The sequence below is a fragment of the Equus caballus genome, chromosome 10, assembly GCF_041296265.1.
Source record: "Equus caballus isolate H_3958 breed thoroughbred chromosome 10, TB-T2T, whole genome shotgun sequence".
NCBI lineage: Eukaryota > Metazoa > Chordata > Mammalia > Perissodactyla > Equidae > Equus > Equus caballus.
The window spans coordinates 1,519,585-1,660,276 of NC_091693.1; the positions used below are offsets into that span (position 1 = coordinate 1,519,585).

At 52.1% G+C, this 140,692-nt stretch overlaps 2 protein-coding genes and 6 long non-coding RNA genes across 10 annotated transcripts in view; 3 read left to right on the forward strand and 5 right to left on the reverse strand.

The window, feature by feature from the left end:
* Nucleotides 1-522: 522 nt before the first annotated feature.
* LOC138915687 (uncharacterized) lies at nt 523-46,376 on the reverse strand. The gene is made up of 3 exons (XR_011421796.1): nt 46,020-46,376; nt 4,524-4,666; nt 523-802 (listed from the first exon to the last, which is right to left on the reverse strand). It is a non-coding gene; the product is annotated as an uncharacterized lncRNA (long non-coding RNA).
* Nucleotides 21,098-33,822, reverse strand: LOC138915686 (uncharacterized). 2 transcript variants are annotated; one of them, XR_011421794.1, is made up of 4 exons: nt 33,649-33,822; nt 26,340-26,571; nt 21,467-21,670; nt 21,098-21,378 (listed from the first exon to the last, which is right to left on the reverse strand). It is a non-coding gene; the product is annotated as an uncharacterized lncRNA (long non-coding RNA). The 2 variants fall into 2 exon arrangements; XR_011421795.1 differs by having other exon boundaries at nt 21,108-21,378; nt 26,340-26,586.
* On the forward strand, nt 45,120-55,830 carry CCNE1 (cyclin E1). Its single transcript, XM_023649459.2, has 12 exons — nt 45,120-45,303; nt 45,750-45,801; nt 45,891-45,978; nt 46,187-46,255; nt 49,952-50,091; nt 50,470-50,605; nt 52,970-53,116; nt 53,979-54,074; nt 54,278-54,412; nt 54,517-54,628; nt 54,721-54,878; nt 55,168-55,830. The coding sequence occupies exons 2-12, from the start codon at nt 45,779-45,781 to the stop codon at nt 55,288-55,290; spliced, it is 1,227 nt and encodes a 408-aa protein (XP_023505227.1). The 5' UTR covers nt 45,120-45,303; nt 45,750-45,778; the 3' UTR covers nt 55,291-55,830.
* On the reverse strand, nt 54,846-63,022 carry LOC138915685 (uncharacterized). The gene is made up of 3 exons (XR_011421793.1): nt 62,882-63,022; nt 55,384-56,750; nt 54,846-54,981 (listed from the first exon to the last, which is right to left on the reverse strand). It is a non-coding gene; the product is annotated as an uncharacterized lncRNA (long non-coding RNA).
* A 5,975-nt stretch (nt 63,023-68,997) lies between these two features.
* Nucleotides 68,998-103,264, forward strand: LOC138915688 (uncharacterized). Its single transcript, XR_011421799.1, has 2 exons — nt 68,998-69,068; nt 96,123-103,264. It is a non-coding gene; the product is annotated as an uncharacterized lncRNA (long non-coding RNA).
* Nucleotides 84,982-95,281, reverse strand: LOC111775166 (uncharacterized). Its single transcript, XR_011421798.1, has 2 exons — nt 95,029-95,281; nt 84,982-85,486 (listed from the first exon to the last, which is right to left on the reverse strand). It is a non-coding gene; the product is annotated as an uncharacterized lncRNA (long non-coding RNA).
* On the reverse strand, nt 96,193-105,676 carry LOC111771899 (uncharacterized). The gene is made up of 3 exons (XR_011421797.1): nt 104,897-105,676; nt 97,207-97,287; nt 96,193-96,305 (listed from the first exon to the last, which is right to left on the reverse strand). It is a non-coding gene; the product is annotated as an uncharacterized lncRNA (long non-coding RNA).
* Nucleotides 105,677-127,762: 22,086 nt separating this feature from the next.
* Nucleotides 127,763-140,692, forward strand: part of URI1 (URI1 prefoldin like chaperone) — an 84,994-nt gene continuing 72,064 nt past the window's right edge. The window contains exon 1 of one of the 2 annotated variants that reach the window (XM_005596120.4): nt 127,763-127,901. In XM_005596120.4, the coding sequence (XP_005596177.2) occupies nt 127,848-127,901 (54 nt within the window). In that variant the 5' untranslated portion in view covers nt 127,763-127,847. The remainder of the gene's footprint in view (nt 127,902-140,692) is intronic. The other variant, XM_023649463.2, reaches the window with a different exon arrangement.

The following is a 140,692-nucleotide window of genomic DNA, read 5'->3' on the forward strand; positions in this document are numbered from 1 at the left end:
TCCTGTGTCGCAGAGCCCACATGCTGTTGAGTGAGGCAGGCGGCAGGGATAAGAAGATAATTCAGGTAGCGACACAGGCCTGGGAGAAAATAAATCAAGGTCAGAAGCCACAGAGCAGGCAGTCTGGAAGGGCCTCCCTGAGGACGTGATGTCTGTGCTAAGCACCGAATGACCAGAAGGACGCATGCAGGGATCTGGGAGAAGAGCGACCAGGCAGAGGAAACAGCCCGAGCAAAGGCTCAGAGGACAGAGGCCTGGCTGGAAGGTGGGGCATTCTGGGGTGGCCTGGGGGCCCCTGCTGAGTCTCTCTTGTGGGGCTCTCAACCCACTGTTCACCACCCCTCACAGGGGCTCCCTGAGCAGATGGGGCACCCAGACCCACTCCCATGGGGAACCAGAGGCAGAGGCCGGCCGGCTCCCAAGACCGCCCTGAGAATAAATGCCCACTCATCTTCGTCGTTGTTCCTCAGGCAAAGCAGTGGCTATTTAAAGCAAACAAACAATAAACCACAGCAGAGCTGTAGAGTCGCACAGTTATTATTTCTCACCCAGAGCAGCCCCTTTAAATCTCAGCGGGACAGGGCAGGACCCTGGAGTCCTGTCAATTCTCTGACTTCAAGTAAGAATCTGACAGCCCCGGGCTCGCCAACAAGCTTGAAAGCGGCCTCTGGTCAGGCCCAGGGGAGACGGAGGGGACAGGGACCAGAAGGATGTCTTCCTTTTTGTCGTTGGTAATTGTAACCTGGCCGGCGTTTTGTGCACACGTTTACAGGACAAAGCCTGCTAAAAAGCTTGAAAGCACCTGAAAGAGAGAGAAAGAGAGAAAAATGATAGATGATAGATAGATAGATGATGGATAGAGAGATTAGATAGAGACAGAAAAATGGGAAGCTGTCTTCCGAAATGAAGAGGCCTCCATCTCTTCATGATGTGCCATGATGGCGCAGCCTGGAGGCGGGTTTTAAGACATCAGCGGGCGGGCAGGGAAAGACCTGGGGGTCACAGAGCCTTGTCCACGCCACTGACATGCATCTCCAGGCCTCTGCTCACTGTCCCTCTCAACACTGACAGCCATGTCCACTTACAAGCCTCAGACTCCTACTGCAAAGAGGGCTTGCATTGTGTTCCCAGGGCCTTCACAGTGTGGACAGGAAGCCAGCTGTCCCATTGCCTAAGAAGCCACCAGGCGCAGGCCCCGCGGCTCTGGGGCCCTCGGCAGTGACAGCTGTGGTGAAGGTAGAAGATGCGTGGCTGCGCACAGCAGCAGCCACTGAGCCGGGTCCACGCCGCCTGGAAGCGTCTGTGGTCCTCCCAGCAGAGCCGGGCAGCCGGGCTGGGGTTGCTTTGCAGGTGGACCTACACAGCCCTTAGCCGCCCCGTGTGCACAGCCGTGAAGTGGGGATGCCACTCTGCGCCCGGCCTGCCTCGCCGGGGCCTGTCTGTCACTCAACATTCAACGAAGCCAAGGCGTGTGGAACACCTGACATGTGCCAGCCTCGAGGTCACGGGAGAAAAGGGGGGATGAACGCCTCAAAAAGTGCTCTGGCCTCCCCAGCAACTGGCGGCGGCTGGCTGGCGACAGAGGTGCTCCCACCCGGTCACCGTCGGTCTCCTCATCTCCCCTAGGACGTGGGGCCACTTTGAAGGCAGGGACTGAGCATAGTTTGAAAAAGGTGTGTCACCCCCAGAGCCAGCACAGGGCCTAGCACATGCTGCAGTATTGTTTCTCTTGTAAAGGATTGTCAGTGTTACGGGAATACGACACTGTGAGGGGCAGATCTGCTTTGTCTTGCCCAGTGCCTGGTACAGAGCTGTGCTCCTCTGGGGGAGACCAGGGAGGTTCTGGAATAAATGGAGGCTCTGATGTGCCTCCCAGTTCAGCATGAAGGGTGGGCTGGGTCAACACGTGCGCCCAGCAATGGGTCACCTCTGACCCAGCAGCCTCAGGGCCTCTATGGACAGAGCCTCAGGACCTCAGAGGCATTTTCAGAGTCACAGGTTCTCTGAGACTCACCTCTCCTTCCTTCTCCAGAGAGGCTCGCTCCTGGGGGCCCGGCCTTGCCCACTCCCTCCCAGGAAGCTCTAAGGCCACGGTCATCCAGCCGCTCTCAGCCCCGTCCCCACAGGCTGAGCTCCCAGGTCCCTGGAGGTCACTGCTCTCCAGCCTCCAGTCCAGGTCGCTACCTCTCAAGAAAGGACAGAAGAAGAGCAGACAGTAGAGGGCAGTGAGCCGCATGCCTGGGGCCCCATCCTCTTCTCCGGGCGCCCTTCTCCTGGTGGATTCGGGGGGCCTGGGCCGGGGGGGTCAGTGAGCTCATCTGGCCCTGTCTGGGCCAGGCAGGAGGGGGCCGAAGTTGCACAGTTTGGTCAGGGGGCCCTCAGATTTCTGTTCTGTATTTTTACATTCTGATTATTTCATATACGGCCTTCTGATGGACTCATTTACTGGGAAGCTAAAGATATTCTTAAATGCCTAAAAATAAAACTGAACTGCTAAAAATTCAGCATTTCTCTCCCTCGTCTCCACCAGCTGGGCCTGTCTGCTTTCACTCCAGCACCATCGGGAGCTGCAAACAAGATCTACAAAAGCGAGCAAGTTTACATGGCCTGATTAGCACCGTCTCTTCCATCTCCCATTTGCCAAAACATTTTGGGGTGTTATTATTTTTTTTTTTAAGATTTTTATTTTTTTCCTTTTTCTCCCCAAAGCCCCCCAGTACATAGTTGTATATTCTTCGTTGTGGGTCCTTCTAGTTGTGGCATGTGGGACGCTTCCTCAGCGTGGTTTGATGAGCAGTGCCATGTCCGCGCCCAGGATTCGAACCAACGAAACACTGGGCTGCCTGCAGCAGAGCGCGCGAACTTAACCACTTGGCCATGGGGCCAGCCCGCGGGTGTTATTATTGAGACACACTCTTCCTTCTATTCTTCCTTCCTTCCTTCCTTCCTTCTTTCCTCCTTCCTCCCTCCCTCCCCTCCTTTTTTCCCCTAACCCCTTCAGTTTTGTGACTTGTGCTCTTTTATCTCGGAATTGAGGAAAAGTTTTGTCCAAATGCAGGCCTCCGATGTCTTACCCCTCGGGTCAGCTGCACCTCCTTACTTCAATTATTTTAAGAGGCTCTCCCGGTTTCTCTGAACACCGTGAGGCTCGCCTGAAGGCCAGTTAAGAGGAAACCTGCTAAACCAATAAATCATGTTCGCCCTCATTTCCAGAGGAACCTTTGACATAAATACCTGCCATGGAAATAAATCAGATAAATTAATAAGAACTCCTTCCTCCCCCTAAACCAAACAGTGAACAGTAATGGTTATCGGACCAGTTAAAAGAATAAACCTATTAAATAAATAAATTTGCTCTACACCAATTTATGTCACCAATGTGCTTAAGAGGAAACCTTTTAAAGGAGTAGATTTACAGTGCACACACAGATCTCCACTGGGTACGCGTAATTATGCATAAGAAAGGCATTACTTTTAAAGTGGATGAACGGTTGATACTTTTTTGATTTACTGTTAGAAACAGAAAAATGGTAATGGCATGAAATCAGCGTTTGCAAACCCATTTCGGAAGACAGGGAATGCTTGATTTACCTAGGTCACCCATCATGTTCTGTATTTCAGATCGAAGCAGATAAATGGCCAGGCAAATGGATATTTGGGGGGAAATCTATAGCCTTTCTGTCAACTCTGCAAGTTAAATGTTTGGAATGAAAACGCAGAGTCTGTGTGAGGAAGTAGCCGCGACCCATGGGCAGCCTGGCAATGGAAGCGGGCAGAGCCTCCCTGGGACGGGCAGGGTGCACACCTGTGGGCGCCCCAGGCCTTTCCATGGCTCCCGTTGTCTTCGGCTATGAAATCTGCCATCCAACTATTCCTGCCTGCCCCCACACCACCTAAACGCTGCCCCCAACGCTGTTCTCGTTCTGATCTTTCTTCCCCTTAAAAACTCTGCCTGCTTCACCACCCCATCAAAAGAAGAGACAGGGGGCCTCTAAAGTGGCTGGGCACTGACTTCACGGAGCCCACATGGAGCCCTGGGCCCTGGTGTCACTCACTAATCAATACCATGTACAAGACTTTATTGAATGCCAACTGTGTACGTGCACCGCGCCAGTTGCTGCTTACAGACGCCTACAAGATTTCCGCATTTCTTACAACTCAGTATTTCCCAAGGCAGAAATCAATATCTAGAAATTGGCCAGGATCTCGGGAGCCGCATCTACACTCAAAGAGAGGGTTGAAACTAGAGCCCAAACCCTGTTTTCTAAACGGCAGCCCTCCCTTCCTGAATTACGGAGCCACTGCAGGAAGTGTTTCATCTGTTTATTTTACCCTTTTGCACATAGCCGCAGAGGAACGCCGTCAGGCTGCACCGGACCATGGCCCAGATTTCAATCCCAGCTCCGCCAGCCGCTAGCTGGGTCACTTAGTCCCTCTGTGCCTCAGTTTCCACACCTCCAAAATGCTTGTCACCATCCCATAGCCTGTGATGGTTAAATGAGATCATGATTAAAGCAACGTACCACGTTCGGCGGTCAGTTAACTGTGACGATTACCGTTTTGTTGGTTTTCACCACCAGGGAGACAACAAAAAGTCCTGACGAGGTGACAGGCCAAGTACCCTGTCCTAGGTGCTCTGAGGACCAGGAGACCAACGCCACAGGCTCTGCAAGAAAGAAAGCAGAAATACGCAGTGGTATCGTTGGTGCTGCAGCTGCTCAGAGAGTGGGTGAGCGTCGAGCCTCAACTTGCGAGTGGAGTCAGGACAGGCGGAGAGAGGAGGCCTTCTGGGCAACGGGCACAGCCTGGGCAAAGGCCTGGAGGCAGCCTCTCCACAGAGGCAGCATCTGGGAGACGGAGGAGAGTCTGGAAGTGACACACGCACTGCATGCCCGGGAGCCTGGTCAGCACCCGAGGAGCATAGCACAGCTTCTCAGAGGTCGCTCTAACAGCCACCTGAGGCCCGCTCCTCTCCACCCAGCAGTCAGGTCCGGCCGCCTCTCTCGGTGCTCTCGCAGCCCCAGGGACCCCTCTGAAAGTTGTCCCCAACTGGGCCACAGCCTGCTGGCTCTCCTGCACGGCTCAGCCAGCAGGCAGGTGCCCCCTGAGGGCTGCGGCTCGTCGCCCCGGCCGGGGTCCTGCTCGCTCCTGCCCGGACCGGAGGGCCTGCAGAGAGCACGCGGAAGCCGGCAGCGGGCGGATTCACACAGGCCAACGCACTCATGTCTTTCGCCCGGCTTAAGAATAAATACGGCCCAAGAAACTGTCGTTTTTATGGATATTTACAACCAAGGCACTTTGTAAACCTAAGAACTAATATTTCCCAGAGGAAATCTGGCTCTTGATTCTCGATAAATTATTAGAAATTCAAACCAGCCCCAGCCCAGGGGTTTCTCTCTCTGTTTCTTGGCTCCAGAGTATGGGCTGTCCGGGGCTGCCTCACAGGAGGGCAGGAGCGGCCTTGAGGCACTGAAATGACAATACCAGCACTTGTGTAGCAATGACTATGCCTGCGCGCCCTTCCTAGCTCTTCCCAAGAATTAGCTCATTGAATCATCATGACAGCCTCAGGATGTAGGTATTGCTGTCACCCCATTTCACAGATGGGGAAACCGAGGCAGAAGATTACAAGACGATTCAGAGAGAACATCTTGAGGGTGAACAGGAATGCACCCCAGTAGATTGGTGTGAATGCTCTGTTACAAGTTAGAGAGCCCATATGACCCACATCCACGCAAAACAAGAAACACACTGGCTAGTGTAAATAAGAAGGGCCTGGGCAGGAGCTCCACGATGTCACCACACACCGCCTGGCTTCCTCTGCCTGCCTGGCCATTCTCACACTGGCTCGCCCATCTTGCTACAGGGGCCCCAGACTTTAAAATCCCCTCCCTTCAAATGCAGCCGGAAGGGAAAGTGAGGCCCTCACCTGTGACGGTGGCACGGACCCTGGGGCTGCCATCCGCCGAATGTCCACCTCGAGGGGCACGAAGGACCCAGAGTGGAGTCACTGTCCCAGGAGGCCTGCCTCCTCCCAGCAGTTCAGCCCACTCCAGCACGGAACGGGGTCTGGATGCCGTGGCCCTGCAGGTCTGCACCCTTCTCCAGGGCAGGGCCGGTAGGCTGCCCAGTCTGAGCTCCGGGTCCTCCAACAGCGGGAAGGGCACACCCGCCTCCTGTTCACTCCTGGGCTTCTGGGGAGGGCGAGGCAGGCATTCCTGAGCCACGACAGCCCCAGGGGCCACGTGCCCCACGGCCACACACGGAAGGGGTCTGTGGGGCAGCTGAGTCAGACAGGAAGCAGTGAGTGCTCCCGCTCTGTGGCTGCCTGGCCGTGTGGCCCTGAGCAAACAGATGATGGCCAGGTTGCCCTGGGTGTAAGCTCTCTCCCGCAGACGCATCACAGTGCATCTTAGAATCAATGTGTACCTGGTTTTATTTCTTTTATTTCCAAACTCTGCTATTGTCAACGGTCTGTTTTACAATTGATGACACAGTGTCACTTCAGCCCCACTGCCACATAGAGCAGGGAGAGTCGATGCCAGTGGAGCAGCCAGAAGGAAGGAGCAATGATGAGGCGATGTCCCCAGGATCCGGCTTTGCCTCGGGAGGCTGGGTGGGTTCTGCGGGGGGACAGTGCCGGCCCTGCACATCGCACCCGGGTCACGAGGCCCAGGCGGAAGGGCAGGCTCGGGGCTAGGGGCACCCGGATCCCTCAGGCCCAGGGTGTTTGCCTCCACAAACACAGCCAGGGCGGCCATCCCTGGAAACTCCGCCGCCCCGCGGCTCACTGCCCGCCATCCCGGCTGTGCAGAGCAGGCGTTTCTGCCCCTTCAGTGTTGTTCCAGAGAACAACGATCCGAAACAAACATCTGAATCCAGCAAACATACTTTTTTGACAGCTTGAATATTAAAAAACGCCAACAAATGTTGCGTCAAAGCAAAGCCCTCGCTCCAGGTGCTCAGTGTGGGGACTCGCTCCAAGCTGGCGGAGGCCGTGGGAGCCTCAGTCCTCCGAGGCCCCACCTGCCCAGGGGCGCCCCCGCAGACCTGGTGCCTGGGGTCTGACACGGGGGCCCTGCCCACCCAGGTGGACCTGGGTTTGTGGCCCTGACAAGGGTCTTGGTTCACCAGGGGCTTGAGGGCCATATTCCCCAGGATCAGGCAGAGCTCTGGGCTCGTGGGCAGAGGAGGAGACAGGCAGGAAAGTAAGGAGCTGGCACTGCTGTCATCACCCGGGACAGCGGCACGCGCCAGGCCAAGCCACAGCGCCCGGGAGGAGCTGGAGTCGGGGAGACCCGGTGCTGGCCTCTCCCTGCTCCAGCTGCGAGGCAGACAGGGCTGGGCTGGGGGCCGGGGCTTCTGCGGGTCCTGGGATGGATCCTGACGTGACGGAGAAGGCAACATCCACAGGTCCAGGGACCGCCTGGATGTGGGGGACGAGGCTGCCTGGGGCCCTGGGGACAGAAACATGACAGGGCCCAATTCACGAGGAGAGGGCCCAGTCCCTCCCAGTCACGAGGACACAGTGAGCGACCAGACCCATGCTGAGGGTGACACGGGTGGGGGTGGGCTGAGGTTGTACAAGAGCAGTTACCCACGCCGGCTGGGCAGTCCCCACTGGTGGCTCTCCCTCTCTGAGCAGGTAGGACAATTTCTTCACGTGGGTTCTGCACCCGGGCTGGCTTAGGGAGTGTTATGGGCTGAACTGTGTGCCTCCAAGATTCACATGTTGGAGTCCTAACCCCAGTACCTCAGAATGTGACTGTATTTGCGACTTACCTTTTAAGTGGAAATTAAGTTAAAATGAGGTCACAGGGGGTGGGGCCAGAATCCAAGCTGCCTGGTGTCTTTCCAAGAAGAGGAGATTAGGACACTGACACGCACACAGAGGGACGCCCCCGTGAAGACAGAGGCCATCCACACGCCCAGGAGAGAGGCCTCAGAGGGCACCAGGCCGCCGGCACCGCGCTGGCAGACTCCCAGCCTCCAGAGCTGAGAGAAGGGACTCCTGTCGTCCACCCAGCATGTGGCGCTGCACTGTGGCGTCCCGGAAATCTAACAGAGGGAGGCTCAGAGTCCCCACCAAGGGTGCCTGGAGGTGCAGCCCCTCCCCCTCCCGCCTCTGGCCTCCTGCTTGTCCTGGCAGCAAGGTGGGAGCTCTGTGAGGGCTCCTGGGCTGTTTCAGCTCATGGCAAAGGAGCCCCCCATTTCCCATTTACTCTGCTCCCCACTGGGCAGGGGCAGGGCAGCCTTCTGCATTCTTCGTCCTTGCCCTTAAAGTCATCCTAACACCATCAGAACTTGGACGTCCTTGGTGCGTGCTTCCAGCAAGAGTGCCAGAGCTTTGGCTGTGCTTTGGGGAGACTAGCAGGGTTTTCACCTCCCTTGTCTCAGACACTGTGCTTCTGTTAATGGAACCAAATTGAGCACTGGCTCTCCTGTCAGTCCTTGCTCTGCAGACACACTCTGGCTGCTGTGGAATAATGGCTGCAAAGAATGACGTGGTCGCCCTGCCTCTGCAGCGTTCAGGCTAAGTAAAGCATTGCTTGAAAACTGGTCAACAATGTGAGTGCACACAGCATTACCTACCTTTCCTCTCCAAACCAGACCTCAGGGGAAGCAAATAACTGTCAGGAGCAAATCAGCTTTGACTGGTCAAAGGGCGACACGCACAACAAGACACTCAGGGCAAAGTTTAACGCACCTTCCTCCCATCCACAGGTGACCCACGAGGTTTCATTCTATTTTACGTCTCACTATAGGGTCACAGATTTTTCTTCTTAAAGATTGGCACCTGAGCTAACAACAGTTGCCAATCGTTTTTTTTTTTTTCTTTTTTAGTTGTGGGTCCTTCTAGTTGTGGCATGTGAGGCGCCGCCTCAAGGTGGCTTGATGAGCCCTGCGACGTCCGCGCCCAGGATCCGAACCGGCGGAACCCCGGGCCGCCGCCGCGGAGCGGCGAACTTCACCACTAGCCGTGGGCCGGGCCTGGAGCCACGGCTGTAATTCACCGCAGCCGCGCTTCTCCGGATGCTCGGGCGGCGCCGCCGTGGGCACGGGGAACCCACCCCTCCGAGCTCGCACGGCTCCCCGACACGCCGCGAAGGCACGGCCGCCGGCGACGTCTCCTGCGGGCCCGCACGCGCGCCGCTGCCGCCCGGGACGCCCTGCGCACGGAGGCGGCGGGCCTTCCCGGAGCGCGGCGGCCGAGGCGCGACCCTGGGCGGCACGGCCTCGACGACCCCGCGGGCGGCCGGTGGGGGCGCCCCGTGCCCTCGGACGGGAGGCCTCCCCGTGCCGCGCGCACGCCGGGCGCCCTGCATGCCTGTGTCTGGGCCTGAGTCGGGGGGTCCCAGGCGGGGTGGACCGTGCTCCCCGGGGCACACCTGGCCGTGTCTGGCGGCGCTTTGGGCTCTCAGAGCCGGAGGGGTGCAGGATGTTCCGGCCTGCAGTGCACGGGGTGGCCCCACCGCAGGGATTCATCGGGCCCAGAGGTCAGCAGTGTCCAGTTGAGAAGCTCCGAGGGGCAGTGCTTGCGGGAGGGACGGGCGGCTGGACACGCGGCGGGGCTGTGCTCGCACAGGAGGGGCCGAGGCGGAGCGGGCCGGGAGGGGAAGGCGGGCTGCGGGCCCTGAGCCGCTCCCAGGGGCTCCTGCCGTTCCTGAGCTGGAAGCCCGCCTCCCGGGCCTTGGTGAGGGATGTTCATCAGGGCCGGGGGTAGAGCACGTTTTATTTCAGCGTTTCCAAATCGCTTTATACTTTAAGTATTTGGACACATGGAATACGGCCTCTGCTTGTACTCTTGCTCCAGGTGAGCAGCAATATTCTGGGAAATATTCCTTTACAAACTCCTCACCACGGTCAGAGACCCGGGGAGGAGGGAGGGCGACCCCGCAGGGTGCCCCGGGGTCCTGTGGGCTGGCCCGGGCTGCGATGACCTGAGGTTGTGCTCCTCCAGCAGGCGCTTGTTGAAGCCCGACTGTGTGCAGGTTGCCTGCTCAGCGCAGGGGGTGCTGACCATCTGGGGCAAGGGGCCGACGTTGCACAAACTACCCACAAGGACGGTCGTGGGGTGTGTGCAGGAGATGGTGGGGCATGGGGACACCCCAGGGCTGGGGCTGGGGCTCTGGGCGAGTGCTGTGTGGGTCCCAGGTTGACTCCTGCCGAGTCCTCCCTCAGGGCCCATGGGCCCTCACACGGCTGCTGCCCTCCTGTGCCCACTGATGGAGCGAGCCCTGGGCGACCCCTAGGGAGAGGTGTCCACTGGAATCTGAGTCCAGACACACACAGCAGTGATCCCTGAGATCACCAACGCACCCATGCCAGAGATAAGGGAACGAGGCTCCAACTTGTACGAGGCCACGCAAGGGCCTGGTTCAGCCAGATGGGCCAGTTCCCACAGCTCTCTGCTGCCTGCCAGACACCCTCCTGCCCAGGCTACCCCCAGGGCTTGGGTGGGGTAGGCTGTCACAAATACCAGCGTTCTTGACTCTCCCAGAGCTAGTCTGGATCTGCTGTGCTAGGCTAAAGAGCCACCATTAGGGGCCCATCCTGGGGCCCAGTGGTTAAGTTTGGCGTGCTCTGCTTTCGTAGCCAAGATTTGCAGGTTCGGTTCCTGGGCGTGGACCTACACCACTGGTCAGCCATGCTGTGGCAGCATCCCACATACAAATTAGAGGAAGATTGGCACAGATGTTAACTCAGGGCTAATCTTACCCAGCAAAAAAAAAAAAAAAAAGCCACCATTAGGGTCTCCCCTCGTCCTAGCCTGGCCTGTGTTATGAGCCACCACTAGCGCTATAAGGACTGGCCCACACCCACAGAGGGCATGGAACACAAGCTGTCAGGGGCCTTACTCTCCTGCAGGCAGCCTGGGGTGACCTCCGGAAGGGGAAGTACCCACCGTTCCCCAGTGCAAGGCCCCTTTTTGCCTGGTGCATGCCCCTGATCCAGCTTTCTTGGAACCTTCTGCCCAAGGACTGAGGCCTCGCCCAGGCTCCCAAGGAGGGTGGCTGGCCCAGAGAGGGCTCAGGGAGGGTCCTTATTCCAGGCAGTCAACCCAAAGCATCTTCAAGAAGAAAAAGAGCTGGGACTGGACCCAGACCTCCACACCGGCCTGATGCGTGCTGCCAGCTCGGTTTATCAGGCTTTCTGCCATCACTCCTGTTATGTGTTAAACCTCCCTGACCAGGTCCCCACCTTGCATCCCATTCTGGAAAATTAAAATTGCATCCCTCACAGAGAGCCCCATGTCAACCCACGAGAACCCACAGAGACCCTGCCCCATCTTGAGGCCAGGCCAGGAGTCCTAGGAGAGGTGAGCATTGTGTCCCCTGCATCCTGTCCTGGCATGAGGACAGGAGCTGACTGTGGGTGTGAAGCCCAGGGAAGGGAGGGTCTTGCTGGCCAGGGGTGAGAAGTTGGGGACAGGGTGAGCAGCTGAGCTTTGCTGTAGGAGTTAGAGACTGACTCAGGACCCACTCTGCCTGGACTCAAACCCCACTTCCCAGCTGTGCGACCCCAGGCAGGTTACTTAACCTCTCTGTGCCTCAATTTCCCTTTCGGTAAAATGTGGGCATTTGGTGTGCCTCTCAGGGCGATTCAGCAGGGCCGCACAGGGACACACTTAGCACGGAAGTCAGCATGCAATAAATCTCGGTTCCCATCATCATTATGCTTGGGCTGAGTCTTAATAAAAGGGGACCAGACTCTGCCAGCCAGAAGGAAGGAGGCACAGCCTGGGTGAAGGCACAGAGGGGGCTGAGTGTCTCTGAGCAAAAGGGCAAGGCCACTGGAGCTGGAAACGGGGCTGGTTTCAGACCCTGGGTCTTCAGGGCAGTGGGGCAAGAGGAGGCAGCCAGGGGCTGCTCAGCACCCCCACCCCAGCCCTGGCCCCAGACAGGCTGCTGCTGCTTCTCCTGCTCCTTCTTTACAAAAAAACTCATCTTGCCACAGAATGCGGCAGCCAGTAAAAAAACACGTTAATCTTTAACGTGCTAGCAAAACAGCCTCCAGTCTGGATCCTGGCTCTTCCTCCCATCTGCGGCAGTTTGCACGGATCTTTTAGAGTGGCAGAATGCCTCCTCCGTGTGCCAGCCGGCTGCAGGCGCCCTCCACTGCCGCAGACCCCCTCGGACGTGAGGACCCCCACCCCAGATCTCCCGCCCCTGCCCCGGCCCCCTGCCTCTGAGAGCATGGAATCCAGCAGAAGGGCTCAGCTGCCCCCCAGCTTTGCACAAGGGGGCCCCAGATTTGTGGATTTTGCAGACCAATAGAATATCCCCCCGCCCCACAACCAACTGGAGAACTTGTGATTTTGCCAAGGAAAGCTATTGGAGAGAAAAAAAGTCATCCAAGATCCCCTTCAATTCACCAAAGAAAGGAAATTTTGACATCAAAAAGGGAAGGACAGAATTAAGGAATAAAATGTCTTCACACAGAGCAACTTTAGCTTGAAGACCCACCATATTGTCTTCATTTTTCTCCTTTGGGGGTTAAAAGTAACCCCGGAGAATCTGCAGATGTGCCACACGGGGCTCCATGAGCTGGGCCGCCAGGGGCGCCCGCCTGGACCCTGGGCCCGAGCCGTGGGGGCTCCCGGCCCCCCCCTGCTGCCCCCACAAGAGAACCACTATGGAAAACGCAGTCCTTGGGAAGCAGACTGCCCCAGAGCTTGGCAAGTGGCAAAGAATCAAGGAAGGAGTAAATAGCAATATTTTATAAGTTTTAAAATGCTATTTTAACACAAATACCAGAGCAACTATAGCATAAGTCAACAGAGACACCCAAAAGTATGTTTGTACAAGAAATGTAATAAGCTGGTATGAAAAACAGTGTCAACTGGTACAGATGGCAGAAAACGCCAATATTCAAATGTGTGCTGTTTTACTAACACATTAAAGATGAACATTTTGCTACCTGCTGCTCATGATAGCAGGATTAGAAAAACACACAACACACACATGTGCTCCCGCGTGATATTCTGACCCAGACAACGAAAGATTCTTAAAGAAATTGTCAAGTACTTTCTATACTTCATCTGGTGGTTTTAAAGCTTCCGTGGTTTAGAGAAAAATTTGCATCTGAAAACGCAGCTTTTCCCTAATCTGCCCCATGTTTGAGAAAATGAGGAAAGGAGAATGAGAAATGTCGGTGCTGCAGCCCTCAGCAGTCTCCTGGATCAGGAACCAGAACAGCGGGAACAGTCACCCTGAGTCCATGCCAGCAGCGCCTCCCTCTCCATGCACAGCACAGAGCTGTTTCAAGGGGCTTCCCCAGGCCCCGGAGCTCTGGGGCCCCAAGAGCCTGTGAGGTGGGCCAGATGGGGAGCACAAGCCAGGCACACAGCAGGGCAGACGAGCGCCATGGCAGGCTTCATGGCCCTTGTGCGCACTTAGCAGGTTGAATGGTGGGTTCTCCAAAAGATAGGGCCACGTTCCAGAAGCCATAATTGTGACCTTGTGAAGCTGGGCACCTGAGGGTTATCGTAAATATCCAATAAGAACATGGTTACCTTTCGACCTGTTACCAACACAGACAGATGAAAAGAAGTCAATCTTGTCAATTTGCTGTCTTCTTGTTTAACCTGAGGGGTGACTCAAGGGTCACAAGGATTTATGAGCTTGTTCTGCAGAAGAAAAAGAATGCCTTCAAGGAAGTTACGATCACCAGATAACCAGCCCCCAGCGGCAGCTGATGCCCAGAAGTCAGATTGCCCCAGGGCTTATCTGGAGTGAAAGAAACACAGACTTCCCCTTTGTTTCTCCAGAACTCCTCCAGCCAAGCCCCTTAGCTCTATAAAAGCCCCTGCTTTCTTCTTTCATTAAGGTGGATTTGAGAAAACCTATCCTCCCGCCTTCCTTCTGGTTTTGGCCAATTCCAATAAAACTTTCTCTGTCTCCAAGCACTGATGTCTCTGTGATTGGCCTTCTGCACATCGGACACACGAACTTCAGATTAAGAGGTTCAGTACCACCTGCTTGTTAAAAGGGTCTTGGCAGGTGTGATTAGGTTAAGGCTCCAAGGTGAGGAGATCATCCTGGATTGCCCTGACGGGCCCTAAATCCAATAATAGGTGTCCTCATAAGAGACAAGAGGGGAAGCCGTGGAGGAGACCAGGTGAAGACAGAGGCAGAGACTGGATGCGCCACAAGGCAGGAACCACCGCGAGCTGGAAGAGGCTGAGAAGGACTCTCCCCTCGTGCCTGCAGAGGGCGTGCAGCCCTGATGCCATCTTGCTCTGGGCCTTCCAGCCTCCGGAGCTGTGTGAGAGTACGTTTCTATTGTTTTAAGCCCCACATTGTGGCCGTTGGTTAGGGCAGCCTCAGCAGACTCACGGGCACGGCCTGCAGCTCTGATGCTCATGGCCCTGCCACCGGCTCCTCTGGCTTCGTGAGTACCTGACCCCCTTGGCTCAGACTCTTTAGGGGCTCCCGTGGCCCCTAACGCAGCCCACAAGCCCCTCAGGACCTCAGCTCTTGCTGCACATGTGTTCCTGAACTCTGGTCCCCTCAGCTGGTGGCAGCACCTCGGGGAACCAGGCTCCATGCCTCCCAGCCCTGGCGTGGCTGCTCCCTCTGCCTGGGACGCTCCCTTCTCCCCCCACCACCTGCTTAGGGAAGTGGGCCTGACCCTGAGCCTGGCCTCCATGCTGACCCCTCTCTGGCAGGAACTGCTTCCGCCTTCTTGATGTCATAGCCCAGAGCCCAGCAGAGAGCCTAAAATACACGAGATGCTCAATGGTGCTCGGTCAATGTGCAAAAGCTCGGTGAAAGGAAAGCCAAGGTGGAACCACGTGGTACCATGTTTTACCCATTAAATGGGCAAAAATGGAGAAGATAAGATAAGATGAAGTGTTGGAGAGGATGCAGGAAAATACCCTAAGTCAATGTTGGGAGTGTAAATTGGTGCCTCTTCGGTGCAATTTGTGGTATATTTAAACACTTTAAATGAGCATGCTCTGTGGCCAGCAGTTCCATGCTCCACAGCCACCCTGCAGCACCCTGCCCTGCGCCTGTGATGGCAACGACTGGGAAGGACCCAGCTGCCAGTGGAGGGCTGGCTAAAGAGCCAGCGAGGGTCCCCTCAGGGGAATAATACACAGCACGTAAGAAGCAGGGGGCACACCTGTCTGTGCCGGCACCTGCTTAGGCTGGGAAACAGTGGAACAATGACATGCAGCTTACAAGACTATATTTTGGGGGTTTTTTGGTTGTTTAACAAAGCCATTCCACAAAGTAACTACCAATCATCTGGGCAGTGGTTCTGTTACGCTGTGACTTATAATAAGAAATATATATTGGTCTCCGTCCTTGTATCTGGCACGGAACTCCTGAAACACTTGGAATTTCTTCAGGGATGAGAGTGACAGAAGTGTCTTTTGTTATGTTAATGAGGTGACTTCTGGAAAGCCCCTAGCTCACCTGAGGTTGGGGGCTGGTCACGAGAAGCACCAACCCTGCGATGAGAGGGTTGGAACTTTCAGTCCCACCCCTGACCTCCAGGGAGGCTGGAGGTTGAATCAATTGCCAGTGGTCAATGAGTTAATCAATCGTGCCTCTGTAATGAGCACCATAAAAACGCAAAGTGATGGAGTTGGGAGAGCCTCCAGGTTGGTGACCACATAGAGATGTGGAGACAATGGCGCCCCTGGAGGGAACGTGGAAGCTCCCCCCTACCCGCCGCCCCCCCCCCATCTTGTCCAATGGATCTCTTCCATCTGGCTGTTCCTGACATGTCCTTTTGTAACAAACTGGTAATCTAGTAAGCAAAATGTTTCTTTGAGTTCCATGAGCCACTCTAGCAAATTAAGCAAACCCAAGGCGGGGGTCGTGGGAACTTCCGATTTATAGCCAGTCTGTCAGAAGCACAGGTGACAAGCTGGACCTGCGACTGGTGTCTGGGGGGGGCAGTCTTGTGGGACTGAGCCCTTAGCAGTGGGATCTGATGCTGTCTCCAGGTAGATGGCGTCAGAATTGAGTTAAATTGGAGGACACCCAGCTGGTGTTGGAGCGTTGCTTGTTGGTGTAAGAAATGCCCCCACCCCAACATTGGGAATTGGGTGCAGAACCTTCTAGGTTCACAGTGGGGAGAGATTTTGCCCCTAGGTGACAAATGGCAATGTCTGGAGATATTTTGGGTGTCACAACCAGGCAGGGGATGCCACTGGCATCTAGTGGGCAAAGGCCAGGGATGCTGCTAAACATCCTGCAGTGCACGGGACGGCCCCAGCACACAGAATCATCTGGCCCCAATGCGGTAGTGCCAAGTTTGAGAAACCCTGCTCCCAACGTGTGAAAATATCTGGAGGGACTCAAGTCAAGCTGACAACAGAGGTGGCCTCTGGGGAGTTCGGGTGCTGATCAAAGGGAACTGTAGTCCTAGGGTAGCGTTTCCACCTTATTTCCGAGAACACATTTGTGCACTGTCGTGCAAGAGCAAAGGCAGGGACAGAAGGCAGGGTTAGAGGGGGCTCAGCGGACCTGGGCCTGGCCTGGCCCCCCACGTCTCCAGGGCAGTGCGGAGGGGGCAGGATGGCCAGGGGCTTGTTTTGGTCACTGCTGTCCCCACACTCCAGTCCAGAGGGCCTTGGTGCCCACCCCACAGCCACACTCCCAGCAAGTGACAACACCAGCAACATATTAGGTTTTCACTTTCCCGTAATGAATGTGACTTTCAGCAACTTGCTGAGTGTTTTTAAAAACAGCCTCTTTCGTCAAAGCATCATTACCAGCAAATTTGTTATAGCTTCCACGCCACCTTCACAAAGTCACCTACAGCTCCTGGTGACAAAGGGCCTCTTCCTCATAAGTGGCTACAGAAGTCTCCTGAGCATCACCCCAGGAGCCTGCCTGGTGCCGGCTGAGCGCTCACACCGACCAGGCCCTCTCCTCTCTCGCCCCCACGCAGGCTCTCCTCTGCCTCCAGCAGGTACCAGGGCTGGGCTGGGGAGGCCCAGGGGGTAGGATTGTTCAATAATGTTGCTTCATCCCTGAACCTGTCCTCACAGCCCATGAAGACACCACAGTAAGGCCACTGTTCCTCTGCCCCCATTGCGCCCCAGACCTCTCCACTGTCACTCAGTCTGGGGAGTCACTACCAGACCTGTATCCTATGTATTTATGTAGATAGATAGATGATAGATCCATAGCTAGCTAGCTAGACAGATAGACAGACAGACAGATAGGCAGACAGACAGATAGACTGATACACAGATAGATAGATAGACAGATAGATAGACTGATACACAGACAGATAGATAGACAGACAGACAGATGGATAGGTGGCGGCCACAGCAGCTGTCTTCGGGGCTTGTCTCCACCTACACACGACACCATATTGTGCACACCATTCCTCTCTTGCCCTTCCCCAGCCGCACCCTGCAGGTCTTCCTTGGCTGCGACGTCCTCTTAAGCATGCCGTGTCCTGAGGCAGGCCGAAGGGACAGCGGGGCTGAAATCAGCCTTGCTCGCTGCCCACATGCAGCTGTGTCAGCCCAGGGGCAGGACAACCCTTTGTAATCTACCTGTCCAGAGGGGGCAGCTTTCTGGCACCGCACAGGGGCTGCAGGGGTGGCCGGACTGTGAGCGCCGCCCGGTGCCCAGTGACAAGGCGTGTCCCACTTTGAGTAGCTGAATGTTTAGTGTCTTTCCGATTGTTTGTCATGCACAGTTCCACCATGAGCAACCCTGTCCTTGCCCCCTTGGACATGTGTCTCCTGGTAGACGCTCTCTGAGCTTGCCAGAGCAGCCCCAGATCGGATCTTTTTTGAGCCTCCCCTATCCTGTGAGGAAGGCAGCCTGGGGATTGTAACTCGTGGACAACGAAGGAGGACTCTGAACTCAGAGGAACAGGGACTTTTCTGAAGTTACCTGATGAGTGAGCAGCAGCACTGGGACCAAGGCCAGTCACCAAGCTCAGGGCTGGCTCCTCTGCTCTAGGAAAGCAGCCCAGGGCCAGAGCACTACTTCTGAACTGCCACACCTGTTGTCCACGACTGCCCCAAGCCTGGGACCCCTGCACACGTCTGCCATGGCCATTATCTCAACCTTTGTGATGCTTTCACTGCCCGAGACCAACTCCATCACTCTGTCCCTCCATCCCTCCATCTATCTGTCCATCCAGCTACCCATCCATCCATCCATCCATCCACCCACCCACCCATCATCCATCCATCCACGCATCACCCATCCATCCATCCATCCACCCATCATCCATCCATCCACCCATCATCCATCCATCCACCCATCACCCATCCATCCATCCATCCATCCACCCATCACCCATCACCCATCCATCCATCCACCCACCCATCATCCATCCATACACCCATCACCCACCCATCCATCCATCCATCCACCCATCATCCACCCATCACCCATCACCCATCCATCCATCCATCCATCCACCCGTCATCCATCCCTCCACCCATCACCCATCCATCCCTATCCAGTCAGCCAGCCAGCTACACACCCATCATGTATCCACCCAATTTGCATCACTCACTGCACAAATCATTACTGAGTACCTACAGACTGCAAGGCACCCGTCTAGGCACTGAGGACAGAGCAGTGCACAAACAGTCCAAGATCCCTAAATCCATGGAACTGACCTTCTGGAGCAGGGAGGTCCCAATAAATGAGAGACTTTTGCAGAGCGATGAGTCCTGTGAAGACAACATATCAAGTGACGTAACTGGTAAGGAAGGGGGAGGTCAGGGAGGGGCTTTCTGGGGACTAGCACCTCCCGAATGTAGAGAAGGGACGAGTCACATGATAATCTGGAGGAAGGGTGTTCCACGCAGGGGAACAGCAAGTGCAAAGGTCTGGAGTTGGAATGCGCTCAGATAAGCTGGGAATGGCATAAAAGCCCTGTGGCTGAGGTGTGAGTGGGGAGGACACAAGACAGGTCAGCGGGTCAGCAGCCCAGGGCCTGTTGCGCTCACAGCAGCCATGCCTGGAACAACCTTGGGGTGACGATGACTCCACGCATTGCCTCTTCAGGGCCATCCTGTGGCCTCCCCACGTCTGAAGTCCTGGATCCGTTGATCCCGCTCCATCCCCACCCCCAAGTGGTGCAGCAGATGGGGGAGCCCTGGGGCTCCACTGCGCCTAGAGAGGGCAGGACCCACCCCCACCCCACCAGCCTCTCTCCCATCCGTTGGGGCCACTGCTCTGAAAACACAACAGCAACAGAAGTCTGTGGTCAGGGCCCCAGACAGCTTCCTCAAAGGGACCTGTGTCCTCACCAGGTACATGCTGATTGCCAATGAACTGGGTGGCTGGTGGGCAGGTCAGGTGACATGTGAGTCCCAGCTCTGAGACTGAGCCCCAGTGTGCCCTGAGCCAGCCGCCTCCCCTCTCCAGCCTCGGTTTCCTCATCCAATAGGGAGGGAAAGCAAGGAGGGCGAGGCCTGGGTTCCAATCCCAGATTCCTGGTGCCCTCCATAAATCCTTTCTGACACAGGGTGTGGCCTCCAAGACCTAAAATACCCTTGAGTTCCCAGGCCAGGCTTGAATTCCTCCCCCAGGGGCTCAAACTGAGTCAAGGCTGCATCTGATTGGCACACATTTGTTTGTTTTAAAACAGTGTTTAGAAGAGTTTCACATAGCAGCCATATACACACAGCAGCCAGCAAGACACAAATCTCCTCCCCATCCCCAAACACACACACACACTTTAAACTTTCACGGGCTTCCCAGAGACTCCTCACCATCTTCCAAGGCCCCATGGAGTCTAGATCCACCCACCTTTCAGCCTTTCCTTGTTCCCACCCCCCATGTGCTGCACCCCAGCCATACTGGTCTTTAGTTTGTAGAATGTGCTCACACCCACCCCAGGGCCTTTGCACGCACCACTCTGTTTTCTGGAATCATCTTCACTTCCCTTCCCCTTCTCCTAGGTAATTCCTGCATATCCTTCAGGTCTCAGCTCAAAGCTCGCTTCCATGGGAAGCTCTCTCTGATATGTCCCCTTCCCTCTGAGCTGCTCACATCTCCCTCATAGGCTGTCATCATACCCCACCCTTCTCCATAGAAACACTGATCACAACAGCAATTACGAATGCTGCTAATACAGACGTGTTAATTACGTATGGTGTTAACAAAAGGCCCCATGGGCCTCAGCTTGCATCACACACCATCCAGGAGCTGATCCTTATATCCAGGGAAAGGAAACCTCTGATTGGCTGGGCTCACCACAGGCTCACCTTGAGACTGGGGAGGCCATGGGACAGCCCCACTTGAACCACTTGGATTGAAAGTGGGGAGGGTGTTCCTCCAATGGAAATTACCCCAGGAAGGGGCCATAGCCACCAGCAGGGCAAGAACAACGTCCACCTGCAGTGAAGGCCGAGCGCCTGGCCTCGGCGTTTGAGTCTCTGCAGGGCTGTGCAGGGCAGAGGTCAGGGCCTGCTGGGCCAGCTGGTAGGAGTCATGGGGAGAGCCCAGCTCTTGCTCAGCTTGGAGCTGCCAGATGACATCTTGAGCTCCACGAGGAGGCAGCGAGCCAGTGGGACAGGAAGGGATGAACCGAGGCTCCAGACTGCCAGCAACGTGTCTCTGCCTGGGGGCTGGCTGAGCTGGGGCCACGAGGACCCGTCTGGAGGGCGCAGACGGCGGCACAGAAATAAAACACAGAGAGCAGGGGAAGGAAGGGAGCAGGAAGGGTGGCTGTGGGGGAAGTTATTATAAATCAGGAAGGGCTCTTACGGGTAAAAGATCTGGGGACAAGCTCTCCCCACAGGGAACAGCAGACCCAGAGACCCTTTGGCAGAAATGAGTGCATCGTGTTCTAGAAGGCAGAAGAAGGTGCGCGTGGCTGGAACGTGGAGGCCGGGGGAGCAGGAGGTGGGGGATCAGGAGCTCTGGCGAGCAGTGGGCCTTTATCCTAGAGCAGTGGGAGCTGCTGGAAGACTGCGATGGGAAAGAAAGGACTCTGCGGTGGGGGAGCAGGTGTCTGCTGGGTCCCAGTCCCACCTGGACGGGACTTTTTAAATACACTGGGCTCCTCGCAGGCGCCCACTGCCAGAGAGCCGCACCCTGACTCTCCTTCTGTGCGAGGCGGTGCGGACATCTGCCACACTGTAGACACAATTGGATGCTTTTCAACACCGCTCAGCCTTTATTTTCCAACTGCTCCATCCAGTTCAGCTGGCATAGGGCAGGGGCGGGGGCGCTGGGGGCAGCTTCCACAGGGACAGAGGGAGGTGTCACCATGTCCTCTGAGGGTTCCTGGGTGAGGGCCAGGCTGCCCAGTTCCGAGGCAGCTGACTTCCCGGCACTCGGGCCTCCAGCTCCCCGTTGGGGCACGCTGATGGTGAGGAGGAGGGCTCGTGGACGTGAACCGGCTGGCAGCTGCCAGAACAGTCCCTGCCTCCTGAAGGAGGGGACAGGTGTTGGTGAGGGGCTGGCATTCTCCCACATCAGCTCCTATGTCCTGACGTAACACACCCCTGCCCCCTTACCACGTGGACCCAGAGGCTGGGAGAGGGAAGTGACTTGCTTGAGCTCACAAGGCTGTAGGTGGCAGAGCCATCGCTGGAAGCCGCCTGTCCCAGCTAGAGGGCTGAGCCCCAGCACCTCGTGCTTCTTGGTCATTCCCTGGACATCACAGCACAGGCGTCACTAGTGTCCATAGGACCCAGAGCATGGCTCCTGCCACTCCCTCTCTGGAAACAGATTAGAGAACAGAGAGGCTGAGGACTGGCCCCGAAGCGGTGGGAGGGGAAGCTGGGGGCTGCGGCGGCTGTCCGGCTGGGAGAGGAGGGGCGGGCCTCTCGGCCACCCTTTTCTCCATCTTTTGGCCCACCTTCCTTCAGACATCCCGCAGGACCCCGGGCTACCCACAGTCTTCAGGTGAGCACGACTCCCCGAGCCACAGGAGGGCAACGCTTAACCCCAGTGTGTCCAGGGACAGGACCCCAGCAGAGGAGAGGCTCTGGGCCAGGGCCCAGCCGAAGGGACCAGGGCTGCTCATCTTTCCAAGGCAGCCTCCTCAGCAAGGCCCCTGGAGGCGCTCACATCCTGACCTCTCACAAAAGGACCACACATCTCCTTCCAGCTGTGGTTCCAGAGTAGCCTAGGGGACAGCTGAGCCGCGGGCCTGGGCCGTGTGCCCAGCAGGGACCCGTCAACTGCTGCAGGGGTGGGCCTGGAGTGACAGAGGAGCAAATCCCCGAAAAGAGCATGCGTGTGTGCCAGGCGGGCACTGTTTCCAGAAGGAAGGCAGGGGCGACAGGTGAAGCTCAGAGGGAAGGGCCTAGAGGAGGAGGTGGCGTTTGCATGGGCTGGGAGGCTTGGCTCACTGGGTGCAGAGAAGAGGGGAGCACCACGGAGAGGGAGGGATGGTGCAGACACAGGCCCTGTGGCGTTTGGGGCAGGGGGTATGCTTGAGTGCGGCTACAGGATGGCGAGTGTAGTCGAGTCCAGAACGCCAGAACCAGCTCTCTGCTAGCTGGCATGGGGCCCTCAGAAAAGTGCCCCCTGGGTGGGGACAGGCCCAGGGCTATAATGAATAGAGTGCAGAAGGGGTTTGGGCCAGATCATGTGGTGCATGACACGCACAACTGTGTGTAGCAGCCCTGACCAAGACGTCGGGGCTGGACTGGGCAGACCTTGTGAGCCCACTTGGAGGCCTCCTCTCTGGGGCTGAACGTGTAAGCGTGTGTGTCCCACAGTGCCTGACTAGGTCCCAGCCTCCTGCAGCAACAAGATGCCAGTGGGAACAAGGATGGCAGCCCCCAGGGGACAGGTGAGGAGCTACGAGCAGACTGGCAGCTCGCCCTCCCGCCAGGAGCCAGTGCTCCCTGCAGCAGGCTCGGGCAGGACGGCAGGAAGCAATTCAGCAGCACGGGCCTGCGTGGACTCCCACCCGGCCGCCCGGGACAGGCCTCTCAACCGCCCGGCCCACCACGAGGCCAGAGGCAGGGCCGCACCAATGACAGGAGCCAATTAATTCGCATTTAATGGGGATATTTTCTTTAACTGCGCAGAACCGGGGGGCATAAAGCCCTGATTCCTCTTCTGCGGCTTGAGCCCCTCTCGGTGGGCTCGTCTCGTTTAATAACTCCTGCCTCAGACCGAGGGCCACGTTTATGCGGCCGAACCCATCAACAGTCTGGTGAGGAGGCCGCTGCCGTCTGCGCTGTTCATACTCCTGCTTCCCCCCGCGGCTCCCAGCAGTTCCCATAAAAACAGATGTAGGGAATCAGACTTCCCAGCCCGGAACAGCTCTGCTCTTGAAGGCGTCCACCGAGCCCGCTCCCTCTGCGGGGCCGTGACTCCAATAGACTCGTAAAGCTGCCCTCCGATCTCTCCCCAGGAAGGAGGATCCACTTTGCCTGCAGATCTGCCAGCATTTGCAGTGTTTTATGCTCAATAATAATAGTGAGAACACCTTGGCAGTCCCTGGTGCCCTTTCCAGAGATGCTCCGAGCGCCTGGCGTGGGACCCCGCCCCGAGGATGCGGCCCATGAGCGCAGCGTCTCATCACCCTTTTGTGATGGAAAGAGGGCCATATGCCGAAGGCCAGCCTGAGCTCCATCCCCGAGGGTCTAAAAGTTGCCCCAGGGTTGCCCCTCCTCGTGGCAGGCCGCTGCTGGCCTTGGCCCACATTCCTTAAGCGAGGTGCCCTTGCCAAGGATGTGCGCTCGACCCTGGAGCTGGCGCCCAGAGGTGAGGGGATGCAGCCAGGACACCGAGCATGTCGTGGATTGACCGCCAGGACTTGAGGCTGTCTCACTGCCCCGAAGGCCTGCCCAGTTCACACAGGGCACAGACGGGACTCTCAGGGGCCAGTGCCAGGATCCTAGCCAGCCCCGAGGACTCGAGCCTCCGGCTCCCTGTCCGTGCACCTGCAGTCCACCACCCTGGTGCCAGCTGAGCTCAGCAGTGTGTGGGAAAAGGGCTTTCAAATCAAACAGCGTGGACGCACGGTGTGGGGTTGGGTCTGCCGAAAGCCGCCGGCTTGGTGTGTCTTCACAGGGACAGTCTCGGAAGAGGGCAGGCCCTCGCCGGCCCCTTGCTGCCCCTTCACTCAGAGCTGACTCCCCCGCCTGGTCCCCCACATGGCAGGGCGGGCTGACCACACACCCACTCTCAGGGCCAAGGCTGGAGTGAGACACGGCAGGAAAGGGAGCTCTCCCCAGGCATGCCCTCCTGTCTGAGATGGCTGGAGTCCATTCCTGTCACCTGCAACCAAACTCCGGGCCAGCACGGCCCCACAAACAGCCGTCCGTACGATCACAGCTAGCGTGTCCAGAGCCCCTGCCCTGCTTCCTTGAGTCTTCACAGCAGCACCAGCATTATTTCCCTACCTCCCTGACAAGGATACTGAGGCACAGAGGGGCTGAGGAACCGTCCAGGGTCACACAGCCAGTAACCGGGCCATCTGCCCCGGAGCCTGCACTCTTGATGAGCACACTGGTCTGCCTCGAAAGAGCACAGAGGAGGGTGGGGGCTCTGGGTGTCTGCTTTAGTGGGCAGGCGGACCACGTGCACTTCCCCATATTAAACGCCCTCCACCATGGGAGCGTGAGGGCCGTGGTGGACTCTCAGCCCAGTGGGCCAGGAGAATGTCACATTTCTAGGGCCGCCCCCCAGGCAGGACGCCTGTGCCATGTCCAGAGGCAGCCGTGGCCCAGGCCTTCATCACCGCTGAGGGGGCTGGCGCAGGGTCATCAGCAGAGGGAGCCAGGACAGACAGGTGGGACATCGGGGGAGGCAGGGACTGCAGGTGTGGTCTCCAGAGCCCTCTCAGGGGCTACCTGCCAAGTCCAAGGGGAAGGGGGCAGTGAGCTGAGGGGCATCCCCAGAGCCAGCCAAGCAGCCTACCCTGTCCTCGTTTGTCCTGGACGCCCAGGAGGACTCTCATCTGAGCAAGTCCTCTCCTCAGCTGACAGGAGGTTAAACCTGGAGCTGCCGACAGCCTCTCTGCCACCACTTGGGGACCATCTGCTTAAGAATGAAGCCAACACAGAGGAAAGCAGTGACAAAGAAAGAAACATCCCTGTCAATATTGTTTAAGCCCCTGGATCCAGCCAAGCCTAAAATCCCTAGACTTTTGATAGCAAGAGCCAATAATTTGTTGATGTTGTTTCAGGTCTCATTTGAGTTTGTTGACTCAGGTTTTTGTCACTTTTGTTTGAATATGGTGATATTTCATCTTGATGAATATCGGTTACACTAGAATAAGCCCCAGCTTTGCCCAGCCTTGAAGAGCCTCCTGCCGTCACTTCTGAAGAGACTGTCCTTCCTTGAGTTCCACTGGGAGGAGATGTGGCAACAGCCATGGAGCCACCCACACAGCCCCAAGGGTGCCCTGGGAGCCAAGCAAGGACCAGAGGTCCAGGGAGGGGCCTCTGGTTCTCCGGGCCAGAGGGTCCCTCTCCCACCACAGCTCTCTCTACTGTCAATTTCCACCCGGAAGCCAGAGGAAGCATCTAACAGAAGCCAGCTGACTCTCCCTTGCTGAGAACCACCCAGTGCCTTCCCATGCGCTCAGGTCGTACCCAGCCAGGACCGCGGCCCCCACCTGGCCTCACCACTTTCCCCTCCTCCCTGGGCTCCAGCCTCTCTGGCCTGTTCTCTCATCTAGAACAAGCCCAGCTGGCTCCACCTCCGGCCTCACACTCAGTTGCCTAGCACAATGCCACTGGCCCTACCTGGCTGTCTCCCCCGAGCTGGCCCCTTCTTGTCAGGCTGCTGGGCTCCAGAGTCCCTCGCCAGAGCCTTCCCTGACTAGCCGCTTCCAGTCACTCTGATTTCCTTCCTCTGTAGCAGTGATCGCTCCTTCCCTTCGTCCCTTCGTTATTGCCTGCTTCTCCCCACGGGAGGGACCTCAGCATCGCCGTGAGCACAGGGCCTGGAAGAGGGCCCTGCACACGAGGCACTCAGTAAGCACTGCTGAATGAATGAATGAATGAATGAATGGTGAACATAGCCTCCTGTGCTGACCCACAACCCTCGCCATGCCTGGTTACCCGCCCCTCATCTTCACGACACACATATCAGAGCAAGCACCCTAGTCCCCCACCTTCCTTCAGGGAAGGCCCCCCCCGCCCAGGACCCTGTTTCCCCAGCCTTCTCACCAACGTGGACGCCTCCCATTGAACCCAGGAACAGAAGGCCTCCACCCGGCACGGCAGGCCCTGTTCCCAGGAGCGGGGCCCAGGATGATGGTGGTGGTGGGGTTTTTTCCATATGAGGAAAAAATTAGCTTTCCTTACCAGACAAGAATGACAATTTACAGAAAATTAGGCTCTGAATTCATAATCTGGAATGAGCGGAAATGGTATTCTATAGCAGTCCATCCCAACTGACTCGCTATTGTATACGCACCTGCTAACATTTTTTAAGCCGGGACTTTATGGAGAGGACATTTTGATCGCTTCTGAAGTTTGCTGAGCAATTCTCCTCTCTCTCAGGCATACGATCTTTGTGCTGGAAATTTCCCTCGTGGCTCCCGCGAGCACCGGCAGACGGGCACGTGCGCTCGCACGCAGGCACGCACACACACAGCCGCAGCCCCTCTCCTTGGCACGATGCTAATGGGGGCTTTGCAGGTGCTGAGCTGTGGGAATGGAAGCTGCAGAGTGAATAACAGTTGGCACCTGTGCCGAGCTTGCCGCAGAGCTACAACCACGGTGCCCGCCGGAATTAGAGATGCTTTTCAGTGCTGGATGAAGGGAGGGGCCGAAGACAGGGGAGCGTGGAGAGCTGTGAGCACTGGGCATCAGACTGCAGAGGTGCTGGGCAGGAGGAGGTGAAGTGATCTTCCACCTCCTCACGTGCCCGTCTCTGTGATCCTACAGAAGTCACTCGTTCCAGGCCACCATTATGGGGTTGGCAGCCACCCCACCCAGTCCTTACCTCGGGCCCCCAGCCCAGCACCTACACAGACACGTGGTGGACTGGGAGCCCCACGAAGCAGGCATGGGGCTGCCAATACACCTCAGCGCCGTGTCCTGGGCCTGGAGAGTGGGTACTGGGGAAGTACCTCCAGCCTGAGTCAAGGCCCTGTCAGAAGGCCCCTCCTCCAGGGACCGGGCCCTTCACATCTGTACTCCTCATCTCCAGCGCCTGTTCTTCCAGGGCCTCCCTGACACCGAGACTCAAAGGACAGGCGGGTGTGGGCAGGGCAGCACGGAGGGGCCTTCTTTCCTTTGGGATCATCAGGAAAGAGATAGCCATGCCAATCCATGACCCAGAAATGACACGGGGACACAAGGAGGGGGGCAGAAGTACATTTGCGGACACTGTCTCCACAGGAACAAATATTAGGAGCATCCTAAGTTGACAGCAGGAGGGTCAAGACAAAAAGGAGCTGTGCAACCTCAGGCTATGGCAGCAGCGAGGAAAAAGGACAAGGGTGCCCTGTGAAAAGGAAGCTCCAGGAAATGCTATTCCCGAAAAAGAAAGCAAGCCTAAAGAAGGAAGGTGCAGACAGCACACACCGTGCAATTCCACCTTTTTTTTTTTTTTTAATCTGACAAAACGATGCCATGTATTGTGATTGGCCACATCCACACACAGGCACCAAACACACACGACACACACACGCACACAAATCCATCAAACGTGCAGAGAAGGCGGTGGAAGGGAACACTCCACCACGTCCACCTGTGGAACGGGAGTGAGGTCTGGAGCTGGGGAGACAGGGGGCCTTGGGCCTGCCCTGTAGTGTCTGCATCCTTCTTCTGACCATGAGGATGCAGTTGTGCATGCTTCTCTAAAGACTAATAATTCCTTTAAAAGAAAGGAAAAGCAAAATAAGCTGGTTTCTGCCCTTGCCTTCCCCATCGCAGTCTGAGCTAGGACAGTCCACCCACCCCAAATCGCTATGAAGCCTGCTGACCCGCCTCATCTGTGCATTCCTTCATTCAGTGTGGGCCATCTCCAGCCGTTTGGTCACCCAGCAAGTGTTCACTGAGCGCCTGCTCTAGGTCCTGGCTGTAGCAGTGAACAAGACAGACGAGGCCCCTGCCCATGAGTTCTTGTTCATGTGCGCGTGCTTCTCCTCCACAGTGCCATTGGGCACCTGGGCAGAGAGGAGCGGAACAACAGGCAGTCACTCTCGTTCGCCCTTGAGTTGAAGGAGGGAGAGGAAGCAGGACAGTCAGAGGCTGTCCATGAACATACAAACATTGTGTTTGGGCCAGGAACTGTGACGCCAGGAGGCCACTCCCTCTCCTTGCAAAGCCTCCATCCTGGGCTTGTGGACTCAGCCTTCAGGTCCAGTGCAAATGTCTCCTCTTCCAGGAAGCCCTGCCTAGTGCCCCCATTCCTGCCCCCAACCATGTGAGGTCTCCCCCTTGGCTGGGCTTCCTGTTGTTGCTCCAGGTCGGACTCACAGACTGACAGCCAGCAGACCATTAGCAGGCTGAGGAGGTATTTTGTGATGTGAGCCTAGGGGTTCAGAAGTTCCATACCTGTGCAGGCACCATCCTGGCTGTCCTACACCCAGCTTACTTCGGTTCCCACCTGCACCTGAGTTTGTAGTCCCCACTTCCAGTACATCTGGGTGTGCATTTGTCTTATCCCTCCACTCACTGCCCCGCCTACTGTGTCACGTTAATCCAGGGCCAGTCCATGCCCAGTAGTTGGATGGAGGGATGGAGGGATGAGTAGACAGATGGACAGATGGATAGATGGGTCAATAGATGGTGGGTGGATAGATGGGTGGATGGATGGAGAGATGAATGGATGGGTGGATAGTTAGATGAGTGGATGGACAAATGAACCAAACGAAAGAGAAGGGGCGGACTGACACCTAGGTGTTAAGTCACTCTGCATCAGGAACCTTGGCCGTGGAGGAAGATGAGGGGAAAGGTTGGGAGGGGGTATCTCCATCTCTTTCCCAATAAAAGGAAAATGTTATAAATTGAACCAACTAACAGATAGCTGTTGTGCACCTACTCTGTGCCATCTGCTGTGCAGTGGATGGGGAAGATGATGGGGAAAAGGAAGAAGATAAAGAAAGAGAGCAGAGCAGGGAGGGGGGGGACAAAGAGAAGGCAAGGCCCAAGGCTGTACAGACAGGATGGTGAGGCTGGGGGAGCCTGTGAGCCTCCCGGAAGGTCAGCTAGAGGGAGCTGGGGCCGGGGGAGCTCAGCCCGTCCCCGCCACCTGCAGGTTCTTCTGCTTTGGTGTTATTGGGAGTTTTGCTGAGAATTAGGTCTTGAGATGCCCCACCTGGAATGAGTCATTCCAATACCTCTGCCATCCAAAGGCTTGGGCTGTGAGGTAGACGGGGGGTCCCCAGGGGAGAGGGCCACCAAGGCAACTGGAGCTTCCCCCATTGGAACCAGCCCCCTCAACCTGGGAACCATGACAATTCCTCCCAAAGGTGGGTCCAACGGGGAGGGTGCCGGAGGTCATTCATTTAGTGACCATTTCCTGGGCCCCTTTGGTGAGGGGTACCATGCCAAGTACTGGAAGAGGGCAGATCCTGAAATCTGCTCTCGTGGAACTGACAAGCTCGTGAGTGTCAGGGGCTGAAAGAGACAAGAAGTAAACAAACAGGGAAAATAGCAGCCAGGCTACAACCAGAGATATGATAAGGTGACTGGAGGGCGACATCTCAGAGGCTGGGCCGGGAAGGCCATGTGAAGGAGGTGGCTTCTAAGCTGAGGGCAAAAGGGACCTCAGCAGGAAGCTTGTAACTCCGTCTTCCCCAGGGCAGTCAGGGCCCACCCAGGTTCCCCACTCCCTTGGGCCCTCAGATCTGTCAACAGGCACTGCCCAGGAGCCATCGCTGGGCCTGGCTCCAAGCTAGGCACCGGGGAGGGAGCAGGAAGAAGCACTCAAGGGCAAGCAGGGGCCAGAGGGTGAAATCCCCAGTTGGCCTGGCTCAGAGGGAAGAACAGCTGTGGCTGCCTAGCAGATGGCAGTCTTAACTACTCACGGAAGTCCTGGAAGCCTTCCTGGAGGAGATGATGACAGAACTGGGTATTGAAGAGGAAGGATTTGCCAGTCAGACAAGCTGGGAAAGGGCATCCCAGGCAGAGGCATGGGGCAACTCGAGGTGGTTTGAGGAGCTTAGAGCATTGAGTCCCAGAGGGAGGAAGGAACAGAGGGAAACGGGGCTGGAGGGGCACGGGCCCAGATCACCAAGGGCTGGGCATGCTTTCTTAAGAAGAACGGACTTCGTTCAGGGGGAAATGGGGAGCCATCGAGGGTTTTAGGCAGGATGTGATTTGCTTATGCTTTAGGAAGTCCCCTTTGGCTGCTGCAGGGAGGGTGGACAATGGTGGGCTGGGAGCGGAGTGGGGCAGGGGGCAAGTTCCTGATGAGAACAAGGACCGAGTGCGAGAAGTCCCCAGGAGGGAGGTATGTAAGACCTGCCGACCCCTGAATGGGGCAACAAGAGTCGGGAAGGAGTCAGGGAGGATCATCTCCGGGGCTCCTACAGTTTCGCCCCCCAGCGGTCACAATTTCCCTTGGGAGGCACCCTGCCCCCTACTCTTGGTCCATGGCAGCACCCCCAACTCTAAGATGAGTACATGATGCAAGCCTGACCAATCAGAACAGCTGCTCTGTGGACAATCACTCACACAGGAGTGGGCACATGCCCCAAGCCCAACCAATGGACGCCAAGTCTGGGGCTTCTGCTGGGATAGCTGAGCTGGCCATCCTCACCACATGGGGAGAACCTGCCAGACAGCAAGACCAAGAGATGGACACAGCCCTGATGAATGGGGCCCTGGACCCAGCTGTACCTGAAGCCCCGAGACTTTCAGTAACATGCATCAGTAAAGTGCCAGTTTGAGCTAAGATGCTGTTACTGGCAACCAAAATAATTCTGACCAAATAATAATGAAGGCAGAGGTGAGCGGGACTGGTCCTGTCCTCAAGGAGAACACTTGGTATCCGTTAGGACCATAAGTCACAGGCCCGATCACCTAGAACACAGAGCAGTAGGCGCCAGAAGGTGCAGATGTCCATGCAATTCAGAGGAGGGCAGAGGGAGGATAGGTCTCTGGAGGACGTGGCGTGCGGCCGGGCCTTGAATGGGACGGACAGATGAAGAGGGACAGACACACAGGCTAGGAAAGAAACAGCAGGAGGAAAGAAGAGGAGGTTAGAGTCCCAGGGGCATCAGGGTCGGGGCAGGGGTGGGACAGGAGACCTGGGCCCTAGGAGGGGCGTCCCTACCAGGGTAGACCCTCCCTGCTCCAGCCTTACCTGGTCAGCGGGAACACAGACCCCAAGGCTGCAGCCCGGGGTGGGCAGTCACGTAGGAGGGCAGCCTTGCTCTGACTCGGGCACCATCCCGAGGGGAGAAGCCTGGCTGCAGTCCCAACAGGCTGGCAGAGGCTGGCCCACCATGTCGTGCCTGGCCTCCTCAAGCTGGCCGAGCCCTAAGCCTTTCAGGCTGGGCCACAGGCTGCTTCAGCCTGGCTGTTCCCCGAGATGCCTGGTCCCCAGGGCGTCGGCACCTCCTTGGTAAACAGTGGGGGGGCAGCAAAAGCATTCTTCGGGAGGGGCTCTGGGACGCAATTTGGAGTAGAGGCTTGCTTCCTGGGTCACCTGTTCTCCGGAGACTCCTCGTTCCTGCCACCTTCCCCAGTGCCACACAGGACAGCCTGCAGGGCCAGCAGGGCAGCCGCAGCACCCAGAGGGCAGGCCCAGGAGCCCTGGCCCGGTCTCCAGCAACCTTCACCCCTCTGAGGCCTCAGCTTCCCTGACTTAACAACTCGTGCCCTGCTGCTTCCTGGGGATCTTTTGGAGGGGCTGAGTGAAAGTGTGGTAGGAAAGAGTGGGATCTGGGGAACTACAAAGATGAGACAGCACTGCCATGCAGTCCCACGTGCCATTTGCATCCTCCCCAGTCTGGGGCTGGGGAGGCCTAGGCCAGGGGCTGAGGCTGCAGGAGGGGAGCTGGCCGCTCAGAGAGGAGCCTCCAGCGAGGAAGGTGGGAAGAACCACATCACAGAGTCAGATAATGACAAGCGCTGGGCAGGATGCAGAGAAATGGGAGCCCTCACACGCTGCCGAGAGGAATGCAAAATGGTGCCGCTGCTTTGGGAAACAGCCTCGCAGTTCCTCAAGTGGCTAAACATGGAGATACCATCTGACCCAGCCATTCCACTCCTGGGCACATACGCCCAAGAGAGGTGAAAACCCACGCCCGCGCAGAAGCCTGCACCCAAGTGCTCACAGCAGCGCTACTCACAACAGCCAAAAGGTGGCAGCAACCCAGACATCCATCAGCGGGCGAACGGATGAACGGAGCGTGGGGTACCCACACAATGCAACGTTATTTGATCATAAAAGGGAATGCTACATGGAAGAACGTCGAAAACATTATGCTAAGTGGAGGAAGCCAGTCACAAAAGACCACACACTGTGTGATTCCATTCTTACGACAAATCTGAAGAAACAAAACCCATCAGGGGCTGTTCAGGGCTGGGGGGTGAGGAACGGGGGACAGGTTTCTTTGAGGTGATGAAAAGGTTCTAAAATTGACTGTGGTGAAGGTTGCACATACCTGTGAATATACAGAAAGCCACTGAATTGTTCACTTTAAATGGGTGAACGTATGGTATGTGAACCATATCTCGATAAAGCTGTTCAAAAGAGAAAAAGCAAAAGAATGGCAACCATCACCCAAAGCCAGAGCAGACGATGTCCTACAAGATGACTGGCCTGGACTTGTCAAAGAGCCAACGTCACGGCAAGAATGGGGTGGGGCAGGGGCTGCTCTGCGCCGAAAGGGACCAAGGAGCAGAGCCAACAACCAACAGCAGCGCAGGACTTTGGCTGGATCCTGGCTGAAAACAGAAATCCGGGGACAACTGGGGGAATTGGACACGGATTAGATATCAAACAGTTCTATGGGATAATTGTTAAGGTTCATAGGTGTGAAAATGCTATGGTGTTTATGAGGAGAATGTCCTTCTTCTTAGGGAGAACAAGCAGAAGTGTTTAGGGTGAAGTGTCCTGATGTCTGCAACTGTCATGATGGACGGCAAACAATGTGTTTGTGTGTGTGCGCGTGTGTATGTGTGTGTGAGAGCACAGAAATGGTGAGAAAAAGCAGCTACAGCAAAATATCAACAGCAGATGATTCCAGGTTGAAGTTAACAGGTGTTCATGATATTGTTCTTTCGATATTTTGATATATTCGACATACAAAAGTCAGAGAAAAAATGTCACTTTGCCTTTGTGTTACTTCCCAAGACCTTGAATGTCTCCAGATTCTCCCCCCAGTGAAGGGTGTCATTAGAGTCGTTCTGCAGGTCAGAAACAGACACTCTGGACCCTGCCCAGGTTCTTGTTCCCCAGTGGAAGTCCGCCCAAGCCAAGCAGACCTTACTGCCAACAGCACTGAATCTAGCTGCTTCCCACGGCCCCTCCAGGCCCAGGCTGGCTGCCTGCCGTCCTCTCCCCGCCATTCGTGGCACCTCCAGGGCCCCACTGCCCCGGAAGCCGATTCTCCACATGGCGCAGGAGGTGCGCCGCTGCTCACCTCCCGAGGCTCAGGATGCACTCCCCGTGGCCTGGACCGCAGCCTGAGCCTCCCGGCCCCCACCACCACCCAGGTCCTGAAACGAGCCCTGCTCTCGCCAATCCCAGGCCCTTCTCCACGCCCTTCCCTCCCCTTAGGGCCTCTCCTTTTCCCTGTCAACTCCTTCTCATCTCTTACCTGTCAGCTCAAGCCTCAGCTCCTCAGAGGAGCCTTCCTCCCCATCTGCCCTCCTCCTGGGTACAGTTCAGGGTCCACAGAACCCTGCTCCTGTTTTCAGTGTGTGCCCGTGCTCCACCGTGCCCAGCTGGCAACCTTGAGGGCTGCTGTGACCTCCATGGCCATGTCTGGTCTGGAGCGGGCCTGACACGGGGGCGGCCTGAGGCTGTCAAGGACGGTGTGTGTTACATGCCACCCTGGCACCGCCCGCTCTCCCCAGCGTTCCCGACCCAGTCCGGGCAGGGGCACGCCTGTGGACCCCCAGGCAGGACTGTGTCTGGCCTGGGCACACTGGAGAGGCGCCGCGCGGTTGGAGGCACAGACGCGAGGCACCCAGCGTGGTCGATGCAGGCCGTCCAGCAGGCCAGGCTTCTGGGAGGAGGGGCGCATTCGTCTCTGCCCCTTCAGCTGTTGGCACACAAACGGAGCCCCCCCAGGGGGCCCTGGGCCTCAGGCTGCTCCTGCTTTAGGAAAGGAAAGCTGTGGCTTCGCAAGGGGCCGTCTGCGGTAGCAGAGGACACGAGCTGGCGGCCCTGCGGGGACCCCACTGCTCTGGCTGCCCTGCAGGGGCCTGTCCACCCACTGGGATCGCCCGGACCAGAGAGCCACCTGGCCACAGCGCGCCCCTCTGGAGGCCCTGGGCAGCCACCAACGGAGGCCAGGGATGCAGACCCCGAGCCCGGGCACCTCCTAACGCTGCTCAGCACTCTGGGCTCTGCCTCCTGATCCCAGCCGCAGCCAGCTCTTACCTCCGCCCAGGGGAGGCAACGGGCCCCGCCACCAACGACAGCCAGGGCCCTGGCAGTCTGTGGGGAGGGATCCTCCAGAGGGGGTCCTGGTCACCGCGTGCTCTTAGGCAGGGGCCTCCCCTCCCTGAACTTCCACCTGGCAGAACGACTGTGACATGTCACTATGCTCATGACACGGAGGCGAGGGGCCAGGAAGGAAGACCAGGTCTTCCCCGAGAGGGACCCCAACAGGGCCCTGGCCTGCAGGGAGTGGGAGCTGTGGGTGTGCCTTCTTTCTCAGCAGGCGCCGGCAGCACCCCCACTGTACTTGCAAACACGTGACCCTGGTGTCCACGCCACCTTGCTGCAGCTTAGGCGGCGCGGCCGTCCTGCCTGGCTTGGGACCCTGGTCTCTCTGCCTCCAGGACAGGCCCGCTTCTCCTGTCCACGCTCTGCAGCGGAGTGATGTTTCCATGTGTCAATCAGATGAGGCGCTCTCCTGTTTAAACACTTCAAGGGCTTCCAGCAGCATTAGGGGAAAGTCCAAACTCCCTACTCCACGCAGCGGCCAGGCCCCGTCCTGCCTGCCTCTCGCCCCCTTGGCTCACCCCTCTCCCTCCCTCACTCCAGCCACCCCGCTGTGCCACCAACACACTAAAGTCATTCCCACACTGGCCCTTTGCATACACTGTCCCCTCAGCCTGGGTACTCTCCCCACAGCTCTTCTTGCTGGATTTTCCTCATGCTTCAGGCCTCCGCTCAAACGGCTCCTGTGGAGAAGAGCCCTCCGGAACCGCTCACCTGAGTGATGCGCCCCTCCTCTGTGGGCCCCATCACATCCCCCGCTTACCTCCACACCCGTTCTTGTAACTGGTGGGACCCGTCCTATCGTGTTCATCTACTGGTTTACTCACTGGCGTCCTGACCCCTCTTCCACTGAGGACAGATCCCTGCCTGTCCTGGTCCCCTTACCCCTGGGGAGGGGATGGTCCTCAGCACAGGACAGGAGTTCACTGAATGTCTGATGAATGAATGAGCGAACACTGGCTAGCCGTGGCTAGGACAGGCGGGGGGCTGTGGCCGTGCTCGCTGCGGGGGCTCTTCGGGGAGGCCGCGAGGATGCATTTCTGCTGTCTTCCAATGCGTGTTTACGCCATATGGCTTGCTGCACACGGGGCTGAACTGCAGATGCTCTAACTTGGAACTTTCTTGCTTTTGTGTGTTAACACAAAGATGGAACGTAGCTCACCACACATTTTGTGTTTGCTGACTATCTATATGTATATAAAACAGACTTCAGTGTTACCAGCCAACCCACTTGTGAAGTGGAAGGAAAACAGAGCAATTAGTGAGAGAGAGGGAGTGAGGAGCGCCGGCTCAGAAAGAGGCCGAGTCCCCGGGACTGCGGATGCTCAGAGGAGGAGCAGGCTCCCTCCAGGAGTTCAGGGATGGAGTGGGGAGCACAGAGATCCCGTGGCCCCACGACCCCCAGGATGGAGGCCGGCTCCCCAGGAAGCACAGCACAGAGGGTGCTTCTCTGGGCTCCTGCCCTGGGGCCTCCGTGGCCTCACGCTCCCCTTCCCGCCTCGCACCCGGCCCCACACACACCTGACAGCCGTCCTTCCAGGATGGGCCACTGTCCCTAGCCCCTGGGTCTTCTCCTCCATGCCCTCCTCCGCCCGCCCCCCTGTAACACTGCCTGCTCGCCCTCCTGGCCTGCGTTCTGGAATCTCTCACTCAGGTGTCCGAGGACCGATGCCTCCTGCGCCCGCACAGCTTCCTTCTGAGGAAGAAGACCCAAACGAGGGAACACACGCGGATGACACAGGGTTTCAGGTGCTGTGAAGAACGGAAATACGGCGCTTAATTACAGGAGAGAATTCGGCATTTATTCCACCAGATGAGCTGTATTTCAGGGCAACCAAATAGCCCTAACTCAGATGGAAAATCTCTTTACAGAAGATTCCAGTGAACAAGTTCAGAACAGTGACGTCCCGAGGTGGGGGGGAGGACTGTCCCCACGAGGAGTGGTATTTCGTCTCTGACACTGTTTAGAATGGCAAGGGCATGGTAAGGATAAAAGCGGAGACTTTTCGTCCATTTGATTGTTTGTTTAAGTTCTTTACAGACAACGCGCCCACCATTGTCTGCATCGGGCGGGCAGCTCCTGCATACCATTCCCCTGAGTTTGCCTCTAATTTGGAAGAAATGGAGGAAATAGAAAATCACCATTTTGCAAACCCTAATCAAATAACTGATTCAGGAAACAATTATCAATGGATGAAACTATGAGGGGAGGAGCTGATGGGGAGCTTTATGAGGGAGGGATGAGGCCGTGGCCACCTGACCCTGCTGTTGCATCTCAGCATCACGAAGGGGACGGCCAGGTCCCGGGGCCTCTGCAGGCAATAACATCTGGTCACACCGCATCACTGTGGACACGAGTTCAATCAGCTCGTGACTCCATGAGTGACTCCTGAGTGACTCCATGGAGGGGCAAACAGACGGACGCAAACCTGAAATGACGCTGCAGGAGACTGACCCGGCTCCCGCAGCAAAGTGGAGAGGAGGGGGCTGCTGGGAGTGAGCAGAGCAAAGGACGCGCCAACCAGACGTGGCCGTGGGCCGTTCAGATGGTGATTCACACCAAGGGTTAAAGACACACTCAGGACAACTGGGAAATCTGATTTTAGACTGAGTGTTAAATGATACCAAGAACAGTTCATTTTGTAGGTGTGTTACTGGCATCGTGGTTATGCAAGGAAACGTCCATGCTTTTTAGAGTTGTGTACTCAAGTATGAAAAGGCGAAATGACATAATGTTTGGAATTTGCCTTAGAATACTTCAGCAAAGAAAAAAATGCCACAGGCTAGATGAAGCAAATATGACAAAATCTTATTATTAAATCTGTAGGCTAAGTATGTGAGATTTCATTGTACTGTCATCTCTCTACTTGTATGTGTGTTTGAAAATTTTTACAATTAAGAAAGCAACACAAAACAGGATGCTGAGAGAAAACTGGTGAGAGGTGAGAAAAAATAACAGTCCTGAGATGAGACAAGCTGGTTGAGATAGTGCAGTCCAGCAAGGGGAGGGGATACTGAAGCTGAAGGAGCCCGCCCCTGAGAAAGCTGGGGGAGGAGCGGGCAGAGAACAGGTGCAGACACACCAGAGGACAGAGCGCTTGGTGCGTCAGAGAAAGGGGAAGTGAGGCCGCAGGCCGGGCAGAGGCAGAGGGAGAGGTGGGGAGCCAGGCCAGGGCGGGCGGAGGGGCCGGTGCAGCAGCCAGCCAGGCGGCCTGGTGCGCGGGTGAGATGGTGCTAGTCCGCCACCGGCAGGAAGCTGCATGACGGTTTCAAGAAGGGGCGGCTTTGCTTGGATTTACAGAAGTGAGCTTTTGGAAAAAAGAGATGACTCCAGCTGTCTGGTGACAAAGGCATTTTAGTGGGGAAGAGGCACGGAGGGTGGGAAAGCAGTTCAGGAGACCGCGCAGCCGTCCAGCCAGCTGATGGTGGCTCCCTCCCAAGAAAGGGAGAAGCAGGCAGACTGGAAATACGGGGGCAGCAGAAGGACACTGGGGCTTGCTGATGTGTGCAATGCAGAGGATGAGAGAAAGGGAGAAATCAAGGATGGATACCAGGTTCGGGGCTCGAGCAACCGAGTGAATGGTGGTACCTGGTGGAGAAGCAGGTAGAACAGCTTGGGGAAATCCAGGGTTCACCTCGGGGCACTTTTGGGAGACTGGCAGGCAGAGATGCCACATGAGCTGGAGAGAGTAAGAGCCCCGGCGGGCAGGAGCATTTGGAGAACAACTCCAGGGCTTAAATGGAGGAGGAGGAGGAGCAAAGGCTCAGAGCAGGAGCACCAGGGAAGGAGGAAGGCGGCCAGGAGAGTGCGATGGGTTCTCAGGAGGACGGGAGTGGGCTGCAGGCCCCACACTCCTGAGAGGGCCAGGAGATGAAGCCTGAAAAGTGCCCTTTGGAAGTGACGAGATGGAGGGCATCCATGACCTTGGCAAAGGCAGTTTCAGTGACTCCACTTCCTGCCCCTCTCCTCTCCTGTGCTGGATCAGGACCCCTGCTTCCAGATGCTTCCCTCCCCTGCATTTCTCTGCTGTTTGTGATGAATGATGGGCTGCTTTTCTCCTCCACTGAGAGGGAGCATCTTGAAGGCAGGCGGCCTGGCTCAGCCTTCCCGCCCCCAGAACAGAATTCATCCCTGTAGCCATTCCGCGGATACCTCACCATCCCCGGCCTTGGGCAAGGCACCTCGTGGGCCCAGTGCAATGGCCCAGTCACCAAGTCCTCTGGTGTCCAGCAGCACGAAGGACGTGGAGACAGGGAGTTTGCCCAGCTGTCCCCAAACACTGGAACTGAGCTCACTGAGCTCCTCGCCGAAGACTGATGGGGGGATCCTGGGGGCCTCCTCATGGGAGCCAGGGGACACACCCTGAAAAGACAACCATCCTCTACCCCTGGCCATGTGCATGGAGCCCCCGAGCGCCCTTCCACTCAGCACCTCACCTCAGCCTCACGCCCACTCTCTTTACCAGCCTCCTGGCTTCTTATGTGGACTACAGTTTTATACATTCATTGAAGTACTGCCATGGCACGGAGTGAGTGAGTCACTCCTTTTCGGTTCTCCTTCACGTGTCTGCTTGATCAGGAGGGAGTGTCAGGTTGAAGCTGACATGGTCCGGCACCTCCAAATATTTGCTCATCTCTTTTTTAAAAAATTGTACCAAATACGTGTAACATAAAATTTAGCATCTTAACCACATTCAAGTGTATAATTCAGTGGCCTAGGCACACTCACAGTGCTGGGCAGCCCTCACCACCATCCGCCCTCAGAACTCCGTCATCGTGCAAAACTGAAACTCTGCGCCCATTAAACACTAACGCCCCCCCCCCCCCCATCCCCATCCTCCACCCCCCAGCCCTGCCACCACCCTTCCACTTCCTGTCCATGGACTGCATTACTCTAGGTGGCTCACATTGGTGGAATCATTCAGTCATCTCCTGTGTTAAACAGAGAGATCAGGCCTCAGGCTGACCGCACTTTGTCCTGTTTGCGGTTGTAAACACTTCGAGGCTTCCTTTCTCTTTGCGGCTGGTCAGGCTGGTCTTCCATGCGGGGTAGGGATAGTGGGTTTCCTTTTCCAAACAGACAGACTGGAGTGGGAACTCCGACTGGTCGTGAAGGTTGAAGGAGGAAAGCTCTCAGCAGAGAAGAGAGGGTGGGAGGGCAGGAGGGGGGCAAGCCCGGGCCTTGAGCATGGAGGCTCCTAGTGCTGAGCTCTCTGTGTCCACGTACCAGCCCCACGTGGGCCTCAGCAAAAGAATGCACCCCCACTCCACGCGCCGGCCTCCTCGGCTTCCCGTCACCATCTGGAAAAGGCTCTCTGCACCTCTCACCTTTGCCCCTTATCCGTTCATCCATACCCGTATTTATTCAGCAGACCTGGCTCTCCAGACCCTGCGCTGGGCTCTGGGGAGTGCTCAGGCCTCAGGGCCTGGGTTAGTCCCAGTTTAGCTCTCCTCAATGCCTTCTTCCCTCTCTCCTTCTTGTTCACTTAATCCTGACATTCTCTCATCCAAGGCCCCGCTATGCAGGTTCTGGGCCAGCTCTGAATTCCTACGTGGGGCCTCAAGGTCAGACAAGTACAGTGGCCAGGTTGATACCTAAAAGAGTAAAGACCTAGGGAGAAGCTGCCCCACCCAGAGAGGTCAGCTGCCTGCTGTTGCCCTGCACAGATGTGGGCCTGACTTTGCCAAATCATCCCATTGCTCAACGAGTTGGAATCCCTTATGTGAACAAGAATTCAATTTCTTGGTAATATTCTCTGGGCCACGGGCATGAGTTTGTGACCTCCATCCAGTCACGTCTGGGGGGAGTTCTGCTCAGGTAGTGTCCACTTGCCCCCAGAGGGTGTGAGGTGTTCTTAGGAGCTCCTGGTGGGCAGGGTCGAGCCAGTCCACCCAGGCCCACCAGCATTTGCCTGGGCGCGGGCACGCAGGAGCTCCTGAGGCTGCCAGGCCCAGTAAGAGTGCCTGGGGGAACTGAGTGACTGAGGGATGTCGCCAGGGATGTCAGGATTCCTGGGGAACTGAGACAGTGACCTAAGCCGGGCACCCCAGAACGATGTGCCGCCAGCCATGCCAGTGTGGATTTACAGACCCTATAGAGAAGGCCACTGGGAGGCTCTCTGGTGGCACGAACGGATGAGCTATGACAGTTTATCACCCTGTCACTCACCCGTGACATCCACGACTTTCTTGGTTGCAAGTTATGAGAAACCCAACCCCAACTGGCTAAATAAATACGTGAAAATAATTATTGGCTCCATCATCCAGAAAGTTCCTAGACTTCGGTCTGGGGCTTCATTGGTTCCAGGAGCTCAACGAATCAGAAGCCTGCCTCCCCTGGCCTCTGGCTTTGCATCCCCCCTCCTCCCAAGGACGGCCCTCTAAGGAAGGTCACCCTGAGTGGCAAGATGGCCTCCTGGTTCCAAGCCTTCTTCCAGTCAGCCTAGCAACTCCGGAGGATTTTCACTGGCCCAGCTTGGGTCATGTGCCTACCCCTGAGCCAATCACACGGTCAGGAATATGATGCTTTGATTGGACAAGCCACGTCCCCATCAAAGGGCAGAGGGCAGTACTTCAAGGAGAGTGTGAGTCCCTGACCAGAAGGGAGGTGCTGGGCCTCCTCCCTGTGAGGCCCCGCTCCTATCTTCAGAAAACCCAAATGAGGAGATTTGAGTGAAACCTGAGGATACGGCCGGGCAGTCGGCTGTGCTGTGGGAGTAGCTTGTTGCTACATAGCTGCCTCCCCACCCCCAGCCTGGTCACAGCCCCCTCCTTGAGGTGTCTTCAAATTATTCTCTGTTCCTGGCAGCCCTGAGTTTAGCGCAGAATCCATAAATGTTAGCCGCCATCATTGCTCTATCATATACTAAGTTTAAAGGTCAATGTTAATTTTCACTGGGGTTTCTTAACTGATCAGAGCCTTCTGTGTAGAGAAGTGTCGACGGGACTTTCTCCTCAGTGCAGGAGGGCTAGGCCAAGTTTGGGTCCGCGCACTGGTCTGCTGGTCGCCCCCTCGGGCTCCATGGCAGCGTGAGCTTGAGCTGAATGGTGACTGAGCTGTGGGGAGCAGGCACGGGGGCCCTGGAATCCAGCTGGCCGGGCAGGCCTGTGCAGACAGATTTCCAGGGCTGAGGGAGGACTGGAATCAGGCCCCTGGGGCCTTCCCACATGCGAGTTCCTGGGCACGGGATCCTGCTCGTGCTGCCTGGCCCCCACCCCACACTCACACTGGTGAGCCAGTTTGGCTCTCCTCTTCTGGTAATCACCAGAGCCCCCTCCTTTGGCTCAGCCAGGCAGCCACAGTTGTCCAGCTCTGCCTGACAGCAAAGCTTTGGCGGGCTCCACTCCCAGCCATAGCCCACGCCTTCCCCAGAGAACCCCCTCCACAGCAGCGCTGCTTAGCTTTCTGTTAGGTGCCTTTAGGGAGCTGGTCAAAGCTCTGCACCAGCCACCCAGAAAAGCACACACGAGGGGCCAGCACTGTCAGTGGGCATTTCCTGGGCCCTGAAGGCTGTCTGGGGGCCCAGGGTAAGGAAGCCTATCTGGGAAGGACTTCCCCCTGCTAACCCCTGTGCACTTACTTCTCCTTAACCCTTGTAGCTGGCTCCTGCCCTCACTCCTGCACCATCATCAGGGCCTGAACCACACACGAAGCTAAGCAAATGACCCTAAATTTCTTTATAGATAATGATAATTCTTAATACATATTGAGCACTATGTGCTAAACACTGTTGCAAATGCATTATGGGTATTAATACATTTACTCCTAATGGCACTCTGGAGGTTGGAATAATTAGAATCACCCACTTTACAGATGAGAACATCGAAGCACCGAGAGGCAGGCGCTGCCCTCCCTACACAGCGGCCGGCTTACCACCTCTAGTCCAATCCGTAGTCTCCCTTAAGGCTGAGCCAATGCTCGGACTCTCTGAGCCTGATGCAGTCACAGAACGAAATGCAGCCAAACAGCCAAGGGTGAGCTGCGCCAGATGAGTGGCCCTCAGTAACTTCTGAAGACTCCAAGCCTTTGTACAGGCTGTTTCCACTGCCTTGCACATATCTTTTCTATTGCCTCTGCCAAACTCATTCATCCTTCCTGCCTAGATGCTGCTTCCTCCATGCAGCCTTCTTGGCATATAGGAGCAGGCTGGATGCCCCCTCTCCTGAGCTCCATGTGAAGTCATAGCCCCCAGAATTTTCCCATCCTAGCCATTCTCACTCCGTGCTGCCACTGCCGTCTACATGACCGCTCCCCTTCCAGACCGGGAGCTCCCCAATGGGCAGGGATTACGTCTTGCTTTACTTTGTTTCGAATTATTTTTTCAAAAAATAATTCTTTCATTTTTTACTGAAGTATAACATCCAGTAAAGTGCACAAATAGTGAGTGTATAGCTCGATGAATTCTTGTGGATGTACACAGCCACATCACCACCACTGAGATCAAGATACAGAACAAGTGTAGGACGCAGAGTTCCCTCGGTCCCTCCCAGTCATTGCCCCACCCCAGAGGTAACTACTGTTCCAGCCGCTGTCACCCTAGTCTTGCCTTTTCTTAAACTTCAAATAAGTGGAACCGCACAGTAATAGTCTTTTGTGTCTGGCTTCTTGCACTCGCCATCACGTGAGATTCATTCCTGCTGCCACAGGTTTCACCGGTTTGTCCTTTTTCTTGTTGTGTAGTATCCCACTGAATGAACATACCAAAATTTGTCTCTCCGTTATACTATTGATGAACACGCCAGCTAGCGTATGGAACATCTAGAACTCTCCCTCTTTGCTGGCGGGAGTATAAATTGCTACAATCACCAAGGAAAACTCTGTCTTGTCTATCATTGTTCTAACTCCTTTATGGAGCATTTTCTATGAGCCAGACACTGTACTAAGTGATTCGTCTGTGTTATCTCCCTTAACCCTCACAATAATCCTCGGAAGGCGATCGCTGCCATCCGTGAAACAGCACAATCGTGCTCAACATCCTAGGGTTACTGTGAAGGCTAAGTGAGGTAACACTTTGAAGGATTTAGCCCAGAGCTGCCATTTTGGAAATGGTGTTTATGACACCTGTTATTGTTATTACTAACGGGCACAGGGCTGGGAGTTCTGGAGTCTGGGCTCCACGCCTGTCCAAGCCAACCTCAGCAAGTCGTCTCAGCAGCCTTGACCGCAGTCCCTGGAAGGTCAACCGTCTGCAAGCAGGGACCTTGTGGGGACAACACAAGGTCACACTCTTCAGTAAAACCCAGGCTCTGACTTCAAGAAGACAGTCATGGGGGGGCGGGGGCAGGGCAAGACTGAGACCGTAACCCAGGAAGGGCCTTAGCAGTGTTCAGGAGCCCTCTGCTACGTGTTTCCTCTAGAAGTGGAGTACAGAGGTGCTCTCAAGTGACTGCTGTTTCATACCCCTTTCTCTCACTAGCCCATCAGCTCCACGAGGGTTTCGTCAGCGTCTGTTTTTCAAGCATTCATTCACAAATCCGATTTAAGCGTCTCCCTTCCTCCAGGCACTATGCCAAGAGCCAGGGGATACAGTAGTGAATAAGACTGACAAGGAGAGAGAGGGACACCAGGCAAGGAAATGAAGGAGGAACAAGAGACCTATGGTGACAAGTGCTGGGAAGGAGGCACAGCAGCGCAACAAGGTGGAGAGGAACCTCTGGGGAGGTTACGTGGTCACTGAAGACCTCGACGGGAGGGACGCGTAGCCCAAGGGGGTCACAGCAGGTGACAGCAAACTCCAAGGCCCTACGGTGAGACAGGACAGGGCGTGGGGGAGGGGCTGTGCGGGAGGGGGTGGAAGGGGAGGTCTGAGAGGGGGTGAGGGCCAGTTCCTGCGGAGCCCTGTGGGCCAGCGCAGCGAGCGTGGATTTGACCGAGGCTGGCGGAAACCCGCTGTCAGCTAGAGGCCGGCGGGGAACCCCAGCGTCAGGAAGGGCTTCTGCGTTCAGGGCAGCTTGCGGGGGAGGGGCACACGCGGAAGGCGCCCGATGATTAACTGAATGAGTACGCGCCCGCCTGGGTCCACGCACGCACGTGCGCCCTGGAATAACAGCTGTTGCACAGGGGGCCCCAGGCCCCGCGGCCAGAGGCCCTGGTTCCAGGCCCAGCAGCCAGGCGCCGTGACCTTGGGCGCATCCCCGCCCCGACTCAGGGCCCGGAACCCTGCGTCCCGGGGGAGGGAGGACGCGCATGGAGGGAAGCGCGCGCGGCAGGCCGCCAGCCGGCGGGTCCCGGGCCGGCCCGCAGCCCTGCCCCGGCGGACTCCAAGGGGCGCGGACCCTCGCCGCCCGCAGTGTTTACATTCCCCCGGCGCAGGCCACGCGGCTTTCCCCCGCTCCAGCGCCGCCGACCCCGCCCCCGGCCGCGCGCGCCAGGCCGCCCAGCCCCGCCCCGCGGGTGCGCAGGCCCCGTCCCGCCCGCCCGGGCCCCTCCTGGCCCCGCCCCGCCCCGCCCGGGCCCCGCCTGGCCCCGCCCACACCGCCCAGGGCCCCGCCCATTCCCCGCCCCCGGCCCCGCCCCCGCGGCCGAGCGCCCCGGCTGGCCTGCGCGGCGGGGCGGGGCCGGGGCGGTGCGGGGCGGGCTCGCGGCCGCAGGCGGGGCGGGGCGGAGGGTGGCGGGAGGGCGCGAGGGCGGGCCGGGCCGGTTCCGCGCGCAGGAGTTTTAAATGTCCCGCTCTCGGCCGGGCGCAGGAGCAGCCGGCTCGGCCGCCCGCGCGGTGTAGGGGGCAGGCGCGGATCCGCGCGCGCCTACCGCTTCCCGCCCGGCCGCCGGCGCGTGCCGCCTACCTGCCGCGCAGAGGCTTCGGTGAGGGCCGCCGGGCGCGGGTGCGGCGGCGACGGCTCCCGGGCGCCGGGCCGCCGGGCCGCCGGGTGGGGGTGGGGCGAGGCCGGTCGTCGGGTCCCGGGCGTCAGCGCGGGGTGCCCGGCCCGGCGGCGCGGGGACGGGCCGGGGGAGGGGTGGAGGGGCGGATGGGGGCCGCCGGCCCCGAGGGAGGCGATGGGCCGGCGGGGCTCTCGGGGGGCGTGCGGGCCCCGGCCCGGGTTGGGACCCGGCATCGCGGGCTGCCGGCGGCGCCGCGGGTGACAGGCCACCCGGGCTCATCGGCCATTTTCCCGAGCGGCCGGGAGGCTCCCGCCGCCGCCGCCGCCGCCGCCGCCGCCGCCGCCCGCGCGGGAGGGGGAGGGGTGTCCTGGGCGGCCGCGGGCCCGGCCCCGCCGGCCGCTCACGCCGCTGCCCGCTCCGTGCCCCAGGCCCGAGGTCTGCCCCCGCGCCCCGCGCCATGCCGAGGGAGAGGAGGGAGAGGTGAGTGGCCGGCCGCTGGGGTGCGGCGGGGGGAGGGGCGGGCCGAGGCCGGGGGCCCCCCTGAGCTCGGTGGCACCCTGGCTCTGCAGGGATGCCCAGGAGCGGGACGGCATGAAGGAGGACAGCAGCGCGGATGTCTCTGTTCGCTCCAGGAAAAGAAAGGCAAATGTGGCCGTGGTGAGTACAAAGGGGGCGGGTGGGGAGAGCCCCCGTCTTACCTGGGTGCCTGGCTGGCTCTGCCCACGTGTTTGTTGATGGGGGCTGAGGAGGGCGGTTTGGCAGAAACGGTGCCCAAAGTCTAACGACGCTTCTCCTTCTCTCTCTCTGTGCCTGTCTTTGGGCTGTATGGGGTGTTTCCTTGGGGCGTGGGGTCGTCGGCTGATAGTTTTTGCAGGATCCGGATGAAGAAATTGCCAAAATGGACAAGACCGTGAGGAGCCAGTGCGGCCGTCAGGTAGGTCCCCTTGCCTGGTCCTGGAGTCCGCTTGCCTCCTGCTGAAGGCCTTGTCTCTAACTGTGGCCACAGTCCATATGGCTGAGCACTGCCTGTCGGTGGGCGCTGACCCCTGCTGTCTGCCAGCCTTGGCATTCCAGAAAGGTCTTGTATTCTTGACTGGCACCCCTGAGATTACAAATATGTGCTGATGTCTGGAAGAACCAGAATGGACATCACATAACTCAGTCATCTCCTTTTGCCCTTGAGGAAACAGCCTCAGTGAGAGGAAGGTAACCCAGCGTCCTCTGCAGGCCGGGCGGGGTCCTTCCTGCTTTGCCGCGGTGACCCGGGGAGGGCCCTGACACAGCTCTGTGGGTGACTGGTGATCTGAGTCTGTGTGTTCTCCCCCATTCACACCTGGGTTTCTCATGGGGCTTAAAGACCTCTCTTCACCTTCCCACCTGCTTTAGGTCAGGTTTCAAACTTTTTCCCCATTTCTGGAAATTCTTCCAGCCCATCCAGAAATTACCTACAGTGATCAGCGCTGTCTGGGGCTCGAGCGGGCCTCACCCAGAGTATTAGTGGAACGTTGTGTGTGATGCTATGTGAGTCTCAACGCATTTTTTTGTTGACTAGACCATTTCTGCTGCTCCTCCTTCATGGAGTTCCCGCCAAATTTCTTGCATGCTCACGATATCATTATAATATCAGACGTTCCTGGCAGAAAAAGCTTGTATTATCTCTCTACCTCCAGAAATGGCTGGAGACTGTAGTTATGGCTCTAGTAGGGGAAGCAGCTTATCTCCAAGCTGGCTGATCAGGCCCTCTGACCCCACCGCAGATGAAAGCTGAGCAGGAGGAGTGTTGGAGCCGAGGGCAGTGGTCCCTCCTAGGGTAGCGGTGGGCAGCACATCGCTTTGCAGGATGCTGGGCAACAGCCTTAGCAGCTGCGTCTGGGAGAGTGAATGGCTTGAGAGCAGTGGGCCACATAGTTTCATTAACAGTTGTCACTGCACATAAGACCTTAGTAATTGGCATTTCTGGGGAGGTTCCACTGAATGTTGAACAAGGGGTTGATGACTCTCCTTCATTAGAAGAAGATATCTTTCAGTCTAGGTATGGAAATAAGTGCATCCCAAGGCCTTTTCTTCTTTTTTTCTTTTTCTCCCCTTAAAAAAAAAAAAACACCAAAAAACTTCAAGCCCAGCAAGTTGATTTTTGTGGGTTTTGTAAAATGGATCTCTCCTCTGAAGTTCAAGATTGTGTACTTTCCCAATGTGCTTTGACTTGAAATTCCTAACTGAGGATCAAGCAAAGCCACCCATGTTGATTTCTTGGAGTTCTAGAGTCGTTTCTGTTCTCAGGGATGACCTGACACAGGGCCGGGGCCCCGTCCCCGACTGCAGAGAGTGGAGAGCTGTGACACAGGAGGAGCCATATCGTTCCCCTCTAGAAGGCGTTTTCATGGCCGTCCAGAGATTCATGACAGCGGTTTCCACACATTTTGTAGAGTAAATAGCTTGAAAATTATCCATCCATTTATAGAGCAGTGTCTTTTGTTATTTCTCTGTGTATACTCATGAAACTAGAATTTTGGAATAACAGAGCAGTTTTACCTATTAATTACACAGAATTTTTCTCTGGAGTTGTTGTGGTTCAGCCGAGTTCGCCAGCCTTGAGCTACTTGTAGCCGTCATGCCAAACTCCATGTTCACTGCTTCATCAAGACCACACGGAACCTTCCATGGTTCTTGCGTCAGGCCTTCCTTAATGAAAAAATACCCTTTTACCTAAAGCCCATTTAACGTAGGCATTTTGCTGTTTAACTTTTTGCATGAGACCCAACTTTTTCGTTGAAGTGGAACCCTGGACTTTCTGTTAGTTCCTTCTCGGAACGTAGTGTTGCCTAAGCTACTTCTATTCTTAATTAAAAGCGGCATAAGGAGTCGGGGTGGTTAGAAGTGGTCAAAATTGGTCTCTTGCTGTTATCCCATTCCTTCCTAAAGGCACACTGATCTTGCCTCCTTTGAAACATGGTTTACACTCAAGTTGAAGGCCATGGACGTCATTATTCTGCTTCATACACTGGTTCCTAAAAAGGTCAACCTTAGGGACCGTCTGTCTGCTCGTGGTCTACCTGGTTTGTCTGGGAACTGTGCTGGGAACGGCTCCCAGTTTGTCTGCAAAGGTGTGCTCAGCTATTTCGGTCATCTGGCTGTAGAGGGTGGCACCAACTTCTGCTTTCAAAACGAGAATTCGTTCTTGAATGAAGAGCCACTTTTGTAATGTGACCCTTTTTGGGTCAAGGAAATGCTACCAGCACGTGTTACTAGGACTAGAAGAGGAGGTGGCCCTTCTGGAACGGCTGTCGGCTGTCGTGGTTAATTTGCATGCCAGTTCTTTGCACGTTGATGGAGGAGAGCTCTTCTCAGGACGCTGACAGTGCTCTGGCTGCCTCTGAAAGTGGCCGCGTGCCGGGACAGCCACCCCGTGCCGGGACAGCCACCCCGTGCCAGATCTTCCAGGTCGTGCGCCGTCCCAGTCTCCATGTCCGATCATAGACATCTCGGTGGTCTCCTTGCTTCTCTAGTCAGCATGAGTGATCTCTCTGCTCTTAACAAATGCCAAGACGCGGGGACTTTCACAGGACCCCCACGCTGGGGGCATTGTCACCTGCCAAACCTTCAGCAAAGTCACTATTTTATGTTGTAAAAATCAAGCATAGGCTCCTTTTTAGTGTAGGATGATAACTTTAAAAAGAAAATCTAAATGGCAAAATAACCTTAGTATTTTCCAAATATTGAAAATTGAATAAAATTAAGTATCTGGAATCAGTAAAAAAAACCATATTGTTTTGGTTTTTAATGGTGGTCTGTTCACTTATCAGTTATTGGAGTCTTACTCTGTGCAAGGCGTCAAGGGGCGGGATGCAAAGGTCTTCAGGAGTGCCCAGGCTCTGTGTCCACAGACTTCTTAGTGTCACCGGTGACCATGGCTTGATTTGGTTTTAACTGGGCAGATACTTTTTATCGTCTTGCGTTAAGGAAAACAAAAGGTCTCCATTATGTAGTATATTTGGCTAGTCCTGCAACCAAAGGACGATGTCACATTTGATGGGTTTTCGTTTTAAAATGGAGAGACTTTAATTATAGATGGCAATCAATTTACATTTTTGAGTTTTTTATACTTGTGAGTGTGGAGTGCTTGTGTAAGTACTTTCATTGGAAATCTTATCTTCTACTGTTAAGACATTTTAGTAGATTAGTTGTACTTGTTAAAAAACAAACCTCTGAATTGTGACCAAGTCGTGCCACAGTGCAGCTCAGGAGTCCCCGTGCCCCGTCTCACTGAGCCGCCGGTGGGGCTGTGTTCTTTTGGTGACGTAACAGCTGCTGCGCTTTGTCGAGCCTCTTGCGTCCGTTTTGCTGCTCAGCACCTCATGTGAGAGCGACGATGTGGCAGATGAGAAGCTCCTGGCTTTGTAGTTTCTTAGGTACTTACTGCGTAGACTCCTAAGCTGGCGGCAGAAATGAGATGCCAGTTGGAGTCAGGACTGCGGCTTTGTCTCATCCGTGCATCTCCATCTTACGTTAGGCCTAGAGGTGACCGTCCACGCTGAAGACTTCTCCTGTTTTACGGGCTGTTCCACAAATCAGTGCATTTGAAAACAGCTTGTTTACATCAAACGTTTAAAAATATGTTTTTCTTCTGCAGTCGTGGGACAGTAACGCAGTCTGTGAAAACCCCTGCTCCTTGATTCCCACACCGGACAAAGAAGAGGACGAGCTGGTGTACCCCAACTGTGGGCCTCAGAGCATCGCACCGTCTCGAGCCTCGCCACTGCCTGTGCTGAAGTGAGTGCTGCCGTGCGCCCCACGCCTCCTGCTCCGTGCCCGCTCCCCCAGTGTGGACGCACACCAGGCCCTCTGCGTCTCCTGCTCCGTGCCCGCTCCCCCAGTGTGGACGCACACCATGCGCCTCTGCATCTCCTGCTCCGTGCCCACTCCCCCAGTGTGGACGCACACCAGGCCCTCTGCGTCTCCTGCTCCGTGCCCGCTCCCCCAGTGTGGACGCACACCAGGCCCTCTGCGTCTCCTGGTCTGATCCCACTCCCCCAGTGTGGACACACACCACCATGCGCCTCTACATCTCCTGCTCCGTGCCCACTCCCCCAGTGTGGACACACACTGACACCTGTCTTTGCTTTTCCGCTCGGTTTTGTGTTTTTGTAGCTGGGCAAACAGAGAGGAGGTTTGGAAAATCATGTTAAACAAGGAAAAGACGTACTTAAGGGATAAGCACTTCCTGCAGCGGCACCCTCTTCTGCAGCCTAAAATGCGAGCAGTTCTTCTGGACTGGTTAATGGAGGTGAGCGGTCTTCCTGTTAACCGGAAGCATCGACCGTTTCTAGCGTCTTCGGTGCTGTTGTGATCTCCGTGTGCGATTCCACTGACACGCTGTGTCTCTGAAGCTGGTCTGTGACCCTGTGGTCTAACTTTTTGGTTTGCATACTTCCTTCAAAGAGTTTTTGAAATCTCTTTACCCCTTAGACACTTTTAAGTTGGCATCTAATTGTTTTCATCACAGTTTGGATAGTTGCAGAGGTTGTATTTTGCAGTAACTGTAAAAGTTGCTATTTGGTCTTCGTTGATTAGGCTGCTTCTAAATGTATCCAGTGGAACGAGAACTGTTTGACAGTTGCTGTCACAAGCTTTAGAAATAGCCGAACGAGCTTATTTTAACAGTCAGAAATCCATACGTTGTTCCTCTTTAACTCCTTGGAGTCTATTTCTTTTTCCCCACAGAATTTTATCCTAGCAAAATATATGGTGTAAGTCTTATCGATCGCGTCATCACACTTCTCTGCGAGCATTGATCAAAACCACAAGTGTGGCATGCCAGGATGACAGCGGTTCAACAAAAAGCGATGCCGCAAGGGCAGTGCGCCTCTTTCTGGGAGGAGCTGGGGGTGACTCAGGTTCCGGACACTGAGCTCTCGGTGGAGAAGTGGGGGGCTTCCTTCTGTGGCGTGGAGACCCCTGAGGCTGCTCCGTTTTAGGAAGGAGTACACCTGGAAGCAGGGTGTCTGAGTACCCCCTTAAACCAGCTGTGCGTGCCCCCAGTGGGAGGTCTGCATTCACAGGGGTGTGTGCACCCTGCTGCTGCCCGTCCCAGACTCAGACCCTGCGGCCACTTCCATCTGTGTGCCTTAGGCAGGCAGGTCACCTAGCGTGGAGGCTTGGCTTTCTCATCTGTAATACTTTCTGGCAATACTTTCCTTGCAGAGTTTGTGTGGATTAGAAATAGTGTATATGCAGTGCACCTTACATAGTAGGCAAGAAAAGATAGCTGTTTTTATCATTTTTAGTTTGCTTTTCTTCATCGGCCCCTGAAAACGTCAGCATTTTACGTACTGAATTCTTTGGCAGGCCTGCTTAAAACTACCGGCCTTGCAGTTGCCCGCCACAGACCCGCACGGCGCTGGCCCCTGCGCCCTGGGGAGCGCTGTGTAGCCCCTTGAAGCAGCAGCTGCAGACTCTCGGGTTCTGTTTGATCAGTGCAGTTGATGCCGCATACTCGGAAGGACCGTTTATCTCTGATAGTCAATCAGGAGTCACGTAATAGCTTTGGAAGGAGAGGAAAGAATGGTAACTGTTAATGTCTTCGGCGGGACAAGACTGGAGTCCCCAGCTCTCAGGCAGCCTTGTCTGCAGTGAGCTTTCGTTCCTCAGGCCTGGTCCAGCCGAGAAGTCCGTCGGCGAGAAGGATCTGCGTGCCCGACCGTGAGCTGGTGAAACAGGCCCGAGTGTGTTCCTTCGAGAACAGAGGCTCCAGTTTCACTTCTGATCAGATTGTAGTTGTGTTATTTATAAAAACTGGCTGGAAATACGAGTCAACCTAGACTTCAGAAATACTCTTTGGTGATTGATGGAATTTTCTACGAATACACTGTTTGTCGTGTCTCCACCTTTTCTGCTCATTCACTCCATGAATTGCACTTGTGTGGATGTCCCGTTTAGGAACCGCTGTCTCATATGCATAATCAGACGTTCGATGGTGGTGATGTGCAGAGGTGCAGTGTTTCCTTGGTCCTTTCCGCTCCCACGGGCGCTGTTTCACCATCCTCAGCGGTCCTGTGCGGTGGGCAGGGCAGGAGGGTCCTCATTTTATACGTGGAGATAATCTGATAAACGGGTTTGTCCAAGTGAGAGCCTGAGCCGGAACCTGACGGCCGAGTCTTTGTGAAATCTTTTTAAAACAGCTTTTGCCTCTTGTGATGAACAGGCCAACAGTGTTTGGATATGTCGTAATCTTTAAATAAATGTGTGTTCCAGCTCTCAAAATTTCATACTGATATTGCCCCATTATGAAGAAATATGTTAGTTCTTTCCTCGAGTCGTAATGAAACTTATACAAGAGGGTATCATTCTTTGAGAAAATTCATAGTTTTGCGTGAAAATGCTGCGTTTACCATGCTGTGAACAAATCTTTCTCCCCTGGCCTCTGGACAGTGATCTTATTAAGATACAGCCCACAGAACACTGACTCTGTCCATCTGAGCCCCAGTTCTGCCCTGTGCCTGTGATCGGGGCCAGGCAAGGTGACCATCCCTGCAGAGAAGCAAAGTTCTCCTTGATTTGGTTATCTCGCCCTTCACCAAAACTCATAGCAAGTTTTTGTCTTTCTCTTTTCCTCAGGTAACTGCTCTGAAACTTACTCACTGTTTTTCAGGTGTGTGAAGTCTATAAGCTTCACAGAGAGACGTTTTACTTGGCACAGGATTTCTTTGATCGATATATGGCAACACAACAAAATGTTGTAAAAACACTTCTACAGCTTATTGGGATTTCATCTTTATTTATTGCTGCCAAACTTGAGGTAAATAATTTTCAAATATTTGTTATGCTGTTTCCTTTTTCTTTTTTGAGGAAGATTAGCCCTGTGCTAACATCTGCTGCCAATCCTCCTCTGGTTTTTTTTTTTTTTTTTTTTGCTGAGGCAGACTGGCCCTGAGCTAACATCCATGCCCATCTTCCTCTACTTTATATGTGGGATGCCTGCCACAGCATGGCTCGACAAGCGGTGCGTAGGTCCGCACCCGGGATCTGAATCGGTGAACCCCAGGCCGGCAAAGCGGAACGTGTGAACTTAACTGCTCGACCACTGGGCCGGCCCCAACGCATGTTGTTTCTTGAGCTTCAGTGAGATTAGGGGAAGAGGTCAACTCTTTGTCTATAATACATATTCTAAATTTTTCTAACTTGAGGCCTCCAAAGTTAAGACACATGCAAAAAAGGGTAGAAGTTAACCAAGCAAGAGAGGTAGTGAGTGTATAAAACGCTTAGATTAATGTAGTTACTTTAAGCAAAGAAATTGAACTTTGACCTAAAAGGATTAAAATTTTGGTGTGATTAGAAGGGCGGATGGACCCAACTTTCAAACCTGTTGCTAAATGAATTGAAAAGATGAAAATGTCAAAAACATCCCCAATGAGTAAAGATTTTATGACTTTTTTTATTCAACGTATTTATGTATGTATTGTGGGGTGGCTGTTTCATTTCTTTTCACGATTACACCTTTTGAACCACTGGAGCGGCTCCTGTCTATGTCCCATCGGTGTACCCTCTCCCTTTCCTTCCATGCCAACATACTATGAAGAGTAACTTTGGATGTCCATTATCAGCTAAAGCTATTGCAGACTCGTTTTTGCTAGTAGCATCTTCCTTTTGTTTCCTTTTAGGAAATCTATCCTCCGAAGTTGCACCAGTTTGCTTATGTTACGGACGGGGCCTGCTCAGGAGCCGAGATTCTCACCATGGAGCTGATCATTATGAAGGTGTGTCCCAGGCCGGCTGCTGCTGCTCACGTGGCACAGTGCCTTCCCCTGCTGAGTGCGGGTGCGCCGGGCGCGCTGTCTCCAGCCGCACACGCTGTGGCCTGGAGCACGGCTGCATTTTGAAATCCAGTGGAGGACAGAGGGGAGCAGATATGCCTTTTTCTGCCTTCAACCACTGGTCTGTTTTCTCTGTTCTCCCGTAGGCGCTCAAGTGGCGGCTGAGCCCCCTGACCATCGTGTCCTGGCTGAACGTGTACATGCAGGTCGCATATCTGAACGACTTGTACGAAGTGCTGCTCCCACAGTACCCCCAGCAGGTCTTCATACAGATCGCAGAGGTGAGTGGCTCCGTCTTCTCCTGGGGTGCCTGCCCCGCCGCTAGATTGAGTCACCCTGGGAGCGGGTGGCGGCCGCCATTCCAGTGTTCTGTTCTTCTCCACAGCTTTTAGATCTCTGTGTTCTGGATGTCGGCTGCCTTGAGTTCTCCTATGGTGTGCTCGCTGCTTCTGCCTTGTATCATTTCTCTTCATCTGAATTGATGCAAAGGGTTTCTGGTAGGTCAGCTCTCCGGGGCCTTCACAAGGTGCACAAGACGTGGGAACCGATTGTCGGCCTCAGAGTGAGCCTACGATTGCCTTCACTGCAGGGTACCAGTGGTGCGACATAGAGAAATGTGTCAAGTGGATGGTCCCATTTGCCATGGTGATAAGGGAGACGGGAAGTTCCAAACTGAAGCACTTCCGGGGCGTGCCTGCCGAAGACGCACACAACATCCAGACCCACCTCAACAGCTTGGATTTGCTGGTCAGTGCTGTTTCTTGTTTGCCGTGGGATTCCGCAGACTGCCTGCGTGGCCTCTTCACTGTCCTTCGGGCCGGCTCCAGATAGCCGAGAAAGACTCCAGTTCCTTGAAAAAGAAAAATTATGGTCAATAGATGTTGTGTCTAATTATTGTGTAGACCGGAGACTTTTAGATTGTTCTTGGCTATTTTTCCCCCTTCTTCACCTCCATAGGAACAAAGCACTCAGTAAGTGCAGCCCAGAGCATATGTTCTTCCATTTTAATATTCCTCGCTTTTCTTCTTGTCAACAGGACAAAGCCCAAGCAAAGAAAGCCATATTGTCTGAACAAAATAGGATTTCTCCTCCCCCCACGGGGGTCCTCACCCCCCCACAGAGCAGTAAGAAGCAGAGCAGTGGGCAGGGGACGGTGTGACCACAGCCGCATCCTCCACCAAAGACAGTGGTGCGGAAGCGCCTGCGCCAAGCTCTCGCCTGTCTTCGAGCATCAGCTTTTACAGATATTTACGTGGAAGGGCTTTTCTCTTCGGCAGCAGAAGCGTTTCCGTGGACGGCGTCGGACGGGGGAAGTGTTTTTATTGAGTGCGTAGATTTTTTAATGAGTGGGTCAAGGACACCAGCCACCTCCAGATCCCCAGCGGGTGCTCCAGATGCTGCTATGGAGGCTGATGCTTGACTCGATTGACCGTTCACACAAACAGCAAAGGCTTGAAGTTGAGGAGGCCATGGTGCTGGTGGGTGCTGGTGGTTGGGTGTTCTGGGTTGTGTCGTTTTAAGTGGAGCAGGTGGCTGTGACGTCATGATGCGGAGCCCGCGATCAGCTGTGCTGGTGCCTGCCCTTTCACACTATCAGTTGACTACGTACAACGCCTTTTATGAACTATTGTTTGTAAGTGCTGCTACGTCTATCCGTTTTTTAATAAAGATAACACTGTCTTTGAGACAGCTGGTTTTATGAGCTGTGTCTGGTATTTAAGGTAGAAGTCAGCTTTGAAAGTGGCTATCTCAAGCTCTCTTTTTTAACTTCATGCTTTTTGAAGCTCAACCCTTTCAAGCAAATACATTTAAAAAAAAAGCTTTGGAAATGAGCTTCAGCTGCGTCCTTGCATGCCTCCTGAGGGCCCCTGAGCTGGGAATGAGGCTTCGTTTGGCATTTCTCCCACAATGCCCTGCGCAGTGGCCACTCAGTTCGGGCTCCCTGGCTGGCGATGGCAGTGGTGGTGAACTCACGTCTGCATCCAAGAGGATTTTTAGGTAGAATTTCTTTCTGAGGACAGGTCAAAGGTCATAAAAAACTCTGTAATTAGTGTTAATATTCTTTTCATCCTTACCCCAATTTTTTTTTTTTAAAGATTGGCACCTGGGCTAACAACTGTTGCCAATCTTTTTTTTCTACTTTATCTCCCCAAACCCCCCCGTACATAGTTGTATATCTTAGTTGCAGGTCCTTCTAGTTGTGGGATGTGGGACGCCGCCTCAACGTGGCCTGACGAGCGGTGCCATGTCCGCGCCCAGGATCCAAACCCTGGGCCGCCTCAGCGGAGCGCGTGAACTTAACCACTCGGCCACGGAGCCGGCCCCAATCCTTACCCAAATCTTAACCTGAAGATTTTTGTTTGAAGAACTTGTTAACATAGCATGGCAGCCTAAAACTATACTTGGAAGAAGAAAATGCAAAGTATACGTAGCTCAAGGCCATGATGCCGGTACACGGTCTGTTCCCTGACCCTGGATGGAATCCCAGGTGCCTTCCTGGTGGAGGAGGTCACTAGCCACTTGAAGGCTGCGTGTGTAGTTCATCTCGCATTGTGTTGAGCGTCCTCGAGGTGGCGGCCTTGTTAAATCTTCCGTTTCACTTTCTCACGATGCTCTGGCCTGTGTATGGGTTCATAAGAGGGAGGGTCAATGAGCAAATAAATACCACTTATTTTCAGCTTGATATTTTACCGTGTTTTGCAAAATCTGAAGCAGGAAGAAAAACAGCCATTTGACATCTGTACCATATGTATATCAAGTTGGAGAGAGACCCTACTTTTTCCCATTGTGGCATTACAGTTCTGGCAAGTTTTAATACGCTTTCCCTAATCAATACATTATAGAGCCACATGTGATGGTGTTTAATCAGATGGTGCTCCTAGCGTCTCAGGAAGAGATGCTCTTGCTCTACAATGCGGTGAATTTTATTTGTTTATTTTTTTAATTTATTTTTGAGGAAATTAGCCCTGAGCTAACTGCTGCCAATCCTCCCCTTTTTGCTGAGGAAGACTGGCCCTGAGCTAACATCCGTGCCCATCTTCCTCCACTTTATATGTGGGACACCTACCACAGCATGGCTTGCCAAGCTGTGCCATGTCCGCACCCGGGATCCGAACCGGCGAACCCCGGGCCGCCGAAGTGGAACGTGCACACTTAACTGCTGCACTACCAGCCCTGCCCCTATGCAGTGAATTTTAAATGGCGATCATTTGCAAGTGACTTGTTGGAAAAATCCTAAAAAACGGTTAGTCTACATTTGGCATTTTCTATGCAAAAATATGGCACTGAAACATTTCTATTTTCAAAGTCGTATTATAAGTTTGAGAGCTTGATAAATGTGGGGTAACACTGGTCTGAAAGCATGTTGGGGGTAGATGCTAATTTGTGGGTTGTTTGGCAAGCCATGCTGGAGCAGAATGTTATGACCATGCTGAAGTGAGCGCCTCTCTGTAAAATCGCGGGCTGCTTGCCACAGGCGGCTCCTATCATCTGCACTCATGGGAAGGAGCAGTCCCGGTGGGTCACTGGAGTCCACGGTGATCAGTATTTTCTGTGGCTCAGCCAGAAACCCTAAGAGCCACTAGCAAGGACAAGCAAGCTTCCCTTCTTAAGGGAGCTTCCCCATCTGCCAGCAGTGGGTACATCAGTGGCCCCTCGCTGTGTACCCATTTGCCAAGGCATTTTTGTTCTCAATTCAGCTAAGACCAGCTGAGGCTGGGTAATACCAAACAGGCACCAGGGGTGAGGATGGCAGCTGTGGTCCACCTGGGGGAACAAACGCTCTGAGGCAGAGATGCGTCAGCCGGAAGGACGGAGGAGGGAGGGGATGTGTGCCCTTAGTCTAACTTCTTGCGTCGGAGGTGCAGAAACAGTACCTCATCGAGCAACCCTGAAGGCTGACGGGATTGTGGTCGAGCACACCACATCCTCCTGTCACACCCAGCTCACCCTTCACTTGCGGGACCTCACCAGAGTTGCTCTGGTGTCCCTGTCCCCATGCCTGAGGAAGAACACTGGTCTTCAGTGGTGGTGCAGAGGGTTTTCTGACGCCGTCTTCCTCGTGTGGAACTTGGACGCCTTATTGTTTGTGGAGGCCGTTTCATGCCAAGTGGATGATAAACAAAGCTGGGGTTCACGCTGCCTTTAGCTCCTGAAGCAGAGAAGTAATGCTGGGGAGCCCTCTCAGACCCGGAGTGCAGCGCGAGACACGTCTAGGCTCTAGCTCAGACACAAACGGGATTGGAGCTTATTCGGGCCAAATCAGGCTCCAGCTCAGAGCCGGGATGGAAGAGAAATCAAATCCGCTCGTGTCTAGTCACATTTACCCAGCCGTGCGTGTTCCTACCACACATTCAACATTTTGAAATTCAAATCACATTTATACCTTGGACATTGTTGGAAGACTATTTTTATCCCTGCTGTAATCATCTAATTTGCTGATTACAGGTCTCAAATTGCCACAGAGAACTCAATTTTTGAAAGAATTGTCCTGTTTGATCAAATATGTTATTCAAGCGATGCAGTCATTTGTTCCACAAGGTTACCTGCCAGGCAGAGCTAACCAGGAGTAATAGCGTTAGAAGCCTATACTTAACATCAAGCATGAGCTAATCCGCCTGTGACAACGGGGTCTTAAATATAATTTGCGGCTGATACTTCAGTTCCTGCACTGACAGACAATTGCTTTTTGTACTCAGTGGGCATAGATTTTTCCTACCTCGTCCCAATTCCAAATTTAACTCCGAAAGACTCCTATGTGCTCAGTTTCACAGGCTTACCAGGTACTGTTTCCTGGGAGCCTCAGACACGCGGGCAACGCTATCCTTTCTTGAATAAATGCCCCCCGCCCCACCTTTAAACCATCTTCCTGATCAATACCAACACCAAAAATAGTGTAGCGTCTGACTAGGCAGCGAGGTTCAAGTCTGATGCTGGCTCCTCTGGCACGATGCATGAGATGCCCTCACTCTCGGGCCCCTACCGTGTGCCGGGCACTGCAAGTCCCGGAGAGAAAAGCACAGGGTGTAGCTGGAGGGCTCAGGCGAGCCCAGCGGGGAGGTGGCCAGCTGGATGCCGGCAGGGCAGCAGTGGGAACAGGCCAGTGAGAGGAGGAGCAGCACTTCTGCTCGGGGGGCTGTCAAGTCCTCCCCAGCAGCCAGCCAAGGGTGGTCACAGATGGGGTGGAGGAAGGAGGGAGATGAGGCAGAAGAGGTGAAGAACCACATCACAAAGGGCTTCTGCATGTCGACGTTGCAGGCGGCAGGGAGCCAGTGTTTATGCCTTTGGAGGCAGAGGTTAAGGAAACAAGCCCAGAGCTGTGACTCCTGGAGCAGCAGGAGAATGACTGTGCAGTACCTGGGGGCAGGAAGGAAGGCGCCTGGGCATCGACGGTCACTTCTGAGCGGCCCCGCCTGAGCGCCTGCCCCCATCGCTCCTCAGGCCACAGCGATTTCTGCCCCTGCACCTCCGTCTGGCCACCCCGCTGCAGCCAGGCCCGCCCGCAGCTCTCCTCCTGCAGGAGACCATCCTGTCTTTGGCCTGCACTGAGGTCATTTCTTCATGGGCTCCAGAGGCAGTTACCTGGAGCTGGGACCGGCTCTGCCACTTCCCAGTGTCCTGTTCCGCCTCTGCAAGCCTAGCGATTCTCCGCTGTGAAATAGGGATGATAACAGCAGTTTTTACCCCATAAAATTCAGGGGGACAAAATGGGTAACATATTTAAAAATTAGCATAGTGCCTGCACATTAAAAAGAAACAATAAATGATGGGGGCCATCGCTATTATTTCCGCTGCTGCTGGTGACACTAAGGCTGTCCTGTGAGCATTTAGAATGGAAGGCATGTCCTCGCCCCAGCAGGCCGAGGCCCTGGCAGGGAGGCTGAGAGCAGGGCTTCCTGCGCGTGCACACAGTCCAGAGCAGTAGAGGCCCCAGGGACACGTGGCACCTGCTTGGGGCTGCCCTTAGAGTCTCCTCCCCCTCGGCCTGCCCCTCGCCGTCCTCAGGATTCAGCCCCATCTCTCTCCTCCCCTTCCTGGGCAGCCTCCTTGGAAGTGTCATATACACCTCCTGTGCCTCCTCTTTCAGGGGCTTCTGTCCCCACGAACCACACACTGCCTTTGCCAAAGCCGCTCAAGATGGCCACGTGGCAACCTGACTGCTCCCTTTAGCCCCCATCCCACCGGGCATCTCCGTGCCACACACAGCGCTGTTCACCTCGCTTCCCTCCAGAAACTCTCACCTCTCTTGACTTCTCCCCTCGACGCCCCCGCCTCCCCCGCCACAGACCAGGTATCATTCCTCCCAGGACCCTTCTCTGCTCAGCGTGAGGTCCCACCACACATCCCCAGCCCAGCCCGCTTGCCCTGGCTTCACACCTGCAGAACCACCTGCCTGAGGCCTCCTCCACCCGGGCTTCTCTTCACGGCAACACGCACTTCATCTTGTAGGGAAATTCCTCATTTCTCCTTCCCTTGTTAACACTCTTAGGAAAAATGGGAACCAGCAATACACAAGGAACATATGGAAACCACTCAATTCACAGGTCATCAGGGAAATGCAAAATACAGTGAGATCAGGTCACACCCACCAGACTGGCAAAAAATTTTAAGTGCAGAAAATAATACAATGACTATCTGTGGACCTGTCACCCAGATTTGCAAATTGGCTTCACATAATTTTTTTTTTTAAGGATTACAATATTATAGACACAGTTGAAGGCCCCCTCGTCTCCCTCCCTAGTCCCACGGTCTTTCTTCCTCCTTAGAGGAAACCACCACCTTGAGGTCAATGTGGATGATTCCCAAACACATTCCTAGACTTTTATCATTTATATTTGGATAGATAAGCAATAGATTTACAGAAAACACTGCTTTGGATGTTTTAAAAATTCACATAAATGGAATCAAACCTTACATATCATAATACCACTTCCTATTTTCTTTTGACGTTATTTTCAAGATTTGCCCACGTTGATACCTGTAGGGTTGGGTTTATCCATTTTTAACTGTGGTACATTTTTCTCTTGTGTGAATACGCCACAGTATATATATTCCCCCCCATGGGGGTCCAAAGTAGGTTTGCAATTTTATCACCATCACAAACAATGCTGCAATCAACTTCTTACGCACACGTGTGCCACGTGTGTGAATTCCCCCAGGGCTCATTCCCAGTCACGGAACTGCTATGTCCAAGAGCACGTGCTTTTGCAACTTTGCTGGACACGGTCAGCTAAGCTAACTGATGCCCCCAGCTGAGGAGCGTGAGGGTCCTCTCTCCCGAGGTGCTCCAGCACTTGGTAGCACTGTCTTTTCCTCCCATTAAAACTGCTATTATTTAACTTTATTGGGTTTTCTCTGATGACAGAAGTGTAGCATGTTTATTAAAATAAGTTAGAATACTATGAACACGTATGACATAAAAAGCGAAAATCCCCCAGAGATGCCGTTCTTAACGGTCTTGGTGTTAAAACAGTGTACATGGCTCTAGAATTTTTTCTACGCATACACCAACACATGAATAAATCAAAATATTTGCTGTTTTTCTACAGGGCTATTTCATCCCATTGTAGCATCTCTAAGTAGCTTAAAACACACACAAACTCATTCCCTCGCCGCTTCTACTTTTCAGTGAGTGCCTGCCAATCAACACTTCATTGCTCAGCACATCATCTCAGGGCCTGGCTCACAGTAGGGCGCACTGAATACCCGCTCGGTGAACGGGCTCTGCTCCGGGGTAGACGGGCCCATTCTTACATGTGTGGTCACTGTCAAGTCTCTTATTTTTCCATGCCCAGAAGAATATAGGGGATCATCTACTTGCAAAAGTGCAAAATTAAGATCTAAAAGCAAGACATTAACAAGAATGAGTCAGGCCCTGTCTCTCTTTTAGTGCTTTTCTGAGCAAAGGAGCCACACACCACTGAATTCCAATTCGGGGAAGGGCTACAAGGGTGAGGTGTCTCCCAACAGCCCGGGCTCCAAGGCCGCACCAGAGAGCATTCCCCCAGGACTGTGAGGAACCAGCCTAGCGGCGCCAGCTCTTCCATAAAAGAAAACAAAATCCAAAGTTAGTATATGCCAGCAGTCACAGCCCGAGTCATCCAGAAAGTTCTGTGTCCCTCTTGCTAAGCAGCTGACCAAGCTGTCTCTGGTTACAGACAAGTCATGAGCATGCAGTCTGTGTGAGAGGATGGCCCAGCCGCAGCGCTGCCCTGATGTTCTGGGTCCTCGCCCCTCCCCGAGGCGGGCATGCCAGTGCCGGGCGAAGGAGAGGCTGCACCCTGGGGCTGCAGGTCTCCTGCTACCATGGGGTTTTGTTGTGTTGGGGTGAGCTGGCACACAGATGCGGCTCCCAGCTCCGGGTGGCCGGTGGCAGGGCCCCGTCTGCAGAGACCCAGCGTCCCCCGACTCCCACCCGGTTCCGGCACCACCGGCTGGCCGGCGCTGCCAATCTTCATCCCGGCGCTGCCCGTCTCCTCGGGAACACAACTACCTCTTGTACCCCTGACTCTACCAAAAGTAGGAAACCAGTATAGATCAAGAAAGTGAAAGGCGTCAGGAAAAGTGGCAGAGTGAGCACACTTCTTCCCGCAGTGCAGAAAGTTTGCACACGGTGAACACGAAGGACAGTCTCAGTGCCACAGACATGTGACTGCCTGCCTCCCACGGGTGTCGGAGTCTCAGATTCCCAGACTAGTGTGGAGTCTCGGCCATCGCCCCAAGCTCTGTGGGGCTTTCAGCTCATCCCTTACCTACTCTGAGCCTCAGTTTCCTCATCTGCCTGGGGTGGGGAGGCCTCAGCATGCTCCCTCGGCGGGTACCAGGCTGAAGCCCAGCCTCCAGGGGGTGGAGAGTTGCTCTCTGTCTCTCTTCAACTCAGTCCTCCAGGTGGTGATGACAGACCGAGCTCTGGTGTTTTTGGGTTTGCAGTCACACTGTAGGGAGCACACCTGCTTCCTGCCATGCAAAGGAGGTCTCGTTTCTCTAGATGTCGGCAGGGATCGGGGCAAGGGCGGCGGGGGCAGGGCAGAAGTCAGGCGGGCGAGCAGGTGGGCTGGATGCCTGCCAGGGGCTGAGAGCTGCCCCACCGCCACCTGGTCCTCCAGGCCTCCTGGAGACCCCCAGGGTGTCCTTTGACCTTCAGCCCAACCAGGGCACGTCAAGACCAGAGGTGGGACAGGTGTGATTCCAGAGCTGCTGCCTGCTGGGTGGCCCTGGACGTGGTCCTGGGTGGGATGGACCTTGGCCACCCTGGGAAGCCTCAGTCTTGGGGCGGGCTCCGTTCTTCCTTGAATGGAAGCCTGCCCTGCGCTGCTGGGAAACCTTCTCTCTTATTCTGCCCTGTGATGGAGAAAACTGAGGCATCTGAAGACAACCTGCCACAGACAAATGAGCTTCTAGATCTCAGGAGTGATGTTCCACGCTATTCATTTTAGCCCTGTCCAGGGTGGCTGAGAGATGCCCATCTGTGGGTGAGACAGATGCAGATGCCCACACAGACTTCACAGGAAGCACAAAGGGCAGGCGGGGCAGGTTCTACTAATTAGATTTCTTTTATCCTCGTAACAATGGCATGTCAGTAATCTACACTGAATGTGCCCAACTGATGCTAATGATTTCATCCTTTTGTTTCTGCTTAAAAACAAAGGTCTGTCTGCCCGAGCTCGTCAGCCCCAGAGGGAGCCTGGAGCCCAGCAAGGCCCTGGAAGCCGTCTGGACCCGCCCTCTGCCATTTTTGTACCCTGGCTCTTCCTGGTGATGCCAACACAGTCCAGCCTGGCAGGGGCCATTTGCTGTGTCCCCAGGCCCTGGCCCCACCCTTCTCCATTGTGCTTTGCCCTAATCCCTGGTAAGGTGCTCAGACATGGGTAAAGAGTCCTCTGGGTGGAGTGACAGGCAGAGGGCGTGTTTGCAGAAGTTCTTCAGAACGAAGGACCCCTCTTGATGCACCCCAAATCATAATCCTCACCTAAAGATTCTTTCCGAAGAAAGAAAAAAAATAATAGGTTATGGGTTGCTTTCTTCCCACAATCCCTGTCTATTATTATTGGATTTCATTTTCATTATTCGGCATAAGTTAGAAGAGGGTGTGTGTTGGCACACAGCGATGACTGAGAGTCACAAAACATCTGCCCGCATCTGTCGTCGTCCTGTCACCCCGGAACCCAGAAGGAGTTGTCGGAATGGCATCAAAGAGGTTCCTAACTGACATGTGCTAAATGTCAGTGTTCTTCCCTCCTCCTCCTCCCCGGTGCCGCCTCGTAATGGGCCGCTTCACATCTGGTCCAGGAGAGGGGCCCCGGGAGAACATCCAGATGATAAATGATGTTTCCTGTTACAAATGAGGGAGACGCACGTGCACACCCAACACCGACCACGCTGCTGCTCGACCATGCTGCTGTTTGAACAAACCATTAGCAGGGGATGTGTGGGTTGGTGCATGAGCCACGGGCAGCCATTAGTTAAAATGAGAGTCCCACGCAGAACTCTCACCTGGAACAGCCGAGAAAGGGCTTTCAGAATGCGGTTCGGACAATCCTGCTCCCACCTCACACTGACATGTGCCCCCCGCTGCAAAGTAGCCCTGGTTTATGGGAAGATCCCAGAGGGGGTCCCAAAGCGGCCATCTCCACCTGTGGCTCAGACAGGGCAGTTGTGGAACTTCCATGCAGAGGGCTTGAGGGGGACCTCCAGCTGACAGAGGGGCCATGGGCATCTCCCGCGGGTGGATCTGCAACTGCACATTACTGAGGTTGTTTGGGAGAGATCGATGGCAGCCACGGAGCGGGTCAGAGCTGCTCCCACTGCCGTGCTCTGGCACTGCCAACCTCCTCTTCCCACCTGGCTGTCTACCCTCCAGACCTCCTCTTCCCAGGCAGTGGGGGCCGATTTGCACAGCTGGTGGTCCAGGCCCCTCTGGCACCCTGGTGGACCGGCGCTGAGAGGACTGGAGCTGATGGGTTGGCAATGCCCTGGTGGAAGGCCCCACGTGCTCACTCACCCTGAACAGCTGCTGGGCCCTGGCACACTCTGCTGCTATAAAAACATCAGCCCTGCCGCCCCAGCTCCTGGAGAAAGCCAGCGCGACAGCCTGCGCAGCGATCCTACATTTGAATTTCATCTACAAATCCTGGCTCCAGACGAGCGCAAACCTGCACAGATGGCCCCACGCACCAAAACGTAAAAATAACAAAGCTCGCGGTTCCCGGCCTCCCTTTTTCTCTGGGCAGATGTGCCGCTGCACTTTGTGGGAGGCAGGCAGCCCACTCCTCCTGCCCATTCTCACTCTCCCCTTCTGGCGCGCTGCTGGGGAGCAGACAGGGCCCCTCAGGGTGTATTCTCGGCAGTGTTTCTGGGGTGCCCTGGCCTTTGGAGTGGATGGCGGGGGCACAGTCCACAGGGGGAGTTACAGTGAAAAGTCATCCCTCACTCAACTCCCCAAGACTGGCCACACTGTCTTCCATGAGGTGGTCCAGGGAGAGGGTTGAGAGGTTGGAGCAAGGCCTCAGGCAAGATAATCAGTGGAAGTGGGGCCAAGAGGCTGCCATGCATGTCAAGGGCAAGGTGGCAGATGGGAGAGAGGAAGCTCTGGGGGCTCCTGATTTTTTGGAACCCCTCAAACCCCAACCAGCCACAGGAGCGTCAATGACCCATTAATTCTTTCCATCAATGTTTGCTGAGAGTCTCTGGGCCAGGCCCCGTGCATGCAGTTATAGACATGACAGACCTGGAGAGCACAGGCCCAGAGAAGAGGCAATCAAGGCCATCTGTGGGCTGGGTGGCCACAGACTTACTGGTCAGAAAGGCTAGAGCAGGCAGGAGTCCCCTGCCAGAGACACTATGAGAGACACTGTTAGGCCAGGCCCACCTCTGATGAGCCATGTGGCCTGGAGGCCCCAGGTCTCATTCTTCTCATCCAGAAATGACTATGATCTTTGCTCCACCAGAGAGTCAGATGAGATAAAAATGTCCAGTTGCAAGTGAAATACAACTCAAACTGCCAGGAGAAAAGAGGAATTCATGGATTCATATGTCTGAATAGCCCAGGGGCATATCTAGCCTCAGGTATGGCTGGATCTGGGTGTTTGTGTGCCGTCCTCAGGAATGTGTCTCTCTCCCTTGCTCAGTTCTGCTTTGTTCTGTGCTGCCCTTGTCCTCCATGAGGCATCTGCCAGTATCTCCAGGCTAATATTCCTACCAGCCAGCATTTCCTTCCCAGAATCTCTAGTCAAAGTCCTGGGGATGATTCTCATTGGTCCAGTGTGGGTCACATGTCCATCCTTCTCTAGTCACTGCGGCCAGGCCCCATCTGAACTACCTGGCTCCATAGAGAAGGCGAAGAGATGCTGGTGTGGAGAAAGCAGCAAACACAGAAACAAACACCACCACCAACAATCCTTCGAAACAATGACTGACAGCAAAGCTGTGCGAGTGCTCTGAAGCAGCCGCATAAATCTGCTCCCAGCAACAGGGTTCTTGCTGCAGGTGTGTGGTCACTGTCACTCATCCCTCAGCATCCCTGACTCCACAGTGCTGGCCTCTGTGCCAGGCCCAGATGCAGGGAAGTTTCCGGACCCCTCACCCTGAGGTCTGCCTCACCCCCGAATCCCCCAGTTTCCCTCTCTGGTGTCTCCCAGGTCTCCCTGTGTTTCGCTTCTCTCTGCCTCTTCCTTAGCCCAGCACCTGCGATCCCGCAGCCTGGCCTGGAAGACAAAGACAGAGCTCAGGACGGTCCTTACCAGCCCCAGCCCCAGGCCTGGGCCTCTCATGCACTAAGCCTCCGTGTGCCACCCCGAAGGCCACTCTGAGAAGACTTACCCTCCTTAGCAGAACAGTGTGCCAAGTCCAACATCACACTGCAGTTAGGGGGGCTCGGGACAGGGGCAGCCCAGCAGGTGTGGCGTTGGTCCCGGGATGGAAGTGGGGACAAGGAAGTGCATTATCAGACAGCGACATGCTGAGGCTCACCAGCAGGTAAGTGAGCCGGAAGGAGGCAATTAGGAGGGCTCAGCTTCGGGGCCGCCACACAGGCCTGCGTCACTGTCCCGATGTGTCTCAGTGAACTCGTCAGAGCAAGTCGCTGTTTGAAGGTGTCCACAGAGAAACCTCCATAAAGTAGATCCAAAGGGAAGAACTGGCGTCAGGGGTTGGGACTGGGTTCAAACAGCAGGAGAGCACAGCTCCCAGCCCCAGTATGAGCGCTCCCCAACAGTGTGCACGGCTCTGCTGCGAAAACTTCAGTCACCTAATTCTCCCACAACCCCATTTTAGAGATGTGTGTGTGTCTAGGGGCTGGCTTCAGGGTCTGTTGCTACACTGCATGAGAAGTCCGGGCAGCTCATATGAACCCCCAAACCCAACCGAGGGTATGGGCCCAGGTATCCGCTCTGGGCGACTGCCGGCCCCAGGGCGCCCCAGGCCGCATGGGCCTGGAAAGAGCGTTCATTATCTCCCCGGGCCGGGCAGCTCGGCTCCTGTGCCCGGGACACGCTCTTCCTAGGAATCCTGAGCACGCTTGCTGTACCCTCTCAGGCCACCGCCAGTCCGGCTGACAGTGCCAGCCCCAGGCGGCCGCCAACTCCGCGTGTAGCGCCTCCTAGTCACGAGGCGCGGACCGAGGAGGAGGAAGAGGTGGAGGAAACGGAGGAGGAAGAGGAGGAGAGAGGAGAGAGGGCGGCCTGGGTAGAAGTCGGCTCCGAGAAGAAGCCCGCGAGCGGCCTGGGTGCCGCCCGCTACAGAGGGCGCTGCGACCCCCGGCTCCGGGAAGAGACCGCTGAGTTCCGGAGGAGGGGTCGTCCGGTGAGCAGCGGCGCGGGGCCAGAGGTCCCCACCAGCTCCATCCCCGCCACGCCCGTGGCGGAAGCTATCGCGATTGGGCGAGCGCCGCCTGTGAGCCTCCTCCGGAAGCGGGCCCCGCTGCTACCCCATTCTACAAATTGGGAAGCTTAGGACTTCCCGAGTGTCCCAGGCCAGGCCCAGCCCCGAGGGGCGGGAGCAGGGCGCCAGGGGCAGGACCCGGGCCCATGCGCGAAGGGGCCTGTCAGTTGGGACCTTGGTTGCACCACTTTCTGCCCACGCGGCTTTAGGCACTTTTCTTGGCTGCTCTGGCCTCTGCTTTCCCCATCAGTGAAACAGACCAGTGCCCACTTCACTGGGGTATCACAGGTTTATTACTTTTCTCAGGGTAGGGCCTGCCACGGCTGAGGGGACCTCAGTGTCTGCCCTTGCCGGGCTGATTTTAGCAGAACGGGGAAACTGACGCTCGGCGGGGCGCAGTCCACCACGACCTGGCCGCCGCCTCCCAGCCGGCTCTGCTCAGGCCTCGGGGGAGGGAGCCGGCTGCGCGCAGCACCCCGCAGGTCTCCCTCCGCGAGCGGCGAGCCGGCCCCGCCCTCCGCGCGCAGGCTCCGCTCCACGTGCGCGTGTTTACCCACGTGACGCCGCCCCGCCCACTGTCCCCGGGCCCCGCCCCCCTCCCCGCCCCGCCCCGCGCGGCTGCAGGAGCGCGGCGGAAACCTGGGGGCTGCGCCTGCTCCGATCCCGGGCCCGGAGCGCGACCTCTCGCCGCCCCGACGGCCGCGCTGGAGACTGCACGGGCCGCTCACTCCCCAGGCCAGCTGGGCAAGGGCGCTGCGCCGGGTCAGCGCCGCGAGGCGGTGGGCCCAGAGTGGGGTCCAGCGCGGGGGCTCCGCGAGGGCGCGCCGCCGAAGGGGCGGGGCGGGGCGGGGCCGGGGGCGGGGCCGGGGGCGGGCCGTGCGCGGAGCTCGGCGGAGTGCGCCCTGCGGAAGGGGCGGGCCGGAGCGGGGGGCGGGCCGGAGCGGGGGGCGGGGCCTCGTCTGCGCAGGCTCTCCGCAGGGTCGGCCTCGGGGCGGGGCGGGCCCCGGGGCGTGGCCAGCGTCTGCTCTGCCGCTGGACCGCAGCGTCCCGGAGCCGCTGGAGGTAGGTGAGCCGATCGCTGGGCGGTAGCCCCTACTTACGGGAGGGAGAACCCGATAAAGCTCGGACATTCGCGCAAGGGTACTTTCCTCATCACGTTGCTGCACAGTCTCAGCGGAGCCACTCCGTTCTCGTCCTCGTCCTCTTGAGTCCCTCGGCCCCTCTTCCTACTGTCTGCTGGGAGTCCTCTGTCCCTCCAGTGTTGGTGTCGCCCAGGCCCCATACCCCTTGTCTCCTGGGCTGCTCCTGGGAGATCTCGTCCGCTCCGTGGTTTTGACGCCCACCTCTGTGCGGGTTATCCTGATAGTTCTCCGGTAGCTAACCCATTTGTGCCAGGCACTTTTCCAAGGACTTTGTGAACCTCCACTAATACCACTTGGACTCAGTACACGTAAAACCTTTGTCCCCAGGCCCCCACCATTGCCCTGAGCTCCCTGAGCTCCATATCCTTTCATCCGGACGTCCGCTAGACCCCTTGCAGGATGTTCCACAGGCCTCTCTGAACAAACATATCTGAAGTGGAACCCACCTTCCTTCCCCAAATCAGTCTCTTCCCCCATCTTCCCTTGAGTGAATGGCATCACTGTCCCCCCGAGCCAGGCAGCCAGCCCCCAAACAGAGCTTCAGTCTTCTTTGCTCTCCTCAATCCCAAATCTAATCTGTCCCAGAATCCCATCATCTCTTCCCACACATGTATTTGCTACACTCATCTCCTCAGCCCCGGTTTGGACCGCATCATTTTTCACCTGGACTGCTGCAGCTGTTCCTAGAGGACCCGTCGTTCTGCCTCCTTTCTCGCTCTCTTCCATCCAGCTTTCATGTGCAACTGTGGGAATCTTTCCCAAAAGCAAATTTCTGATGACTGTATTCACCTGCTTTAAGGACTAGGCTAAAACCCACATCTCTTCATCCTTCTAAAAGTCAGAAAGAAGGCTAGGATGCCCTCCAGCTGTGCCGCTGTTCCCCAGGGTCCTTGGAAGTCCTGGCCAGAGCAACAAGGTGAGAATTGAGTGAGATGTAAAGATTGGGAGCAAAAGGGCAACAACATTCTTGTCAAATGGTCATCAACATAGAAAACAAGAGAATCAACAGACAAATAAATTAACCTAATAAGAGAGTTGAACAAGGGTAGCTTATATAAGATTAGAATATCAAGTTAATGAGTTCCTCTGCAATGATAATACATTTCTTGAAAATGTCATAAAAATTAGATATCCCGCACAACGCTGATGTATTTAGGAATTAACCTAACAAAAAATGCACGAGATCTTTAAGGTGAGAAATTTAAAACTCATATTTTTTAAAAGCCTGGAATACACAAATAAATAATGGGATAACGTCTTAACCTTGAAAAAATGTAAATTCTCCACCAAATGATCTATATATTCAATGCAATTCCAGTCAAAGTTCCAGCCTGATTATATTGGAACTTGGGAACCCCATTCTCTAAGGTGTATGGAAGACCCATGATTTGCTGAGACAATTTTGAAAAATAAGAACCTAGAGAAGGCCTTGCTCTACAGACCATAGGCCTAAAGCCAGAGTAATTAAAATGATGGGATAGTGGTGCAGAAACAAATAGATAAGTGGAGAGTTTAGAGAACCCAGAATAAGCAAATTTGTATATGGTAACTTGGTTTGTGATAGAGATAAAATCAGAAATAATTGGAGGAAAACTAGATTATTTAGTCAATGGCCCTGGGAATATTGGCTTTCTATAATGGAGAAAAAAATAAGATTCTATCTCTACCCCATATACATAAACTCCACATAGATTAAATATCTAATTATTGAAGGTAAAAATATAAAGCGAATGAATTTGAATGTAGGATAATGTCTGTGATAGGAAAGGATTTATCATGGCCTCCAAAGCTTAATCCATCAGGAGGAAAATGGTGGATGTGACCACACCAAAATGGAAAATGTTGCGTTACTATAGACAAATTAACTTACGGGTGATAAGCTGGGAGAAGATATTTTCCGTGTATTAAACCAACAGAACGCTGTAACTAGAATAGTCAGAAACTCCTGAAAATCAGTCCAAAAATGAAATGAAACCCAATAAAAAACATAGTGAGCAAAAAATAATGGCTAGGCCATTCCCAGAAGGAAAGATCAGCATGGTCAAGGTGTACGAAAGAGGCCCACCCCCACCCGTGATCAGAGAAGGGCGGAGTGAAGGACTGAGATGCCGACTGACACAGCTCAGCAGGTCAGGTGATGTTCAGGCCTGGCACGGGTGCACGGGAGAGTGTGTGACAGGGGCAGTGACGTTAAGTATGGGTGTCCCTTTGCAGGGCTAGGGTAAGAGTAGGCATGTGAGGCCCTAGGGCACAAGTGTAGGGAGACTTTGCTGTCAGGGACAGGGCCCTGGGAGTGATGGCCACCTTACCGTTTATACTCTAGGCTCCTCGGTGCCTCCCCCTAGTTCCAGCCCTGGACTTTTGGTCTCGGAAGCTCCACTCTTGGGTCTATACCTCAGAGGCCCATGGGAAATGGGTGCAGTGTTGCTTATGAGAGCAGAGTTGGAGGCATCCCCCACAAGCGGACTGGACCAGTAGTGTTTGGTACATGGAGAGAGTGACAGGACTTTCACAGAGGACAGGGACTGCCCAGCGCTTGGCCACTGGGAAGGAGGGTGGGAGACCTGGTGACTAGAGCTGAGAGGAGACAGACCCACCAAGTCAAGACCGAGGATGCATCTGCGGTGGTCTGGGAGGGCTCTGGAGATTTCTGAGCCTTTGTCCTGGATCCTCCTGCCCCTCCCACCAGGAAGTGCATTTGGACCTGGCAGAGGAGAAGGGGAATCAGAAGATGCCCTGGGGTTACTGTGAAGGACTGGGCATGTTTTCACTTTCATATAAGGAAGCAGAGGCTGGAGGGTTCGAGATCTTGCTCCAGTGTCAGGGTGGAAAGATGGAGAGGGGAGAGCTTGGACTTTAGAGCTTACACATAGAAGTTTTAATCCGTTTTCTACTTTCTAGAGATGCGAACTTGGGCAGGAAACCCAGCCGTGGTGAACCTTAGTTCTCTTCCCAGTGAGGTGGGAATAAAAATAAGGCCCAACTCAGAGAGTCAAAGGAGAGAAGCTATCTGAAACCAGTGCCTCCCCGTCTCTCTCTCTCTCTCTCTCACACACACACACTGCATGGACAAGGGAGACCCCTGTTCTTTGGGGGCCTTTACATACCTTTTAAATCACCAGATAGCAGTCTGTAAGCCTTTCAGGAGAAGCTTAGGGGCGGGGAATACACCTCAGTGACCCGGATCCTTCAAGTCTCGACCCGTGCTGGCTTCAGGCATGAGGTGGCTCACTGGGCCCCTGCGATTGTGGAGGCTGCCGGCTCTTTGGAGCAGCCCTTGGTGGGAGATGAGCAGGGGTGGTAACCCTTCCCCGAGTCCACAGTTCTGACAGCTCTCACTTCAGTTCAAAGAGAACTGCATTTTCTGTATTTAAAGTGAAACTATTTTGTGTTTAAATGATAAAGAGAGCTACATTGCAAAATAATAACATCGATAATAGTAGTAATAATCACCCCTACCCTAGCCCAACTATTGTCAGCATCTGTGGTGGCTGTCTGCTGTGTCTCCATGCAGCCTCCCTTCCTCCTGGTAAGTTTCCCATTTTCCACTGGGACCTAACCCTCCTATTTTCACAGTATGGCATTTGAGCTGCATTGAGCTCAGGACCAGCTCTGTCATTTGCGGGCCCAGTGCAAAACGCAAGGCGTCTTGTTCAAAAATTATTAAGAATTTCAAGATCTTGGGTAGCAGAGCATCAAACCAAACTCAGGGCCCATGAGGCTGCGCCCCCGAAACCAGCGCTGGCAGGTGCGTGACCCGGGCCTCGCCAGTGAAATTCAAAACTTTTGCCAGAAAGAGGCTCTCACTTCCTGCTGAGATTGCTAGATCAGTAAAAATATAAACCTGGAGCTGCCGACTGCCATCTTTGTCTCCCCAGGGGGAGCCCTTGCTGGGAAAACATAGTCCAGAAGGACATGGACTTCCGGTATCGCAATGCGAGATCCTTGAGCTGCGGCTCTCGGAAGCATGAGCCACTTCATTCTGTCTTCGTGACGTCGATCCTCAACCAGTTTGAGGTACAGGCAAGAATCGAGACTCCTGGGGCGTTCCATCCTGTCTGTCTGTGCATATTCACTAAGTTGTAGTCACAAGGCTCGTGGAATGTCATATCCTCCTCTTTTGAGGGAACGTGATCCCGTGAGCTTTTCTGGCGTTATCACCTATTCTCCATAGGCTGAGTATTCCATCCCCAGTTGATTGTGGTCAGTAGATGGTTCACAGGTTTGTGCTCTTGAGAATGCTTCCATGGCAAACATCGTAATGCAGATAGGTTTAGGAGAACACTTTTGATGTGAAGTGATGTGCCCTTCCGTTTGGACCCTACCTAATTATGAAGGTCCCTAGGCCTGGGAAACTTCACAACAGTCTGGGGGGAGGGGGCAGGGCAAGGACAAACCAGCCCTTTACCTGCCTTGGCCACAAGCTTCCGGTGGGGCTCAGGCGGGGGATTGGCGCAGTTGGAGTGAGTGCAGCCCTGGAGCTGTGAGTGAAGGGGCGGACGTCCCCTGGGAATAGTCAGTGTCTTGGCTGCGGCAAACGTCCATCTAGTCCAACCCCCTCGTGTCACAAATGGGGGAACTGAGGCCCAGCAAGTTAGTGCAGAGTGGGCCTGGAGGCCTGTCTTCAGCATGTGCTTGCGCGTTTAGGGCAGCCTTCGGCATGCACCTTGAGCCTTCTTGATGCCAAATAAGTTTCCATCCTGACGCCTGATGGGATCACAAACTCCCAGCGACTCCGCCCAGCACCTACACCCAGAGGCCATTCCGTGCTCTCTGAACTCAGCTTGGAGCTCAACCCCACCTCCCGCTGGAGCTTCAGCCCCATCTTTCTGCCCGTTTCGCAGCCAGCCCCAAAAAGAGCCCTGGGCACGAGGACCTCCCCTTCCTTACTGTGCACCGCACTTTTAGTTTGCTTTTAGCTGCTGCATAGAGCTCTCTGGTACACTTTCTGGTGTGCAGAAAATTTGCTTAATTGACCCAATAATGGGGTCGTAGGTGGTTTTAATTTTTCTCTCTTCACTTTCAAGTCCATTTATGTTAAAAATGAAAGTAAGATGTAGTTTTAAAATCGTATTTATTGAGGTGTAATTTAGAATGAGATGCACCCATTTCAAGTAAGTTCTTTTGAAGGGTTACATCAGTGTACCCACCGCCACAGTCAAGGTATAGAACCTTTGCATCACCCGAAAATTTCCTTCGTGCTCCTTTGCAGGCAGGGTCTTCACCCTCAGCCTCAGGCAACCACGGATTCATTTTCCTTGCTGTAGATTAGCTTTGTCTTTTCTAGTTTCATGGCAACCACCTGCACTACCTACTTTGTGTCCATCTTCTTTCCCGCAGTGTAAATCTGTGAGGCTCACCTGTGCTGTCCCGTGTAGCAATAGTTCTTGACCTTTTCTTGCTGAGTATTAGGTCGTTGTATGCTTATATTACAATTTGTTTATCGGTCCACTTGTTGATGGACACTTGGGTTGTTTCCAGTTTGGGGCTGCTGTGAATAAAGCTGCCATGGACATTCATGTAGAAGTCTTTGTGTTGACATGTGTTTTCATTTCTCATGGAAGTTTCTAGAATGGGCTTGCTGAGTTGTGTGGTAAGTATATATTTACTCTTATGTTTAACCGACACCCTGCTTTCCAACGCAGCTGCACCATTTTGCACTCCCACCAGCAGTATGTAAGAGTTACGGCTGCTCCACATCCTCTCGACACTTGGTATTGGCAGTCTTTATTTTAACCACTCCCGTGAGTATGTAGTAGTGTCTCATTATGGATTTAATTTGCATTTCCTTGATGAGCAGAATGTCTTTTCATGCGCTTTGTGGCCATTTGTATGTCTTCTTTCATGAATTGACTGTTCAGATCTTTCCCTAGTTCTAAATTGGGTGATTTGTCTTCTTATTATTGAGTTGTCATTTGGGATAAAGTCCTTCATGGGGTGTGGTATATGTATGACAGTATTTTCTCTCAGTCTGTGGTTTGCCTTTTCATATTCTTAACAATAAATGTTGAAGAGTAGGTTTTAATTTTGATGAAGTCTAAATGTATCATTTTTTCTTTAATGATTTATACTTTTTTTTGGTGACCTATTTAAAAAATCTTTGCCCATCCCAAGGTCACAAATATTTTCTTCTAGGACTTCTATAGTGTTATTTTTTGTGTTTAGGTCTGTGAACTACTTTGAGTTAATTTTTTGTGTGGTATGAAGTAAGAATCAAAGATCAGTTTTTTTCCATATGGATCTCCTGTTGTCCCAACACCATTTGTTGAAGAGACTATCCTTTCCCCATTGAATTACCTTGGCATATTTATCAAAAATCAATTGGCCATCTATGTTTGGCTTTATTTCTGGACTTTACTTTTGCGTTTCTATATACAATTTAAAATCAGCTTGTCATTTGCTACCAAGAAAGCCCGTGCTGGGATATCAATTGGGATCAATTTGGAAAGAATTGATGTCTTAACAACATTGAGTCTTCCGATCCATGAACGTGGGGTATATTCCCATTGACTTAGGTCTTTGATTTCTTTCAACAAGGTTTTCTATATTTACGCATACACATCTTAAACATATTTTGTTAGCTTCATGCCTAAGTATTTCACTTTTGTAATACCATTTTAAATTTGATTATAAAATTACAGTTTCTAATCCTTTTTTTTTTTTTTTGGTATATTCTTAGGGATTTTCTACATAGATGATCATATGTTCTGTGAATAAAGTTAGTTTTAGGTCTTCTTTTCCGATTTGTATGTCTTTGATGTCTTCCCCGCCTTGTTTCGTTGGCCAGGACTTCTGGTACGACGTTGGGTGTGAGCAGTGAGAGGGAACTTCTCTGCCGTTTTCCTCATCTTAGGAGGAGCGCACTCGTTCTTCTCCCGTTAAGGATGACCTCAGATGTCGACTTTTCACAGATTCTTTTCTCAGATTGAGGAACTTCCCTTCTATTCTCTTTCTGTTGAGTTTGTCTCTTTTCTTTTACAATTATGACTGGGTATTGAATTTTTCACGTGTTTTCTGCACCCAGTGAGATGATCACGTGGCATTTCTCCTTCATTTGGTTATAAGGATGAATCCATTGACTTTTGAATTTTAAACAAACCTAGAATTCCTGAGATAAAACTCTCTTTTGTATATTTCTAGATTGGATTTGCGAAAATATTGTTAGGAGTCTTGCATTTGCATGCGGAAGGGGTATTGGTTTGGGGGTGTGTGTGTGTGGCTCCTTTGGCCCCAGATTTTGTGGGTTTCAGTCACGTTTTCCTGTGCCCCAAGGAGGGGGAAGGTGTTTCTCAAAAGAGGACTTGTAGACTTGATGGTGTCTCTTATTCTGGCCGAGGAGGATGAAGGGGGGCTGGTATGGTCTGGTAACTGTGGATCAGTGGAGAAATGGCCTTCTCAGCTCCTGCCAGCAAGTGTAGATGTCTCAACTATAGCCAGTGGATTTCCTTCCACACATAGGAGGATGACATCATTTTTTCTTACTGTTGTTGTTTCTTATAGTTTCTCTCCTGAGAATATTTATCTTTTCATTTATTATGATCATATTTTCCTTTGTGTTCATATGCATAGTTATAATAGGTGCCTTAAAATGATTGTCTGCTCGTTCCAACATCAAAGGTCACTTTCTGTTTGGTACCCACTGGTTGTCTTTTCTCTGGAGTTGGATTGTGTTTTCCTGTGTCTTCGCATGTCAGATAATTTTGGATTTTATCCTGGACATTTGATGACAAGTACAGAGACTCTAGGTTCAGTACACTGCTCTGAAGGATGTTGATTTTTATTTTACTAGGCAAATAACTTGGTTAAACTCAGGCTGTAAACTCTCTCCCCTGCAGATGACGTTGGCTGAAATCTCAGCTCAGTTCTGGCTTTAGCAGGGCTGCTTAGTGACTGCCTCACTCCTCTGTGGTGGGGTTGGCAAGAGATGGGCGTTTTATACACAGGTTTGGAGCCTCCCCTTCTATGGCTCTCTCTTTTTTGGATTTCCTCAGTCACTTTTTAGTTGCTGTAATCGCCCTGACCCCTGGTTCTTCAAGCCAGTAGGACTTTTCTCTCCAAGTTTTAGTTGCCCTTCGTGGGGCAGACTGGAGCCTGCGGAGAGCTTCAGCCCATAAAGAAGGGGCCCGTACCCAGTGCTGCTGCCTCCTGTAGGTGCAGACTCTCCCCAGTGTCTGCCCTTTAGTCTCTCCCCAGGGCCTTTAGTTCCTGTTGGAATTTGTGGTTCTTACCTACAGGAGGATTGGTCAGATAGCATTATTGGCTCTGACCAGAGCAGAGCGGCTGAGGAATGACACTGGATGGCCAAGGAGACCTCTCTCCCTGCCAGTGTCCTGTATGCCGTGACTCTCTTAGCCCCTAAAACTCAGATGGAGAAGAGGGTGAGGAGGAAAATCTCCGTGGACTGAGTTTAGATCTGAAATGACGGAACACAGCACTGTCTGAGGAAACTGGAACTAACTAGATTAACTTTTTTGCCATCATGTCACATGGAGGTTCAGGGCCGGTCAGGTGGTGTAGGGGGCAGGTTCACAGCTCTGCTTTGGCAGCCTGGAGTGTGCAGGTTTGGATCCCAGGCACAGACCTACACACTGCTTGTCAAGCCATGCTGTGATGGCATCCCATATACAAAATAGGGGAAGATTGGCACAGATCTTAGCTCAGGGCCAATCTTCCTCACCAACAAACAAACAAAAAAACAAATAAATAAAATGGAGGTTCAATTCTCACTTATAGAATATTAGAGAAAATTACACTTTCCCATTTACATCTTATGGCCAGAAAATCTCTTCTCTCCTACATATATGAAAGGAAAGACTTGAAGATGGTAAATACGAGGTGGGAGAAAGGCTGGGTGGAAGGTAGTTATTATCTTCCTGGTATTCAGTTTTTTCATCAGAGCGGTGGGGGAGGGGAGACCTAGAATTTCAGAGTCTATCCATGCTCTGACACCTGTGCTGTGTGCATTTGCATTTGTTGAATTTCTAGACTATAAGCTGTTTCCTCAACAGAGTCTCTTCCTGTGAAAAGGGATGTGCATCAGGGCGCGGAGAGCCCCGGCTGGAAGCCCCTCCCACTGCTCCTGAGGCTGCTTGGGCTCACCGCTGCCCCCTCAGGGCAGGCCTCCGACTGCAGGCAGAGCCTGAGGTGCCCAGGGCGGGGCAGCCTGGCCTTCCTGAGACCTCTGGCCTCTCTGCATGGGATCCAGCCTCCGTCGTTGTCCAGAGAGGATAGTCAGAGCCTTGGGCAGCTGCACCTGACCAGCTTGCCTGCTCTGTATTTTTTTCCTTTAAAATTTTTGTTTATTTATTTTGAGAATTTCAATTTCTATCTTCTGCTTAGGAGAGGCGAGCCGTCGTTTGGACAGAGTCCACATCTGTCCTGGACTCTCCTGTCACTAGGTTTTTGCCCAAGACTCGGTTGGCAATGAGCTCCAAGCTCCCGGCCTGGCAAGTCTGCTGGGAAAGAGAGCGTCCTTCCCAGTCATTCCAGCAAAAGTCTCAGGACTGAGCCCCATTGTTCTGTCACGGGTCTCGTGACCATCCCTGGACCAGTCATTGAGGCTGGGGAGACACAGGGCTCTGATTGGCCAGCCTGTCATGAGAGGAGTGGAGTTAATTCGAACCCCATCACCTGGGCTGAGAGATAGAAAGGGGGCTGCCCCAAGGAGAGGGCAGGGCCGTTCCCAGGAGGAGGGAGACGGCCTGCTGGGAAGGGCGCAGTCCACCGACTTCCACAGTAGGTTTTCCTCGAAATCCCAGATCCAGGGCTCTTCCAGGTAGGCTGCCAGCGCCTTCTCATTTTATTCCCTACCCTGCCCTGAGAGGTCAGCGTTGGAGAGAAGGCCACTGAGGTTCGCACAGATTAAGCACCTCGCCGGGGTGGGGGGTGGGGGGCAGCTCCTGAAGGGGCCTGGGCTGCCCGTGTGCCCCTTTATCATCTTAGACCTGCCTCCCCACTCTTCCTTCTGCCAGCAGCCCTGACACCAAGGAGACTGCTATCGTTTCAAAAAAGAGAGGAAAAATTGGCAATAGCCATGAGTTGAGACGACTTGATAAAATATTTCTTGTTTTCTCAAGTTTACACTGTTGCTATGGGGTGGGTTGGCAGAGAGATGAAAATAAATCTGTGTCATTTATTTTTTCTATGCGTCAAGTATATTTGCGCTTGCCTCGCACACACACACAGACGCACACACACATGCCCGCTCGTATAGGCTTTAATAAAATACTTAAACCCCTTTAATGCTCTCTGTGGAAGGAATAAATATGTACTGTACTTTCAGCTTCTGTTCTTTGAAATACCATATGGTCTGCACTGTGAGCTTAAAATACTCTGGCGAGCGGATGCTTTCATGCAGCAGATAGCCAGGTGGAGCTCTCCCCGCCAATCCCACAAGGTTAATTAATCCTTTAAACTCCAGTGTGGAGGGGCCCTGCGTCAGGAGCAGGCGCTGGCGGAGGGGGCGCCACTGGCCCGTGCCGGCGCTGAGAGGGCACAAGGCGGCGGCAAGGTGGGCCGGCTGCTGCGGGGGGCGCCTTTGATGAGGGCGCCCAGTCACTCAGATAGGCACAGTTTGCATCCTGCATAATCAGGGATCACAGGCTGACGGTTTGCATGAATAACTAAGTTTGTCACTGTTGTTAATTTTCCCTCAAAAAGAGGCCCCCCATCTCTCTGGCCCAATGCATATTTATAAAGGGCAGGGAATAAGGCAGAGGAGACCGGATGGGGGGTGCCCAAGGGTGTCGGGATGGCTGGATCCTGAAGCCCGTGAGGCCAGCTTGTGCCAGGGCTGGGGGCTGGGAGGAGGGTGCGGAGCTCAGCGGCATGGGAGGGGAGGAACTTCTGGGGGAGGGCAGCCTGGTTTGCCAGGCCAGTTTGAGCTGGCCTCTTCCTTGCTCTGGCCTCAGTTTTCCATCCCTATAAGGAGCATGTGGGCCACTTGACCGAGGCCTCAGGGTCGCCAAAGGACTGCCATCTCCAAATGAGGTTGCACTTAGGGTCAGACAGGAGGGAGAGACGCTGGCATCCATCCCATACCTGTAGTGGTTCCACGAGCGCATGGGATGTGCCGAGAAGCTAGACAGGGAAGCCTAGTGGCATCTGGCTGCCCCTGCCTGGGACCGCCTACCCACCCCTCCCATGCTGGAATCCACGCTCAAGGCAACTGGACTTCCTGGAGGAGCTGACATCTTCAGTGAGATCTGAGAGACTGTCAAGGATGTCGGGCAGAGGGAAGGGAATGTGCCGAGGGCCAAAGAATGCGGACTCGGCCTGGTGCTTTCAGGACCGGACCGGAGGCTGGCGCAGCTGGAATGTAGACTCTTGAGATGGGGGCTGGGGAGTCAGGATGATGCTTGGCACTGCTGGGGGCAGCAGGGCCAGGGCAGCCTGGATGAAGAGGGTGGTGGGGAATCCCCCAGCCGCCCCAAACCATCAGATTTGCTTCTGGAAAGGTCACTGTGACTGCAGATCCTGGCATCTCATTGTATCCGCCGCTGCCCTCCCACCCTGGATGGGCCCAGAAGAGCTGTGCCTGCAGCCCGGGGATAACTAGCTGCCCACCTGCCCTGCGCCTCCCGCGGGCTGGGCCCTGAGGCTTTCTTCAGGACTGCCCCCACCCTAGCTGGGGGATGGGGGTGGCAGGGGTCCTTGAGCTCTACACTTAGGGGGCTGAAGGTTGCCACACGTTGTGCTGGGCAATTTGGAGGAAGCACTTTCCCCCTTCGGAGGCTGTCAAGGAGCTCCCAACCCCTGGGGTAATGGCAGGTCAAAGGGCGGGGACATGGCCAGAAACCAAGGAAGCAATCTCTATTGGTGGAATTTGGGGCACAGGGACTATTTATGGATAGAGGAGGTGGCAGGTGCGTGTAGGTGTGTGTGTAGGTCTGGGACAGATTTTGCCACCCAGGAATTGGGCTCTTGCCTAATCCACTCCCCTGGGACCCAACAGGAAGACCCCTGCCTGAGTGACGCATGACATTCTGAAACAGCAAAGCCCAGTGCTGCCTCAGTCACTAATTAATTAATGACGCTCCCCAAGGGTCTCCTGGAGCCCTTGCGCAGGTGGCCCAGGAGGCCGAGCCTGCGGGGCTCCCTTCCAAGGGCTGTTGAGACGTAATGTCCACTAAGTCACATCTGGTACCACATTTCAGGCTTTGATTAATTAAATGTGGCAAATATTTAATTAAACACCATCAAAGCCACCATGACATCCACTCTGTGTCATTCGAAGGCGAGCCAGCCTTCTCTCAGGTGCGGCGCCCCCCACCTGATGTGCCACGGTCCCCCAGCCTGGTGGGAAGATAGCCGCTCTGGAACCCAGTTCTGGGACTCGGGGCGCCCCATTCGCTGGGCACTGCTGTCTGATTAGACCTCAGGCTGACTGCGGTGTAGACAGTCTCCCCACCTCCACCCTCCCCTCCCCCTCTCCAAGTAGATGCGGTTAAGACCAGTCACTGTGCTCCCCTGGAGCCTGCCGGCACCAGTCTTCCTGCCTGTGATAACAGATTCTGACCTTGGCCACGTGGGTGGACCAGCCATCCAGGCTGGGCCCATCAGAATCCTTCCCCAGGACTTTTCTAACTGGTTCTAGAGAGGAAAGACTTTGTTCTCTCTGGCTACCGGGCTCTGAGGAGGTAAGCCAGGGACTGCCTGAAGCTATGCTCCCTGACACGCAGAGAAAGCCAGACCAGAGAAGAATGAGTCTCACGTGCAGAGAGAAAAGAGAAAGCCTATGACTATCCAGACAGTTTTCTAGCCCCTAGATCCAGCTGTTCCTGAAGACAGAACCACCCCTGTCCTTTCTGTAGCAGGATACGTGGGTCAATAAGTGCCCCGTTTGTTTAAGCCAATTGAAATCAGTTTCCTGTCACAACCAAAAAAGGCTTGAGCACCCCTCTTCCTGTCATGCTGCATGTGGGCAGATAAAAGTGACTTCTGTTTACCTGTAAATGGGCCTTGTTAGCAGCTCATGCACCTGTCAGCAGAGTATGTTAGGTTTCCTTGAGTGTCGCTTCAGCCCTTCAGAAAGACAGGAGGCATTTATGCCTGAAAGGATGAATCCCTCTGGCAAATGTTAGTCCTGCCGACAAGATCAGCATGCTTCTGGAACTGCTGGACCCAGGGGCTCGAACGCTGTCATCATCTCCCTCCCTGTCTGTGTCTGTGTCTGTCTGTCTGTGTCTCGGTCTCTTCTGCATTCTACCACGTTGGTGTCATTCTCTAGCAATCTTCCTGTTGGGGCCCCGGCAGCTCTAGGCTCACGTTATCCTCACAAAGAGCAATCCTGGTGGAAGAGGGGGTTTTCTTCTTGATAGAAGCACAGAGTCCTGGGGTCGGCTCTGATTGCATGGCTTTGGCTGTGTGCCCATTCCTGAACCAATCACCATGGCGACAGTTAGAATACATGGATTGGTCCATGTGTTCTGGGTAAGGAGCCTGCCCCAGACGGGGGAATGGAGTCGATGGACCAGAGAGGGAGGGTGGGTCCCTGAGAAAAGTTGGTCTGCTGTTAGCACGAGAAGAGTGAGTGGGCAGAAGGAGGAGCAGGAGGCAATGGGACCAGCATGACACAGTGCCTGGGGAGCTTGTGCCCCTGGAGGCCTTACCTTCCAGGTGAGGGAGTGGAGGTGAGGCTGGCGCAGGCAGCAGGGAGCGTGAGCAAATCGTGTGTTCACGGTCTCAGGCCCTCATCGCTTGCTCCTTCCCCTGTGGAGAGGCGGCCTGGCAGGGTAGTTACAGGGTGGACTGAGGTTGATGGAGGGCCTCTGACAGAGCCAGCACCTGCTCTGCACCAGACAATCAGAGAGATTTGGGGCAAGTCTGGGGGCTGTGCTCCTGGGCGACTATTCAACCTTCTGACCATGCCGCCAAGAGGAGAGCTGGGCAGCGGAGGCCCTGAGGATGGGGAGGTGTGCCCTCAAGAGAAGGGAGGGAGAGTGTTCATGGGTCTAAAGCCAAAGACCTGGGAGTCACTGATAACTGACAATGGATAATATGACTGATAATGAAGCGTACTTCCCACGCTTACTGTTTATGATCTTTCTCCCCTCACGTTTCAGTTGTCTGTTGGAGCAATACCCCATAAATCAGTGGCTTAAAGCAATAGCAGTTTATGGTTTCTAAGGACCTCGTGGGTGGCTGGGCTCAGTGGGCAGTCCTGTTGCACATGATGTTGACTGGGGTCCTTCAGGTGTCTGCCTTCAGCTGGAGCTTGACTGGAGCTGGGACATCAGATAGCATTGCTTATGTGTCCGGTGCCTCGGCTGGGGGGCTGGCACAGCCAAGGGCTGGCTGGGCTGCTTTCTGGGCAGGGTGGCTGGACTTCTTGCATCGTGCTCTGGGCTCCCAGAGACCAAAATCAGTTCTCTTAATGGCTAGGCCTAGACCCAGCACGGCCTCACTCCTGCTGCATGCTGTCGCTCAAGGCTGGTCGCAGGGTGGCCCGGGTCCAGGCGAGGAGACTCAGGGCCCTGCTGATGGAAGGAGGGTGCGTGTGGGGCTGTGGCATCGTCGGCTGCCGTCTTTGGAGACTGGCTACCGCATGCCGCTAGAATGTAAGCCCCGGGGGGATGTGTTTCTTTTTGTTCACGGACGTATCCTAAATGCGGACACTGGAACAGGCCCTGGTACATATTTGTTGAATGGACTGGACTCACTTTGCCGATGCTCAGTTTACGCCCAGACCTGTTCCTGGAACACAGGCCCAGCGTACAGCGGCGTTTGCCTATGAGGAGAGGACTGGGGAGCAGTGACCATGCGCCCCAGCCCATGGCATGAGTCCGAGCGCACCCCTCCTCACACGTACAGGTTTACAAAGCCTGGAAAAGAGACTGAAAATGAGGCGAGCAGAACGACGGCCATGGCTGCCCTGCAGCCTGCATTCTCGGCTGGGGGAACTTCCGGGGGAAGCTGCTCTGCTCGGGGTCTTGATGTCTCCATCTGTACAGGGTGTGCATGGGGCCTGTTGACTAAATGGGCACGAGGGGTGTTTTTAGCGCTGTAGTTTTATGACCACGTTAAAATACAGATTCATTCATGGATGTATTGATGTGAGTGTCCGGCACTGTACTAGATTCAGGGACACAAAGGATAAGACACGATTAATGACTTCACAGACGTTTAAATAGACAGGTAAATGTGACCGGTATTTTAGAGAGAGGTGGACACACTACCATCAAGATCTAGGTAAGATTGGTCCCAATGACCTTCTAGGCCAGTGCTTCTGTTTGTGGCTGCTCAGGAGAACCACCTGTGTACAGTTTAAAAATGCGGACGCTGAAGCCGCCACCTAGAGATTTCATTCAATAGGTCTGAGCTTGGCGTGGGGGTTCGTCTATGTCAGAAGCTCCCCAGGCATTTCAAATATGCCCCAGGCCCTCTGGTTCACATTTCCAGCCTGGAGTCCCGGCTCCCCTTGGCTCCATCCAGCACACATTCACAGCCAGGGCCCAGCCCCTTCTCCTTGATTTCCCCTCCAAAATAACCATCCCTTCCTTGGAAGCAGCCGAGGCCAACCCGTGGTGGAGCCCTGGGGAGCAGGCTGGCGTCGCAGCTCCCCCCACTGTATGCGGGACCTCTCTCTGCCCTCCCCTGCCCTGAGGCCCTCAGGGCCGTCTATGTGGCAGTGCTGGCCTTGGGGAAGCTGGTGGGCTGCCTTCCTGTGCACCTGGGAGGACGCTGCACTCGGTGGAAGGTGTCAATGCACTAGCTTGCTCACGGGGACCCGCCCGGGCTGAACCTGTGGTGCTGGCGTGCCTCGGCCCGGAGGTGGTTAGCAGCCTGAGCCGCGCGGGAGTGGGTGTTGAAGAAAAAATTATTCCTGACACTCGTTGAGGACAGGCAGATTTTATTCAGGGGGTTCATCAAAATAAATGTAGGGACTACTGCAAAGGGGTCATGAACTGGAGGAGAGAGATCCCACTCAACTCCGAATACAGATGAGAAGTGGGAATTACAGCCGAGGAGTAGCTGGGGGTCAGTGGCTGGAGAATTACTAAGAGGAAACGTCAGGGGTGCGGGGATTCTGGCCGAACTGACCTAACGGGATTCTTGCTGAAGGCAGGCCAGGGGGTCAGACATCCCCTGGAGGGCTCTGGGATGAGGAACCAGGCTTCGAGGGTGATCAGATGTCGAGGGTTGGGGGTTCTGGCTAAACCGACTCAGCAGGATTCTCCCTAAAAGTGGACGATGCAGGGACAGTCACCAAGTCCAGAAGTGGAAGTCCAGTTGAGAAGGAGTTCAGGGGAGCCCGAGCTGAATTTGGTTGAGGAAGGAATCTTTGTCAGTGTCCAGGGAACCACTGGCCATGCAGGGCCCGGAAAACTGGCACCCCACCTGTGAGAAGGCAGGGGTCTGAGGGAGGAAGTCCACGCCGAGGACCAGGACAGCGGCCCCGCTGAGGAAGGAAGAGAATGTCACGGGGAAAGTGAGCAGCCTGAAGGAGATAAACTAGGGTGGCGTGGGTCGGGGAGGAACCGAAAAATAAAACGATGTCTCGCTTTAAAAATTCAGCCACAGAGCTCGGAATAGAGTGACCACTGCTGAGAAACAGTCAGCATCCTGGGAGTTCCAGCGGGAGAAAATCTCTCTTCAGTGCGAAACCAGAAAGAGATTTGGAGGACAAATCCAGGCAACCCAACATTCAAAGGAGAGGGGTTTCAGAAAAAGAAAGAAAAAAAGAACGTATAAAGGGAAAACAGTAATCGAACAATTAATTAAAGAACACTTTCTGAGCTGAAGAAAGCCTTGATGAAAGGGGCTCATGGAGCTCCAGGAAGGATTAACTAAAAAGACATATACTTAGACCCTGGTGTAATTCCTGAATTATAAACTTCCAGACAAAGAGGAGAGGTGCTTACAAAGGAAAAAAAATCAGGTTGGTATTGGCTTTCTCGTCAGCCATCCTGCCACCCAATCGCGACATTGATTTCAGATACTTAAGGGACAAGGACAATGACCCAAGAATCCTATATCCACACAAGGTATCATTCACACATCCAGGTGATAACAAGAGGTGTCAGAGCTCGCAAAATCCTGTACCCCATCTGAGGAAGCTGCCGGAGAGATGCTGCAGCCAAAACCAGGTGGATTGGGGTGCAGCAAGGGAAACCAAATGATGACCTGGAGATGGGATCCAAAATGACCTCAGCAAAGTCCAGCCATTGGAGGACGGGAAGCGCATGGAGAATGAGAAGCAGAAAAGAGAAGGGGAGAAGACAACTGGAGGGCTTTCATCTTGGTAGGCAAGAAAAACATCTTGATGGGAGGGCTGTGTCAAACACTTGTTTGAAATTGATATGTCCGTGTGTTGGTTTAAAAAATAAGTCCACAAATTCTTCAAAGATATTCCCTTCAAGAGGTGGAGCTGAATTCCCCTTCAGAGGAGTGTGGAAGGGACTTAGCAACTGTCTTCTGACCAACAGAATGTAACAGCGTGATGGGGTGCGACTCTGAGACAAAGCCAAAAAAGGCCCTGGGACTTCCTCCCCCGGACTTTCTCTGCTGGGAGCAGACCGATGGGGGCCCATGTCACGAAGAACTGAAGCCTCCTGCCAACAGCCACATGGTGAGCCTGGAAGAAGACCCTACAGAGCCATCAAGCTTCTGATGACCGTGGTTGACACTTGTTTCCAGCCTCGTCAGAGGCCCCGAGCCAGACCACCCGGCCCAGCCACTCCCAGACTCCTGACTCTCAGAAACTCTGAGACACTAAGTTCCTGTTGTTTGAGCTGCTAAGTTTTGGGGTAATTTGTTACACAGCAATAGGTAACTAATACAATCTGTAAAGAAATGCAGCTTTCTACGATTCGTAGGGATGGGAAGGTAACCATTATTGGGAATGAAAAGTGTCACAGAATTTCCAAATTAATAGGGCAAAGAATGACGAGAAATCTGAGCGAGCAAGCAAACGTGAGTAAATGGGAAAGGGGAAATAACATAGCAAACATAAACTAGAAAGACGTGTAATAAAATTAGTTAACATACAATAAGATTGAAGAAGTTGAACCCAATATATGTCATCCATCATCATAACAATGATGAGTTTTCCTATCAAGCTTGGAAAAACAAATAAAATCCAAGTGGATATTATTACATGAGACATCTCTAAAACAAAGATACAAAACAAGGTTGGAAATTAATTGTTGAGCAAAGAGCTACCACACAAATGCAGACAAAAAGAGAGCATGGTGGCAATGTGAACATCAGTCAGCGTGGAATCCTAGGGGAGGAGCACTGACCAGGACAGAGAGGGAAATCATGAAATTTGAAGGTACACTTCACTGAGAAAAAACAACCTTCATAAACACGTATGTACCAAACAATGTGGTGGTTAAACACATAAAGCAAACTCCTAGGAATACACAGAGATCAGGATAAAAATACAACCACAGTAGGAGGTGACAATGCAAGGGAACAATTATCTGAGTATACTGTATTCAAATCCCTGCAGTTAAGAAGTTAATTTGAGGCCAGCCTGGTGTCCTAGTGGTTAAGTTTGGCATGCTCCATTTAGGCAGCCCAGGTTCCTGGGTGTGAACCTACACTAGTCTGTCAGTGGCCCTGGTGTCATGGCAGCTCACATACAAAAAGAGGAAGACTGGCAATAGATGTTAGCTCAGGGTGAATCTTCCTCAGCAAAAAAAAAAAAAGAAAAGAAAAGAGGTTGCTTTGAGAAACACAAGCAGTCCTAATGCAATGACAACAATAATAATGATAATAAAAAGAAACAGACATTGAGCACTTACAATGTGCCAACCAAGGTTCTAAGCACTTTGCATGTATTAATTAACCCTTGTGGTCCCTGCCACAAACTATGAGTCCTGATTATTACTATTTGCCAAGATGGCTATAATAATTTCTCCCATCCTTGTACACATAACCCTTGAAATGTGACTCTACCATTCCCTCTATTAAGAAGTAGAGTCTATTTTTCCATCCTTTGAATCTAGTCTGGCTTTGTGACTTGCTTTAACAATAGAATGTTGCAGAAGTTACTTTTTGTCACTTCTGAGCTAGGTGTCAACAGACCTTGCAGCTTCCACTCTTGCTTTTTGGAGCACTCCCACCATCACGTGAAGAAACCTGGGCTAGCCTGCTGGGGACTTGTGGCCGAGCGCCAATGACCACACAGGTGAGTGAGCCCATCTTAGGACACGCAGTGTGGCTGGGTTTCCAGGTGACTGCAGTGCATGAGGAACAGCAGACAGGAGCAGCAGCAGGAGCACCAGCACAGCCCAGCCCAGATTGCTGGGCCACAGAATCGTGAGACAGTGAGACAGTTTTTGTTTAAAATTTGTTGGAGTGGTTTCTTTTACAGAAATAGACAACCAATAAACCACCCCCAGTTTGCAAAAAAGGAAACAGAGCCACAGAAAGGTTAGATAATTTGCCCAAATTTTCACAGCTAGTAAGAGGTTAAGCCACGATTTGAATCTTGATACCAATGAACCAAGGTTTTATAAAATTAATCCCCACTCAACATTCCTCTCAGTTTGCAGCTAGCATCTACCTAGACAAATGCATCAGCACTTCTGATGGTCACGAAACATCCCCTAATAGAACACAACACAAGTCAACTGCAAAATGAAATGACAAATCGTAAAAATAATGTAGTATTTTATGAAATAGGATAAATAAATATGCAGAATTTTAATTGCTTTTTAAAAGAATCAGACTGGATTCTATTTTAAACAGTGATATTGGACAATTGCTAGAACCACATGCAGAGCCACTGACCGAGAGCAGTAAACAGTGGAGAAGGGAAATTTCACCAAAAATAAAAAAAGGAGTATTTCAAAAGAAAATGGTCTGATTATTGTGACAGAAGCTGTTAATTGCCACCCAGTATTCATCTTCTTCTCACTGACAGCAGCCCAATTTTGTTGAGGGTGGTGATGTGCTCAGTTAAAAAAGGGAGTCACATCCCAGACTCCTTTGCAGCTGGGAGTAGCCGCCGAACAACATTCTGACCCATGAGATACCAAAGCCTGCTTGCAGGGCTTCTGTGAAAGTTACTGTTTTCCTGATAAATAAGGGACAGGCGAGGCTGGCGTGACCATCTCTGCCCTGAGTCCCGCCCCCTTCTTGGAGGTGGAATGTGGATATGACGCCTGCAGGCGCACACCCGGCGAGGGATGCGAGGGGGAAAGCACGACCCTCAGGGCGGCAGAACAGGGAGCCGGGGAGCCGCATCTGCGAGGCTTCCTGGGAGCAGGGGCCCCCAAGCCCATCTATTTGCCTTCGGAGTTTTTGTCATATGAGAGAAATAAGCTCTCAGCTTGTTTCACTTGCTAAATTGGGTTTCTGTCAAATGCAATCCTGACTGATACAAATAGCACAGGATTAAGAGAGGCCCTTAGGATGACAGCTGAAGCCATCAATTCAAAACATGATAGTACTGCAGAAGCCAAATGTGAAGGCAAGGGGTCTCGCCAGGCTCTCACACAACTGTATTGGAAGCATTATACTTCCAAAAGGTCAGTGTTAGATTTACTGTTTTTAAGCAAACTTTTCATTCAAGTACAACATGCATATGGGAAAGTGCACTAGATTTATATTTGTTCTAAAATTATTACATCATTGCAATTATAACCTAAATTTTGGTAAATATTGGCTAAAAAATCTTTTTTACAATACTTGGTTTCATTTCTCACCATATAATGCCAGTAAAACCTTTTTACTCTTTGCATGAGATTTTGTCCTCTCCCACGTGGATTCGCTGTGAAGGTTTTTTCTTTTTCCTCTAGTACCATTGTTCTTGGATAATGACGGTGTCCTGAATCTCTTCCAGAAAGTGGTAGCTCTTAGCAGGCAAAGACGTAGAGGATCTGAATAACACAGTTGATTGTTCTAGGTTTTACTTTATAAACAGAGAAGACACATTCTTCTCTTGTGTATCCTGGACCATCTCAAACATCAACAGGTTCTTGCTCACAAGCAAAACCTAAGGCAATCTCAGTGAACTCAAGATAGTACATATCATATTCTCTGATCACATCCCAGTGAAAACAGAAAGCAACAATTAAAAAAAATAATCTCCTCAAAAAATTATTGAAGAAAATAGGGGCCAGCCCGGTGGTGCAGCAGTTAAGTTCACAAGTTCTGCTCTGGCGGCCCGGGGTTCACCAGGTCAGATCCCGGGTGTGGACATGGCACCACTTGGCACGCCATGCTGTGGTAGGCGTCCCACAAATAAAGTAGAGGAAGATGGGCATGGATGTTAGCTCAGGGCCAATCTTCCTAAAAGAAAAAAATTATTGAAGAAAACAAACCTGTAATATTTGGAAATTAAACAATCTCTTCTGAATTATTTGGATCAAAAAAGGAATTAAGGAGAACATCTCAAACCAAAACCTAAGGGACATACTAAAATCAGAGAAAAATTTTACAGTAAATAAATTCTTTTAATATTAAAAAAATAAAGTGAAGAAACCCCACTTAAGTATTTAATTTAGGGAATTAAAAAAGAACAATACAAAAGACCACACCACACACATGGACTGAGTATGGGGGAATTAATAAAGGTAAAAGCTGCAAATTATGAGACAGAAAACTGAAAATAGCATAAAAGTAAATGAACCCAAATAGGATTCTTTTTAAAAACCAGTTAAATAGATAGACTCCTTTTAAGTCTGATTTTGGGAAAAAGCAAAAAATATCATTAGAAATGAGAAAGCAGTTATAAGTACAGACTCCATGGTATGCATCTTTATGGCAGTAAACTTTATAATCTAGAGGAAAATGAATAATTTCCCAAAAAGGATAGATTACCAAAGTGTAATTGATAATAGGTAGAAAAATATCTCAGCCAACCAAGAATCACAGGAAAGTTCGACAGCAACTAAATTTCTGCCCTTAGGAGAGTGGCCTATTATTTCTACCTTGTTTCAGAGTGCTGGCTAACGCAATAAGAGAAGAAAATGAAATAAGTGGCATACCTAAAAGACAAAGAGAACAATGTAATTCCAATTACTCTGAAATACAATTTTGGGAAAAACTGATGTCTTATTATGGTGTCTACCTATCCAGAAATATGGTATATCTTGCAAATAATGCCTTTAATCTTATTTTAATAATATCTTAAAAATATCTCCTTATAAATGCTGAACTTATTTTGTTAAATTTATTCTTTAGCATTTTCTGGACTTTGTGAACAATGTACATAGATTTCCTTCCATTTCTATTCCTAATCATTCATAGTGGGCATGGAGAAAACCATTGATTTTGGTATATTTATCTGGAATCTAAGAACCTAGCAAAATCTCTTAAATGTTATTTATTGCTTTTTTAGCATCCGCCTGCAAAGGTAATTCTTTTTAGCTCCATAATATTTCCCCCATATGATAGGCATTCGTGTTATTTCCAGTTTTGTCACCCTGCACACAGAGCTGTAGGAAATATCCTTGCCCAGATATCTTTATCTGCTGAGATTTTCAGTTGCGTCTGGAGAGTGGGGTTGCTGGGTCAGGAGATGTCTATGCTGGAGCTGGGACCCTTGGGTGCACAAGAAAGAAAAATATCTTTCCACTAAAACTTTATTTTAATTTCATGTAGACAACTAATCTTAGTTTATTTGGGGTTCTTCTTCTGCGTTTGAGCCTAAGTTCGAGTCTCCCAAGATGCCCAGGCGTTGGTGTTGTGGGGCGGGGGAGGGAACGTATAGGTCTCTGTCCTGGGTTCATTCCGGCTTCGGTGACATCATGGACTCCTGGACCCTGGAGTCCAGCAGCTCCCTCTCCTGGTTCTGTACTATCGGGTGTGGGGGGTGCCATTGGAGGCCTTTTTGCGCCCTCCTGCCATAGCCCAGCACGTCAGGAGGGGCCTGCTTCCCACAGGAAGGCACAGACACCAGCAGCCTCTCCCTTCTCTCTCTGGGCCAATGTGTTGGCTCTTGTCATCCTCTGCCATTTTCCCTGTCCCCATGCAGTCCATCCATCTGGACCACAGTCCAGGGTGATCTTTTCTGAAGGGCGGTTGGAGGGCAGGAGAGAAGCTTCCTGAAATCCACTCCTGCCCCCTAATGTTTCTGCAGATGTTCTCTCTGGGCCAAGCGTCCTCTGTGTTTATTTAAGGACTTGATTTTAGGAAACCAAAGCTGCAAAAATGCCTACAGTCTTCACCCTCCCGCTTCTTCCCTGAGATAATGAGCAAAGACTGCATTGGATGGGGGTGGAGAAGACAGGACCGGGAGGCCGAGAAGGGAGGGAATAACAGGTGGCGAGAAATAAAACACGGGATAATATGCAAAAAATCTCCTGCCACAGCCACTTTAAAATTGTAATAAATGATGCACAATTCAATATATGTAGCAATTCACCCTTCCACCAGGAATGACTTCTACAGGTGTCCGTTGCCCTACCACCTCACCTGTCCCACGTGCTATTATTCTTTTGAATTTTTGTCACCCTTGTGGGTGCTGTTCTCATTTAAATGTTCCTGACACTTAGGGATGTTGAGGGACTTGTCACACGTTTATGGGACATCTGCAGCTCCTTTCATTCTCTGGTCCTGCTTCTGTCCATTTTTTCTGTCGGGTTTTGCGTCTTTTTCTTATCAATGTGTAGGAGACTTTTGTTGCTAGCGGTCAGGGAGGCCTGCGAAGTGGAGTCCCCATGAGAGGAGGGGCAGATGGCAGAGGGCTGAGGGCAGACCAGACTGCCTGAGGAAAAGACCCAGGGGCTCAGGAGCCGCACCCCCGTACTGAGAGAACGCGCACAGGCCTGTGGACAGGAGAAGGCAGGGCGCGGGCGGGCTGGCGTTATGGTAGGGTCCTCAGAAAAAGAAAGAGTAAAAACAATGAAATAGGTAAAATAAAATGTAACGCAAACAAAATACAAGTGAAGAGAGAAAAGAAAATAATTAAAATAAAATAAAAAACAGTGTTGCACTACAGCAGGACCCTGCCGGGTCTGAGACGCTGAGAGCACAGTGGGGGGTCCTGGAACCCCTCGCAATTCCACCCCCTCCTCCACCGTCCTTCCTGCGAACGCCCATCGCGGCCCCGCCAGCGCCGCGAGCCGCCCGGTCCGCGGGCGACGGTGGAGGCCGGGCGCGCAGGGAGGAGGGCAGCACCGGGCCGGCCTCGAGGCGGCCGCGCCGCACTGTCTTTGTCCACTCGGGTGTTCTCACTCCCCTTCACTGTGTGCTGTGTTTCTTCGTTGTTTTCAGTCCTCTTTCTGCACGCACGTACGGAACAGCAGTGCGCGCCCGGGACGCGCCCCGTCGCTGTCCCAAGACTCCCGCGCGTCCTTCCACCGCGAGGGCCCCAGCGAGCGGGCAACCCGGGGTCCGGGCGGCCACCCGGCGCGGCCCGGGGGCCTCGGCGCGTTCCTCAGCGGCTTCAGGGCGCGCGCCGGGGACGCCGAGCTGCCCGCTCCTGGACGGCTTCCGCGGAGCCCAGGAGCACGCCCCGCAGGCGCGCTGCCCTCGAGGGCGGACCGGCGGCTCCCTCCCGGCGCGCGCTCCCGAGAGGCAGCCCCTTTCCCCCGGCGCGCGGCCGAGCCGGCCCGGGGACCTGAGCCCTCGCTTCGCCAAAGGCGGCGCCTGCGGCCCCTGCGCCCGCCTCGCGCGCCTGGGCGTGGTGGGCGCCGTCGGGGCGGGTCCCTGCTCGGAAGTCTGCCGCCCGCGAGCGCGCGTTCCCAGCGGGCCCTGATCTGGCCCAGCCACAGGCTCCTCGCGGGCCGAATGGGGTGACAGCCCCCTCCCGTGGGGTCGGGGCGCAGCGAAGCGCGAGGTGTGTGACCCGGCCGGCAAGGGGAGCGCCCCGCGGGCCTGCGTCCCGGCCCCGCCGTGCGCGCCCTCCCGGCGGCGAGATGGCAAAGCGTCTGCTGCCATCTGGTGGCGGCGTCCGGGCAGCTGCGGTGCAGAGCGGCGAGGCCCGGCCAGGGGAGCGGGGCTGGGGTTCGCAGGTCCCCTCCACAGCCCTCGATCCCGAGCCTCTCACCCTGCGCGACACAGCCAGGAAGCCCCACGCCTCCGCCCTCTTGCGTTGCTCCGGATTCCCCAAGCAGAATGGCGTCCAAGAGAGGCAGTGTGGTACAATGGTCGGCGCCTGGGCTTTGCTGCCCTGTTGAGCCAGGCTCTCCACACCCCAGCTGGGCGGTGTGCAGCAGGGCCCCTCACTCTCTGAAGCCCGTTTTCTCATCTGTAAAGGGCGCTGAAAGAAGCAGTGCCTTGCGGAGCCTTTGCAAGGATTGCCTGGGCAGACGCGCATAAAGGGCCAGGCCCGTGGTAAGAGCGTGATAAATATAAGCTGTTGCTCTTGTAAAGTTCTAGACGCTTCTCAGACCATCTCTGTCGCTGTCATTCTGCCACTCCCCAACCAGTGTGCTGAGTTGGCCACATCATGGCTTTGCTGTTTCTCCATCTGTAAGCTGGGGATGCCCACGCTGGCCTCCCACTGCCGCAGGAGGGGTAGAAAGATACCTCCGCCCCTCTGAGGACAGCGGCGCCGGCCACGCTGGCCTTCCCGGCTCCCCAGCTCTGAGCTCCCAGGGCTTAATTCTCTGCCAGAACAAAAGACTGTCCCAGCTGCTGCCCCAACCTGGAGGCTCTGCCCCGGGCCTCATAGACAGGGCCTGTTTCTGAGTGGCTTTTCTGCCAACCCCCTCCCCAGGGTCCCAGACCAGAGGGTCCAAATCAGGGGTCATGCTTTCTGATCCCTTCCCAAAAAGGCCACACTGAAGGAGGTGCCAGTAGATATTATCATCCCTTTGATAATATAATGGAATATTTAAGGAGAATAAACTTTTCTTAAAAAAAGATCAAGCTGTTTCGATCCATTCATGCACCAGGCACTGCCCCTGAGACTTGAGTCCAGTGTGTGTGTGCACACTGTGTCTTACACACAATTGCAGCCGGCATGCAGCTTTACTTACTTCTCAGCATGTAGCAAAAGGGGGGCCTCCAGAACCAGGCGTGACAGCCAGGTACACCATTGAGGAGGGGACGTCTCAGGCAGCCGCTGCCACTCTGCCTGTGAAAACGCCAGCTCCAATTCAAAGGGATCAAATATTTGCCTAGCTGTTCAACATTTCTTCAAATAATATACTCGCGACTAATTCATCTCTAGACTCGATGTCTTCATCGCTCCCAGGCCTGCCTCCTGGATTAGTGTGTCTTGTCTATTCTGGGAGAACGTTGTCCTACATTCTAAAAATAGGCCCTGGAGTCTGGACACTGGAATGCACAGTCAGCGGAGGCTTCTTTATTTATCTTGAGGACCGTCCTCTGGGGACAGCTGCAACAGAGCCCAGAGACACACTCGTGAAACAGCCAGTCGTGGGTGCCCAGGTGCATGGAGGAGGCTGGGTCCTCCTGTGCCGGCTGCTGCCTTCCAGGAGAGGCCCCGGTCTGCTCTCAAGGATGCCCTGCCCGCCTGGCTCTCTGACTTTGGGAAGTACAGGCCTCCCACATCAGAGGCAAGGGCCTCTCTCCTCCACAGCAGGGTCCCTCTGCACCTCAAAGTTAGAAGCCCAGGACGTCCTTATATCGCCAGGGCCTGGCGAGCAGCAGGGGGCATGCCCATTCGGGAGATTTTGATGAAGGGGTACTCACGGAGGAGGGCAGCCCCTCGAGGCCAATAGCAGTGGGGCTGTTCCTGCTCCTGGGCTGCGGGGCCAGGCGAGGAGGGGCTACCTGACTCTGCAGCCAATGTGGCTGTGCGGAAAGCACCACCTGGCAGGAGTGGGGACCTCGGGAGGAGGAGCCTGGGGCATGGCCACCCAGCCACTGTCATCCAGCCCCAGTCTGCTGCTGGCCCCAGCCTCAAACCCACCCAGAGGGCAGAGTGATGCGTCCCTGTGGGGAAGCCCGAGGGGAGGTGCATGGAGCAGGTGGGGCCGTGCAGAGGGGACACATTCAGCTCCCTGTGCCTCTGGTGGGACCTCTCCACCTCAGTGGCCTCGTTCTGTCTCTCCTTGTGCTGGCCATCATCTCTCACAGGCTCACCTTCTCTTGGTGTCCTCTGCAGATGTCCCTCCTGCTTCCTTGGCTATGAAGGAGGACGGCGGGGTACCACGCACCTCTCCCAGGCAGTCCAGTGCCATGGCACCCAACAGCCCCACCACAGTCGTCTGCGCCACTCGAGGAGGGCGGGGCTGGGCCCTGGAGACGGGCTGCATGTGGTTCTCGGCTCTTCCTTCTCTGAACTGCTCTAAATGAGGCCAATCAGGGTTACTTTCATTTATTACTTGAAGGACTTCCTCGTTCGCCTCCTTTCATCTTTCTGCCGCTCTGGCCTGGAATCAGCGAGGAGAGCTTCCCTGCTCCTGCAGCACCGCTCGCCCCCACCAGGCCCCGCCGGGAGCTCCTGCCGTGTGCCCAGCCTACATGAGCCACGCGTGGCAAGGCGCCTGCGCTCAGAGCACTCGGTCCCGGTAGGGGCAAGACCCCGCCACCCCAACTCACTCAGTCATTTGACAGAATGCACCCAGGGCCACATGTGCAGGCTCTGGGCCGGGCTCTGGGGGAATACAGTAATGAAGGATCTAGTGTCTGCTCTTGACAGAAGAGATAGGGAGCTTGTACAGCACAGTGGAGAGGCCCATGTAAGCCTCAGTTTCCTCTTCTGTTAATAGGGGTGACAGTCCTATCTCACAGGCTCGCTGAAGGGTGATGTGAGATCACAGAAAGTTGTTGTTAGTAAGTGGACTTTGCCCCATGCCCCCACACACAGAAGACGTATAACCTCAAATGGAAGGTGGGGCCTCCCAGATGGGGCTGGGCATGCAGACCTCAGACAGCAGGAGGACCAGGAGGACCAGACATGGACCCAGCCTTCGACTTCAGCTCCGGTTTTAAATGGAATACAGTCATTCCCAGAATGAATGTCCCCTCTCTGAGGTGTGTCCACTTGTGGGGGCACCTCGTAGCAGAACTCAGCATGGCACAAAGAAAATCCCACTCTCCTAATCTGGGGACGATGGACAGCCAGCCTATGCAAAGTGAATTTTCCTGTTATTTTTGCTCATTTTCAAGTCTGTTGGGTGCAACGAGGCTGATCGCCGTTCTGACATTTTTCTTCCTCGTTAGGAAAGACGCCCCTGGTGGCTTACCTGTGCCCGGCGCGGAGCAGAAAACAAATGTCACTGGCATCCGCTCTCCTGTGCTCGCGGGTGTAAGCAAGAAAAAGGCACCTGCAGGAGAGGGAAGGAAGGGGGTCGAAAACTGCTGGGTGGTTACTCTTCACAAGAACTCCGGTCTCTCCAGCCACCCGGACACCCCTTCCCTGACACCCTCCCTGACCTGTCAGGGCCCCTCTGTCCTGAAACCCCAGCACTCCACAGGGACTTCTCCTCTCCCTGTGGTTTGTCTTCCTCTGTAGCGGGTCCCTCGTCCCTGCTGTGGTGGACAGCCCTATTCTTTCCTTTGTCCAGGTGCCCGCTCCGCCTTTGGGGCCCCGCCCTCGCTGGAAGTCCATATGATCTGGGTGGAGCCAGCTGGGGCCGCAGGGCGAGCCGCCTGTCAGAACTAGCCTCAGGGGCCAGGAGGCTTCCTGAGACCTCTCCTCCAGCTGAGGCTCAGCCCAGGGCCGCGGCAACATGGACATCACTCAGGAGAACCTGTCCTGAGAAAGAAGCCAACTCTGGGGACAGCTGAGCCTGTCATGAGAATCTGGGACCTGACGTCCTAGTTGAGTCCTGGGCCCAGGGCTGTGGACTTGACAGGCAGACATCATCCTTCTCCTCTTCCCTAAGTGTCCCTTGGAGGAGCTGGGGACCCACCTCACCTCATCCCGCCACGCACAGCCCCTGCCTCTGGCTGAGGTAGCTTGAGGTGGATCCCCAGCCCGGCTGAGTCCCCAGAAGAGGCAGGGCTGCTGCCCAGGGCACAGTGGCCAGCAGCCTGCCTGCTGCTCGGCTCCCAGGGCTGCAGTCCAGGGGGATCTTGTAATGCCCTGACGTCCTGTTTTATACCCAGAAGCGGTGCGTAAAAGGCACAGCATCTTCAATGAGCTGAGCCCCACTTCCTTCCTGCAGGGCCTGTGCTTCCGGAAGCCAGCGTAGCAGTAGTGGTTCACGCCCAACTGTTTCAGGCCCCTATTTGTCCCTCCACACTGGGGTCTGTCCTTCCCCTCGGGAGAGGGCTTTGAGTTTCGAGCGCCAGCCCTCTCTTCCTGGTCTGACCCCCGCCCTGCTTTGGACCCCTTTCCCCTCTCTTGTCTGGGCCCCTTTCCTTCCACTACCTCAAACACGTCCACCACACTGAGCACTTATTAGGCACCTGGTGTGCACCCCAGCAGAGGCCTCCCAGACACCCGCTTCCTATGCCATTTGAGTGCCCACTTTCACTCTCCTGGAGCCCTGTTCTTTTCCTCACAGCAGCTATCACTCTTCATCATTGCTCAGTGTTTTCTTTTTTACTGGATTCACTGATGTCTCATCAGTAATCTGTCAGCTCTCACAGAAACTTTGTTCTCCGCTTAAGTATGCTAGCACCTCACTCAGGGGTTGGCACACAGTGGGATCTTGAGAAACCTCCACGGGATGACTCAGTGGGTGGGCATGAGTGGGCCAGGCCCTGGCCCCGGGCCGGTGTGCGGCCAAGCAGAGCTGGCCCGGAAGCTGCTCCCAGGGGGCGCGGCCTCTGGGGGGTGGAATGGGACTGGGGGGGGAATCCAGGCCTCCAGAACTGTGCTGTGAGGCGGGGTGTGTGCAGTATCCTAAGGGCAGACAGGAGGCAGAGCCCGCAGCTCTGCGGAGGAGCCAAAGCTGCTGGGCGGAGCGTTTGCTGGGTAGACACTCATGGCTGCAAGGCAGAGAATTGAGGAGAAATGTAGAAATGAGAACGGGGAATTCTGTCCACTGCCTGGTCATCTCCTGCTTGCCCTCTGGCCCTGACTTCCCAAACAGAAAGTTAGCTTTGTGGGCAGAGACGGGCTGTGATGTTTCTCGCCTGTCCCACATCATTTGGCACAGGGCTGCGCTGCATGGCAGGTGACTAATAATGCTCATAGTCACCCGCAGGAAATGGCTTACGAGTGTTTAGGCAGTGTCTACGCAGTGTCAAAGTTCCCATGTTCCATGCCCAACTTCAGGCCTGGGGGTGGGAGTGGCAGGGTAGCCCATGGACTCTTTGGCACCAACCCAGCATGGCGCCATCCAAAAAGGAATGACGTTTTCATCCCAAGTCCACCTCAGTTGTCCCTGTGTCATTCACAACTGACCGCTGGCCCCAGGAGCCGCAAACCTCGGCTGGGTCTAGCCAGAGGCGCAGCGCAGGGCATTGGGCATTGGGGCAATCCTCAGCTTCACCACTTGGGGGTGAGTGGCGTGGGCAGTCCCCTAACCCTCTCCCGAGTCCCTCCCTGCACCTGACAAGACCCCAGGAGAGTTGGAGGAGCATGTGACCCAGGGCTGGGCAGGCCAGGAGGAACACGCCACCCCAGTGCCGGTCTTCCGTGTGGCCGCCCAGAGCCCGGGGCAGAGGGCTCCTTGCCGCCTAGGCAGCCCGTGGCCTCTGGTAAAGCAGGCAGCAGAGCTCTCTGCCCGCCCAGCCCGGTCATGCTTCTCGGAGGGCGGGGACCTGGGCCCTCTGGATGCTCACCCCATCCTGCCTCCCCACTGAGGGCTCAGCACCGGGCCTTGTGCATTCTTGGTGCTCCAAAAGGCATTTATTGAATGATGTGTGAATGATTAATTGGAATTCAATCAACGTTTGCAGAAATACCAACCATTTTGCTAACTTTCCCCAAAACCCCTGCCTCCCTCCCATGGCGGCACTTGCCCTGCCGCAGGGAGAAAGGGGCCTTACTTAGTCTTAGGGACCAGCCAGGACGGGGAGCCCCACCTGCTCGCCTCGAGCCACAGATGCAGGACTAAGGCTGCCCTCAGATGCTCACACGGTGTCCTCTGGGCCCTTGTTGTGCAGTGTGGCCCTTCCTTAAGCAGCCGTCTCTAGCCCGGTTATGTGGAGCCTGGAGACTGCAGGGGCTCGGGGTCAGCACTCTGTCCCCATGGCCAGCCCGTAGATGAGAATTTAGCAGTTCTCAGGTGCAGATCCATGCCTGCAGATGTGCTGGCCCCCAGAATTCCAGATGCCCGAAAAGGCTGCGTTAGCTAGGCTGCCGATGGGGGCGGGGTCCCTGCAGGGGACAGGTAGCCCTGCCCCAGCCATGGCCCCAGAGTTGGGGGTGAAGTTCTGATTGTAAGTCTAGAGATTCTAATGTTGGTCCAGTCCCATTCCCCAAAGATAAACTGGTCCAGTCTCTGCCATCTTTCCGGATAGCTCCTTTTAAGCAGAAGTAGTCCAAATTCTAAATGTCTAGACACTGACATTTGGAGTTTCTTGATAGTGTTTTCAAACAGGAAAACTTGCTCTGAAAAGCACAGTCACACGTGGACACTCACACACCACCGGCAGCATGGAGTCCTGGCTTGCAACATGCTCAGAGCCCTCCCTGAACTTGCCTGCAAGATGATGTCATTAGAGTTTGTTCCTAGTGAGTTTTAGAGAGCCTTCTTTTTTTAAAAAAAACCACACTGACAGTTTGTTTCCTCTCATCTTCCCAACAGCAGGGAAGTCTGGCCCTTGAGTATTTATGGGCCTTTGCTGCACGCTGGGAAATGAGGCATCAGCCATCACAGGGCGGGGGACAGGACCCCAGAGAGGGACCTGGGCCTGGCCCTACCACATCCTTACGAAGGGACACTGGGAAGTCTCTTTGCTTCTGTTTGCTCGTCAATAAGATGGAACAGGGTTCCTTCCCTGCTTGCTGGATGCGAACGTCTCCACGGGGGCCTGGATATAGGGAGAGGCTGTTGCTGTGACTGCAGAGGTGGGAAAGCAGTGATGATGAGCATGTGGATTGGAACAGACTGCCCGCGCTTGAATCTTGCCTCTGCCCACTGCTAGCTGTATGACCTCAATGGAGCTTCTTGACCTCTTTGTACCTCAGTTTCCTCATCTGTAAAGTGGGGATAATATGAAAAGCCCCTACCTCGTCAGGTTTTTGTGAGGACTTGGGAAGTTCACGAGAGTTGGCTGGGCCATAGAAAAGCATGGACACCAGGAGCCTGGTGTCCCATAATGCTGGCCTCATGATTGTCCCCTCCACAGAGCCCTGGACACTCAGCATTCTTTCCAGCAAGGGGTGTTCCCGAGGCACAGCCCCGCCCTGGAGACCTGGCTCCTCAGTGTTAGGAGAAGCCTGACTCAATTCCACTGTTTGAAGCTTTCAGGCAATTAAATCATGAAAAAATGCCAAAGCAAGGTTACGCAAATTAGGGTAAACTGAATACATTTACATAAAGCAAGTGAATGCTTTTAAACAGACACACAGAGACTCCCTCAAAACCCTCACCGGACACGGTGACAACAGTCTGCACTTGATGTTCATCGGGAACGGAGGAGTGGCCTGGGTGACGGCTTCTCCTTCCCCTGCCCTGGCCTGCCCCATCGGGCCTGCCTTGAGGCATTAGGTGGGGAGGTATCCAGGCCTAGGCAGAGGCAGGGACGAAGGGCGGGGGAGCCTTTGCAAGGCGTCTGCCCAGCCTGTGCATCTGCGGCTCCTTGGTGCTCTGTGAGGCTGGCCTGGGTGGCCGCAAGAGAAGGCAGGCAGGCTGCCCTGCACAGGTGTGTGTGGCCAGGCCGTGGGGTGGTGGCAGTGTGTCAGGCGTGCCCAGACCTTCTTGCTAGACTGGCCTCCTTGGGACGCAGCCCCTCCTCCCCGATGGCCCTAGGGCTGTCCAAGAGCTGGTGGAGATGGATTGAGAAGAATTGAAGCTAAAATGACTCTGAGAGTCTCAACCCTAGGCGTGTCCCCATGCTCCCTGGGACTCAGTGGCAGGAGTTCAGGTTTACAGATCTAGCCATTGACGGCTCCCGTGGTGGCAGGAAGCTCCAGCTTCTAAACCCGCTCCCGGCTGGCTCTCTCCTCGACTCCTTGGGGCCTGGGTGTCCTCTGTGGCTGGCCTGCCGTACAAATGTCTCTGGGGCCCGGCCTGGAAGCAGCTGATTACCTCCCTCCCATGACTCCCACTCGGCTCCTGGCTTTCCCAACCCCGGCTGTGCGTGACTGCCACCTGGGAGGGGCCCTGGAGTGCTGGCACCTGTGGCTTCCTCCACTCCAGAACAACGGCACACGCAGCACCCTTCAGGGCCCTGGTCCGGGCACACCTCAGAGGCACATCTGACTGCAGGCTGACTGCACAGCCTGAACCCAGGCCAGGGGCTGCTCCCAGAGGGTCCCGAGCAGGGGATCAAGGTCAAGAGAGTTGGCTGTCCCGTGTGGCCATGACAGAAGTCCCAGCTTGGGAGATGACAGCAGGGACTGAGATCCTCTTTGGCCAGATAGGAGTGAAGCTGAGTCAGACGGAACAAGATTTCACTCCAAATCCAGCCTGCTTTAACCAAGTACAGCTGTGGCCACGCCCCTGCTGGGGCTTCATCACTTCCATCCGCCCCACATGCCCGGCTCCAGGCGCGTGGGGCCAAACGGCTCTGTGAAACAGCACTGAGCTGGCAGGGACGCCTACGGTCTCCCCGACCCATCACTCTGGGACCTGGAGCTGACCTGTGAGCAGAGCAGACTGAGTGCCAGGTGGCCTTTGGTCCAGCTGAGAGGCTCCCAAACTCGAGCACACGTGCGATTGACCGCAGGAGCTGTGAGCCCTGAGCCACGGGCCTGGCCCAGGCCACTCAGGGGCTGTCCGGGCAACTGTGGTTTCCCTGTGTGGGGGTGCTCCATGGTGACTCTGGGGCGGGCAGTGCTAAGAGCCCCTGCCTCCCTTCCCAACGTCACTTCCACTCTGCTCCGCTCCTTCCCCTCGCTCTGGCCACAGAGACTTTCTCTCGACACCCACACTCCAAACTTGCTCTGGCCTTGGAGCCCTGGTGCCTGCTCTTCTCTGTGCCTGGAAGGTCCTTCTCCCAGAGCTTGACACGCAGGCTGCTTCGCCCCCTTCAGCTCAAGGTCACCTCCTCTGAAAAGCCCTCTCTGACCACCCAGACCCCCTCTCATAGCCCTTCCCACACCTGCCCCTAGGGTGCCAGACCTGACGGTGGGGCCTGGTCAGTCTGGTTCCCCTGCAATGTGCCTGGGGCAGGCCTGGTTCCCGGTGAGCATTTGTTGTTTTCAATAAACACTGAGGACAGCGAGGGGCCTCAGAAAGCTAAGAGTGAATTCAGGAGAGTGGAGAGGGCTGCCCCATTAGCACAGGACCCACTGTGGGGGGCCCCAGGGCTCCCATGCCGCTGCCCCCTCAGCATTCACCCTTCCCTTCATGCAGCCTGGCTCCCTGCTTGAGGGACAGCTCTGGCCGTGGGGGCCTGCTCTGCCTGTATGCAGGACGGGCGGGAGGTGCCAGGAGCCAAGGCCCTGGGAACAGCCTTCGGTCAGTGACAGGACAAGATGGGCGGTGAGGAGCTCAGCGCCCTTACCCTTAGGATGGGCCGAGGCCGGGGCTGCACTGTGTCCCGGGTCCCGCAGTGGGGCTGCCTGCAGCAGGACCTGCTCATTCACCTGCTCGGGACTGGCTCCCTTCTCTTCTCTGCCTCACCGTGCGACCCTGCTAACAGGACCTGGAAGAACCGGCCCTGTGGCCAGTCTGCCCAGCAGCCTTTCAGTGATGAATCCGTGGTCCCAGGGGAGGCACCCTAGTGTTCTAATCACTGTTCGTGGATAACCTGCCCCAAGGAGGGCGGGGATCGCTGCTGGGCCCCTTCAGCTCCCGAGTCGGGCTCGGGTTCCTGCAGAAAGGGGGCCCTGGGCCGCCTGCTGCCGCCCCAAAGATGAGCTGAACTGAACAAGGTGACGAAAGTTGTCATCTGGAAAAGTCTCGTGGGCAAAGGCCGCAGGGGGAGCAGAGCGTAGGAGAGAAGGGTGAGTTCAGGGGGTGAGATTCTTGGAGAAGCGAAGGCCAGGGCACGAGCTGAGCCACAGCCGCGGCGGGAGCAGAGAAAGTTCGCCACTCCTCCCGCCCTCCCACATATTTCTAAGAGCTTTATTTTTCTTGCCAGTTGGCTAAGAAGCAGAAAAGGAACAATAGATTCAAGCTGAAATAATTTGCATTTATGATGAACACAAGGAATATCTACCTTGCATTTTCCTAAAAAAGAAAAATTAAACCTCATTTTTAATTAACTGATAAACTATTAATCAAATTTTTGCAATGTTAGGTGACACATTATTCATTTAGATAGAATGACTGTGAACTTAAACTAATCAAATCTGATTTGCCCACATAGGCTTGATTGAAATACATTTTAACTAGCATATACAAAGAGAAAATCTTGGATTTCTTACCTAATCTTCAGAGTATACTGCTGAGTTAATAAGGGCAGTTTTTTTTTTAAATGAGACCACTATTTCTTCATCTGCATATCAAAATCAAGAGGAACTTAATTGCAAAACACATATTCCTGAAATCTAATCATTACACTGCTTTAGGGTATTTTATTGAAGCATGTTAAATTATGGACAGAATATTAATGATGGAGCTAATCAAACCCAATTAGTCACTTCTAACAATAGTCACATAAATATACAAGTCAGGTACTAAAGTACCACAGACATGATGGAAAATTGTTAAAATATTAAATGTATGGGATATTTATGAAATATTCATATAGAATTTAAAGCCAAAAAGTATTGGGTAAGTCACTTTAAAGAAAACAAGTTAGGCAGTGTCCTACAAGATTTGACGAGAATTCACAAGTTTTCACATATTCTTTGGGTACCTTGAAATCCAGGAGATTAGCCAGTCTATAATCAATCAATCAGCAAATTCTAATAAGATGACTTACCATATTCATGACCCAGTATTTCACTCTTGCATCCAGACTTTTTTCATCTTTTGTTTTCTGACTGGTGGAAAGGCAGGTCTGGGTCTCTAGGCCCCAGAAGAGGCGACGGAGCGGGGATGGAGTTCTCTGGGTCGGGGGTTTGCTGTCCGCAGTGTCTCCCTCCCTTCCCCCGGGGCAAAGGCGGACAGGAGGAGGCAGAGGAGTTGCTGCCTGGTGGACTTCCTCCTCCTCCCAGAGGTGAGGCTTCAGGAAATGGGGCGGAAGTCTCCAGGGAAGCCTGGGCCTTGGCCTGGGAGGAGCCTTGGTGGAAGATTCCAGGCCTGGGAGTGGGACCAAAGACAGTGGGCAGCCCTGGATCTGGGGATTCCCCCCTGCAGAGTTCATCCCCTGCTTCATTTCAAGCCAGCTACCTCTGGCTGCATGGTCCCGGACATCCACATCATCCATGCCTGCCAGGTCGGCAGTTTCACCACGGGCTAGCTCCCAGGGCCCCCCTTAATGGAGGAGGTTGTCAGGCTGATAGCTCACTTTATTGGCCATTGTCCTTTTCTGGTGTCCACTCCAGGCCTCCTCTTTCCCCTCTTGAGTCCTCTTGACAGGAAGCTGCACTCCCGCCGCACATGCTGAAACCTCTGCTCCGGGGAGACGCGGACCTGTAGCACTACAACCAGCTCTGGCCAAACGTCCCAAGTGGAACGCCAGAGGAAGGAGGAACGTCAGTCCCACCCTCCCACCCACCCACCCATCCGTCCTATAAACGTTTACCAAGGATGAATGCGTGCCAGGGCCTGTGCTGGACACTCCCTAAGTTCGGGGAGCACAGAAACAAAGCAGAAACTGTATTGTGTTTCCTGTACATCATGCATGCTCCTATATCTGATAATGGCCCTTCCGTTTCCTTGGAGGAGTCCCTCTGCCCCTACTTTCAGGCTCTAAGGTTGAGGGGCTGCTCCACTCCCTGGGCTCACAGTGGGCATGGGAGCCAGGCCTCCCAGCAGCGTGCTCCATCCCTGAGTTCCTGCGACTGGCTCAGGTGACCAGCATGTTGTCCTGGGGTCTTTGCTGGAACTATAAGGAAAGAGAAGCCCTCTTCTGCTGGGGTGTCCTGGGAGGAGAGGTTGGGGCCACAACACCGAGAGAGGGTGCCTAAGACCGAAGCCAGCACAGAGGACAGGAGGGCAAGCCCTGATGACATCGGCTAGGCTCCTAAATCCAGCTGGGCCTGGAACTGTTCAGTTACCTGAGCTGATAAATCCCCTCTTGTCTTCCCTTTTAGCTAGTTTGAGTTATGTTTTCTGTCACCTGCAACCAAAAGAGTCATGGCTAGTAGAGAGGAGAGAAACAGAGAGACACACTCCAGACCTGCAGAGACGACCTGAGCATGGAGCAGGTGGGGGCTCAGTGGTGGGCATGGCCTTCCGGCTTCTGCAGCTCTGACAACTGGAGACGGGAGCTGGAGAGAAATCTGGATGGGCTCCCGAAGGACCACCAGGGCCATGTCTTCACCCCGGGTGCCCTTTGTGATCAGGGAGGGATGGCAAGTGGAGCGAATGTGGTCACCCTGCAGGAGAGGTGGGGTGTGGTGCACACGCTGAGCATCATCCTGGGGTCCGTGGCCCAGCACGTGGCTTGATGAGTGGTCACAGATGCACAGGGCCTGATACGTTCTAGCACGTTCACATGCCACACTAGTACCGAAAACACAAGGTCCTTCCGGCAAGAATTTCTTTCTTGCCTGACATTCATGGCTTTCTACTGTCTAGCCCCATCGTACCTCAGCAGCTTTATCTCCCCTGCTCCAGCTGCACCCCTCAATTTGTGAGGCCCCGCCCCATAACATTCCACACCCTCTGGGATTCTCCATATTTTTTTTTTTGGTGAGGAAGATGGTGGCTGAGCTAACATCTGTGCCAATCTTCCTCTATTTTATGTGGGATGCCACCACAGTGTAGCCTGACAATTGCTGCTATGTCCATGCCTGGGATCTGAACCTGAGACCCCCAGGCTGCCAAAGCAGAGCATGTGAACTTAACCACTATGCCACCAGGCTGGCCCTGGAATTCTCCATCTTTTGGCAATTCCTTCTGCAAGGCCCAGCTCCACTGCCACTTCCTCCATGAAACCCGCCCTGGTTTCTTCCTGCTCAGTTGGATCTCTCCGTGTTTCGAGGCCTGTTCTTGTGGACTTCTCATGCCCTTTGCTTTCTGTGCCTTGGAGTGGGAAGGGACATCCAGGAGCAGAGGCTGCATCCACTTTTGGGTGGAGGCGCCAGCAGAGACAGAGGCCTCCACTGCAGATGCAGAGTTGAAAACAAGAGTTTAGCAGAAGCTGCAAACCTCAGCCAGAGATGAGCGGGGGATCCCGCAGCACAGCCGTGGGAGTCCTCACCGGACAGGGCAGTGCTCTTCAAGCCCTGCACTTCTAGTCAGCAGGGGGTAGGCGACGCCCTGGACCCGGGCGCAGGCCTGTGACTCAGGTCCCCATCATGCCATGAGCCCCCCCAGGGCAGCAGGAGCCGGCCGTTCCTTTCAGCCTCCTGGCGCCGTCAGGAAGGGTTGGTGGCAGGACACCCCCAGACTCCGAAAACTTCCCCGGGCTCTGGGGCCCCCTCAGGCTCCCAAACAGGCTCTGGTTGAGACTTCGCTTTGGGTCAGCGTGAGGCAGATGTTCCTGAGCTGCTGACAATTCCAACCAGGCTAAGTTGGACCTTCGTAAAGTACCGCATGTACTTTTGAATAATTTTAAAAATCAGATAATAATGCAAAATGATAAATATCAGTTAACATTTTTGCCTCATTTTTTTTTAAAGAAGCAAAAAGTAGCAGATAGTAGATGCAGTATATCCATTGCCTAGTGATGGGCATTTAGATGACTCCCAGTTAGTGAATGCCCTGTGGGCGTCCGTGGACACACGCGTAGGCGTTTCTAGTGTGTATACCGGAGGGGCAGCGGCGTCTTCAGCTTTGCTCTTCAGTGCCAAACGTCTGCGCCCACCATCGGGCGTGAGGGTCCCCTGCCTCCTCGCCAGCACTTGGTATTATTAGACTTGCGTGTTTTCTTGTCTCAGGGGTGTGACGGAGTAGCTGGCGGCTGATTTAATGCGTGTCTCCCGGTTGCCAGAAGTCCCACGTGCCTTTTCAGGCAATTTTGAGTCCATCCCGTCATTGCATTATTCTGGTGTGTCCTCCCCCGACAACTGGGCTCCTCTAGGAGGCACAGCTGCTGTGGGTTTCAGGTGAGCAACTTAGCCTCCATGCCCTCATCCGTGAAATGGACTACTGATGGCTACCCCGTGAGGTTTAGACAACGTGGACCAGCTCTTTCTGCCTCCACAGTCCAAAGCTGATGGGTGGACCACGGTCTGTCTTCCTCCTGTGGGCAGTCAGGCCTGGGATGATGCTCTCATTTGTGTCGAGAAGAAGAGAGCCCACACTGCTGAGACCAGGGTGCCATTTCGGGTCCAGCAAGCTTCTTCTGAAGCTGGGGCGGCTCTCCATTTCCTCAGGCTTCACTGGAGCCGCAAGGAGGGCTCACTTTTCCCTGCCAGGAGGCTGAGGAGGAGGAGGTGGGGGAGGTAGGGAGAGGAGGTGCCACCTGCAGGGCTGCATTTGGGGCTAGAGAGCCCATGCCTGCAGCCATGGCGCTACAGTGTCCCTGCCCAGGCACTCGGCCTCTCCCCGCTGAGGGCCTCGGCAGACCTGGGAAGGGGAGGCAGGGCCCAGGGTCAGGCCAGGCCGACATGGCAGAAAGGAAGCGTCTGTGCTGGAGACACACCTGCCAGATGATTTATTTCTGCCCTGGGCTCCTCCAGTGGCCCAGCCTCACTTCTGCTTGGCAAGGCCTCCCGAGCCCCAAAGCAGAACTGCTTCACTCAAGACAGGAGAGAACCGTCAAGGTAACTGCCTGGATTTTCCTGGGGACTTTGGCCCCAAGGACCCCCGGGAACGTCCTGAAACTTGTCAGTTAGCCATCAGGGCACTGTCCAGTTACCTGGACTCTTCAGTTACCAAAAAGCAGCATCAAATGACCTTCAAGACACCCATGTCAACGGGGCAGTACCATGAGTTTTGGCAACTATTACAGCTGTCTAACTAGACTAAAGTCTTCCAAAATGCGTAATTTCCGGGGGTACTGATCCTATTCGTTGAAAACATAAAAATGCAACTCTTTCCAATCAGGGGGCAAGAACGTGGGCTCACGTCAGGGAAGACCGGCGTCTGTGGGCCAGGCTGTAGCGGAGCCCCCGCGGAGCTGCTGGACAGGCCTGAAGCGTGAGCACGGGGTTAGGGAGGCCCCTTCTCTGCATCTTTCCTGAAGTACCTTTTTACTTCTCAAAACCATTAGACCAAGGATCAAGAGGAAAGGAACTCAGAACAAGGCTTCCAAATTGTGCATCACAAAGTGTTAATCAAGATTTTCAAAAATAATGAAGCACGTTTAATCACATTGCCTCTCACTAAGAATTTCATAATTAATATTTGGGTGAGAGCAAAAAGATTGTGTTGTTAATAAATAAGCTATTTTAAATATTGTTTATTTTATCTCTATCTTATCCTTTTAAGATGTGTATATTTTGTGTATGTTTTCTTGTAAACATAGTAAAATAATACCATAGCATGCAGCAGACCCTGAGACAGGACTCGGGTGCAGGCCATTTATTTGGGAGGTGGTTTCAGGAAGCAGGAGGGAGGGAGAGTGGGGGGAAAGGGGGTCATAAACGATGGCTTACCCCCTCCCAGGAGGCCGTCTGAGCTATCATGTGGAATATGTCCAAATCGCCCCATTGAGACATGGGGGGCTGGGATCCCCACCTTCTTCCCTCATGGTGGAGAGTCGTCCTTGCGATGCTCACTCCCCGACACCTTCGACACCTTCGCGGCCCTGCCAGCAGGCTAAGCCAACTTCCGAGGTGCAGGAAGACGCTTCATTCTGGAGAGCAGGGATGCGCCTACACTGCCGCTGGTTTGGAAGTGTCCACCACAGCCGCAGGTGGACTCAGACACGGCGAGCAGAGACGGGGCGGCCACCTGCAGCATTCGCTGAAAGGCCTGTGCTTGTAAATTTTTGCCTAAAAAAAGTGCATAACCTAAAACTGAACGGAGACCAGCAACCTTGAGATTATTCAGAAAGTGGTAAAAAACTAGGTGGTGACTGGGAACAGCCCACGTGGGGATCCCAAACCCACTCTTGTTAGGAACAGTCAAAGCACCCCCTCCCCAGCACCCAGCCTCGATTATGTTCTGGGTAAACTACCAAATCCTTAAGGACAGGGTAATAATCATGCTGCTTGGACTGTCCCAGGGCAGAGACAATGACCCACTACGTCCCTAAATGGGAAAACTTGCTACTGACATGGTCATTCCCCTCGAATTCATCTATAAGTTTAATGTAATTCCAGGCAAAGGGAGGGGAAACTCATTCTGTCACAATTTTTATGCCTTTCTTTTAAAAACTCCTAAAAGGCACCCCTTGATGCATTTGAATTTTATTTTTTTAATTAAATTAATTGAGGTACAATTTCCATACAAAAAAACTGCGTCCATATAAAGTGCACACTTTGGTGAGTTTGGCAGGGGTACACACCCCAGAAGGCAGCCCCACAGTTGAGATACAGACTATTTCCATCATCCCCCAAAGCTCCCTCGTGCTCCCTCCCTCTTCCCCGGGGCCCAGCAGCCACTGATCTGCTTTCTGTTCCCGGAGATTCAGAGATTCGTTTGCATTTCTAGATTTTATACAAGTGGAATTACGCAGTGCGCCTTCTTTCATTGCTGGCGTCTTTCGTTCAGCATAATTATTCGGATGCTTATCCACGTGGTTTGTTCCTATTTATTACCAGGTAGTTTTCCGCTGTGTGGATATACCACATTTTGTTTATCAGTTCACCTGCTGTTTTGTCTTACGTTGTTTCTAGTTTTTGACTATTGTGAATAAACAATGAACATTTATGTACGAATCTTGTGTGGCCATATCTTAGTTTTCTATCACTGCAGTAACAAATTACCACAGATTTAGTGCTTAAAACAACACGCCTGGGGCTGGCCCCGTGGCCAAGTGGTTAGGTTCTCGTGCTCAGCTGCAGGCGGCCCAGTGTTTCTTTGGTTCGAGTCCTGGGCGCAGACATGGCACCGCTCACCAAGCCACGCTGAGGCAGCGTCCCACATGCCACAACTACAAGGACCCACAACAAAGAATATACAACCATGTACCTGGGGGCTTTGGGGAGAAAAAGGAAAAAAGTAAAAAAATCTTTAAAAAAATACAACACGCCTTTATTACTTTGCTGACCCAGAGGTCAGAAGTCTGGAGACAACGTGGCCCAACTGGGTCCTCTGCTTAGAGTTTCAGAAGCCTGAAGCCCAGGAGCTGGTGTCTTTGCCTGTCATGTGGAAGCCCTGGGGGAGAGTCCCCTTGCACGTCCGCTCATTTCCGGTAGCTATAGGACTGAGGGCCTCATTCCCTGCTAGCTCCCGGTCCAGGCCAGTCTTTGCTCCTGGGGACTGCCCTCTGGTCCTTGCACATGGCCAGCTACATCCCAGAGCAGCAAAGCACCTCAAATCTTTCTTATGCTCGGAACCTCTCTGCTTCTCTCCTGCTGCATCTCTTCCGCCTCCAGCCGGAGGAAGTGCTCTGCTTTTAAGGGCCCATGTGATTAGATTGGCCCACATGTATAAGACAGGCTACTCTCCCTTAATCACGTCGGCAAAGCCCCTGCAGCCATATTCACAGGTTCCAGGGATCAGGGCCTGAAAATCTTTGGAAGCCATTCTGTCCGTCACAGGATATGTGTGTTAATTTCTCTTGGGTAAATACCTACAAGTGGAATGGCTGGGCTGCATGGTAGGTGTATATTTAGCTTTACAAAAAAAAGAAGACCGTTTTCCAAAGTGGTTCTATCATTTTATTTTCCCACCAGCAGTATAGGTAAGTTCCTTGTTCCATATCCTTGCCCAGCACTTGGCGTTGTCAGCCTTTTATTTTAGTCATTCTGATGGATGTGTAGTGGTATCTCACTGCAGTTTTAATTTGCATTTCCCTGATGACGAATGATGTTAAGCATCTTTTCAAGTGATTATTGCTCATTTGTATATTTTCTTTTATGAACTGTCCAAATATTTTGCCCGTTATTTTGGCTGGGTTATTTATCTTCTTATTGTAAGGATTCTTGACATATTCTGGGTTTAAGCACTTTGTGAGATATACGTATTACGAACATTTTCTCTCAATCTGTGACTTACTTTTTCATTTTGTTAGAGTGACTCCAAGAGCAAAATTTTTAATTATGATAAAGCACAGATTATCTTTTTGTGTGGGTGGCTCATGCTTTTTGTATCCTAAGAAATCTTTGCCTACCCTAAGGTTACAAAGATTTTCTCCTGTTTTCTTCTAGATTTTTATTGTTTACACTTTTACATTTAGACTTGTGATCCATTTCTAGTTAATTTTGTGCATGGTATGAGTTAAGGGTCAATGTTCTTTTTTTCTTATGCTTGTCCAGTAGTTCCATTTGTGGAAAAATTTCTTTTTCCTTACTGAATTGCTCTGCCATCTTTATCAAAAACGAATTGAATACATACGTGTGGGTCTCTTTCTGGAATTCTGTTCCGTTGTTCATCCTTTCACTAATACCTCGCTGTTGTGGTTACTGTATGATTTGTTTGTTGTGATAAAGTATGATTTGAAGTCAGGTACTGGAAATCGTCCAATTTTGTCTACCTTTTAAAAATATTGCTTTAGCTGTTGCAGGTCATTTATATTTCCACATATGTTTTAGAATTAGGGGGTCGGCCCAGTGGCTCAGCAGTTAAGTTCGCACGTTCTGCTTCTCGGCGGCCTGGGGTTAGCTGGTTCGGATCCTGGGTGCGGACATGGCACCACCTGGCAAAAGCCACGCTGTGGTAGGCGTCCCACATATAGAATTAGCTTGTCAATTTCTATTTTAAAAATCCTGCTAGAATTTTTATTGGGACTGCCTTGAATCTATAGAAAAGTTTGGGGAGAACTGACATTTCAACAGTATTGAAACTTCCAATTCAGAAATGACATCTCTCTCCGTTTACTCAGTGTTCTGTAGTCTTCAGTGTAGCACACTTGCATGTCTTTTGTTACATTTACTCCAAAGTATTTTATGTTTATTGATGCTGTTTTAAATGATATTTAATGAAAATTTGATTTTCTAATTGTTTGTTGCTAGTGTCTCAAAGTATAATTGATTTTTACATATTATCCCTGTGTCCTTCGATCTTGCTATATTCTCTTATTAGTCCTTGCAGTTGTTCTGTAGATTCTTTAGAATTTTTTATGTAAACAATCGTTTAATTTAAATAGTTTCATTCTTCCTTTCCAATATTTATTTATTTTATTTCATATTTTATTTTAATTGTATTTCATTTTACTTTATTTTTATTTATTTATCATCCTATTGAAATGGCAAAAACTACCAGTACAATACTGAATAAAAGTGGCAGGAGCAAGCATTCTTACCTGGTCCTTGGTCTTGGGGGAAAACATTCCCTATTTCACCATTCAGGATGATTTTAACTGTAGGCCTTTTGCAGGGGCCTTTGTTCGAATTGAGGAAGTTCCTATCTATTCCTAGTTTGCTGAAAGTGTTTTAAAATCACAAACAGATGTCAAATTTTGCCAAATGCTTTTTCTGCATTTATTGAAATGATCATTTGGTTTTTCTGCTTTATTCTGTTAACATGGTGAATTACGTTGATTGATATTTAAGTGTTAAGTTAAAGGCCTTTGTCAGATGTTGGCACTAGATTTTGCTGGTTTCCTAAACACTAGGAAGTGTTAACCTCCTCCTCCGTTTTGCAGAAGGGTTTGTGTAAGATTAGTCTGTTTCTTCCTGGAAAGTGTAATCGAATTCACCAGTAAAGCCATTTGGGCCTGGAGTTTTCTCTGTTGGAAGATTTTTAACTACCAATTCAATTTCATTAATAGATATATAAGACTATTCAGATTGTATTAATTCTCGTGTTAATGTTGGCAAGTTGTATTTTTCAAGGAATTTGTCCATTTCCCTCTTTTTGTCTTGATTAGTCTAGCTGGATGTTTATCAATTTTGCTGATCTTTCTAAAGAACCAAAATAAACCCTTGTGGAGGATACATGAGCCCAACCCACAGTCAAGAACCTAGTCTAGCTGCCCCCGGGGCTTAGAGCAGAGCCACCCAGCAAAGCTCAGCCAGGTCAGCCAATTTCCAGCCAACCCATGGATATAGGAGTGAGAATAGGCGATGTCATTTCAAGTAACTAAGCTTCGGAGGTGGTCGTTTCAAGTAACTGAGCTTTGTTACCACATATAGCTGACCAATATGGTTCATAGGTGAAGTACTTCATGTAAGCAGCTCCCCACTGATGGACATTCAAAGTGAGCTATTCCAAGCAAAGCTGGACTCATTTTAAAAGGCATTTCTGTAAGATTTATTTCTAGAAGAATTGCAGAATCAAAGGGTTTGCACATTTTAAAATTTTAAATAATATTCCTAAATTGTGCTCATCCCAGCTGTGCTGATGCCCATCCCACCAGCAGTGCACAAGCATCTTTTCTTCATCACACTTTCCAACACTAGAGGTTAAAATATTTGGTTTCCATCTATCTAATAAATGAAGTATAATATCTATTAGAATTTTCATTTTCCTGTGCATGAGAGAGGTTTACTAATTTTCCATACATGCGTTGGCCATTTCTATTTCTTCTTCTCTGAATTGCCCTTTTCTGTTCTTTGTTCATGATTATAGCAGGCATTTTGTCGTTTCCTGATTATTTGTAGGGAATTCTTATATAGGCTGCATATTAATCTTTTATCTATTAAAAATATTGCAAATGTGGGGCCAGCCCAGTGGTGCAGCGGTTAAGTTTACGCGCTCCGCTTTGGCGGCCTGGGGTTGGCCAGTTCGGATCCTGGGCGTGAAGCTACGCACCACTCATCAAGCCATCAAGCCACACTGTGGCAGGTGTCCCACATACAAAACAGAGGAAGATGGGCACGGATGTTAGCTCAGGGCCAATCTTCCTCAAAAAAATAAAAAGCAAATGTCTTGTAGTGTCTTTTGCTGGAGGGAAGTTTACTGCACAGTTAAATTTGTTAATTCTTTTCATGTCTACTAGATTTGCCTAAGAATGCTTTTCCTATCCAAAAAAGTATTCTAAAATTCTACAATATTTTCTTCTGCTATGTTTATAATACTTTTTATTGTTTTGAGTCTTTAAAACATCTGACATTAGTTTTGAGTTACTATTTTGAGTTAAGTAGAAGATTCTTTTTCAAAATAATACATAATTATTCCAACAGTGTTTGTCAAATACTCCATTACTAGTTGCTCTTTTTGTTTTTTCCCACTGAGGAAGATTGGCCCCGAGCTAACATCCACATCCGGGATCCGAACCCCGAGCAAAGCAGAGAACAACAAACTTAACCATGAGGCCACAGGGCCAGCCCCTACTAGTTCCTTTTTAATTTGAAATGCTAAATTTAATTTAAGAGTTGTTTCTGGAATTTCTGTCCTATTCCACCGACCTCTCCTAGTCTTACGTCAATGCTATGTTGTTTGACTGCTGTTGTCTTAAACCGTATTTTGGTATTTGCAGGCAAAGTACTCCCAATTGCTCTTTATACAATTTTTTTATTCTTGGCATTTACACTTCCAGATGAACTCAGGAATATTAACAAGTTCATAACAAAATCTTTGTGAATTTTATTTGGGATTGCATCAGATATATAGATTAATTTGTGGAGAATCATAGGCTGTCAGCATTGAGACATTGCACACGCTTTATATCTTGAGAAATTTATATCTTTAGAAATCCTTATTTTAATGATCTTCAGTAAAAATTATTTGTTTTTCTTCATGTAGATTTTGCACAATTCTTGTTAGGTTTAGTTCTAGAGTTTGTTTTTGTCATTCTAAAATGAATCTACTGGCATGAAATTTATTTTTCTGATATATTAGGCCCAAAATCAGGATAATAGCATGTATGATGTGACTCCACTTTTTGCAAAGAATGTATCTGTGTGCGTGGGTCTCTGTACACACAGAAAAGCTTTGAGCGTAATTCTCGTCCACTGCTCTGGCTCCACTTGGTGGATCTCTTCTAGAGCAGGAGCCATTTGTTGATGACTTTGTATCTGACACCTGCAGAGCACCTGGCACATATCAGTAGCTCAAAATACCTCCGTGAATGAATGAAATGAAGGGATACTGAAGGACCTACATAGAGAGAAAGTATCTGTTCCCTGAGTGTGTGGAATTTTGAATTTCCTTAAGTTCTTTCTGCTTTGCTGTATTTTTTTTCCTTCTTCTCCCCAAAGGCCCCCAGGACATAGTTGTTATTCTAGCTGTGGGTCCTTCTAGCTCTGCTATGTGGGACGCCGCCTCAGCGTGGCCTGACGACCGGTGCTAAGTCGGCACCCAGGATCCAAACCTGCAAAACCCTGGGCCACCGAAGCAGAGCACGCAAACTTAACCACTCGGGCGCGGGGCCAGCCCCTCACTGTATTTTCTGATTTTTCTCTTGTGATCATGTATTATCTTGCACTTTAAAAAAAGAAAGAAGATGATTTTCACTTGGAACAAGAAAAGCCATAATGAAGGAGCACCATAGGGTGCACCTCATTTACTACTTGTAAATTTAAGAAAGAGAAAAAGCTACGCTGGCCCTAAAAATGGCTAGAGAGGCAGGTCGTTCACCTCTCTGGACAGCTGGAGAGTCCAGAGTGGAGGCCTGGTGTTGCCATCTGTAGAAGGGGGTCCTTGTCACCTTTGCCTCTCTCTGCTCGTCCCTGCCGTGTGGGGATCCGTTTGCCTGTGCTGTGTGAGTTCCAGGCCCTCCACAAAGCCCAGCATGGGCCGGAGGATTAGCGGGAAGCCAGGGGAAGTAATTCTGAGTCCCTGCGGCTGCTTTCACATTATGATGATATATAGTTTATGTTGCTACAATGCCCGGGATACACTTAGAGGGAGGGCGACCATGTGGCTCTCAGGGCTGGGAGGGCCACCAGGTCAATAATATATGCAGCTGGCAGGAGAGAACATCGACCTCGTTTCCTCCAGAGAATAGACGACTGTAACCCTGGAGTCCTGGTGCGCACGTAGGTAATGAGCAGCGGGACGGCTCAGCCACTTGCATCGTGGAGGAGAGAGGGAGACGAGAGCGAGAAAGAAGAATTAGAAAAATATCAGGGCGCCACTTATGGATCTGCACAGGGAGGTGTAATTCATCAGGCTCATTTCGCTGCCTTTAGAAAGCAGCACAGTGTTCGTATATTTCTATACCTGAGGTAAAAAAAAAAATTTGCTTGGCATGACTACTATCAAGTAACAAAAAAATAACATTTCTCAGGAGGAAGACTGGTGCGTTAGTCGCAGCCCTTGGCGATGGAGCCCGTTACACCCCAACACGGCGCCGAGCAGCACCCCGCCCAGCAGACTGCGCGGCAGTGACCCGGGAAGGAGGCCGGGGTGGTGACGACGGGGAGAACTTAGACCCTGTCTCCGCCTGGTCACAGGGAACAGCCTGGGACCTGCTTTGTCTGAAAGCTCCTGGTTTGCTTTTAAAAAACATTTTCTGAAGGGCAGAAAGCCCTCACTCTATGTGCGCTATATCAGGCACTCCACTGATTTTCCCCCTCCCACTTCCAAAATTTGTGTTTTATTGAGATAATTTTTTAGAGCAGTCTTAGGTTCACGGCTAAGTGGAGGCAAAGGTACAGAGATTGCCCATGTGCCGCCTGCCCCCCCATGCATGGCCTCCCCCATCATCAACACCCCCCACCAGGTGGTACATTTGTTACGATTGATGAACCTACATTGACACATTGTCATCGCCCAAAGTTTACATTAGGGTTCACTCCTGGTGGTGGACATTCTATGGGTTTGGACAGATGTGTAACAACACGTATCCCCCATTATGGTATCACGCAGAGAGTTTGCACTGCCCTGAAAGTCCTCTGTGCTCAGCCTGTTCGTCCCTCACCCGGCCCCTAAAATTCCTGGCGACTGCTGATCTTAAACTGTCTCCATAGTTTTGCCTTTTACAGAATGTCGTATAGCTGGAATTATACAGCATGTGGCCTTTTCAGATTTTTTTTTCACTTAGTAACAATGCATTTAAGTTCCCGCCATGTGTTTTCAGGGCCTGATAACTTGTTTCTTTTTAGTGGTGAATAATGTTCCATTGTCTGGATGCAACACTGTTTATTTATCCACTCACCAGCTGGAGGACATCTTGGTTACTTTCAAGTTTCAGCAATTATGAATAAAGCTGCTGTGAATATCTGTGTGCAGGTTGTTGTGTAGACATAAGTTGTCAACTCTTTTGGGTAAAGACAAAGGAATGTGATGGCTGGATCGTATGGTAAGACTATGTTCAGTTTTGTAAGAAACTACCAAACCGTTTTCCAGAGTGGCTCTGCTATTTTGCATTCCCATCAGCAACGAATGAGAGTTCCTGTTGCTCCACAGCCCCCCCAGCGTTTGGTGGTGTCAGCGTTCCAGATTTTGTCCATTCTAATTGGTATGCAGTGGCATCACATTGTTGTTTTACTTCCCACTTTTTTATAATGGAAAATGTATACACACAAACGTAGATGGAAGAGTATGATATCCCCCTCCCCAAGCCCAATCCCCAGCTTCAACAATTATCAATTCATGGCCAATTTTGCTTCATTTCAACCCAAACCTCCTCCTCATTACATGTCTGCGGGCTGGGGAACCAGGAGCCTTAGGGAGAAATCCAGCTCTGGGCAAGATTCCAGGGCACAGAGAACCAAGCCTGAACTTTGACAAGACCGTACCTTGTCAAAGCCAGGAAAGAGGGGACATCAGGCTGGAGAAGGAAAAAGTCAAAGGCCACCAGAGCCATCTTCAAATGTTGGCAAGGCAATTAAGGAGCGGCGGAAATAGATCTCAAAATCTCGGGAACTCCAGGGAGGCAAATTTGGGGTACAGCTTAAGGAAGAATGTTGAAAGCACAGAAAATAGTATGGAAAGATACTCTCCAAACTGTGATAGCCTCTGGGGTCGGGGCTAGGACCACTACTGAAGGGTGTGGTCCGAGGACACTTCAGCCTTATCTGTGATGTTTTAAGTATTTATTTCAAAGAGAAATACATTCAAGTTTTGCCTCCACTAAGAGCAAAAACTTTTAAAGGCAGGCATTTCCCATAACAATGACTGCCTCCAATTCAAAGTTCCCCAGCTGGGGCTGCTGGCCATGGCAGGATCACACATCCAGCCAAGGTAGAACCACCTGGCTGCATGCCGGAGGACAGAGATCATGCTCCAGCAGGTCTGGAGTGGGGCCCAGTGGCTATTTATCTACAAAATTTGAACGTTAACTGGATATTGGATGATATGAAGGAATTATTAATGTTTCAACAGATATGTGAAAAGATGCTGAACGTCACTAATCATCAGGGATGTGCAAATCGAAACCACAATGAGCTATCACCTCACACCTGTTAGGATGATTATTATCGAAAAACAAAATGTAAATACATAAGTGTTTGTGAGGATGTGGAGAAACTGGACCCCTTGTACTGTTGGTAGAAATGTACAATGGTGCAGCCGCTATGGAAAACCATATGAGTTTCCTCAAAAAGTTAAAAATAGAATTACCATATGATCCAGTAACATGCTTCTAAGAGTTTTTATCCAGAATAATTGAAATCAGGATCTCCAAGAGATATCTGCACTCCCATGTTATTCTGGCATTATTCATAACAGCCAAGATGCGTAAACAACCTAAATGTCCATTGACAGATAAAGGGATAAAGAAAATGTGGTTATATACGTCCAGTGAAATATTCAGCTTTAAAGAAGAAGGAAGTCCTGCCATACGCAGCAACTGGATGAACCTTGGGGACGTTATGTCAAGTGATGTAAGCCAGTCACAGAAGGATAAACACCGCGCGATCCCACTGCTGTGAGGAATGCAAACTACTCAAACCCGTAGAAGCCGAGAGTAGCATGGTGCTGCCAGGGGCTGTGGGAGGAGAGAACGGAGAGTCACTACGCAACGGGTACAGTCTCAGTTATGCAAGATGATTGCTCTCCAGAGCGCTGGTGTCCAGCACTTTGCCTACAGTTAATAATACTGTATTGTACACTTAAAAATCTGTTAAAAGGGTAGATCTCACGTTAAATGTTCCTCCACAATAAAAAAAAAAGGAATTATTATTTTTTCTTAGGTCTGATAATGATATTCTGATAATGATTTTCTGGTATTTTTACAAGAAAAGGTTATATTTTATGAACAGTATCTTTTAGAGATGTATGCTTTTTTATGAGTGGAATGATATAACGTATGGGATTTGCTTCAAAATAAGTAGGTGGGGAGGCAGTAGGTGGGGGTGTAGATGAAATAAAATTGACCGTGTTGATCATCTGGAAGCTGGGTGTCAGAAATTCATTACACTGGTCTACCTTTTCATTGGTGTGAAATGTTCCATAAGAAAAAAGAAAGCTCCCCAGGTGATGCTGCTGCTCAGCCAGAGGTGGACCCCTGGCCTGGCTCACCTGCAGTCTGTTTCTCCGGCACTGTTCTCTGATCCTCGGCGGGTGGGGGAGAGGGGGGGCGGGAGCGGTCAGGAACTTGATAATTGGCCAGGCCTGGGCCACATTCCCACCCCAGTGAAGCGGGCAGGGAGGCAAGAGTCGGGCAGGGAGGCAAGAGTTGTGAGATACGTTAACAAGAAAAGGTCTGGGGAAAGATGTCCCGACATCCAAATTCAGTCCATGCTGTTGCCTGACCTGCATGCATTCAACTGGAAATAGGATTTTGGATCAAGATTTTATTGTGCCTTAAAGAAAGCCTCTTTTCCCATAAAAAGATAGCAGGATACCTATCTTTATTTTAAAAAATAAAATACATAAAAAGTGTTTACTTATTCAACACTTTTTGAATTCCTATTCTGTGCCAGGCACTATGCAAAGTTCTATTGAAATGGTTCTCCAAGTGTGATCTGTGGATCCCTGGAGGTTCCTGAGATCTTTTCAAGGGGTCTCCATGGTGGTCTAGTGGTTAAGATTCAGCACTCACCACCACAGCCTGGGGTTCGTGCCCCAGTCAGGGACCCACACCACCCGTCTGCCATTGTCACACTGTGGTGGTTGCATGTTGCTGGGATGCTGAAAGCTATGCCACCGCTATTTCAAATCCCAGTGGGGTCACCCATGATAGACGGGTTTCAGTGAAGCTTCCAGACTAAGACAGACTAGGAAGAAGGACCTGGCCACCCACTTCTGAAAAATTGGTCATGAGAACCCTGTGAGTAGCAGTGGAGCATCATCTGATAGAGCGCTGGAAGGTGAAAGGATGGCAGAGAAAGACCGGGCAGGGGGGTCACTAGGAGTCAGAATTAACTCCACAGCACTAACGAGAAAACAGAGAAAGACTATTTTACAGTTTACAGTTATACACAGTAAACTAAGATGTTATTTGCCTTTTAAACTCTGTTGATATTTGCACTGATGGTGCAAAAGTGATTGCAAGTAAGGGGCTGGCACCTTGGCGCTAACCGAGTCAGCAGCGCCCAACTGTACCAGCAGCCATTGTGCTCTTCATCCCACTAACTCCTGACTACAAACAGTTCACTTTCACTTAAGAAAGTCCCTAATGAAGCAGAAAAAATTATTGCTAGTAAATGTCGGTCACTGAGCACCCATCTTTGTAAGATTCTTGCGACCACGCGGAGGACACGCAGAGCTGTTCTGCCACACTGGCTAGGACAGCTGTCTCCAGGCGCGAGCGTGTGAGTTGCCAGCTGAACTAGCTGCTTTTGTTATGGAACACCACCTTCACTTGAAAGAAAGTCCTGACACATAAAACTATGGTTATTCAGACTTGGGTATTTGGGAGACATTTCTTGAAAATGAACAAAATAAGCCCATCACTTCAAGGAAAGCAACTGGCAGGATGTGCTGACAATGATAAAATTCAAGATTTCAAGTGAGGGGCAGCCTGGTGGCATATTGGTTAAGTTTGCATGCTCCACTTTGGTGGCCTGGGGTTTGCTGGTTCGGATCCTGGGTGCAGACCTGCACACCACTCATCATGCCATGCTGTGGTGGCATCTCACATAGAAGAACTAGAATGACCTAAACGAGGATATACAATTATGTACCGGGCTTTGGGGAGGAAAAAAAAAGAGGAAGATTGGCCACAGGTGTTAGCTCAGGGCCAATCTTCCTCACTAAACAGTATAACTTAGGGGCCTGCCCCATGGCTGAGTTGTTAAATTCGTGCGCTCTGCTTTGGCGGCCCAAGGTTTCACTGGTTTGGATCCTGGGCGTGGACATGGCACTGCTCATCAAGCCATGCTGAGGTGGCATCCCACATGCCACAACTAGAAGGACCCACAACTAAAATATACAACTATGTACCGGGGGGATTTGGGGAGAAAAAAGCAAAATGAAAAAAGATTGGCAACAGTTGTTAGCTCAGGTGCCAATCTTTAAAAAAGAAAAAGTATACCTTAGAAAAAAAATTTTTTTTAAATGAAAAAATAAAGCAAAAAAAAGATTTCAAGTTGAACATTAGAATTTTGGGAAAACTTGTATCTACCACCATACGCCTGAAAGCTTCTCAATATTTAAAGACTCTTCTGATGAGATCAGTGGAAACAGTAAAGAATTTGATTTTTGATATTGTATAATAATATTGACATCTGGCAGCTCTGCATAACTTAGTGAACCAACATTTTCTAAATGACAAACGTGATGTTACAAAACCCATCCAAGTGCAGGTGGGTGTTACAGGGCTCTGCTTCACTGGGATGTACAAGGTGGGGAACAGCATTGCTCCCAACCTAACAACAAGAGAACGCCTGGTAAACTACAAAATCAAACACTTCCTTGAGCTCTCCGAGAGCTGAGGCTGCAGGGCAACCAAGCAGCCTGAAATCTAAGGAAAGACAGGAGCCTCCAAAGACAGATGAGACACGAGCACCAGCTCACCTGTAGTACAGCTCCAAATACCATGCAAGAGGGAAAAATCATTCAGCTATCATTTTTAGCAAATTCCTAGAGCCTAGTGTGGACCAGTGTAAGGATATAAAGCCCTGGGCACCCAGACTCAGGGGGAGTTTCCACAGATCTCTAGCAGGTGCGTATGAGAAGGACTAGGGTAAAGCAGCAGACCAGAGAGAGCCGGCCTCGGTGGTGCAGGCTGGGAGGCTAGGATTGGCCACTGTTGCAGGAAAGGAATAGAATACCCTCCAGACCCTTCTTCCCTACTTCCCTAAGGAACAAAAACCCATAAGCCGCCAGAGGGAAGAGGGGAGCTTCCTGGCTGGTGGACACATCAAGGTGCTGGGAGGGTGACGGACCCAGAAAAGGCATGAAATCTCCACGCCTCCCCCACCCCCTGCCCTGTGCCTCTCTTCCATTTGGCTCTTCCTGAGTTGTATCCTTTGTAATAAATTGGCAAATGTAAGTAAAGTGTTTTTCTGAGTTCTGTGAGCTGTTCTAGCAAATCAACAAATCTGATGGGGGCCACAGGAACCCCCAAATTTGTAGTCAACTGGGCAGAAGTGTTGGTAGCTTGGGCACCCCGTTTGCGGCTGGCAGCCGAGGAGGGGGCAGTCTGCGGACCGAGCCCTTACCTGGTGGGGTTTCTGCTAACTTCAGCAGAGGGTGTCAGAATTGAATTCATTTGCTGGTCACCCAGTTGGTGTCAGAGAATTGGTGTAAAGGATACGACATATTTGGTGTCAGAAAGAAGCTCAGAGGCACCAAACAGAAAGTTGTATCTACACTAAGATAAAGATCAGTGGAAAAGGTTAAGATGAAGGTAAAGGTAGAAGACATTTTTTTCTTATTTTTAATCACTTAGAAGATAATTGACCATCTAAAGTAAAAATAGTAGCAATTTGTTGAGAGTTTATAGCATATGCAAAAGTAAAATATATGATACCAGCAGCACAAAACGTGGGAGGGAGAAATTGAGAGCATACGATTGCAAGTGAAATGGTATAATATTATTTGAGGGTAAGACTGTTGCTGGTTAAAGATGTATATATAAGCATTAAGGAAAACATTAAAGACAACTTTTCAAAGAAGTGTAAATGATAAGCCGTAATAAAGAAAAATGGAATAAAAAAATACTCAGGCCAAAGTAGGAAGAAAAAAGAGGGAAAAATCCCAGAACAAAGACCAAATGGAACAAACAGGAAACAACAAGTGAGGTGGTAGATTTAGACCTAATGGTATAAATAATTACGTTAAGTGTAAATGACCTAAACACACCTACTAAAAGACAGAGATTGTCAACTAAAAAAAGAAAGACCTAACTGTATGCTGTCTGCAAAGAACTCTACTTTAAATACACAGTGTAAGGTAGACCAGTGAAGTTTAACGCAAAGAGTACAAAAAGCTTATCCATATGTTTTCAGACTCCACGCTGTAAGTTTCCTTTAAGAAACTACCACTTAGTGAGTTTTTTGGTATGGTTTCCAGGACTATCCAGAATTATCTGAAAAGGCTAGTAAACTACACCTCCCTTTTCCCATTACATATTTGTGTGAGTCTGGATTTTCTTCATATTTTTCAACAGAAACAAAATATGGAAGGAGATTAAATGGAGAAATCGATATAAGACACAGTTGTCTTCTCTTATGCCAGACATAAAAGAGATTTGCAAAAATGTAAAACAATGCCACTCTTCTCACTAAATTTTAAAAAGCTATTTTTTTGTTTGTTTTTAAACTGGATTTTTAAATTTTATTTATTTATCTTTTTTTGAGGAAGATTAGCCCTGAGCTAACATCTGCTGCCAATCCTCCTCTTTTTGCTGAGGAAAACTGGCCCTGAGCTAACATCCATGCCCATCCTCCTCTACTTTATATGTGGGACAGACGCCACAGCATGGTGTGTCAAGAGGTGCCATGTCTGCACCCGGGATCCGAACCAGAGAACCCTGGGCAGCTGAAGTGGAACTGCTAACTTAACTGCTGTGCCACTGGGCCGGCCCCAAAAAGTTATTTTTTAATGAAAACATTTTATTTATGCTAACATATTGTGGGTTTATTATTATTTTTAAATGAATTAATAATATAATTAATAAATATAAATTTAAATTCTCATTTTCAACTTATAGTAAATATCAGTTGATAAAGCCAACATAAACAAAAGGTCTTTGGTATCTTCAATAATTTTTAAGCGTGTAAAGAGTCTGAGACCAAAATATTTGAGAAGGCTGCTTTAAAAAAACCAGGAATGAATGAGGCAAAGGACTGGAAACGACTTGCGTTGTCATCGTCATCATCATTTTCATCACCATCATCACGCCCTACTGAGGGATCGAGTGATCCTGCTGTGCCGAGCTACTGTCCTAAGCTCTTTGCACGCACCATCTCGTTTAATTCTCACAATAACTCTATGAGATGAGTACAATTACTATCAACCCGTTTTCCATACAGGGGAAGTGAGGCTCAGAAAGGTTTAGAAACTTTCCCAAGTCACCAGTTTGGACCCCAGGTGCGGACATGGCACCTCTTGACACACCATGCTGTGGTAGGCGTCCCACATATAAAGTAGAGGAAGATGGGCATGGATGTTAGCTCAGGGCCAGTCTTCCTCAGCAAAAAGACAAGGATTGGCAGCAGTTAGCTCAGGGCTAATCTTCCTCAAAAAAAAAAAGAAAGAAAGAAAGAAAGAAAAGAAAAAAGAAAGATGGCTGTGTTCACATGGAATTTCAACACTTGCTTGAGTCCCGGAGCCCTCAAATACCTCTAGAGACAGGAGACACAGATCTGGTCAACAGAAAGCCTCCTTTGGAAACCCAGCAGCCAATATGGTCCCCAAGGGCTGCACACAGCTTTTGCACGATGCTTCGATACTGCGCTTGCAATGTCACTGCCTGTTCCCGGCAGTCTCAGGGCAGCTCTGCATGTGCCCGGTACCTGCTGTCTACCATGCCCAGCGCGGGGGGCCTCAGCGCAGGAAGCTCGGCGGTTCCCCAAGAGGCCAGCTGCGCCTGGGTGAGCGTCTGCACAGGCAGGTCTCCCCTTCAGACGGGGCCTTTCAAAATGCAGCGAGAGATGGCTTGGGGAAGGGGCCAGGCAGGCAGTGTGGGTGCTTACTTTGTTTCCCTTTTGGCTTAGTCACTATCACAGCAACAATGTTTCCTTCCCTCTTCTTGCTCCTTCTCTCTACATGTCAAATATCTAAACACCACCCTTTCTGTAGACTGAAGGGGATAAAAGCCATGTGCTTACCATCCTGCTTAAGAGAGTGAACACCGCTGTTCTAGAAGCCCCTGCGTGCCCAACCCATTCCCCCCTGACCTCAGGCATCCACCCCCTGAACTGTGTGTCCTCATGGGCATGACCCTTCAGAACTTTACCTTGGGCGCGTAGCGATCTCCTTCTGTTTGGGCCGTTCTGGAGTCTGTCAACAGATTCACACTCTATGTATTCTGCCAGGACTTGTCTTTCTTCAACAACATAAATAATTTTTTTTATCCTAGAGGTTATATGTTTATTTTACTGTGGTATTAGGTAAAAATATGAGTAGCACATAAGTTCATGATTTCATGGATATTAAAAATTATTAAAAATGAGTGATTTAGATAAAAATATCAAGTAAATATTAGTACGGGTGGCAAGTGGATATGGACAAAGAAAGAGAGAAAATTGGAATGTAAATAGCTAAAGTTCAGGAAGCATGATTTAAATAAAGACAGATACACCAAAAATTGCTCTGGATTTTTGGAACAGGTCTGCCCTGGTATGGTCCCTTGTGGGCCCAGGCGCCCTGTCACAAGCCCTTACTGGGCACAAGGAGAAGGCGGTGGGGTCCAAACTCCCTCCCTGCTTGCTTCAGGACACTTCAGCCAGCCAGCCAGCCCGGCGGTGTCTTGCCTCCAGAGGCTCTGTTCCCTGCCTGGGTGTGTCCCAGGTGGCTCCCTCCCAGCTCCTCACTGCTTGGCTGGGCTTGCCCTTGGGGCCCACCTTAGATCAAGCTTGCCTCCTAGGCTCTGCCCTCCGGCCCCTCACCCTCAGGGCGTAGATCTCATTAGTGGCCCCATTCATCACCACTCTGTCTGTATCCACACCCTTTGCCCAGTAACTTTGCAGGGTCCTCTCCTTCGGGCTCTGAGTGAGTCATGAAGTCTGTGTTGGCCAACACAACAAGGCTGGAGTGACAGTGTGCCAGTTCTGAGCATAAGCCTCAAGAGGCCCAGTGTGTCTGCTTGCTCTCCTGTGCATCTCTGCCTTCTCCAAGAGAAGGGCAAAGCTGGCCAGTCCTAAGAGGAGGATGAGAGACGGGAGCCACGTGGAGCAGAGCTGACCCAGCTAAGTGCTCCAGCCAAGCACAACCCATAGTGGGACCCCACCCACCCACAAACTCATGAAGAATGAGGAATTACTGTTCTTTTAAGCCATTGGGCTTTGAGGTGGTTTGTTACACAGCAATAGCTAACTGATACACAGGTAAGAAGGGCCTGGCTCCCACTGCTGTTCAGTGGCTGTGCTCCACCCAGACCTAGAGCAGAATATGCTTGCATAAGTGGAATCAACATTTCCACCCTTTCACAAACCTGCCTGGTGGCTGGGCCAGGAATATTAGCCTGCCTAGCACTGGGGGGGGGGGGGGGGGGGGGGGGGGGGGGGGGCGGGGGAGGGTGAGTAGGGCCCTTTCCCTCACTCCGGGGAGCAGGAGGCAGCTCTCTTCCACAAACTACATGGTCCCTCCCCGTCTACTGTTAACTGGGCCTGGAGCCAGGGCAGGATGGCAGTCAAGGGGTTCATTCCATCGGGGGATGGTGGGGGAGGCCTGGTGACGTGCTCCCGCCCACGACAGAGAGCTGGAATCCTCACGTCTGTGAGATTCTAGGCCTCTCTCTGTGTCACAGGTGGGTGTTCTTTGTGAATTATTTCCAAGTGACCCTCCCACTCTTTCCCAGGCTCCTTGGAGATGACGGTGCCAACGTTAACATGGTCTGTCTTCCAAGGAAGTCACGCCCTTGGGGAGGTTTCCACTTGTCAGTGGTGAGTTGAAGCTTGACCGCGTTATAGCTGCCCGTCCGTTAGTGTGTGGCACGAGAGTTCTTACTTTAGCCATCCTTTCACAAATGTTTGGGTGCTTTCAGACTCAGCTTCTGGAATTTCTTTACTAGATTCTCCACAAGCAGAGGCAAAATTATTTTCAAGGTTGGGGGCCCTTCACTATTGTTCCATGTACTGGCTACACAAACAAATGCGTGCAGTGTAGGGGAATTTTTGCCATTTTTTAGCACCAAGCTACCATTCCCTGGTCCTAATGACCCCCTGACTTCCTCCTGGTGAATTTCCTCTCTCCTGCAGTGGGAACAGGAGGGGGAGCCCTCCCTTGCCCAGCCCTGGGGTGGCCGGGGTGGGCACCTGAGCAGAGCTGCGCTGATCAGACTCTGCTCCAGGACTGGGCGCGAGCGCCACAGGGGCTGAAGGGTAGCGGGGTGCTCCCTGCGTGCTGACTGGCCTGTGCCTGTGGGCACCGGGCTGTGGTCCCCCCGCGCTTCTTCCAATCACCCGTGGTGACTGCCTGCCCTCAGCCTCCTGTCTTCCCCCGCTCCCCTCCAACTGACTCCTCTTGCTTGGAGAGACAGACCATATCCAGTTCTGGCAGCTACGAGGCCCACTTTGAAGGAAAAAATGTTTTGGTTAATAATTTTTCACGTGTGTAAGCCCTGTTTCTGTTTTCTACTTGGCTTGTAAGTGCCTGTGGGCAGGGCCTCTATTCCGTTCATCCTGAGCCCAGCACTGGCACAGAGTAGGGGGTCAGGCAGAGCTGGGCATGGGGCCTGAGCATGAGGGCCAGCCCCAGCATGCGCCCGCTGTGGGACCTGGGTTAGTCCCGTGGATCTTTCGTCTGGACTCTGCATCTGCAAAGCAGGTGTGATGCTTGTCATGACCTGCCTCCCTCCAGGCCGCGGGGCCTCTGTGAGGTTACGTGGGTTAAGGGTGTGAAAGTGCTGGAGAGACACTGGCTCCTTCGTATTCAGCTCACAGCAGCCAACACCATCCTGGGTCGACACAGGTCCTGCCTGCAAGGGGGAGACACACGAGCAGACAGGCGATTGCATCAGGCTAGCTTCATCGGAATGTGGCTTAGGGGGACACAGAAGCTCAGAAGGGCCCCACACTTGATTTATGCTCTGCTGTCACCATCTTGAAGTTCTTAATAATTTTTGAACAAAGGGTCCCGCGTTTTTATTCTGCACCGGGCCCTGCAAATCATACAGCCAGCTCTGATTAAAATGCCTTATGAACTAACATGACGCTGATGGGAGAGGCCAGACCCCAGAGCACAGACTGTGCGAGGCCATGTGTATGCAGTTTGAAAAAGGTGACACCAATCTAAAGGGTTAGAAGTAGGGATAGTGGTTACCAGGGCTTCATGGGGAGGGGCTGGATGGGGGACAGTGAACAGAAAGGGCCTTGGCTGAGCTTCTGTGGTTCTAGAAATCTTCTATTTCTTGATCTGGGAGCTGGGTATACATGTGTACTCACTTTGTGAAAATTCACCAAGCTATGCGCAAGGCTTGTGCATTTTTCTGCATGGATGTTACGCTTGAATACACAGTTAAGAGGAAAATTGGGAAAGGATCTGCATGTAGCAAAGGGAGGTCAGGGTGCTGTGCTTGGCCCACTCTCGGGACGCTCAGAGAAGGCTTCTCAGAGGAGGGGTCTGAATAAAGTCCTGAAGGAGGAGCAGGAGGTGGAGTGGGGGACCGGCTGATCCTGGCAGAGGGAAGGCGTGCCCATGAGTCAGGGACTAAGCAATGCATGGCTCAGGAGAGCACTGCTTGTTTAAGACTGGCGCTGCCTCAGAGCCTGAGGCGGTGGAGTGGGCAAGAGACACAAAGGCCAGCCGGTGCGAGACCTCGAAGGCTGCTGAGGCCTTGGACCCTGCTCTCTGGGCAGTGGGGATGGGGATGGTTCTGAGCCTGAGACTCCAGCTCAGTGTGGAGGGCAGACTGTGGTGGGAGATGGGGGCAGTGCTGAGAAGGCCACTGCACGTTTCTAGGTGAGCAGTGATGGTAGGGGAGTATAGAAAAGGGAGTGCATTCTGGAGACTTCTTTTTCAAATTGGTACACTTGGTGGTTTTAGCATATGACCACAGATTCTTTGACACTTGTCCCATCAAGAGATGGAGTCTGATTCGCCACCTCTTGAATATGGGTTGGCCTAGTGACTTGCTTGTGATGAACAGAATGTGGCTGAAGTGATGCTAAGTGACTTCTGAGGCTGGATTAGATAAGGTGATACCACTTCCACCCAGCTTTCCCTCAGGAGCCAGCTGCCAGAAAGGACATGCAGGCCAGAAGGATGGGCCACATATAGGTGTCCTGGCTGCCCACTCTACTGAAGCCCCAGGTGACAGCTAACCTCAAGTCCAGATTTGTGCAAGAGGAAGTTTTCAAAATAATCGTAACTGCATGAGATTCTGAGAGCTCCCTAGCTGAGCCTGTCAACCCCCAGAACTGTGATTTGTGCCACTAAATTTGGATGGTGTGTTGGCAGCAAGCAAACAGCATCCTTGACTGTTAAGTAGAATCGTCACAAGAGCTTAAGAAATTCCTAACCCCCAGGTGAGATCCAGTTGTAGTATTCTTCCAAGCTCCTGATCTGCAGCCAGGGTTGAGAACTGCTGTGGACCGCGCCTCAGACTGAGCTAGGCTACCTTCACGGAATGCCTTTCCATTTCCCCCGCTTCCCCTTGCCCAACTTTCTTTTGTTCTTGTCCACTGGTTTCCAATCTTCAGTTTCTGGCAGATGAAAGTGATCCATTTAAGCCACAGGGACTTTGAAATCAGTGCCTGATGCTCGAGGTGTTTATTTTGCCCCCAAGGGCAGGAGGGGGTGGGGACTGCCAGATAAAGCACAGGAGGCCCAGTGAAGTTTGGATTTCAGATACTCAACAATTTTTTTTAGTATACATATGTTCCAGATATTACATGGACATCCTAAAAAGTTATGCATTGTTTATCTGGAATTCAACTTCAACTGAGTGTCCTCTGTTTTTATTTGCTAGATCTGGCAACTCTGAGTGTGAAGCCAGGTCCAGGTGATATTAAGGCCTCAAGTGGGTATATCTGTGGACTCCTGAGCTCCTCAACTGCGGGGTAGGAGGCGCCTCACAAATCCCCAGCTCACTCCCCTTGTTGGGGGAAGTGAGGCCCCAAGACAGGAAGCAATAAATCCAAAACAGGCAGTTCCTGATTTGCACAATATTGTGTTAACTCAACCCATGCATATTGGCACCGTGTCCTGGCTTTGATGTATTAAACATTTGCATGTAGGTTTTTGCGTCAACATAAATTTTCAGATCAGTTGGGTAATGCCTGGGAGTGCGATTGCTGGGTTGTAGGGTAAGTCTATGCTTAACTTGGTGCAAAGCTGCCAGACTGTCTTCCCAAGTGGCTGCCCCATTTTGCATTCCCAGCAGCCACCAGCGAGAGTTCCTGTTACTCCGTATCCTCATCAGCAATTGGTCATGTTTTCTGGATTGTAGCCATTCTAATAGGTGTGTAAGTAGTACCTCATTGTTATTTCAATTTGTATTTCTCTAATGTCAAACGATGTTGAGCATCTTTTCATATATTTATTTGCCATCTGTGCATCTTCTTTGGTAAAGTGTCCGGATCTTTTGCCCATTTTTAAATTGGATAGTTTGTTTTCTTATTGTTGAGCTTTAAGAGTTCTTTATATATTCTAGATAGAAGTCCTTCAGCAGATACACAATTTGCAAATAATGTCTCCCAGTCTGTGGCTTGTTTTTTTCCTTCTCTTAACAGCGTATTTTGCCGAGCAAACACTTTTAATTTTGATAAAGCCCAATTTATCAAATTTTTTTCATTGCCAAACCCAAGGTCACACAGACTTTTTCTTATGTTTCCTTCTAGAAGTTTTATAGTTTTGCATTTTACACTTTGAGTTAATTTTGTGTAAAGTGTGAGGGGTGTGTAGAGCTTCTTTTTCTGCAAACGAACATCCAGTTCTCCCGGCAGCATTTGTTGGAAAGACTGTTCTTTACCCACCGAGCTGCCTTTGCACCAACGGATCAAAGAGTCCGTTGATAGATGCGCGGGTCTGTTTCTGGGCTCTCTGTTAGCTCCCCTGATCTACGTGTCTCCCCTTCGGCTGTTACCACACTGTCTTGATCACTGTAGCTTTAGAGCACAGTATGCTACTAAGTATGTCTTTGAATTCAGGTAGTGTATTTTTAAGGACTAGGGACCCATCTAAATGAGCTCAAGAAGAAAAGGAGATTTGGTTGAAAGGAACCAGAGACTTCTCAGAGAGCCGCAGGGCCAGCAGGTCACATGCTCTCCCAAGAGTGGTACTGGGCTGAGTCAGGACAATCTGGTCCTGGGAGATGTGCTCTCGGGCTGTGTGGCCCAGCATCCCTGCAGCCTTCTCTGCATCTTTCACTCTTCACTCTCCGCAGGGTTCTCTCAGCACCTCTGGCCAGTGCGCCAGCCTAACCTCAACATGGACCTCTCACAAATACCCAGAACTGTTGTTTTGGCTAGCACGTGGTTTCACTTTATTTGTGAAACTTCAGTTAGTTGCCAACACTTAAAAATTGGGTGATGTCACTAGAAATCCAGAAATCCGGTTTCTCGTGGAGAATGGGACCGTGCTAGGCCTGAATCCCGCGAGGCGTCAGTTGGCTGGAGCTAAGCAGCGGTAGCTCCCTTAGACGGGCTGGAACTCTGGTCTGCCAGCCCCTCCAGCCCTCATTGCTCCTTCATGAAAGGCTCTGGAACCTGCAGACCTCTGAGTGTGCAACCTCTGGCCTCAAGCCTCAGGGTCCCATTCTGACAGAGAGAACCAAGCAGCCCAGCCAGTTGAGACCGCCACCACACAGTGACTGGGTGGTGGACGGTGGCAGCCAGCTCTCTGATTGCAGGGGGTATAATTGACCAAGGGCCTCAGCTAATGTGCTTTGAAACCCATTGCCAAGGCCACACTTACCAGCTTATAACTGGGTATGGCAGGGATACTAAGTCAGGCCGGTTCCTGGGAGATGTGGCACTCCTTTGATGGCTGATTTTAGCTTGAGGACTCCTTGATGGCCTTGCCAAACTTTCCTTAGAACTGCGTTGCAGTCTTAGATGCTTCCACCCAGACTTCTTTCCCTCTTTCCCTCTGTTGGAGTCAGACCTACACTGTATGCCAAAGCTCTTGCGCTCTCTTCTGACTCCTGCCCCACTTTCCCTCACGGGTGTTTCCCCTTATAAATTCCTTACATGTTAATCTTGTCTTGGCATCTGTTTCTCAGAGGACCAGGTTGAACACAGGGGCAGGAATCGCTGAGCAGGTACAGCAGAAGCAGATTCTTGGAGAAGGAGCTGTGGGTGTGGGTAAGGCAGAGAGCTTGACCACCAGGCCCACTCCACCTGCTCGCTCACTGGGAAACGATAGAAGTGGATTGGACCACAGATCTTTCCAGTCCCTTCCTGGCCTCTCTCTTTCCCCAGGCTGATTCCGTTCAGAGTCAGAAAGGCTCAGAGGAACCTCAGATCCCTAACCATCAAGTCCAAGACTCAAGTCCCAATTTGCCAACAAAATGACTCAACTAACCATCTTCACCCGGCCCCTGTGCATGTGTGCGGTGCGCAGACTCTGGCTTGATTTTGGCCAACCAGCGCCCCTCTTCCTTGCTGCGGTGCCCGAGCTGTGGGCTCCGTGGGATTGGGCGGTGCTGCCCCAGCTTTTTCTTTCCTCCAGCCACATTATGCTGCAGGATTGGGCATGTGGCACAGTCAGAGCCAATGGGCTGCCCCGAGCCCCCACTGGGAGAAGTGGGGGACTGACGCTGTCCTTCTCGCTCAGAGCAGGCACTTACCCACTGGAGCCTAGGGGCGGCAGGCTGGGGCGCCAGAAGCCTAGAAGGGTGTAAAAGCAGCAGAACACAGGGCTCAAAGAAGACAAGGAAAGCCCAGTTGTTGGAGCCACTCAGTGAGGCCGCGTCTGAAGGCAGGCCCACTCCTAACGTGTCACTTATGAGGCCCAACGAATTGTCTTTTCAACTCAGTCAGTTTGAGTTAGGTTTTGTAACACTTTTGCAACTTAATCCTAATTGACACAGACATTTGATCATCCACTAAGTGGGTCATTTAGGACTCTCATCTTTCTTCTTCTGGGGTTACTTATCAATTTATTGTTGGCTAACTTCTAAACCAAAGAAAACAGTTGGTTGAAACAATAAAAAATTTAAAAAGGGAAGGAACGTGCAGGCTCCTGAGCACCAGCGGCTCTTGTTAAAGGCCTGGAGATTGTGGTGAGCATTTTAGATTTTGTCTGCAAGCATCCTCTCCTGTTTCTTTAGATTTTCTTTGGGAAACAGCTTCTCCTACCTGTATTCATTATGTTTCTAGGTGTGGATAATTAAGCCAGCCAATCCAGGAAGAAAGAGGTACCTTCCTCCCATTAAGATTGCTAAATAAGTGTGACGATGACTTGGAATATTGGAAGTTTTTATGGTTTTCTTGTCACCATGCATGAAGAAACTGCTTCAGAATGAAGCCAATTCAGAAGACAGCACAAATAAGAGAAAGAGAAAGGCATAGTCATGATGCTATTTATTGAACTCCTGGATCTAGCCTTACCTGAAACTATCACTGAACTTTTCAGTTACATGAAGCAATAACTCCCATCTCCCATTCTCCCCAGCCCTCTTGACCTCTAATTTACTTTCTTCTCTATGAATTTACTTATTTTAGATATTTCATATAAGTGGAATAATACAATATTTGTACTTTTGTGTCTGGCTTATTTCACGTATGTTTTCATAAATTCATATTCATTTTGCATATTTCATGTTTTCAAGGTTCATAAATGTTGTAGCATGTATCACAAATTAAGCCCTCTTTATGGCTATGTAATGTTCATATGTATATGTATACACGCATACACACTATATATGCACCTCGATTTGTTTATCCATTCATCTAGTGACAGAAACTTGGATTTTTTGCACCTTTTGGCTACTGTGAGTAATGCTGCTATGAACATAGATATACAAGCATTTGCTCGAGTCTCTATTTTCAATTCTTTTGGGTATATATCTAGGAGTGGAATTGCTGGGTATTATGGTAGTTCTATATTTAACTTTTTTTTTTTTTAAAGATTTTACTTTTTCCTTTTTCTCCCCAAAGCCCCCCGGTACATAGTTGTGTATTCTTCGTTGTGGGTTCTTCTAGTTGTGGCATGTGGGACGCTGCCTCAGTGTGGTCTGACGAGCAGTGCCATGTCCGCGCCCAGGATTCGAACCAACGAAACACTGGGCTGCCTGCAGCAGAGTGCGCGAACTTAACCACTCGGCCACAGGGCCAGCCCCCCTATATTTAACTTTTTGAGGAACTGCCAAACTTTTCCGCAGTCGCTGTAACATTTTACATTACCACCAGCAATGAAAGAGGGTTCCAATTTCTCCACATCATTGCCAACACTTCTTATTTTCTTTCTTTTTTTTTTTTATAGATTGGCACCTGAGCTAACAACTTTTGCCAATCTTCTTTTTTTTTTTTTTTGGCTTTTTCTCCCCAAAAACCCCCAGTACGTAGTTGTATATTCTAGTTGTAGGTCCTTCTGGTTGTGCTATGTGGGGCGCTGCCTCAGCATGACCTGATGAGCTGTGCCATGTCCACGCCCAGGATCCAAACTGGTGAAACGCTGGGCCGCCTAAGCAGAGTGCAGGAACTTAACCACTCGGTCACGGACAGGCTTCGTCTTTCTTTTTTTTTTCCAATAGCCATCCTAGTGGCTATGAAGTGGGGGCAGGCCCCACCTTTCTTTCTTTTTTTAATGGCCATCCTAGTGGCTGTGAAGTGGTATCTCATTGTGGTTTAGATTTGCATTTCCCTAATAATTAGGGTCATTGAGAGTCTTTTCATATGCCTGTTGCCCATTTGTATATCTTCTGTGGAGAAATGTCTATTCAAGTCCTTTGCCCATTTTTGAATCGGGTTTTTTTTGTTGTTGACTTATAGATTGTATATTTTTTCTTGATATTAAACCCTTATAAGATACATGATTTGCAAATATTTCTTCCCTGTATTGTCTTTTCACTCTCTTGATAGTGTCCTTTGATGCATAAAAGTTTTTAATTTTGATGAAGTCAAATTTACCTATTTTTTGTTGTTGTTGCCTGTGCTTTTGGTGTCATATTTAAGAAATTATCAATTCCAAGCTAGTGAATATTTGCCTGTATGATTTCTTCTAAGAGTTTTACAGTTTGAGGTCTTCTGTTTAGGTCTTTGATTCATTTTTAGTTAATTTTGTATATGGTGTAAGGTGAGGGATCAACTTCATTCTTTTGCTGGTGAATATCCAGTTTCCTCAGCACCGTCTGTTGGAGAGACTGTCCTTTTCCCATTGAATGACCTTGGAACCCTTGTCAAAAATCAATTTACCATATATGGGAGCAGTTTTTTTCTGGGTTCTTTATTCAGTTCCACTGGTCTATGTGTCTATCTTTATGTCAGTAACAGTGTTTTGATTACTGTAGCTTTGTAGTAAGTTTTGAAACCAGGAAGTGTGAGACTTTTTCCAAGTTTGATCTTTTTCAAGATTGTTTGGGCTACTCAGGGCCCCTTGCGATTCCACGTGAATTTTAGGATAGGTTTTTCCACTTCTGCTAAAAACGTCATTGGGATTTGCCAGGGATTGCTTTGAATCTGTAGGTTGCTTGGAGGAGCACTGTTGTATTAATTTGCTTGGGCTGCTATTACAAAATACCACAGATTGGGTGGTTTAGACACAGAAATTTATTTTCTCATCATTTGGGAAACTAGAAGTCCGTGATCAAGGTGACAGCAAATTCAGTCTCTGGTGAGGCTCTCCTCCTGGCTTGTGGGTGGTCTTTCCTGGGGTTGTGTGTGGAGAGAGCAGCTCTCTGCTGCCTCTTCTCATAAGGACACTCATCCCATCAGATCAGGGCCCCACCCTCACGACCTCATTTAACCCTAACCACGTCCATAAAGGACCAGATAAAGTACATGGAGAGTTAGGCCTTTAACCTAGGAATTTTGAGGAAACACAAACATCCAGTCCATGGCAGTTCTCATCTTAACAACGTTATCTTGTAACCCACAAACTTGTCTAAAGTTTTTCCATTTATTTTGTTTAAAAAAACCTTTTTTATTTAAAGATTTTATTTTTACTTTTTCTCCCAAAGCCCCTTGGTACATAGTTGTGTATTTTTAGTTGTGGGTCCTTCTAGTTGTGGCATGTGGGATGCTGCCCCAACATGGCTTGACGAGGGGTGTCATGTCCGCACCTGGGATTCCAACTGGCGAAACCCTGGGCCGCCGAAGCAGAGCGCAGGAACTTAACCACTTGGCCGCAGGGCTGGCCCTGATTGATTTTCATATGGTGAACCACCTTTGTGTTCCTGGAAATAAATTCCACTTGGTCATGGTGTATAATCCTTTTAATATGCTGCTGAATTCAGGGTGTTAGTATTTTGCTGAAAGCTTTTGTACCTATATTCATAAGGGATATTGATCTATAGTCTTCTTTTCTTTCAGTGTCTTTGTCTTGCTGACCTTATAAGATGTAGAAGGTTTTGAGAATTGTTGTTAATTCTTCTTTAAATGTTTGGTGGAATTCACCTTTGAAGCTATCTGGTCCTGGATTTTTCTTTGTTGGAAGGATTTTGAATACTGATTCATTCTCCTTACTTGTTAATGGCCTATTCATAGTTTTCTATTTCTTTTTGAGTCAGTTTTTATAGTTTTGTTTGTTTTTTCTAGAAATTTGTCCATTTCATCTAGGTTATCCAATTTGCAGGCACAGAATTGCTCATAGTGTTCTCATATCATCCTGTTTATTTCTGTAAAACAGGTAGTACTATTTAGAATAGGTAGTACTAGGTAGAAATTAATTTTTTCGCAGTTCTGGAGGATAGAAGTCCAAGATCGAGGCGTGACAGGGTTGGTTTTCTCTGAAGCCTCTCCTTGGCTTACAGATGGCTGTCCTCTTGCTGCCTCCTCTCATAGTCATCTCTCTGTGCCTCCAAATTTTCTCTTCTTATAAGGACATGAGCCAGATAGGATTAAGGTCCACTCTAATGGCCTCATTTTAACTTAACACCTTTTAAAGCTGTATCTACAAACGCAGCCACATTCTGAGGTACCGGGGGTTAGATCTTTCACGTATGAATTTTGGGGGCAGACAATTCCGCCCACAGCACCATCCTTTTACTTTCAACCCTTCTGTATCTTTCAGTCTAAAGTGAGTCTTTTACAGACAGCATGTAGATAAATCATTTCTTAAAAATCCATTCTGTAAATCTTTCTGTTTTAATTGGACTGTTTAATCCATTTACATTTAAAGTAATTACTGATAAAGAGAACTTAATTCTGCCATTTAGCTATACATTTTTCTGTATCTTTTATGTTTTTTGTTCTTCATTTCCTCCATTGTTGTATTTATTAGATTTCCTGTAGTGAATCATTTCAATTCCCTTCTTTCCTTGTATTTCAGTTACAGTCTTAGTGGTTACCTTGTGGATTATAATTACCATCTTAAACTTATAACACCTTAGTTTGAATAAAATCAATGTAGTTTCAACAGTATACACACACTCTGCTCCTACACAATTATGCCCCTCCCCTTTTATATTGTTCTTGTCCCAGATCACATCTCTATACATTGTGCGCCCATTAACATATTTATAATTATTGTTTTATGCGTGTGCCTTTTAAATCACAGGTGAAAAAAGAGGAATTACAAACCAAACCTACACTGATGCTAGCTTTTATATTTACTTCTATAATTACTATTTTCATTAGTGTTCTTTATTTCTCATATGGCTTTGAGTTTGTCTAGTGTCCTTTCCTTTCAGCCTGGCAGACTCACTTTAGCAGTCCTCAGCAAGCAGGTCTACTAGGAACAAATTCCCTCAGCTTTTTTTTTTTTTTTTTTTGAGGAAGGTTAGCCCTGAGCTAACTACTGGCAGTCCTCCTCTTTTTTGCTGAGGAAGCCTGGCCCTGAGCTAACATCCGTGCCCATCTTCCTCTACTTTATATGTGGGACGCCTACCACAGCATGGCATGCCAAGCAGTGCCATGTCCAGACCCGGGATCCGAACCAGCGAACCCTGGGCCACAGAGAAGTGGAACATGCGAATTTAACTGCTTTCATTTATCTGGAAATGTTTTAATTTCTCCTTCATTCTTGAAAGATGGTTTGTGTGATATAGAATTCTTGGTTGACAGTTTTTTCTTTCCAGGACTGACTATGTCATCCCACTGCCTTCTGGCCTCTGTGGTTTCTGATGAGAAGTCAGCTGTGGATCTTTTGGAGCCTCTCTTGTACATGATGAATCACTCCTCTTTTGTTCCCTTCAAGATTGTCTTTCTGCTTTTGGGTTTTGAAAATTTGACTATCATCTGTCTCAGGGATATATGTCTCTTTGAGTTTATCCTGCTTGCACTTAATTAAGCTTCTTGGATGTGTATATTCATATCTTTCATCAAATCTGGGAAGTTTTCAGCCATTATTTCTTCAAAAATTTTTGCTGGCCCTTTCTCTCTCTCTTTGTCTTCTGGAAATCCTATTAAGCATATGTTGGTATGCTTGACGGTGTCTCACAGGCTCTCAGGCTCCTTTCATTTCTCTTTATTCTTTTTCTTTTCTGCACCTGACTAGATTATTTTAATTGCCTTATACTTGAGTTTACTGATTCTTCCTTCTGCCTGTTCAAATCTGCTTTTGGGCTCCCTCTAGTAAATTTTTTTTTTAAGATTTTATTTTTCCTTTTTCTCCCCAGAGCCCCCCAGTACATAGTTGTGTATTTTTTTTTTCAGTTGTGGGTCCTTCCAGTTCTGGCATGTGGGATGCCACCTCAGCATGGCTTGATGAGCGGTGCCATGTCCGTGCCCAGGATTCAAACTGGCGAAACCCTGGGCCACCAAAGCAGAGCACGCAAACTTAACCACTCGGCCACGGGGCTGGCCCCGTCCTCTAGTAAATTTTTTATTGCAGCTATTGTATTTTTCAGCCCCAGGATTTCTATTTTGTTCCTTTGTATAATTTTGATCTCTTTATTACATTCCCTATCTGCTCATACATTGTTCTGTGGTTTCCTTTAGTTCTTCATCCACTGTTTTCTTTAGCTTGTTGAGCGTATTTAAGAAGGTTGATTTAATGTCTTTGACTAGTATTTCCCATGTCTGGGCTTCCTCAGGGGTGGTCTCTGATTTCTTTTTCTGTGAATTGGCTACACTTCCCTGCTTCTTTGTATGCTTTGTAATGTTGTGTTGAGAACTAGACGTTTTGAGGATCATAATGTGGTCACTCTGGAAGTCAGGCTGTTCTCCTTCTAAGGAATTGTTGATTTTCACTTGTGAGGGTTGCAGCCACCTACTTAGTGACTTTTCCAAGATTTTTTCCTCAAAGTGTATTCCTTGGGGTGTGTGGTCATTGAAATTTCTGTTCCCTTGTCTCTGCAGTCAGCCAGTGATCTGACAAAGATTTCCTTACCAAAACAAAGAAAAGGTGTCCTGTCCCTTTAAGTTTTCTGATAGATAGTATCAAGGGAAACTGCTGCAACCCGAGAGGGCTGAAGCCAAGATGAGAGCCTGTGCCAGTCTCCACCAGTCTCTCAGGGAACTCTTCAAGTGGTCAAAGCGCATAACCCAAACCTTTGGAGGACAGGGAGCTCATTGCCCGCTCTTGCATCCGCCCCCACTCCAGGAATACTGACTGCTAGCCCCACAGCTGCATGGTGGGGTGGGGGCTGAGGACCGGGGCATGGCAGCGGGTTCTCGCCCACCTCGCTATT

Coding starts and splice junctions, on each gene's coding strand:
- CCNE1 (XM_023649459.2), top strand. CDS start 45,779: ATGCCGAGGGAGAGGAGGGAGAG. Junction 45,802..45,890: donor CCGAGGGAGAGGAGGGAGAG/GTGAGTGGCCGG, acceptor CTGGCTCTGCAG/GGATGCCCAGGAGCGGGACG. Junction 54,879..55,167: donor TCAACAGCTTGGATTTGCTG/GTCAGTGCTGTT, acceptor TCTTGTCAACAG/GACAAAGCCCAAGCAAAGAA.